The following is a 144179-nucleotide window of genomic DNA, read 5'->3' as shown; positions in this document are numbered from 1 at the left end:
TGGACTAATCAAGAAAATACTCCACAGATTGACCGTTAACAACCGTCAGCTGCAGCCCTGTTATATGTTAGCTTTCCCAGCTCTTCACTGCCTGCACTGTGTTCTGCAGCCTATATCTGAATTATTGAAGTGGCTGTTTCAGTTGCCTGGCCGCTCTCTTGTGCAGCATGTAATGCACTTTCTACAGGGTGCTGACAGAGAGAAGACCTTATTATTCCACCACTCTTGCTTTGGAGGGACTAAGGTGGATTAGTATTATGTTATTATTACAGTATTACAGACACCCCAGAAAAGCCCAGACGTGCTGCAGTGTGTTTAACAGCACATCTTAGTTGCTCTTACTGGTTACTTATCCCAGCCTGCCTCCGCTGCTGTGATTGTTATTTTCTGGTTTCATCCCATTTTAGTCCTGTTAAAAGCTATTTTTACTCCTTCGTGTAAAGAAATCACACAGGGAGAGGGAAGCTATCAGCAGGGTGACTCTGAATGAGTGTATTAATGTAATAATTCATTCACTTAATGGATGTGTATCTGCCAAAAGCTGTCTGGTATTTAAAAAGGCTAATTTACCCTCTAAAACTACACGTGTCTGTTTCACAGTGTGAAAGTGTGAGCATTGTGGGAAAATGTTATCACTATAATTAGTTTCCCACTTTTTCAGTAGAATTGACATTAATCAGACTGTGAAAGGATTAAAAGTGGACAGTGGAATTAAATTAGCTAGAACATCCATTTATCCATCTGTTTTCTATACCTGTTTATCCCCTCCATGGTGCTGGTGACATGGGGCTTATCCCAGCATGCACTGGGCAGGAGGCAGGGTACACCCTAGACCTAACACACGTTGGCAGTCAAATGCATTTACACTGATATTTATATGTATAATGACAAATTGAGTTTCCAGTTGACTTAACCTGCATCTGTTTGGACTGTGGGGCTGGAAACTAGAGAGAAAAGAAAAACATGTCAAAATGAGGATAATAAGCAAAATTCTTACAGAAAAAAAAAACACCCAACAAGGTTTGGTTTAAACCCAGGTTCTTCTAAATAAGACTGTTCTTTATTTTCTAGTTGCATGTAGGAAAAAAAATCTTGTATCCTGTGCTTGACATTTAAAAGAGTACTCATGCAGTTGTTGTGTTGCACCTCCCTAAATTTGGGCTTTTGAGAGTTTTTCTTTTACAAAAAATGGTCAAAATCGATGATGCAGAGGCAAAGATATCCAGACTTCTAGTCTCTGTTAACACTGCCATTCAGCAGTAGTGTATTTTCTCTAGACTGTGCCTGCATGGTTATATATATATCTACATCCCCTTTTTGTATCGTAAGCTTTCTGTTAGAATTTTATAATCTCAAATAAAATAATCCTGATGAGCTCCTGATGAAGTTCCTACCTGGTTTTGCAACTCGTAAACTGATTTTGATGTTTAAAATGAGTGGATTCACACTCAGACTACAACTGACAAATAAACCAGACTTTCTTGAACCACACTGTCTTCCATCTGCAATTACACCTCCAAATACAGCTGCCTCAATACAGACTCCTTTGTAAATAAGAACTCATTGAGTGCATTTGAAGTACACTTGTGTGCTGTCAGTGTTTCTTAGCTGTAATTTCAGTAATTTCAATATCTCTGTGTTGATTAAACTCAAGGACGACTGAACTCACTCTGTGTGTCGCAGGTTGCCTTGAGGATCCGACCCCTCAGCGATGCTGAGCAGGAGGAGGCGGCTACGATCGTGGCCCACAGAGTGGACGACCAGGTGAGATGGCCATCCTTTATTCTCCTGCTGTGTGTGCGCATCAATATCCTGTTCACCTCTGCACGTGAGTGAGTGATGGGGGTCAATGTGCTGTTGTCTCCGTTTCAAGAGCCCCCTTCCTGCCTGTCACGAAGCTGCACAGATAAGGTATCTGCGGGGACCTCGGTAAAGCCGACGGCTCCTTTTCAAAAACCAACTCGTTTGTAAAGCTCAAATGTCACATTTCATTTGTAAACGAACGCTTGATGACTCAGACCCGACACGAAGAGAGTGACCTTTCTGACGGCTCATACAGAGCTACAAATTCTTTCATAAGCAGGCGGCTGACAGCTTCGCCAGCTTTGCCCGGGGTTTAATTGGACATCAACAACTGCGGAGTTGTGTAACAGTTCAAACATAAAACATTTGTACTGAAGGCAATTCAGTCTTTCATTGTGTCTGTCTGACTTGAATGATAACAGAGCCTTACAATTAGAGCAGCCAGTGATAATTATTTCTGTTATGCATTCATCCACGAGTTATGTGGTCATTTTCAGTCAGTTAATTAGATCAGAACCACTCCACCAATTTAGCATCGCACTCCTATAAAACTGTCAGACTTATGATGGAGAGTTATTAAATCTCTAAATCTTCTCTGTTCCACGCATTCTTCTCCCTTGTCAGTATCTGGCACCCATTACCCAAAATGCATCTTGACTGGTGACAGTTCGCTCAGAGATTCGTGTGTGTTCTGCTAGTCACAGTAAATGTAGCCTCGAGCCACTAGCCTCAGGCAGAGATGAGAGGGCCGCTAAGCTCACTTCTTTCAAACTCCATCTTCAGACTTGTAGTCTTCAGGTTACATCAGGTTACAGGCACTTAATAAGATTTCTTTGCTTCCTCTGGAGCCACAAAAGGCTTTACACAACTTCTTTCACATATGCAGTGTGGTGGAAATTGCCTGTAAAACACTCCTGAAATAACACAAAAAAGGCTGATTGAAAAAATATAGGTGACAGGGTTAGAAGTCAGAAAGATAAAAAGAAAAGAGAATTCGCTCTGTTGATAATATGAACAAGACCGTCGTCCAACAGAAAACTTCAAGACCTTAGAAAGAGTCGAGGTCAGCATCCTTTATGTTAACCTCAAATCACTAAGAAAAGACACTTTGATGCTTTCATGCTAATTTTGTACCCTCCATACATAGATGTGTTACAATTGACCCACTTCCCCTTTAAGCACTACAGCTTTTTTATTTCTACCATCACTCTGAAGTTGATATTGTTGATATTTCTTAGAAACAAATCTTGTCAGATTAGTTGTGAAAAGTATTTGAAACTCATATGCTCTTAATGAGGTAATTAATGCCAGTCTGCACCAAATAAAGACACATTTAACAAACAAACATTTGCCATTTACCGACCAAACAATTAACCAATCAGTTATGAAAATAATTAGTAGATTCATCAGTAATGGAGATAATCATATTACATATTTCAACCATCTAATATGTTGACATTTGAATACAGACAATACTAACAGAATTATGTCTGGCTCTGTTCACTCTATTCCCTCTCTTAGGCCTTGACCAGTTTTAAATGGCTTTCTGATTTATTTGGCAAGTAAACTGCTTTGAATGGAGCCATTATGCTAATTGTATTTTTCCATTAGAGTAAACGATGACAGTAATGTTTCTGAATGAACAGAATTGGCAAACAGCAAACAGCCATTATTATACATATTATATAAATTAGACCAGAGGGTTAGATTGTTGTTATACAGCAGAGGTGTTTTATTCCTGAGAGGATCTTGTCTTTAGGGCACGACCCCCTGCCCCTCTGTGATTAGGCTGTTACCATGTGACCTCCCATATGAGAAGGCCACGCAGTGTGTATGAGCCCCATTAGGACCATATTCACAAGCAGTCCTCGCTGGTTTTGAACTGGTCCCGCTTGGAGACCATTTAGCAGTGCCACTGGTGAGTGTGTGATGATGATGAAGGAAGCGCAGACGATAATGAGCATCATGACTTAGAACCTGCTAACGTGCGTCCTCGCTCGTGCGTAGGCCGACTGAGGTAATAGTGGGCACAATGGTGGTGGGCGGCATCTCTTAACAGCCCAAGACGGAGCCAGAAAATGTGACAGCACAGCAACAGCTGACACAGTGACTCAGATTTGGCTCAGTGTAACAGGGACTAATGCGAGAGGGAAACATTATATTCACGCGAGGATGTGATCAGTGGCGTTTCCTCGTGCTGCCGAAGGATTCTGCTACAGAACGTTTCTAGAAACACATAATCCATGGCGCTGAGGTCTGACTTGTTTGTCTGTCCTCTCAGAAGTAATTCAATTACTCCAAGTCTTAAGGACAACATCAGCACTTCTGTCTGCTATGACATCATTAAAACAGGCTTGGGCTCATGGGATTAGAGCATAGCAGCAGGCAGGCAGATATGCCACAACACCACGCAGCCACTGCACCACAATAAGGCTTTGTTATTGTCTCTGTTCACCTGCAGTTTGTGGATTTGAGCTCTGAATAGCACAATTCATATTGTATTATGTCTGCAGAGAGAGTTAGAAATGGGCACATGTGCAGTATTGTCTCTGTGGGGTTACATTAAATTCACTCAGGTATGTTCGAATTGAAGGATTAGTGGAGCTTGCAAAACACACTTGTAATTGAGAGATTGGGATTGTGGAAATCTCCTGTTACCTGGGCTGCCCTTATATGAGTGGAGGGGTTGTAGTGAGGTAGGTCACAACAACATTGGGATGGGATTATAGTGCACAGGTTATCTGAATCTGTTAACTCTAACTCTTAGCTGTTACTCCTCACCCCAACCATCCCACATCACACAGAAATATAAATTCATACAGAAAACCCCTTCAGACATTTCCACATTTGCAAACACACACAACTATGTTCTGATTTGTTTATTTCTGAGACAGACAAGCAGGCAGGCGATGGCCATATGGCCTACAGGTAGGACTCAGACAGATTAGCAGGGTGCTGGTGGCTCACTTGGCTGACTGGGTGGGAGTACCCAGATCTGGCTGTCCTGGCAGAAAGCAGACAACGCGAAGCTGCCTAAGCCTGTGGAGATGAGCTCATTGGATGGGTTTTAGCTCAGGTTAAGCCTTTTGCCACCTGCTCTCTTTCTCTCTCTAGCTTACTCTCCCCCCACTGACGGCCTCAGGGGATCCAGCCGCTGCCTTTCATGGACCACCTGTTGCCTGTTGTGCTCAATGGGCTTTCCTTGTCCTTGGTTGAGTAGGTCAAGAGGTGTACTGAGGTGGATTTGTGAATGAGATATTAAATGGCTCAGGTTGAGCTTTTTTTATTCAGGTACATAATATTCCAACTGTTACCAGCATAGAAAGAGCCCAAACTACAAGATAGAGGGAGGCTTTTTGTTTCAGTAGCAAAAGTGTTTCCAGTGAAGTTTTATCATGGAATCTGATGAACAGCAGAAGGAAAGTTGATGTCATGTAATTACATCTTCATGGAGGCAGGAGATGGAGTGTTCCCTTTGGCTTTTTAATGACACAGTTTGAGGAAATTATGAAACCAGCCCAACCAGTGTTGTCTGGGACACTGTGAACAGTGAGAACAGCCGACATCTCAGTTTGTTACGGGACAAAAGAACAACCAGGAAGACGAGAGACTGGGTTGAAACTAGTTTAGAATCAAGGTCTAAAGATAAGAAACAGGCAAATGTGATCATTGTGAAAAAGAAACTGTGGTTGTGTTCTTTACTTGTGTTGAAAAAGGTTGTTGAGTGTTAGAACATCCTTAAATGCACTAGTGGGTTGGTCCCTACTCATTGCTCTGTTATCACACAGTGATACTGTTTCAAGCAAGTTTTAAGTTTCGGGAAAAAAATGCACTTTTATGGAGGTCTGAAATGGAGGGAGGTTGATAGTTCCTGTGACAGCGTGTGTGCTTGGCCAGGATATTCAAAGCCACTGGTAGGGTCATTAAATACCAGACTTACCAGACTTACTGTAATTTAACATAGATGCTGTTATAGCATCAGTTATATCAGAACTGGAGAGTGTGGCTTCATTAAAAGAAGAGCAAAGAGCGGCACTGAAGGCTTTTCCTGATGGACGAGATAATTTTGCTCTCCTCCTGACTGGCTTCAGCAAGAGATTGATTGAACTGGCTCCGCTGGTAGTGAAAAAATGGGAAGGATGCGGAATCTGATTGGTTGAAGGTAGCCCTTGATAGACGGTGATAGACAGATGGTTCATCCAGTCACATGCCAAGTTTTTTTTGAAAGCTTTTCCAATCAGTTCAAACATCAATCAAAATTAAAACATCACAAAGCTCGAGAAATTAGTAAAGTGTGACATCTTGTCCCTCAGTTACAATAAAAAATGAAGAACAAATGTTGCTGTTTGTGTTCACTTTCTCACCTGCTCACTGAGAATAGCCTCGGTTGGATAGTACTCCACGCTGGAGTAAAAGACCAGGTGGTGTCATCCTTCCTTAAGAGGCTAACAGGAAAGCTATGTTCAGCCCCCAAGGGATAAAGATGGTCGTACTACCTCTGAATGGAGCACCTGAGTGGACTACTTTATCTCACTACTGTTTTCACTCTACTTACAAAAGCCTATTGTGGCTTTAAAGGCTAAGAATACATTTTGTAGGAGTTTAGATAATACATTATTAATCACAATAGAAACACAGTGAAAGTAGATTCGCACTACAGAATACTCTTAATGCTGAAAAGCATGTTGTAGCTTTAATAGAAAGTCATTCGGATGCAGACGTAAATATCCTGTTGCTGGAACTGAGTGTTTACACCCTGCAGGTTGTGTCTCAGCCATCGAACTTGTTAAGCATGTCTTCTGCAGGGCTGGCCTGTCAGTGGCACACAGTGGGGAATGCTTTATAGTGAGGCCTCGTCTCCATGGAGACACCTAGACAAGGTCAGGGCCATTGTTTGTTTTTGTTTTTTGTCAGTGGTACAGCTCTCCATATAGGAGACTATAGAACAACAGCAACTATGGGATTTGTTGTTGTTGTTGTTATTTTCATGTCTGCAGATGAATTGGTTGGAATTAATCCTTTCTTTAAAGGAACATTTGCTCAGCTCAGTTGTTGGCAGGCTTGTGAATGCAATCTCAAGTGTAGTAGCAATAAATATCTCACAAAGTGTTGATTTTTTCAGGGTGTATTTTGTTGTCTGCAGAATAGAGGACCGAAAAGCCCCTCTTCATAACAACAAGAGGAGTGAAGACTTTCCCACCATTATTCATTCACACGTTTACCTGAATTAAAACAATTCACTCTGCTCCCTGGGAGAGAGAATGTCAGCCAGCAGGCAAACAAAAATGCACCGTTTTGCTTCCCGTTTCCTTTGTAAAGATCAGGTCCTTAAAAACAATAAGCAGCATTCAGCCTGCTCCAAGCACAAGTCGACTTGATTACAGTACGTCCATGAATTGGCAAATTTTCTGCCCTTGTAGAGCACAAAGCGCCTCACCTCAAGTGCTCAGTGTAGAGTTTCCGCCAACCTCTACACAAGCCTGTCAGTGAAAGGAGATTCAAATTGCCTTCACCGTAGAGGCCGCGCTGTCGTTAGCCTGATTCAGCAAAAGCAGCTCCCACTGGAAAACAAATGAGAGAGGCATTGTACGTCAAACGACATCCAATCTGGGATGTTTGCAAAGGTAGTCAAATGCAGAATTGCAAGCAAACATCCGTATGTTGCAGAGGAAACGCGGTGTGAATACATCACACCCAGTCAGCAGTGTACTGGGGTGGCAGTGGAAATAATGTGCTTAAATTGATCCCGAATCCTCCAGTCTGATTTTGATCAGTGTCATTAATATTTGATCAGTTTGGTTTAATTAAAATGCACCAATTTACTTGTGCAAACACTGCTAATTTAATTTAATTTGCAGAAAGCTTGCTACTGGCCTGAGAGTGAAGGAGAGTGAGTAATATGCATCAGAAATGCTCAAAATTTGCATAAAAAACCCCCAGCTCCCTTACTGTCTTAATGCTCCCCCACCCTCTGCTGATGGAAATGGTCTCTCCTAAACAGTCAATCGCCACAATGGCCTAGTTAAAAATCAGGCGAAAACATGAAAAAAGGGCACACTTTGTCCATGCACAGCCTTTTTTTTTACGAGACAGTGGTTGAATAGCTTCATGTTTGTGTAGGAGAGGGAAAGGAACTACAAATAGCCATGTCCTTTTTAGCTGCGAAGATTTAACCTCCTCACACAGAGACAGAGCCAGGATTGAGACCTGAACCTAGAACAGCAACAGTGGCACAGCAGAGCGGTGCGTAAATGAACGAGAGGCACAGAGAGAGTTTTTTTTTTCTTTTTTTGGAGACGTACACAGAAGGTAGACCTACTTTTTTGCAAAGCTGGGTTAATATGTCAACACAAATAGACTGTCTGACCCCACAAAGTGGATAATCTTTGTTTTCCTCATTTTCTCTGACTCCACTTCTCCCTCTCGGCCTCTCTCTGACTCCCCTGATCCCTGCCCCTTCCTTGAGTATCTGTGACAACAAGGGCCATTGTGGGTAGGTCTGTGCATGTTTGTGCGTGTGTGTGTGTAGTATGTGATCCCTCTCAGTGCCCTCCCTGCTCTTGCACTCCTGATCACGATTAGAGGGCAGGGCGTGGCGGCTCACCACAAGCAGCCTCTGAAGGAGACTAGACTCCACTGATGAGCATTTAGTATTTCAAGTAAACGCACTTATTGCTCCCGACCAACTCCCTAGGAATCAAAACGAGCTCATTATAAAACAGAATTATACAATCCAGCTGTTACACAATAAAGAGCATAATGTAGCAGGTGTGAATTGTTTGCACCGTGCTTTGTCCTCGGGTGTTTTCTGAGTCATTCTTTGGTCCGTGAGGGGTTGCTAAAAAGGAAGGACCTACCCAAAGGGCTTTTACCGTGACCTCATCAACTAATTAAGTTATAGATTACACAAGCACAACATCTTTTCCATTTTGGGGAAGAGCAAAAATGTGATAAGAGCACATCCTTATGTGCTGTTTGTGCTCAGTTCTGTGTAACAGAATCAAGAGCACAATGTTCCCCCGCTTCCTCCGTGGCCACCTAATACCTCTTACACAAGCAGGAAGTACAGGTCAGCCGCAGGACCATCGATGTGCAGTCTTTATTGGGCTCCAGGCCAGAAAGAGAGGCAGGGATTGGTCCATTGTAACATGGCTAATGGGTCACAAGTTGATTCTGACAACAAAGTTCACAGCAACAGCCAACAATCCTCTCATAATCTCATGGGGACACTGTCAAATTGAACTGAATGAGGCAAAAAAAGACAATTCAATGAGAATTTGACACGTGAAAGGGGTTGTTGAAAGTGTCAGGGGTGCACGGAAACAGCAACAGGTGGGTAAAAAGAGGCTGAGGGAAACTGAGGACACAGAAAAGAGGTGGCACTGAGGATAGACAGATTTACAGTAAGCGATTGTTTACAGAGAAAACATCACCGTATGCCTTGGGGATTAAGGAACGAGAGGGAGTAAGTCTCTAAGGGGGTTTTCAGTGTAATACCCCAGTCAAAACACCATGTTGTTTGTCTGGCAGCCATCTCACCCATGACACCGCCTTCCCAGAAAAATGACAGCACCGGTTACAGCTGGAATCTGTGAGAATATTTACATACGTTACCTAAGCAGGAAGTAGTGTGGCCCGACACTACCTTATCCACAAGGCAGATCAGAAAAAGCTGAGTCATTTGCGGAAGGCTGAAATGAGTCATGCCTTATTTTGTTGTTTATTTATGAGGGCTGCAACAGGAAGTGTTATTTATGAAAAAAAGTTTTCAAGCAAGAACATAACAATGCAAATTGGCTGCTAATATTCCAGTGAAGAAATCCGTACACCGGTTTCATACCAAACACGCCAGAGTGAATAGTTTGCGTGAGGAAGCACATAAAACTAACAGTACTAATAGCACATAGTATGCACAATAAATTTCCAGATATACTGTTTTGCGGTTACAAGAAATCAGTGTACACAACGATTTCCTTCAACAGGACGACACTAACAGATCAATCGCAACCGTGACCTTGAAAACAACTGACAATTAAACTTCACAAAGAGAAATCAAAATACTTCTCTAGTGGTTTAATAGTGTTTGTTTTCCTGTCTCACCGCTTTTGAAGTGCATACTGCCATCTTTACAGGATCTTTAAATGTGGCACATTTCCAGTGTGCACACACTCCATACTCAAAACCTCTATAGTGGCTCTATTTTTCATCCATCCAACAATTTTGTGTTCTGCATAATGAGCCCCCGCTTCCTCCTTGAGGCTGCTAGTGCCCGTGGCTATTCTTCAGTTTCTCTTTACTATTGTACAAGAGATCTGTCTTTCATCCTCAGAAAACAGGCTGCGGTGTATTTTTGAAACCCTGTGGAAAGTTCATTGTGTGCTGGGGCCACAGAAGAATTGAAGCTGCTTGGAAGCCCTAATGGCCCCTTTTGTGCCTCACATAAATGACATCTCCCACTCTGTCATGTCGATGGGAGCGAAATGGACTAAAATGCCTGAAAATAGCATGCTGTTGAGCACCATGCTGCTGTTACTGAAGTCATTACACGTGAACATGGGCGTGAAGTTAACTTGACACTGTACTAATTGGATCCTTGCACAGTTTGCTGCTGCCACCTTCTGAAAAGATCCTCCAAAGGGCATCGCTTACAAAAGGTTCAACACGTTTTTTCGGCCTTTACTCTTACACCTGGCAGAGGAGAGCCATATAATACTGTGAAATCATACCAATAATATTAATGTATAACCATCACAATGAATGAATTGGAAAGGAACAACAAGTACTGGTTTGGTAACTCTACTCTTCAAAATGCAAAAACCATCATTCACCATTTTTGAAAATTCATTGTCTGTTTTTGCTGTCAGTCGCCTAGCAACAGCGTTCTCACGACTTAAACCACCTGGACGTCAAGTATAATGACTTCCCATGTCAAAATTACAACCTCGCATGTTTCCCACGGAGGCAGCAGTCCCTCTTGGTTCAGATGTTTCAGCTGACTCATACAGCTGCTGTGTTCTGCTTCATACTTTTTGGCAAACTCAAATTCCAGCATTACAGGATGTTTATCACCCCTTGTTGTTTCCACGTCACTGTGACTTGTTATGAACACAGTTGAATGATTAGAGTGAGTAAGGAGATGAATCAAAATAGCATGGTCCTATCTTCTCTGTCTTACCTGATATTTTGAAAACGATGAGAAGAAGACAGGAAGACAGGCTTCTCTTGTCTTGTTGTTCCTCTGATTCTAAATGGTCAGACTTTGATGACCCTCAAAGACCACAGAGCTGTAACCTGATCCTGTGTAGCACGTGCATATCTGTGCATGTCTGTGTGTCGTTGTCTGGATAACTGGTGATTGTCCTAGTTTGCGTGTTATGGTCGACCTCCGGCCTCTGGCCTCGAGGCTACCTCTGACCTTCAGCAGCCGGCAGCCTGTGCCAAGCTCTGGCACAAAACTACAGAGCTTTCCTGCCAGTTGGGTGGCTCTTGGATGTTGTCTGTTTGTTATGGCACCAAGTGGATAAATAATAGCTTTGCTGGTAATCAATCTAATTACCTCTGCCAAGAAGGATGTGTTCTTAGTTTGTATTTTTAGTTTGCAGGCTAAGAGGAATAAAATATATATAAAAATACCAATGAGATTTGTAACACATGGAACAAAGAAAGGGTGATTAGGTTGTGGTCTGACTCTTTGCTGTTTTTGCACTTATTTAAAATAAGAACATCTGGCACATTGATGCTTAATATCTTTTATTATTCTATATTGAGGGATGACCTTAGGACACCCTGCACCCTCCACATCTTCACACTTAATTGAGATCCGGGGGTTCAATGAATTGCTTTCACGCCTGACAAATTGCTGTATTGTTCCTCTTATCCTTTGTAACCATCTGTGCCTGTGCCAGCCAATAATACATCTGCGCTACATGGCCTCGAAACAGAAATGACGAGGTTAATGAGCAGGAAAGAAAAAATGGACAGGTGGCAGAGAGAAAGAAAGACAAGCTATTTCTCTTATTCAAATTCATGATCTTTCAAGATGTCTTGTTGGAATCCTGTTGCAAGGACCCGTGTGTGTGTTTGTGTGTGTGTGTGTGTACATTTAAGTATCTGAGTTGGAATTACAGCGACCCTCGTCTGACTGTACTGATCCGGCATTTATTTGCTACAGACACAACCAGACATCTTATGTAACCTCAAATGAAGAGCAGCCCTTGCTATCAAGCTCCCTGTATCAGGTACACTGTGAGCCAACGCACACCTCCGATCGTCCAGAGCCCCTGAAACGGGATATACACTTGCATTGTTGGGGTGCAGAGAGGGCAGCTCTGAGATTTTCTATCAGATAACCAGCCGCAATTGTGCCCGCTGGACTTTCCAAAGCTTTGGTTGCATTTCTGAAAGAGCAGCTTGAAAGGTGGCCCTGTGAAGGTCACTGCTTAGACCTGATTGCTTTCTTTTTGTGATCTTGACCCTTTGTTCTCTGCGGTACTCCTGACGCAGCGCACAGATGTCACTGGTGAGCGACTCCGCCGTTATGTCATTGTGCAACCTAAAGATAAGGGAAGGGGATACGGTGAGAAGCATGCAGAGACTGACTGAACAACCATGGCCAGTCGCTAAAGCATCAAATGATAACATTTTTACGTGAATATAACTATTTTCTAAAGGACTTCTTACAATGTGGATATTATCAACCCACTCGACTACTCCATAGTAACCATGAAATGAGGATGGTGTCCCTGGGGAAAAACTAGATGACACACTGATACATGACAAACAGACAAAAGCACTTCTTTTAATCTCTCCAACACATGCATGGTCAACCTTATGAACGTGATAAAAGAGGACGCAATCTCATGACCTTTAAAACCAGAGCAATAAAGACTGGACACAAATGTAAGCAATAAAACGTGACATCAGTGTGGACAGGTGATTTGGCCCTATCACTCTCATTCAGACCCTGTCTGCATGTTTTCATTGAAAACGAACACGTCCTTCACCATCTGTTGCCTCCTGGTGTTGTCTCCTCTTTCAGTTTCTCCTCTTTCCAAACTTTAGGTTTCTTTTTATTAAATCTTATCTGTCCTTATTTGTAGACACTATCTTGTTAATAACACTTAAAATTTAAGATTGTCTCTGCTTTGAGAAATGAGACTAGATAGAAACCTATTTTTCATCACCACTGAGAATATCAGAACACTGAATTTAGTTTCTAATCAAACTGTGTGTGTTATCAAGTTTGAGTGGCTGCCAGTGCAATCTAGGCCAGTTATTATATACAATTGAGATTTCCAATTGCTCTTTTGTCTTTTTATAAGTGACCCGAGCCATCATTTAGGTGGAACGAAACCAGTTCCTATAAAAGGGGTTGATGTCTACACGAATGCTGACTTTTGTTGCCCGTCTTGGCAGCCTTTGCCACTTGGCACACAGGCAGGTTGGCTTGTGAAACTGCACCACATCCAGGCTTTGAATTATGGATCTGCGGTGGGAGTTAGCAGTGCTATAATCAGCAAGATGGCCAACCAAGTCAACCCTGCTGCTTTAACGACCAGAACAGCAGGGCCTCTTGATTAGAAAACCCATCAGCCAGGAAAGGCACTGGGCAAGGGTGCTCCATCGCACCCCAATGTTTTTTATGGCATTTAGATAACTCCATCACGCTAATTGGTTTCATGTCGCTGCATAAGCAAGCTGTTGTTTTGACTTTGGCTGATCCTTGTAAGGAAATGAATATTTTAGGAGCCTCTTTTTTTCATAGCCACAGTGTGTAAATTCACGCTCTGGCCATTTTGTTTTGTCGCCGACCGGGGTCAAGTTATATTGAGTCAAGCCCTGCATTCAAATGAAAAGTGGAGCAGCACGTGATGTCCATTGTGTCGGGGGACAGCATGATTAAAACTGCTAAAAATGACACCACGTTTACAGAGGCTGCCGACCAGGAAATTGCTTTCTTTTTCACTGCACATGGCTCTTGGGTCCTTCAGGTTTCTGGCTCGCTTGTGTCAAAATTTGACGTCTTATTCAGTTGTGCCCATGAATTAGTCAGGAGTCAACAAAAAAGGAGGGGATTGTTCCCAATAGAAAGAACAGCAGGAGCCAAATTAGACCCCAGTGGATAATCTGAGTTTGACATCACTCCACGGTTGGGAGGTTTCTTTGTCTACTAATTTTCTGACCTTTGAAAAGTTATGGTTAACAAGCTTTCCTGATAGATAGTGCAGATATAGTCTCTAAAGTTGAGACAAAATTAACCACCACAATAGACGTTTGGAAATCTTGCATCATGCTTCCAATATTAATTTGCATTGAAAATAGTCTTGAAGAGCAGCGTATGTCTCCTCAGCTCACCACCTCACAGTCTAGATGGAGGTTGATTAATGCCTGACCGGTGGTCTTTACCTGGGCTGAAGGTGGACTAGGTTGTGGTTTGTCCTGTTGACCAGGACAGCATCATCTGTTGGAAATAAAAGCAGCAAGTGCCACTTCTTTTCTTTCCACACTCCACTCAGATTTACTCGTCTCTGTCCAAACCGCCTGAAAGCCGTCGATGGTAGCAATGGAATATCTTCCTGTAGCTGTTCCTCAGTAGGGCCTCAAGCTTGTCCATCTTATTGTCCAGGGATCTCCTTGCCCTGGGATGATAGAAGGGAGATAGGGTTTATATCTCCCCTTCACCATCAGTCTCTGTTGTCTGGACCCAACTCTCTTCCTTTATCACTTCATCCCTTCTCTCCATCCTAATTTCTGCAGGGATGTCTGTTGTTCTGGTCACAGTGCCGGCTGGCTTCAGCACATTGTTGTGCAACGGTAGTGTAGCTGAGAGAAAAAAAACCATACTACAATTCTCTGTACTAGCGAGGGCGCAGCTTAAATGAGTTACGGGTACAATTCCAAAGACTGTGACAAAAGAAAAAAGCTAAAAATAAAAATAAGAAAAAGTGCTTTCACATTAGAATAATAGTCAGAGTCCCGGTAATTGTGCAGTTATTACAGCTTGTCCACTATTTTGTTCATTAACAGTACCACCAGAACATTTCTATTAATCTTATCAGGTTCTGTGTGTTGACTGTATTGTGCCAGTTGTGTTTGGAGAACAGTTGCTGTGCAGCTGTCCACTGACTCAAAGCCCAGTTTTAAGCCTGTTGGATTCAAGATTCATGTAAAAACGAGGATGAACCGATGAGCTTTTCTGGGGCTGATTCTGACTGTTCAATTACTAAGGAGTTTGATCAGCTGATCTGTGTGCCTATGGCAGTGTGATCTGGTTGTTCTGTCGACGGAAATGAATCACAATCAATGCTTTTTGTTGCTTGTAGCCTACAATCACTTTGCTATAGCGCAATCTTGTACTAAATACTAAGAATGACAGCAGTTATTTTCATTATCAGTTAAGCTACTGATTATTTTCTCAATCAGTCATTTGGTCTTTAAAATGTCACCAAATTTGTCACAAATTCTCAGTGACATTTTCAAATATCTTGTTTTGTGTGATCAATAGTCCAAAACCCAAAGATACTCAGCTTATAAAAGATTAAGAAAACCCTAAAATATTAACACTTGAGAAGCTCGAACCAGCATATATTTGATATTTTTGTTTGAAACAATCATTGCAGCTCTACTGATAACTGTTGCAGTCTGATCTGTTAACTCCTAAGGTGTTACAACCACTTCCTGGATTTTTAAAAATAAAATTCCATTGAGCATTTTTATAACTGTCTGCTTTAGTTTGAACTTTTACTATATAATAAGTGATTGCTTGTTGTTTTTTAGTGTAACAAAACTCCAAACGCTACCTCCTCTCATCTGATACACACTGCGTGGGAGTGTGCTGGCGTCCGCTCTCGTGGTCAGTCATGCCACCCTGCTTGCACAGACTTGCAAGTTGCAGTGGACATGGAGTGCTTCTGTCTTAGTTGCTATGTGTGCAGTATGAGTACATGTTTCCATGCAACTGTGTGAGAGTGAGAAAGAGAGCAAGGGAGGATATATGGGAGATTTAAGACTGCTGTGTTTCCCAATACTCCTCAACCTGTTCTCAACCTGTTCTGTGCACTGGACGTCAATGCGAGGACCAGCCTGTACTTCACCCCAGCCTCTTTGTTTCTCAAGCCTCTTAATTGAGCACAGGGGACAGTTATTGGCATCAAAACCCTGAGGCGCATGCCCAGACATCTGGTCTTAAGTTGCTACACAGTGTACTGTCATCAGATCCAGCACCTTATAGTCTTATCAGAAGACTTAAGAAAATTAGTGGTATAGAATCTGCCTGAGCAGCAGCTGGTGTTTGTGGATGTTCATGGGTGGAGCTACTGGGTGGCAGGTACTGTAACTCAAGAAACACAGATGACAGATGGGACTAGAGGTGTTATCAACACCCTCGGCCCTTAATGATTTTCCCATGTGCATGCACAGGAACAAAACTGTGCATGGATGCACACACTATTTGATACCTACTATGCGTGCAATTATGTAAGAGCATTGTTGCATGCTCATTAGCTTTCTCAAGGTACACACGCATACACTGTGTTTAGTAACAGGTCCACACTAAGGTGGCTGAGGGCTATTGACTTTCATTAACGCAAAACTGGTACCTTTTACACTCCAGCAACACAATGCTCCATGGTGAAATGGTGACATACTGTATATACTGTATACTGTGTGGAAGTAATACTACAAGAAGACAGTTGCCTCCAATGCAAAGGTTGTCCTTTAAATAGCTCCAGCTACTGTGGCAGTGGGTTTAATTGTCATCCTCCTCTCTCATAGGTTGCCTTCCTGAGCCGTGGTCACTACACTTTGTGTGTGTACCTGTGCCTTTGTCTGACAACAAAAGTGAAGAAATAAGATGCAAATGACTTGGTTATGTCTTCTGCTATATTGAAACAGAATATAGGAGAATATCATCATTACTGCTGCAGCCAGATGATGGCTGTGATTCTCATTTTTGTTGATTGCCAACCGAGCTTGTATCTATATAATAGTCATATTGACTATCAACATAATCAGCAGAGATGTGCCCTGTATAAGATCTAAACAGACAATGATGATAAGGTGATCTAACAAAGCAGAGAACCGCCCAAGCCCTTATCCTAATGTGGGTTCTGACCTTGGATACTAAGAGAACTACTTCCTTGTTCACAATATCTTTCCTGTGAAATGTGATCAGAAGTCGTACGTCACTGTCGCCGGACAGAATGCAAACAAAAGTTAGAGCAGGAAGTTAAGAGGATGAGGAGGAAGGATTGGAAAGAGAATAGCATCAACTGCATCACATGCTACTCTCTCACCTTCACACGTTCTCCTTGGATCCTTATCTTCTTTCTGCAGAAGGAAAAAAAAAACAGGTTTAAAAGACATATCTTGAGCCCAATGAAGGAGTTGTCTCAAAGGACGAACAAGTAGTGGTGTTGCTTCATCTTTCCCACCTCTCCATCTTTCCTCTTTCCCCCTCTTTAGTTCTTCATCCCCCCCTCCTGTCCCCATTTTCGTTGATTGCAGCTTGTGCAAGCTTGCCGTGCTCCCCGCCTTCACCCGTTGTTGTCAGTTTATTAAAAGTGAAATCTCTCCTCTTGAATTTCAATTGAGAGGCTTCAAAGTGAGCGGCTCAGTGGTTGAGGTGGTCATCAAACAAGCCGGGTGCTTCAGCATTAGAGGCCTCAGAGGACTCTCCAGGCCCGCTGCTGAACGGAGCATATCAGCTGAAAAACCTGGCAAACTCCCAGCTGATCCCTTGTTTTGTGTTTTGATGGATTATCCACTTAAGGCCTTCGCTGTTTTACTGGCATGATGTCCATGTAAGACAACTGAGTGGCATCTTGTTTTACTTTATCTGCCGGGGATTAAAGCGCTCGGTTTATCTATAATAACTCCTCAGTAGAAAGTGTTTTCAAGCAATGGAGGGAACTTTTCCCTGCTGTTATAGCGCGCTTTTTCCGATATGTTGTGTGAATATGTTTCAGTTTTCCTTTTCTTTTTATGTCCTGAAGAAGATAACATCACAGACTCTTTGTCAAAATTGTCCGTCTTTAAAGATTAAATCCCCTTTCAGACAGCACATCTCCAGCTGATTCGAGTTACAGGCCATGTTGCGTCATCTGATTCGTTGTTGCCTTTGAGAACAGCACCGGCGTTTGACATTTTCTGCTGTAAAATGTGAACTTCAAAGCCTTGACAATAGACAATAACATCTTTTTTTTAGGGGTGTGGTGAGTTAACATGGGGTGATGACTGTCCGCCGTTGATGGCATGGTCCATCGGCCTAACCCATCAGAGGTGTTACTTCCTTTAAGCTATGTACAACCTGCCAAGCCAGTTGCTCTCACACTGATTCAGTGTTTTGTCAACAGCATTGGAATATGCTGTGCAATTTCTGCTCAGCATTTGTCCCTGAAGGGTTTTTTCGAGAGCTGTGATTTACTGATGATAGCAGCTTAGTTCTAGGCCTTGTCAAACAGCACAATTGGCACAATGACACGTGTCAATCTCCATGTATTAACATACAACGTGATTCTGCTGCTCAGACTGTCACGTGCACAAAAACATAATTTTAGCAAACACAACCTGTCTCCATGTTCCTGTTGAATTCACTTGCTGTCCTCCAGATGCCATGAATGTCTTTGACATGTGGGCCGCTTGTTGGGTCATTATGTTCTATGAGCAGGAGTCACAGTATGGCAGATGGCTTAGATGGATTCACATCCAAGTGCACAAGTGCTCAAAAAGACAGCTTCCCTTGACACTTCTATTCTTTTTGATAACAATTTCTATCTCAATTATTGCTAATGAAATGACATTTATTCGGATAATTTGAGTTTATTTCTAATTGTGAAAATTACAAAATCAAAAAGCTTGTTTCTCTTTGTCTCCCTGCTCTTATATGTGACTTTGCTTTTCTCCATTCATTTTCTTCCAGTCTGATCTGAAAACACAAAATTACATTTGCACCAGACTCATTTGAAATTGTACAGTGTGTCTCAGTGCTGCAGTTGCATTGTTCAGCTGCATGATGATTTGGCCCCCATAATTGAATTTAGGAGCAAAATAAACACAGAAATAGAATTGCAAATTGGTGTGACGCTGATACTGAGTATATTTATTGTCACAATAAACCAATAAATGACCAGTTACAGTAAGCTGGGTCAGTTAAGATGTTTCCCTGACACCACCTGCTGAATGTGGGAAAACGAGTAAGCAAGTATGCAAAGAAGTTAAAAGGGGATCCCTTAAAGAAAGCTGCCATTAAATGCTTAAATTGTCACAATATCCACTTTTGTATGATTAATACTGTTGATAACTAACACATTATGGTTGAGATAAAAGCTTATAACCAGATTTAATAATTTGCTGAGATGATAGCTACAACTGTGATGCCTGTTAGTTATCCAGCTGCACCTGCAGACATGCACAGTGTCTCACCCATCTGCACCCATCTGCAACAGACAGAGAGCCATCTGCATTTTATGCTAGCCAGCCCTAACAGCTGAAGCTACAGCTGTGCAGTTTACCTCCTTTTTAATTTCTTTTGCAGCTATGCATTAACACACATTATAATCTAAACAGGTAGTAAATAATAACAGACAAAAATTATAATTTCCTACTCTGTGATCCATTCAGTTACAGTGAAATGTAGTTGGAACAATATTATCGGACGTCCCAGCTGCCACATTCTCAAATTGACAGCCAAAGCACGTTTCTTCATTAGCTAAACTTTCCAAAGTGACCGACAAGAGATATCGTGAAGTTAATGGGCTGCTCACACGTCATTATTAGCTTGGAATCTAATCACTGCTCTCCTCTCTTCCTCCCCTCCTCCTCATCATTAGATGGTGGTTCTGATGGACCCCATGGAGGACCCGGATGACATCCTGCGTGCCAACCGCTCCAGGGAGAAGACTTATATGTTTGACGTGGCATTCGACTACTCAGCCAATCAGGTCAGTCGAAAGCAACAGTTCAAATAAATCAAAAACTAAATTAAATTCATACAAATTTGGCACTGCATTTATGTTCATATTGGACTTGAATCTTTTATTTTCTTCCTCCTGTGCAGGAGGAGGTGTATCGAGCTACAACCAAAGGGCTGATTGAGGGCCTCATATCAGGCTACAATGCCACAGTGTTTGCCTACGGACCCACAGGTTTGTATGTGTGTTGCAGGTGATCCAGGTTGATTGCCTATGACTCTTTTTCATGGAGATGTACCATCCACCAATCTCTTTCTGGCCCTTAATCTCTAGTCAGCCTCAGTCTGTCTTTGGAGGGTTTTAAATTTTAGTGCAGCTCTGATTAGAAAATGAGTCATGCTTCACCTCCCAGTGGCCAGGTTCAGGTTGTGAGAGAACAGTTCACCGCTATTTCTCCATTTAAGTTACCCATCTGTCTCTATGATTATTCCTTCTGTCTCAGAGATTCACAGCAGGCGTTTTAAATGTGTGTGTTCACCAGTGTGCTCAGACCAGCCAAGGTTGAATTAAAATAGCACAGCTTGAACATTCAGTCTTATGCATATAGTTAACACTTTTAGATTTATCTGTAGCATTTATCTTTGATGAGATGACATTTCAAAATATTTTTATAGTCATAGTGGACACAGGATTGACATATTATGACCTTGTAAAGTTGTTGCAGAAAAGTTGTTAGCAAACAGTTGCCTATTTACCCATGTTTGCGATAATTGCTCGAAGATAAGGAGTAGCATCATTTGAAGTTGTGACTCTGGCGTCTGGACAAATTTGAGTCCAGAGTTCACTCTCTTCTAACTCCTGAGGGATCTATCTGGTTCATTAGCTGCTAAATGCTCCCCTATGTTCGACGGCTACCCGCTAATTTTGTCCGTCTGGTCTAGTGCTGGCCACGTAGCATGAAGTGGGTTTAATAGACCTTTTTTTGCTGAAATCAGCTGCAGACAGTGCTGATGAGAGCAGTGCGTAAGAGCCAAAACAGTAAGGTTAGACACATAAAACCAAAACAATGAGCTGAAAGATGCTAAAACCCTGAGGGGGAACCTGCAGAGTTGGTGATAATTATCTGTGGGTTTGTTGATACAAGTGACCTCTTTCACATTATACATAGTCATTTTTCATTCATTGTTTCTGTAAAATGATCAAGAAAGAAATCAACAAGTCTAAACATTATGTGTAAATATCAATACCATCCTGAAACTATGATATCTTGTATTCTTGCTTTTCAAGACAATTTTAACAAAGAAAAGTATTTGACAGTTGTTGACACACAAAACCTATAATGCAAAAACGATAATTATCCAGAAATTATACATAAGTTCTAGCTGAAATAAGGACATGTTAAATTTTGCTATTGCTACATAGCCAACGTTAGCATTAACAGCTGTTTACTTACCAGTCTAGAAGAAACATTGCGAGTTCAGCATCAAACTTAAATCTATCAAACATAAAACTTAAATCTATCGCTAGTTGGAAAGTAATGCCTATGTTAACTCTTGTCTCTATCACGTCTTCTACTGAAGTTAGCATGCTAACAAAGCTAGCCCTGGCCCATCTCGTCACTTTCTGACATCGACTCATCCTAAGCCTCCAATCTGCCCTGAAGACATTGCACTGCTCAGAGGGCTTATTATAACGTCATGTCTTGTAAATGCATTGATGGCCGAAGCTCTTGTCAAGCAACAATTACCACCACCCACTCCAGACAGGAAACCACATTCAGCAGTAGAGAAAACCTACAAATAGCCCCTTTAAAACAAGGTTAGCCACAATAGCATGTAGTTTAATAATCTAACAAGCTGTGCGTGTTTCCTACAAGTTAGGCAATGCACCAGTTTTTAACAGCACCATACCACTGAGTACCTGAGGGTATACTGTACATGTGTCTCTCTTGAACCAAGCTGATATTTTCTTAAATTTTCTTTTCTGTTTTCAGGTTGTGGGAAGACGTACACCATGTTGGGGACAGACAAGGAGCCTGGCATCTACGTTCGCACGTTAAATGACCTGTTCCGTGCCATTGAGGAGACCAGTGACGACATGCTGTACAGCGTCTCCATGTCCTACCTGGAGGTCAGAACTTTGCCTACAACGTGTGTCCAGACGTGTACTCTCATCAGTAACGCAAAGTGTCAATGATGACACATCTTGTAATTAGCCTGCAGCGGGGCTTGAAATGTTATAGCCATTAGCTTGATTGCTCACTCACAGTTTAGAGATTTCTACTGATCTCTACACATCTGAACCGCAGATATCCATCTCAGTTTCTGTCGACTTCTTCTTTCACGGTGATAACAACTACGGTTGCGAGCATCATTTATAGCTTGTCCTGATGCCATTTTTATGCCTCCTGAAAAGCACTTTGCCTTTTATACCATTGTTGTTGGTGCTGCACAAATACACTTACCTTGCCTCCCCTTCGTTATTGAAACCGTAAAGACTTACTGCCGCTGTCTTGAAAGGAGAGTTGCCATCTGTCTTTTTCATAACAGAAGTGAAATGCAAAGTGCACCACTGGACCATTTTTGAACTTCTATAACCTGCTATCATTTGTAGTTGTTGTTGCTTGTCTCAAGCTGACCCTTTCAATGCCCATTTAGCAGCTTTTGCAAGTTGCATTGTTAGAGGAGGCGATTACTGTCAACAGTGGTGTCTGAAAGGCTGTACATTAAAGTGAAGCAGCAATTTCTCCAATTCACTGTGGTTTCTCCCATTTTTCATATAGCCTTTCTTTTCTTTTCTTTCTCCTTCCTTATAGCATAGCAAAGCCAAACTACTATCAGAAATCCCACTTTAAAAAGATATAATTGCAGCTTTTTTTTTTTTAGTTTGTGACTCTGTGACATTCTCTGTAGTAAAAATACAAACTATTGACTAATTGTTTTCTCTCCTGCCAACACAGAGTGTATGTGAACGTCATTGATTAGCTGGCTGTCGGCTGTGGTGTTTACAAAGTGCAACTTTTAATGGAAAACAAGAGGCAAAGTGAGGAGAGATGGGGTGAAGTGAGGCAACATGAGGCGACGCAAAACACTGGAGTGTCAGCGTTTGTTTTTGAGCATAATGGAATAGAGATTTGCTGTAGACATCACAAAGACTTAAAGGCCACTATAGATGGTTCAAGACTTACAAACATTACTGTAGGTAAAGAGACTTTACACACTGCACTGTATAAGAGCTTTTATTGCACAGAGGCCTGCAGTGCATTAGGTGTGGAGCAATCCGTGGTCCTGCTAGCTGAGTTTTATCTCTGCCTTTGTCAGAGGATGATGAAGCACAGATAAGACAGCAGGCTGATGATGGTAGTTTCTCACTGTGCCTGCTGGCTGTGGTCCCACACCTCATTACCGAGAAGCGGGTAAAGCTCAGACTGTGTGTTTAATGACAAAGCCATTAAAAGCATTGGGTACAATGGAGTTGGCTCATTTGACTCTGATAGCAGTAACTGAGCTTCACTTGTGTGACCTTAGTATTCCTATGTAATGAGGTAATTTGTGTCTTTTCTTGACTGGAACTGAAATTGGTGTAGCGGTACAATGAGTTGACAGTGTGTATGGGTTTCATCTGCATAAAGTTTCAATTTCAAATGATCTATTTGTACTTTTCACCTTGCATGTAGCAGCGACTTGCATGAACTTTGGAAATGAAATGCCTCATTCAGGATCTTTTTTTTCTGATTTTGAGCAAACAATTTGCCCATAATCATTTCGCTCTTGTAAGTCATTTAGGAAAAGATGTCAGCATGAATATAAAGAAGAATGAGTCATATTTATTCAGAGATGTTCAAGCTGTCAGGAGAAGAAATGAGTGAGAAAAAGAGAAAATGCCTGGAGAGAAACTAAAGAAAGGGATAAAGACAGAAAGACTGAGACAGTGGTGATTATTACCTTGTATAAAAAGAGCAAATATAAAAGGAGCATACAGCCTTTAACAGAAAATGGAAATGGTACAATATAAGTGCAAATTTTGTCTGTTGGGAGGAAGGTTTGCATCAGACATCGACATTACATTTTGTGTTTTCAGCACCAAACACTGTGATTATGTTCAGTGATTGACAATGTTATTGAAGCTTAGCTCTTCAGTGGCACTCTGGGGGGGTGGAAGTGAATATTTTCCCATTAAAATGCCAGTCATAGAGTCTGCCTGTTGTCTGACCTGCGCCGAGCTCTTCGGGATGCATCCTGACATGAGGCTTACTGTGTGTGACGTGTGTGTTTGCTGTTTCCACGGAGCAATCTGTTGCCACTGTCCCCACACAGAGGTTAAATGCCATTTTATGGCCACAGTGCACACATCTACTCCTTTTCTTGTCTCTTTCACACGTGCAATCTCTAAAACACACACACAGACACATACATCTAATACAAATAAATATACAGTGTAGAGATTTAAAAAAAAAAAAAAAAAAATCACCAGTCTTCCATCCCCTCTTTCTTTTATGTTTATTCTGGATTTGCTCCCTGTTTTTCCCACATTTAGCTGGGATGACAGTCAGTCTGTTGGTCAGTCAATGCACCACTTCCAGGCTTAAAATATTCAACAAATACTGAACTGGATATATTGGCATGAAACTGGAAACTGAAAAAGTCCTTTGACTTTTCCTCCAGAACCAGCCTGAGGTTCACATTTGTGGTTTTGAGTGAGTGGTTTATTTGAATGTGTGAGGTATTGATCTATATTTAATGGATTACCGATCAGTTGGAGTGTACGCACTATTTTGAATATAGCGCATATCAGTGCACGTCTGCGTAGGAATATGGTAGTTCAACGGTAGTTCAACAGTTGAGAAAATGTAGTTCCAAAGGAAAGGGCAGTTTAACAGCAAGATAAAGCAGTAAACATTTGTGAAAAGATTCAAAACAAACCGTTTTTGGTGGGCTTTTTTTTTTTTAAGTGGCTAAAACACTTTTCTTCGGCTGTCCCTGTCCTCAACAATACATCGCTCAGTTTCTGTGTCGGTGCTCTGGACGGTTTCTTTTAACTGCCACTGCCCTGATCTGAATCTACTGCAGGTAAATAAACTGTAATAACTCTGTTGACCTGCTGATTTTTTAATCAAACACAAAAAACAGGTCAATTTTTTTACTTTTATTCAGTATTTTGGTTTATAGCCAGTTAGTAGCAAAGCTTATTGTAAGTTTAGCCTCACAGAGCGGCTAGCATGGCTGTGCACTCTTAGTCAAGTTCAATCTCCTCCAGCAATGAAAGTGTGCAGACGGAAAAAATAACAGAACAAACAGCCAGCTGCCAGTGTCAGTAAAAGCGTCCCCATTTTTCAGAGTTTGTGGCTGGGGTCTGCTTGACAAATAAAAACTGCTGGGTGGTTTGTCAAGAGTGGTCACTTTCCAGGATGTCACTTCCTACAGCGGGCTTTTATGTGGGTAGATGGGCTTTTGCTGCACCTTCAATAGCAGTGTGAAAGAGGAGCGCTGACACTGGCTTGACAACATGCCACCCAAGAAGTTGTGGTTTCTGAATGACAAGCTGCAGAAAATATAGTACTTGATGTTTTTGTACCTGGTCTGGGTGTGAGTAGGAGGCCTGAGAGCCTGAATGGAGCCTTTTCTATGGACATGTTTCCAGTTGATTCACGTCTGTAACTTAAGGAACATAACTTATGGAGGTCGAGCAAAAAACATAAGCTTTTGCATTTGTTTTTATCTTTGTTGCAGATGCATTCAGCTGATGATTTTATATTTCTATATGTGTCTTTTTAGATCTATAACGAGATGATCCGTGACCTGTTGAACCCATCCTCAGGCTTCTTGGACCTCAGAGAAGACTCAAAGGGAGTGATTCAGGTTGCCGGCATCACTGAGGTCTCTACCATCAATGCCCAAGAGGTGAGATAAGTTACATAACCCTGCGCCACATGACTCATTTATTTTAATCAAAACATTCAGATTTCATCCATGGCAACTGCACGCACCACAAAGAACTCCGCCTGTGTGTTGTCAGATCATGGAACTGCTGATGAAGGGGAACAAACAGCGCACCCAGGAGCCCACGGCCGCCAATCAGACGTCATCTCGCTCCCATGCTGTGCTGCAGGTGGCCGTCAAGCAGCAGAGCCGCTGTCGAGACGTCCTGCAGGAGGTCCGCTTCGCGCGCCTCTTCATGATCGACCTCGCCGGCTCAGAACGAGCGGCACAGGTGTGTGTGTGTGTGTGTGTGTGTGTATACACTCAGTCAGGAGGTGTTTTAATGGCTGTAAGTGTGTTTAATTGGGAGTTGTACAGGTGGAGAGTCACTTGTTGTGTGTGAGCACCTGTGCAGGTGCTGTTGCTTTTGTCAGCAACTTTTCTGTCAGAGTCAAGTTCAAAGACTTCGGTAAAGTGTCCATTACTAACACTGCTCCTTTTAAGCCTGTACGGATACATTACGCATGTGTGGCCCTAAAACTACAAGGGCCTGCTCTGTGAGTGTGTCTGCCTCTCACTGTAGTCTGCTCACTGGGGATGCTTGGCAGCCAGTCTTAACAACAGTCAGCGGAGTGAGTTTCCCATAAACCTCAGGAGACTTTAATAAAAGCCTCTTTATATTATGGCCATTATGGTCCAGTGTGCTGTTTATTAAAGTAACACACTGACCTTTTGACAAATGGGATCACGTTATAGTGCAACATGATGCTTTACGCCTTTATAAAAGCAAGTTAAAGCTGTCATTGGCAGTGGGGGAAAGTACTTGTAGTTTGAGTATTTCCATTTCACGCCACTGAATACTTCTACTGAGCCATATGTATTTGACCGAGTTACTTTAGAAATAGTCTACAAAATAGCGACATGTCTGAAGATGGCTTCCACCAGTAATAATAATGGAATATAAGATTATTCTCTAATTTAGTACTCTAAGAAACAAAAGGAAAAAGTAGTAAAAGATCAAGAGCAGCTTCATGATTGCCAAATACAATTTTACAGCCCAGCCAGCCACATGCTGTTTAACTCACTGTCAGTAGTAAAGTGGATACTTGTGTGGAGAAGAGCAGGCCTGTATTATCAGACTGAGAGAGAAGATTATCTGTGAGCCGCTTCTTTGACCTCTGTTTAGGAAGTCAAGTGAGGACGTCGAAAAGTATTTGTTCAGTTTGTCGTTAGCTGTTTTTCAAGTCTGCTTTTGTCGCTCAGATAAATAGCTCGTCATTGTCGCCCATCTTAACACTGCCACATCTTCGCACAATACAAGAATAAGTCAGTGGGTGAGATCACTTATTTACCATGGAGACTATTGATGAAAAGCACATATGGCCTCCATTAGGAAGCAAGGAGAACAGAGTGTTGTTTGTCACTTGAGGGCTGGGGGAACATTTTCCCTGCCTCCGCTGAAGAGGAGCTCATGCAGTTCGTGAGAGGTGAAGCCGATTTAGTTCCGCTCAGTATTGATGGATGAAAGGTAGGAGGTAATGCCATCTCCTGGGCAAGAGCAGAAACATGACAATTACTCTGAAAGACACAGCCACAAGCCTACGCGTTCATGCTTTTGACTTTCATCTCTTAACCAAGGCATAAAATGTCCAAAAAAAAATATTTTAAAAGATCTGTTTTTCTCACTCACGTCCATCTGTCTGTCTGTTAGACTCAGAACAGGGGTCAGCGGTTGAAAGAGGGGGCCCACATCAACCGCTCCCTCCTGGCTTTGGGCAACTGCATCAACGCCCTGAGTGACAAAAATGGCAACAAGTACGTCAACTATCGAGACAGCAAGTTGACTCGCCTCCTAAAGGTATGACCATTTTAATTATTTATTTATCGTACCTGTGTTTTATTTTTTAGCTCTGGTATTCATGTTTTTTTTTTCCCTCCTTCTGACATCTTTGATTGACAGGACTCTTTGGGCGGGAACAGCCGAACTGTCATGATAGCTCATATTAGCCCCGCCTCTGTGGCTTTTGAGGAGTCTCGTAACACGTTGACGTATGCTGACCGTGCCAAAAGTATTCGCACACGGGTGAGCTCAGAACTCATATTGTAATATTTTAGCTACTCATCTGCCTTTACTAATTTCATAGAGATCAGTACACTTAATGCTACAATCAAATATATTACATTTCTTGAAAATATCCTTACTAGGCACATGCAGCTTTACAAGGAGTTAAGAGCAGATTTTATATCTTATTTCTACTGATTGTAAGACATTTACTGCCAATAAAGCAGATCCAAGTAGAGCCACAGAATTTCAGAAACCAAATTCAGACGTTTGCAGCCAGAAAATCCAATTTTCAGTGTGAAATTTGACACCCATCACTGTGTGCTTCAGGTAAAGAAGAACCTGATAAATGTGTCATACCACATTGCTCAGTACACCAACATCATCTCAGACCTGCGCTGCGAGATCCAGCGGCTCAAGAAAAAGATTGCAGATCAGGCGAGCCGCCAGGTCAACTCAGACCGGGCTGACATCCGCCATGTCCAGGGTAAAGTCTTGTGACATGAAGACAGAAAGAATATCTGCCCAATAAAGCTGTGTTTTTTAATATTTGTAATGACTGTTTCCTTTTTACCCCCTTCTGCTCCTCCTCTGCCTCTCTCGTAGCTGAAGTCCAGGCTCACTCCAGCCAACAAAGTCGGGCGGAGATGGACCAGTTGAGGGAGCAGCTCCTGGATGCCTTCCGCCAACAAATGGAGATCAGGAAGAGCCTGATGGAGCTGGAAAACAGCAACATGGAGATCCAGATCGACACCTCCAAACACCTGCTAACCATTGCAGAGTCAGTGATTAGCATTTACATCATCTGACAATATACATGTAGGATCCAGTTAGTTTTATTCCAGCTCCGGTCAACACTCAAACCACTGATCAAATCTAAATTAGTGTGGAAGGTGTGTTGAACACCAGGTATCCATAGCAAGCATAGTCAGAGTCAGTACAACTTGTTATGATGAAACACACCTAACCATGGGTTTGACTGACAACAGTCAGTCTTTAAATGATTTGGGCAGTGTTCATTCAAATGTAGCTGTAAAAAACTGTTTTATAAAATTATTGCTGGCAGTTAAAATGTAGATTTTTTTTTCCTAGCTGGGAGCAGGAGCGGAGCAGGCGCAGGAGGAAGTGGCGTGCAGAAAGGAGAAAGGAAAGTGTCAATAAGGATGAAAGCGAGAAAGACTCTGACTCACCAGAGTCTCCCCCTGACAGCACTGAGACCCAGGAGGTGGCGATTGCCCGAGAAAATCTGGTCACACTCATGGCTGAACAGAAAAGGATTCACAAACAGAAGGTAGAAGAGTTGGTGTACTTCTTGAAAAATAAGAGGGAATCATAGTTTTATATAATCTAATCTGAGCTCCTGTTGCTTCTCCACTAAGGCGTTGCTCGAGCGCAGGTTTCTGGAGCTTCGAGATCGCGCCCGTCGCTTGGAGGAGCTGCTGCCTCGGCGGGTGAGCTCAGAGGAGCAGCGCGAGGTCCTGGGCCTCCTCTGCAAGGTCCACGAGCTGGAGATCGAGAACGCAGAGATGCAGTCCCACGCACTGCTCAAGGACAACGTCATCCGGCAGAAGAACTTTGTGGTGCAGCGCTTTGAGCAGCACAGACACCTGTGTGACGAGATCATTCAGCAGCAGAGACGGTTCATTGATGGTGAGTCTGTCAGCGTTTAGCTGCAACAATCTGAGGAACTAATCAGTCAATCAAAAGAAATTAATCGGCCACTGTTTTGAAAGTGATTTAATTTCAGGGAAAAATTTAAATGGTTCCTAATCTAGTTTTTGCTTTTGGTACAATGCATTTCTAGTTTACTGAATTATACGTGTGTCTGTGTCACAGACCACAGTCTGCTAGTGCCCCCCCACCTCCAGGAGCTCTATGATATCTACATGAGGGAACTGGATGAGAGGAAGCTGGACAGAGCCATGGCCCTGGATAAGGTGACCACCAGACACACCATCAAGGTAACTCCCAGTTATACACATCAAATTAAGTAACTTAATAACTGTGCAATATAAATAAGAAGGTGTTTCATATCATATGATATGAAAAAAACCCTAATAAACGCTGTGCTCTCATTTCAAGGAGGGCTCTCTACCTAAGATCAGCTTGCCCAGTCAGGGACGTGACAACATGCAGGACGTGGACTCAGACCAGGAGAGTGTCCGCGCCGTGTGCCCTGATAACAGACGAGGCCAAGCCAAAATTCGCAGACACACCTTGCCACCCATTCTGCCTGAGCCTGAGCTGTAAGAGGACATCTGGTTCATGTTTCCCATTTAGAGTTCATACAACAAACTGCTTTTAAAGAATAATAACAAGGTTCTTTGAGATTCTTAGTTGTGTTCTGTTTTCTCCCCTGTGTCAGAGACAATAACCGGGTTTTTAAGAGCAGCCCTCACGCCAGGCAGATGAAAAACTCGGCTGTAATGACGCCGCCCCCCATACACATTAATGGGAAAGGCAACAGAGAGGTGAGGACACTTCTAATAGGCAGTATTTACCCTTGTCTGTGCCCGTTCAATAACTATCCCTGAGAGATGCTTCATGTTGGAATTAATACAGCCTTGTCAGTTGTTGTTTTTTCACTTCAAATAATGTGGTTATCTGTTTGAATTAAACTCACACAGATGTTTCACTCAGCTAGAACCTTTTCATTTCCAGCCCACACGCCTCCATAAAAGAATCTGCAACATAAGCTGTCACAAGTATTCACACTCGGCTCTTATATTCAAGGCTTTTGCTCAGCTTTCCAGGTTGAAATTTCCAAACAAGCAGAATTGCACCTTTGTTCCAGGCTTGAAATAATATTACCTCCATCTAATTTTCTCTCTATGCAAATGTTTCAGGGGTGTGACTCATAGACAAGATGAGGTAATGAGAGCTAGAATACAAATGCCTCATTCAAAGTGAAAATATTTTGGAGAGACACAGAATTGATGAAGATGGCACTCAACCTGACCTCGGCTGAAAGCAAAGCATCCCGGTGAATGTCTGATCATAATGTGGCACTCTGCATCTCATGTCTGCAGCTGCAGCCGCTGGCTCCTGAGAGCTCTCTGAGCTACAGCCACCTCAGCCACAGTGTCAGCAGCCACCTGGACTCATCGCCCGAGAGCAGCGAGGCCGGCGCCGACGTCCCCCTTTCACGAAATGGTAAGATGTTCAAACATCCTTTTAGTGAGTGAAGGGTCATTGAACAGAAATTTTCTTCAGCCAATTTCCTGAAATTTCAGGATACAGAAAAGTGCAACCTTATTCACAGCTGGAGGCACTTTATGGACCTGTTTGAATTCACTTTTTAACTTTGCTGTTCAGGATATTTCAACTTTGTTGTACTTGTACTTTAATGATAGGGCTGCATCTCGTGATCTTTTTTCAGTTGTTTGGTCACTAAAATGTCACAGTGATTCCTATAGCCCAGGATGTTTTAGTCCAAAACCCAATTAATGTATTAATGGTATACAATAGAAAAATAAAGCAATTTATATTTCGTATTTTTTCCTTATAAATAACTATGGAAATTCTGTTTATTATAATTTCAGCACTAATTAATGGTTAGTTTTTGCCCAGAAAAACATGATAAGTGATTCTCTTTCTGGAGTTGCCCTTTGATGGACATTCCCTCCTCTCTACCGGATCCACATCCCTCACTGAGAAGGCAGAAGTAAGAAAGGGTGGGAAATGTTATAATAAACCTCTTGTTGTTTCCCCACAGAGCGGCAGCAGATCCTAAAGGGGGTCCAGAATATTGTAGTAAAAGCTGCCCGTCGACGCTCCAAAGCCCTGGAGCTGGACGCCTTGCGGCTACCCCCTCCCGCCTCTCCCTTGGACCCCAAGAAGCAGAAAAGCAGCCTCTCTTTGAGCGAGGCACCCCCAAGAGGTTTGCCAATTCGGCGCGGCAGGCAGCCCAGCCCTGAGCTCAGACATGCCACCTCAGACGACAACCTGTCCAGCAGCACCGGGGAGGGACCCGGCCTGCAGGTGACCTGGACGCGCCCACGTAACCGTCAGGTTGCCACCAAGAACCAAACGCCCAGAGAGGCAGACTTTGAGGCTCGCCGCAAGAAGAGGCGCTCACGCTCTTTCGAGGTCACTGGTCAAGCAGTGAGTATCATGTATTTGCAGTATGTTCAGTATTACTACTTAAACTCTTCAGAGTACCTCTTCAGGAGATGCTGACATATTTGTGTAAGCTGCACTGATTTTTATACAGGTAAGCAATCAGTCAGTCACTAGTTTTTCCTCTCACTTGCAGCTTCCTCAAACCAAGACAACCACAGCTCAGAGGTTCCGCCCTCTGGACAGCACATCAGACCCCCACCTCCACATTAACGGTCAGCCCCAGGCCCCCATGCTGCGTCCCCAGTACAGAGGGGTCCCTCCTCTTTCCAAAGTCAGGGTACCCCAGCAAACAGGTAAACCGCCGTCACTGTCAGTGGAAACAGTGACATTCCTCTTAAATTGTCTGTTTATTGATCTTTGTCTTTGTCCCTCCACAGGCTCGAACGCAGAGTCCTCCACAGCCCACATGAATAACCTGAAGCGAGGGCCCCAGCTGCGGCAGCCCCAGCCCCTCCTCTACATCACCACCACTGGCACTGGGGGTCAGCGCACACGCAGACACTGAGCCATCGCCCGCGTCCACCCTCCACACCAGCACTAACACCCAAACCAGCTGAGCCTGAGGGGGAGAGCACACACACCCACCCCCAGCCCGATTAAAACGAACACTTAACCCCTCAGTGACTGACATGAGGCAAGATAGTGAGGCAGTATGATGGAGACAACCAGACAGGAGCTGGTACCTCCACACAGGTCTCCTCTGTGCTTTACTGAGCGATGGCGCTGACAGGCTCTGAAACCTACAAGCCTACAGATGCCAAAGATTGCTAGACGTACAGTGTGTGTTCCGTTCTGTCACGTGTTTCCACTTTAAGCTTGCTGTCGTGCTGAGTTGCTCGTGTTATCGTCAAGTCAGGATGGAGTCAAGCTCATTCTGAATGCAACACTGTACTAATGTTTGTGCATTATGAGTATATACAGTCTGGTAACGTTCTGTGCTTGTAATGAAGGCCAGAAACATTAAGCTAATGAGGGATGTTTATGGGGCTAAACCTCACAGTAATGATGTAAATGAGTGTTGAGGGAAAACACTGGCTTTATTAGACAAAGGATAAAAAATCTTGAGAGTCTATTACACTAATGGAAGTGTAAAAACTGTATAATGAGCAAAGGCCTACTGTTGAAATGTTTCGGTATCAATGTTTCTAGTAGTGAGGTTGTTTCAGTTTAATGACACTGATAATTGAGGTAAAAAAAATACTTGATCATCTTGATTGTTGTGCACTTCTGGATTTAAACTCAACATTGTATTCTCACATGCCCCAGGTCTATGCCTTTTCTTACCCAAACTTGACTGTTAAATGTCAAACTTTGTTTGTTTGTGTAGATACACACTATAGTACCACAGGTTAGTTAGCTGTATTTGTAATTAATTATTTAAACTGTTGCCTTTTCTTTTATGTTGTTGTCATTGACATTTTTTTCATATTTACTACTTTCTATGCTTTATTTTGTACATTTTTTTTAATTTGTACCCAAATAAATTCAAATGAAATATGGTAAATGTTGCTTATAAAATGTGTGTTTGCAGGTAACAAACAAAAGTGTGCATCAAATACTTTTACACAGTTTTGGTCCTATGCTTAAGGCTAAAATACCCTGTAATGTCATGGAAATGAGACTGTAGTGTGAGACGGCACACAGGACTCATGTAATAATCTAAAATGTCCACTAGATGTTGCACAGTGGCCACAGTTGGGATGAAGCTTATTGAGCCACCCAGCTTCCAGGCTTCTGATGGACCATCTCTACTGACAACACAAGTTTCTCCAACTGCAGAGATTTGTAGTTTAGTTCGCTTGATTTAGCAGTCATAACTTACATTTTGTGATCTTACTCATTTTGTAAAGGTTTTTATGCTTGATATTTTAGAAGTTGCATTTTTATTTTACACATTAAATTACAAGCAGCATTATTTTCAGTGCTATTTTATTTTCTATAATTGTGTATAAATATCATTATTTCTGTAACTGTGGGTGGAGTATAGCTTGGAAATGATTATTGCTCAGTCTCCTGTGTGCGGGTCCACGCAGGAGCAGTGTGTTAGACCAGTTTATACAGTGGTTGGTTGCAGGTACAGAATATTTTTGGCTGCAAAACTATTTAAGTGATTAAAAATGTCTATGAAACACACATTATTTAATAGCATTATAAAAGTACTTTCACAATGACTCCAGAAAGTAAGTATAACATTCTGAAAACGTCGTCTTTCTTCAACTTGAATACTTTGGATCTCGAGTAAAAGACACAAAAAATACGCGAACAATGCTTAAGTATGAGATTTCATCCCATTGTATTTAGAGAAGCTGAATCGGAAGTACCGCCTCCTCTGCTTTACCGACACCGCTCTCGTCCAATGACAAATCACTCGTCGCGTGATTGATGCGCCGCTCAGCCAATGAGCGGCGGGACTGCGGCTCTCCAGCGGTAGTGCACGTACAGCTGATTTGCAACCCGCCGAAGCAACAGCAGAGAAGGAGAAAAAATGTCGCTGTCTTCGACGTGGACCGTTCTAGGATCAGTGTCCTGCTAGGAGACGGTAATTCGGTGAGTGGGACCGCCGTCACTGGTTGCGTCTGAATCCGGTGCGTCCCGTTCAGAACCGCGGCCGGTTGTCGGTAGTTTTGCCGTTACTGCTTCACGTTTCAGGCCTGCTGTTAAAAAAAAACAAAAAAACGGCAGCAGCCCCTCATGGCAGCCATGATGAATTTTAGTTAAGATGAAATGTTGTGTTGTTAAAATTTTTTTTTTTTTTTTTTAACGCATGCCACTTTGATAATTAAATGCTGATAAAACAGGTGGAAACAACAAAGCTTTGGTTTATTTTGCTGTTATTTTCCCTCTTTAGTTAATAGATTTCATGTTAAACAGGCATTCACATCCGCTGTCTAAAGTTATCACGGGAGTTTAATTATTATACCTCGACAGATGCTGTGTCCTCTTGCTTTGACTCTTTTCTTCCTGCAGAGAAACAGACACAACATTTTATTATTATTTCATTTATTTATTTTACACTAAACTGTGACCACTGAACTGCCTACATCACTTATTTGTCTTATCTAGTATCATCATCAGTCTTCTTGCATCACAGCCGGTGAATAAATGTAAAACTAATACTCACTTTTTTTTCCATAATAGGCATTTTGAATTAAAGAAGATTAAATTATTTTTTTTTTAAATTACACTTTGGAAAAATCATCAGGATTGCCTGTGTTTATGTGACTGCATCATTTAGTTTAATGGTAATGACAAAATACCTTATCACATTCTTAGGTAATTAAACTGAAATACTTTTGCCTCACAATATGTTTCTAATTGTAAATATATAAAATGTGGCTTGATGTCAGATTTTCAGTAACACTCCACTTTTTTACCTTTTCCATCTGATATTAGTGTAGCAAAGGTCACCTCTCTGGAGAGATTAGCTGTAATGAAGTTTGGCCCATTTACAATCAAGTGGTTGTGTCCAGTCCTCAAACTGAATTCCAACCAAATAAACACTAATTTCACAATGGCAGTTGGATATTTTTATTCCCCTAAACAAGCAGGAATGAACCGAGTTTTGCTTTTCCAACAGCTAAGTGTTGAATGTCTATCAGTTTGATAGACATGTCATCAATACATTACCACACACACTATGGTTTGTTAATAGATTCCTCAAATGTGGTTAAGGCATTTTAATAAGAGTTTTCATTTGAAATTATTTAAAATGTTTTGATGGTCAGTTACAAATTCAAAAACAACTTAAATCTTTGGCTCTAAATGTGATTTTGCTTTATTTTCTCTTTCAGAATGAAACTTCTGCTGTGGAGCTGCCATGAGTGATTCCAGCCTTTTATGAAACTGTACAAAGAAAGTGAAATGTTCTAACCGCTTCAGTGTGGGAGGTTTTGCCTTGACTAGAGAGAGAGAGAGAGAGTCAGCTTGCCTTCCCTTTTTTGCCCGGTCAGCTTCAAACATAAGCATTTAAAAAGAGAAGGGTATACTGTAACACTACATGGGCCTCTAAGGCAACCTGATCTGATATTTACAGCCTCTGGAGCCTCGTCCTTCAGCTAGAAAGGTAAAATTTCAGCAAAGACATGGATCCATCTGCTAGGGTGGTGAGTCTGGATGCCCAGGGGAACATGGTTTTCACGGTGGTAAAGCCAGTCATGGGCATCTTTCAGGTCTCTTCAGACCAGGCCGGCAGTGTAGCGCAAGGGGGCATCGGTCTGCAGGGTTTATCTGAAAACACACTGGTCCTCCCTCAAGTGCAAGGCCAGGCTCAGCTGGATCAGAACCAGGTGGAAATGCACACCATGCAGCCCCATGTTCCGCCCCAGATGCAGGTTTCTGGCCCAGTCCAGACCGAGGACGTGTCTCAGAATCAGGAGCCGCTACCAAACTCAAGCACACACTCAGAGTCCAGTGTCCACGTGCCATTTGCAGAGGTGTCATCACTCCTGGATCCCAACATGAAAGGATCTAAGGCTCGTAAGTGGCTAGAAGTTTGAGGATTAGACCTTTTTGAATATCCATCAAACTGCGTAGGCATTGGGGTTGGGTTACGATCACTGGTTCTCTTATAGAGCTAGTTTCAAGGAGGTAAAGCTTGAATTTTTTATATCTTCTCTTTTCTTTTTAAAAGAGCAATGAACACAACATTCAGGTCACTGAGCCCATTTACAAATTCATTATTTACATCATCATTATAATTGTATAATGAGAGTTCTTCAGTGTCTATTTTATGGTTTAGTTATTCAAAACCTTTGTCACTTAAAATGATTCAAAGCTAAGCCTTAATAAATAAAAAAGACAAGGGATTTGGATTTGATGAGCAAATCCAACATGCTATTCGGATTTGATTAAATGCTACTTCCCAGCCCTACTGTGCTGATGCATTCACCTCTCGTTGTGTTGCTCTACTTTCAGGGAAGTATCTGATCTCGTACGATGAAATTAAACGGCGCCTGCAGGCCCCAGAGAAGATGTCGCTGCGCTCCCTGGCAGCGTACACTCGGGTCAGCAGAGGCCCAGCCAGCAAGAAAACGCTCCTAGAGTCGCTTAATGTACTCGGCCTCACACCAAGCACGACTACCTCTGTGTCCTCCTCGTTCTCCAAACTCACAGAAGGTGACAGATGTGTGCTTGTGTGTGTGTGAAGTCATGTTTAAATTTGAGAATTGCAAGAGACTCACAATTTTCATGTTTAAATTTGTGTGTGTTCTCAGGCGACACCAGGGCTTTGTGTGATGATATGAAAGATTTCGCCCATGACTATGTTGACTACAGCAACATGGCTAAACAGCTCATCCCAGAGACAAACACGGTTCAACACTGGTCCAAAATTATTGAAACCAAGTATGTACTGTATGTGCTTTGTATTCAAGCCTGTTTTCTGCTGTCAATGTTCTTTAACGCTGTCTTTTTCTCTCAGGAACCACCTGGAGGATATGAGGAAATGTTTCAACGACCCGGTCAACAGTGGTGCGTTTGACAGCGTCACTCATGGCCTCGGCCTGGGAATGTTAGACGTTGCACTGGACATGATCGTCATGGTGATTGAACAGCAGATTCGCATCTTGTCCGGTGCAGCGGCGTCAGACCCCGCTGACTCCGGTCTGCCAACGCGGCGTATACGCAGGCGCCACCGCAAAACCCGCTCAGCTGACACTGAGAAGCCTCACAAGGTTTCGGAAGGGGTCAAAGAGCAAGGGAAGGCCATTTCAAAAGGCAAGGGGCGGGGCAAAGCCAGGAAGAAAATAAGACAGGAAACTGGAGTTGTTGGTCCCGTGGAAACCCAAGCAGAGCAGTGCAAGGCGGATGATGTGGAGAGCAACGTCCTTACCCTGGTTTCTGTGGGATATGAGACCGTTTCCAGTGGTCTCAATGCAGCCGGAACAGTTTGACAACTGGTCACATGACTGGTCTAAAGAACCAATCATAGGCCCAGTCAAAGGGACACTCAGTGATGGGACACAAGCGCTGCACTAGATGAGTTGGGTTGAGCTGCTGCGAAGGCGATGACAGCCTGTGATGACCTCAGCATCAGAGTATAATGTCACATTTTTATCGCTGGAATCAGCAGGCGCTTAGCTTAGCTTAGCATAAAGACTGGAAACAGAGGAACAGCTAGCCTGGCTCTGTCTACATGTGAAAATCCACCTACAAGCAACTCTGATAATACGTCTCATTTGTTTAATCTGTACACGAAAACCTAAAGAATGAAAACAACAAGTAGTGTTAAGTGTTGGACTGTTTCTCGACTGTAATATGTCACATTTTTATTCATGAGTTTTATGCTGTTAGACAGATTTATTACCTGTAGACAGAGCCAGGCAAGTTGTTGCCCCGTTTCCAGTCTTTATGCTAAGCTAAGCTAACGAGCTGCTGCAACATGTTCCCTGTACAGATGTGAGAAAGTTGTCGACCTTCTCATCAAACTGTTGGCAAGAAAGCCATTAAACACATTTCCCAAAATGTTGAATCATTTCTTTTCAGTAAATCCTGTTTTTTTTTTTAACTTGCAGGTTTTGTATGTTAGATGTCTAAACTGAATCCTATCATATATTATTTTTTCATCCTAGGTTTTTAGTGAACAGACAAACAGCTGTATGTAAAATGTAAACATGCTGAAAACCTGTCCGTGCACAGGAACAGGAACAGAAAATATCACAGGTCTGGATTATATATTTGTTTTGCTGGTGGTACAGTACAATGTCTCCTGTTCTCCTGTTGTATTTATTGTCTAGACTTCCTGTTTTATTGTTCTGTACTAGAGTAATGCAAATAATTTTCTGTTTTTACTGGAACCTCGAGAGCTGAGTAAAATATAAATTAATTTTATAACAACTTTGAAACTGTTATTGTTTTGTGATTTCATTTAGCAGTCTAAGTGACTTTAGGAAATTTATTTTAACAAGTCCAGTTCCTGAGATGTTTCAGAAATGGAGGTGAGGGTTAGAAAGGTTAAAGAGAGTTCAAAATTGCACTCCAACCCTGTTTGACATTCTCCATTCTGGGAAAAATGTACTTGTGTACAGACACAGACGCCAGATACCTGTCTGTGTTGTTGTTTTGGCTCGGATTTTCTAGAAGCCGAAAGGCATTGTGGGAGATTTTAGGGCTGTAGAAATACACTCAGCAGAGTCAGCCAAGTGCTAATACCTTACCGGTACACACACACACACAGGGAGGGGGAGAGAGAACAGCTTTAGTGAGGATTTTCTCTGTATTAACCCTGACGGAGGACAGAGCCAGCTGGAGTACAAGGAAACAAACACGTTCAGAAAACAGCCTGAAAAAATCTTATTTTGAAACAAAATCATAGCGTAAGATGGGTAGAGGGGGGTGTATCAGTGTGAGTAAAGTGAGATGCAGATTAGGATGAAGTAGGTTTTTTGAAGCTAATGACTCCAATGACCAGCACCAAAAGCGGAGCAGAATGGGACACCCTAATGTGCCGCTCACGTACAGCTACACACGTCCCCACAGGGACAAACGCAGATCCAGTCGACTGCAACCGTACACACCAAACGGTGAGTTGAACGGATTCTTTACAGTGTAAAAGTTGGTGATCAGAACATGTAGGATCACGACATCGGCGACTGACTCACTTTGTTTCATGCTCCACATTTACACATGGGATCTGTCCGGTGCAGCCAGACTTTTACTGTCAGACACTGAGCAGCTTAATTAGGCAAGTTAGAGGTTAACGTCTGTGTTTAAAGGCACCTCAGTAGTAGTTTTTGATGTGGTGACATGTTTTCTTACCTGGTTAAGGGATTAAACCAGTGATCTTTATATTAATCTTTAAAAGGCCACATCAGTGTTTTTGTCCTTAACAGCAAATCATATGGATTTTACTAATTTCCTTTGAGAATCCTCAAATGCATGGTATAATAAAGTTTTAGAATATTTAATGTATTTTTCCCATCATACAAGACAGCCATTGTTTTGTGTTAATCTCTGCACAATATGACAATAAAGGAGACTCTTGAAACTTGCACTTGAACAAGGCTGCATTATTTTTGCCAATTTACATTATCAGTGTGTGGTGATGCAGTTCCAGTGCAGATTGACTGGACTGTTGCACCAAATTAACTGTGCACATTTCAATGCAACTGATTTTCTTACCATATGGAAATGACTGGAAACCAATGGCTGCCAGGAAAAGTAGGTAAAACAAGCACAGCAGGACAATTTGTAAAATGATTATATGCGATGTAAGGTGCATATGAGTTGTGGTCCTTTAAGCCTCCTCATATGTCTCCACATGCTCGTGCCTTCAGTTAATGGTCCGATGTTTGCTGAAATGAAGGCTGGGAACACAGTGTCCATATTACTAATCACTATCTGTCACTGGCCTCTGTGTAAGTTAACTTAAAAAGAGAATTGGCCTGGTAACTGGAGGGTTTTATGTTTGCACAGAGCAGCTGGGAAAACCTGACCAGGAAAGTGGTTTTTACTGTTGAAGTGTCCTTGACCAGAGAACCTGGTAAGAAGCTGGTCAGGTGTGCAGCAGGAAATGGACAGCAGCTCAGAGACATCCAGACTGCTGCTGCAACTCAGTTTTAAAACGGTTTCAACACAATTTAATATAGAAGACAGTAAGTGAACCAAATATCCTTCAGTGGCACTGCCCTGTGGTGGATGTTTAGTGAGTGATATTGATTTAATAGAGTGCCAGTGGTCAGTCCACCACTTTGGCCCAGGCTGATATTTCCCAACCACTGCTGGATGAATTGTAATGGATGAATTGTGTACAGACATTCATGACACATTTTCAGTTTTCCCAATACTTTGTTTTACAGCCACATCAGACAACACAACTCTAATGCCTTTCCCATCAGCCTCAGATGCTGGTCAGGAAATGTTAGCACGCTAAAACACTAAACTAACACTAAACCAAGGTAGTGACACCTGCTAAACATGCTAGTATTGACATTGGGTATATATTAGCATGCTGTCGTTAGCATTTAGCTCAAAGCACCACTGTGCAGCTGCACACAGCTGCTGGCGTGACTCTAGACTTATTGTCTTTTTTTCATTGTCTCCTGTTCAAAATGCATTTCTCATGGAGACTCCCAGTTGTACTATACTGTTTATACTTGCAGGATTTTCTCACACTGTGTTTTCATGTGCTTTTTTATGAGCGACCCTGCTTCTCCCTACCAGCTGTAATGACTTTCATATTTCTTATGCTCCCATACAGCATCCATATCCTTTAACTTGTGCCCCATTTTATGACCCTTAATAATCTCCCCACAGACAACCTGAACAATGCTTTAGGCGCCATCAGAGTCCTTGGTCTGGAGCTGATCGAGGATGAACTTAAACCACATCTGAACACAGTGCTCACCAACATTAAGGAGAGGAGTGAGTTCATTTACACTCTTTTCCACTGTGTCTATCTCATTTCTAATTGGAATTTATTACAGGCTATGAAATCCCACAAGCCCCAGCTATAACACTGCCTGCTAGACGGCATAAAATATCACAGCCTGTCATAGGCTTGGTGGTATAATGAGGGGATTCAGGGTTATTTTTTGTGTCTTTCATTTGATGTGATTTGAATTGCAAAATGTAGACAGCTCACCTACCACATGCAATTTACATATTTATGTTCTTCCATACCAGTATACCTTAACACAGCATGTCTCCCACCTCTAGTGGCAATAACAGCTCCCCATCCTGAACATGGGGAGCTGTAGAAAAACACACGCACCTGCGAGGAATGGGGATCTGGGGGTTGAGAGGCTGTGAAGGGATCAATTGTATGACAGTTGTAAGTCCCTGGTAGACGTTAAGCTGTATTTGTGTCTCCCAGCAAGAGAGCAACAGGGGGGAGAGAGGCAGAAGAGGTAAAGACAGGTCATAGAGATCAAGCAGAGTAAGGATGGAAAACCCGTAAAGACAGAATTCAGTGCCATTCTGTTCAAAGATTAGAGGGACAAATCACTGCAGCTGCTACAAATTCACACAATTTCATCCTTCAAGTCAAAATTTTCTCCGGCTCTTTGGCTTTCTTTGCCTCTTTAAGTTTTTTTTAATATGGTATGTTTCTAATGCACTTATGTCAGTGTTGTGTTTACATGTGTAATTCCACTTGTGTCCAGAGAAAGGCGCTGCTGAGCAGGTGGTGATCAGTGGGATCCTGCCGATCCTGGCGCTGTCTCTGAGGAGCAGGGGGCCCCTCACTCTGCTCACTGCAAGACTAGTGGCTGAACTCGCCAAGGAGTGTAAGTTATTTAAACAGATATGTGTCAATTAGAATTTATTTACACATAATTTCTTACTTTAGTTTATAAAGTGTGTGAAATCCGCCACATGCTGGAGCCTCAAGCTTTTCATTCTCGGAGGTCATTTCCTGTTGCCTGCCCTGAAACCCTGCTGGCTCTTGTATTGTCGTTTTACGTTCACTCATTTAGTTATTTGTTTGTTGTTTGTTTGTTTCCTTTCAGCTGTGGTTCGTAAAGGTTTTGGTGACTCAGGCTTGGTTACGGCTCTGTTATCAGTGCTGACCAGCACAGACCAAGAACTGCTCCTTCACGCTGCAAGGGCCATTTCACGGATGTCTTATGACAGCTGTAAGTGAAGGACGCCACTTAGAAATCTCTCCTGACAAGTTCGGGAGATAAATTCCCAGTTTTTTAATTTTATTTTGTTTTGTTCACGTTCATGCTGTAGCTCCTGTCATGAATTGTAATGCATATGTGGCATTAAATGAGACCATTCCCAGCACGACTTGAAGCCTCCTCCAAGATCCAGTTTGGGTTTTACATTGTTTGAGTTAAGGTCAAATCTTTCCTTTGCTGTAAAGCAATTAAAAATAATGTTTATTGTACAGAGAAATGACTGAAGGACGTGTTCCTCACTGGCAAACAAGAGTAAAGAAGGTAAAAATCTCATCATACGACCTGGAGCAAATGAATGGCACAGATGACAAAATCACCTCCTTCATGTTTAACCTCTTGGTAAAACACACAGTAAAAGGTAGAGAAAAGTTACAACAGAATTTATGTGAAATGAAGTTTGCCACTTTGCCACTGTTGTGAGACAGAAAATACCAAATCACCTTGGCCTTGGCTCCATTTGCTTTCTTCCTCCTCAGGTACAGTCAGGTTTATAAGAAGAAATGTGCCTCATTCCAGTGAATTTAACAATGTGAATGTTTTCAACTTGAAATAATTATTTTCTCTGCTCTCCATGTTCCTGTCTCCCTCAGCGAAGCAGCAGGAGCTGTTACTACGTCGAGGTGCCGTGCCTCGTCTTGTTGCCATTCTGATTCGCTTTCCTGACAAGGAGGCCCTGGAGGAGGTGTGCCTTCAGGCCCTGTGTAACCTCAGCGGCATGGGAGTGGCAGAGGAGGCAGGGATGGTCTGGGAGAGGGGTGCGTCTGTGAGGCCGGGGGAGTCCGTGTTTCATGGCGTTTCTCCTCACACATGTGGTTTTGCCTCCTCTGTGACTCTTGTGCGCGTGTCTCAGTGGGCACCGGGTCAATACGCGGTCAACATCGAGGTTTTCCAGCGCTGCTCCTCCTCCTTCTGGAACCTTCACGGGAACAAGCGGACTCCTCGTTGGTTCCCCTTCTCCAGCTTGTGGAGTTCAAATCTGTACAGGCTGATCAAGTTCTCTACGAGGAGCGTTCCTCGGACAAAAAGTCTGAAGACTCGCGTGTTCCACACTTTTCTCTGACAAACATCATGGCCTAATTCAACTGGCAAATGAAACTCTCGGACGATACCACTGAGTGTTGATGTGCACCAGAACATCAGGGAACGTTTACACATGATTAACCTGAACATGCACGCGTGGGTCTCTGTATCTCTGTTCCTGTTGGCTTTTATCTGATGTTCTTCTTTTTGTTGCCGATCCTTGGAAAAGGATAGTTTTGTTCCAAAAATGGACTTTTTAACCACAGTTAGTGGGACTATGCTACAGGGTACTGTTTTGTCTTTGTGCAATAATTGAATCAAGGATAAGGAAACTTACACAATTCATAAAAAAAAAGTATGTATCCAAACATGAAAAGTTTAAAGATGAATATGACGTCCTTGCTGGTGATTTGTTCACAAGTGCTTGAAATCATTAAGAATTTCAATTTCAGGCAGCAATATTGATATATTTGATATATATATATATATATATATATATATATATATATATATATATATATATTTTTTTTTTTTTTTTTTTTTTTTTTTTTTTTTAATATTGGCAAAAAGCATACACATGCACACACTTGTGCAAATGAAGCACTTCCATTATCAATTTGTGTGCATGAGTTAAAAAAAACCCTGGGACCTGTCAAGATCCATGAGTTTGTCCTGTTTCCTTTTTTGTCTTTTTCCATTTCATCAATGCTCAACCTTTTGGGTGACTTGCTGCACCTTACAGGATGGCGAAGTAGTTTGAGAGAAAGTCCCACAACCTGACGGTGAAGGCTTTGCTGAGTAACAGCCACAATGTGTCCTCTGCCTCTGTAAATTTTCTCTCACACTGTTTCAGACTTTAATAAGTGGCCAGTGAATACCAGAGGTGACCACTAGATGGCATGCATGTGCTTTGTAGAAACCTCTGTAGTCTTTGTACAGTGTAAACTTTTAAGTAATGGAAAGCCAATTTGTGACTTTGAACACGTGCCCACACATGCAGACTGAATCTAATAACGAACACATCTCAGTGGATATTCTCAGATATTTACATAGATTTAATTGGTTTACTTTCCCTTGCTGATATGAAAGCAGTTTGCGGTAGTGTCTACGTTAAATTGAACGCTTGCCTTTTGACTCTAAATCTGTTAAATACAAATAACAACACCAAGATAGACACAAGTGAATTCCTCTCAATCTTCCTCCCATTTCTCTTCCTCTAATTACCTCTCTTATTGGTTCCATCCCGCTCCAGGCGTCCAAACGCAAGGGCGCGTCCTCTAATCAATCCCAACTTTATTACTCTGGGAGTCACTTAAATATTTGATGCGATAGAGATGAAGCTTGGAATTATTTACAGGTAGACAAGAGGCGCACACACCTCCTCTTGGCTATCTCGATTGGCCTCTGGTGGAAGTCTGGTTCTCTGTGGCCTTGTTCAGCTGAAACAAAAACATATTTACATAAGAAAACAGCCTGATAGACAAGCTCTCATCTGCTGTCAGCAACCTTCTCTATTGCACGAGTCCTGTCAACATGCTGTTTTTACAGGTAGCAATGAAATCGTGCACGATTTCATTATATGAACACATAAAAGAAAAGAGAAGCATTACAGTGAATATCAAAGGATGCAAATGTTTTGATTTCTTTATAAAATCACAGTTGCAACATTTTTACACAGTTTATAAGATCACAGATTTAACAGTATATCGCTTTGGCTCCAGTGTGTGCCTCTCTGAAAAATATATCTTTCTAAAAATATACCATGTACCCAGTGGCATTAGAAAAACCAGAGTCATTTAACTTGCTGTTGCTCTTAAAGTACTGCTGAAAAAATATTATGTCTGTTACAAGATATAGTAATAATAATGATTAAAAAAAAAAACATTTCTAACCTGTTAACCCCAATTTGTGCCTCTTTCCTCAGATCAAAACAAAGATGGTATATCTCCTCGCTCAATTTGCAGAACGTGAACCAAAGTTTCACATTTTATATATTGCGGTGACTTTTTAATTTCCATACAATGCATTAATATTTCTCACGTTTAACAAAAAAGACTACGAGCAAGTCTTATTTCCAGCTAGTTTAGGAAACACATTACTTGAGAAATGGGGAACAAAAAAATCTTTATCATGCAGCAAATGAAGCTTAGAAAAAGAGCTATTTGTAAGTTTAGCTAATGCTACATAGCCAGTGTTAGCATTAATAGCCGTTTACTTACCAGACTAGAGGAAACGTTGTGAGTTCAACTACAAATTTTATTCCTTTATTCTTTTTTTTTTATATATTTTGAAGAATTATATGTTTCACAAGTGTCTCTAATCTATTTCATATTGAACACATTGAGGCTCCAAATGGCAGAGGATGAAACCACTGAAACTTATTGCCACACTGCAATCAGGAAAATATATTACAGTTTTTTTGTCATTGTTGTCTTAGTCTTTTGCACAAACACGTGATTCACACAACACGTGAAGTGTTTAATCAGTAGCTCCCATTTCACACTGTAATAGTGAGAGCGCATATATTACTTTTAATATAAGACTTATTAATAATGCATGATGAACTTTGCATTATATGCCCTAAAACCCAGATAACATGGCTGAAGACTGTTTTATTGCTTGTCTTTGCAAATGAGTCATTTAAACTTTAATCCTCTTGTTGTTTTCTGCAGAAACAACTCCATGTAATTGCATTAGGATTTCATGCTGCTGAGATTCTAATTACTGCTTTCGTCATTTCTTTATTGTGGCCTCAGTTATTCTTAGCCTGTGGCTTCCTTCAGCAGTACACAACAATCGCACACCTTGTTGACGCACAACATGCACTTTTTCATTTGACATGGGCGCACAAACAAACCACAAAATATAAAGGCAAATATATGAGATATTGCTAAACCAGCTTTTGTACATACACACACACACAAACAGAACATGCAGGAGTGATTTTATTCCTCCAGATACATCTGTCCTCAGAGTTTGGTTCTTGTCTTTAAATATAACCAGTTTGGTTTTCAAGCAGATGAGATAACAGGCCCCTGATCCCCTGCCTCTCTGAGAACCTGCTGCCCTTTGCAGCCGACCAAACCCTCACTTATGGACCTCTGTGACAGGTCGATGACAACTGTCATCAGTGGACATCCTGGATTAGCATTAACCAATCGATTCTCTGTCAGGTGCAAGTGAGTTTTTAGACAGACCCACTCAGCTGTCTTGTTCTTACTGGGGTCAGTGGTGGCCTCGACCTTAGGGAAGAGAGCTTGAGAGAAGAGTTCAAACGTAAAGCCAGGGGGAAGGTGACGGCCTGTCTTCATGGGTCCATTAGCCAAGAAACTCTGGGAAAAATACTGATACAAAGACTGGGTATACAGGGTGCTCATTTCATTCAGTTAGACTGTCTAAACAATGATGACAAGTGCTACATTTGATCAAGGACCAAACATTTATGTAAAACTGATTAAAGAAAAGCATTAAATAGTAAAAAAAAAAATGGAGTAAATGTTGTTTTCCTTGTTCCTCTTTGTCCACAGACTTCATTTTAAACCTCACAACTTAATTGAAAGAAATATGTTATCATTACACCATCCTTATAAGGTAGATATAATACATAGGAAATGTCTAATCAGCTAAAGATTGTAAGCAAAACCCAATGATGAATGAATTTTGGGATATATTGTGAAGAAACATCACAATTTAATCCAACTTTCCCTGAACCGAACTCCGTTTATTGATTTCCCACTGAGACGTGTCCTCTGTGTGAGAGGAGCAAACAATAGTGATGGCAAAACCATATTCTTTTAGCATTCTGCTCATTCAGATAAAGTTTTGGTGGAAGTTCAACGAGGAAGATCTTTTCTTTCACCTTCTGCCTTTACTCCTCTATGAGTCGATTACAAAGTCACCATTTGTCACCATATTCCTTCAGCCAGTCATTCCCTGGATGGCGTTCTTTAAATATCATTGCAATTCTGTCTTTCAGAGCTACACTTGCACAACACATTACCTCCATGATGTCTGGGAAAACTGAAAGTTTCCATCAACCACCTGCTGGCTTTACTCCACCACCAGTGTGTGAACTCCGGGGATCCTGTCCCGTCTCCCATCTTTACACGGGCCCGCGCTTGATGAAATTGCTGCACATTGATGGAGCATAACAGCCAAAGTCATTCTCTATCGCTAACCTTAATAATATTATATGCTTCCAATGTCTCTCTTTATTGAATTGTCATTGGTGAAACTGGTATTTGTGACTTTTTAATTGATTGGTATGGGGCTGTTTCCAGAGGTTTGAAATCACGTAAAAAGACACTTGACTACAGCAGCAGGTGAAGCCTGCGTTTCCTGAGCAGCAACAACAAGAGACAAACACTTTGAAAAGCTTAAACTTTTTTTTATGTTACCTTTATCACTCAATAATGGACTCTGTTATTGCCTTGCCAAATGGCTCTAAAGCTAAATGAAGAATCACGACAGCGTCTCGTTGTTGCTGCTGACTCCGGCCCTGACAAACCTGTGGTGACGTTTGCCCGAGTTTTTAATGCCAGACTGTTTAGCTTTGGTCGCCGTGAAGACTAATGTAGAGAAGCCACTACAAAAGCACCCAATGAGAAAACTATTCTCCAAAAGGTGACAATTTAGATTTTTTAATTTTAACTTTTCTGTGTGAAGAACTTTTCCTAACAAGGAGCAATAGAATGAAGATTAATATTTGATTTTGAAGGACCAACAATTGATGTTTTAGTGTTTTTTCTGCTGCACCTGCGCTGGAAATATCTCACATTGTTTACTTACCAATGCAGTAACACAATAGAAACAACCTAAAGTTAAAACATTAAATTGAAATTTCATCCAGTCTGAGCTGACTGCCAACACACTTGTAGTTGCCCTGTCACGGTATCAGGCTGTACCAGGTTATGACAAGCAGATGTTAAACTCAACACCAAACACCAAAGAGCCCACCGTGTCCCAGACAGCTTATTTTTACCCAGGGATGTCAGAGAGCTGAATGGTCGGTTCAAACGCCGGCTCCTTCGCTTCTATTTCTGTACCGACATCACAGGCACATGCGGCACAGATGTAGCTCTCTCCTGCTGCTCTGAGCGACAGAATAAGGCTGGTACTGGAACAGGCAACAACAACCACGACCAAACGCTGAGGCTGTGCTGCAGGCGTGTGTGTGTGCGTGTAAATGTGTGTGTGTAGTAGTGGGCTGGTGGGAGGGCCATCTGTCCTGGCCTATTACGTCCATCACAGGAGGGCCCTTTCTCACACACACACACACACACACAAGCGCACACATGACCTCATAGATACTGTGGCTCATAGATGGTGTCAGAAAGGACAGAGCGGAGCTAATTGTGGGCTTTGTTTTTCATGCACAGCGTTTTGTTTGATGGTTGTTTCGGGGGAATATTGCATCTTGACGTTATCAGCGGGGGGGAAAGTGTGAACACGGCGAAGGGACGGAGGGAAGGGCAGAGCTCCGGCACACTGAGATGACACGGCAGATGGTTGATTGGAGATTATCACCGTGGGAGGAAACACCAGGAAGCCAATTAGGGGAGGGGACAGCGATGTGCACATGGTTGCAGGACCAATCAAAATCCTTCATCTCTGATCACACACTTCAGACTTTTAGTGTACAAATCTTATGAATGATTATTGGCCAAAGTAAGTACACACTCTCAAAGAACATACTGACTCATGGAGAAATGTAAAAGTTATGATGTTTGTTCATTTTCTAGGAAATGTTGTGTAGAAGTATTTGAGAAACAAGACTATGGCTCCTGTAAGTGAGACTGTGTGTGTGTCTGTGTGTAAAGATGCATGTTTATGTGCGTCTCTTAGCCCAAACCTGTAGAGGTGTGTAGCAACTACTGAGAGCGCCAAGCTGCAGATTTAATGAACTGTTTTAAGAGCTGATTATGGTTGAGACCTCCGGGATGTTCCTTTAATCAATGATAACATGACAGGAAAGAGCGTCTGTCTGTGTGTGTGTGTGTGTGTGTGTGTGTGTGTGTGTGTGCGTGTGTGTGGTAAAGATGGTGGGGGAGGCGAGTAATAAGAAAAGAGACAGTTAAAGACCGAGACTGAAAGACAAAGATAGAGGCAGAATGTAAGATGAGTCACACACAAAGCAAACAGAAAAGAAAAGATAACAGCGGCAGCGGCTCGACAGAAATGAAAATAGAGAGCTGACTTTGACAAAAACATCAAAATGGTCCTCGAACTTTCTTTCAAGCCTCCCCGTGTGTGTGTGTTTCATTTCATTTTTCTGCTTTCTGTGCCTGTTTCCGTAAAAGTCTCAGCGCCCTGTTTCCCTCAGCCTGCGGGTGTACAGTACAGTACGAGTGGCTGTCATCCCGCTGAATAATGATGGCAGTGCTAGTAAGTATGGCTACCACTTTGTTTGGGAATGACTTCAGCTCCTCTCACAGTCAGAACCTTGGACAACTCGCTGTGTTTTGGCGCTGTACTGCAGACTTTTGATTAAAAGATGTGCATGAACAAATAGTTCGTACTACAGCAAGGACACACATGCACAGCATCAGAAAGAACAAACTGCTGACGGCAAGATGTACGCACCTGAGCTGAGGCTTCCCTGGTGCCTACAACGCCCCAGCTCACAGCTCACACCAACAACCCTTAAACGCACAATACATCACGTAAAATGATGCCGAATGCAAATGATACTCAAACTCGTGGTTGAACTGCCTCGAGCCCAAACGGGAAAGATGAATGTTGTAAAAGCTTGGTTCTGAAGAGGGCCAATTAGTTCGCCCTTCACACCTTCAGTTGTCAGCGAACGTGTGAAGGGCAGATGAAGCGGGTGAGAGGAGCAGTGAGAGGGTGCTGCTCCTTGTCCTGGACATGTTAGGCCTGGAGGAGGAAAACCTGAGAGTGAAACTCAGGTGTGAGCCTTGGGGAAGAACTTTCAACAATATGCAAGTTTATTTAACTTTTCTGCAGGTCCAGGTTCAACTTAAGTCTGGATCAATAATAATACTATATTAATACTTTTCAACCTGCTCCACATTAGGGAGCTAGCAGTGTTAACTATCAACTTAGGTCTTACTGAATCAATCTACATCTGGCTCACTTGATCCACTTCAATGTCCACTTCTAACGTAGGACAACTGAACACACACTTACAGGCACAGTGGATAATGTAGTTTTCAGATGTAAATTAAAGAACAGAATGTATTATATATATACTGTATTATATATACTGTCTCTCTGCTGAAGTTACCTTCAATTAATTCAATTCTCTCAATAACTCTGAGGAAAATGATGTATAAAATAAATATTAATACAAATAAATCTCATCTTACACTACGATTGCTAATTAGCGCTAAACACAAAATACAACTTAGGCTGACAGTAATTTCATTACTTTGGTCATAAACCAAAAATAAGTATTGGAAAAGTAATTGTAAGAGCTATTACACTTCTTCCTGAGGGGAAGTGTAACTACTTTTATGGCAAGCCGCTCAATATTTGTTAAGATATTTCACTCAAAACCACCAATAGATATGGGAAGTAATTAAGATTCATTCTCAGCTATATGTCGCTAGCATAGCTAATAATGCTGCTAATGAATGATTTCCTTTAAAAAGCCCCGGCATCAAATGACGCATTAAATATTACAATATTGTGGAAGAACTCATCCGTGTTCAAGCCCATAATCAAAAGGTATTATCAATATATCTTTTCCCTCCCGGTCAAAATGTGACTGATTGAGGCCAGGCGGCGCGCTGCTCTTCAGCAACCTTCCCGAGCCTAATTAAGATACAGACTTGTCTGATTAGGCTGTTCATTATGTCTGCCCAGGGTGAGAGCTTTCACGCTGGCTGCAGACAATCTTTGATATCATTGAACCACACCGGATGCATACAAGCTTAATGGAGCTTAATGGAGCACATTTCATTCTTTGATCCCCCTTAAAAACACCATCAACAAGTACAGGAGCCTGATTATACACAAGCAACATAGCCACCACTTCAGCACTTCTGAATTATTTTTTCCTGCTGTCCCAACCTCCCATATCTCCCCAGATTGAAAGGCAAAGCTGCCAGGCTTCCCTCCTCCTCGTCCTCCACCACCTCCTCCTCCTTTTATTTCTTCTCGTCTCGCCTGATCTGTCAGCGAGTGTCTCCCAGCCATCACTCTGTCTGACAGACGGACTATCTCGGAGTCGTCAGTCACTCTACTGCCTCTCTGCAGCCGTCATCTCCAGCCGGAAGGGACACCCCCTGCGACACAGCCGTCACACTGCAAATGAAGAGAGGCCCCTTGTCTCCTGCAACAAGGGAAGCATGAGGAGAATATTCCTCCTGATTAAGGAGCCTCCCTTTCGTATGTGGTCATTAGCATTGCTATCAGTGGTTGTAAAGTGAATTCTAATTGTCAGGATGAGGTTTGACCTTGAAGTTGCAGAGCGTTTCTCTGCTTTAATAAGGTGAAACATGCTCTGCCCTTTTAACTACAGTAACTAGACTCCTATTCAAAGAATGACATTTGAAGTAATTTTAATATAAAATACACTCTGGCAACAGTGTGGTTGAGAACAGATGATGAATATATTTATTGTCAGAGGAGATTTTCTTTAAAAGACAAAAATGAGAATTCAGTTCCAACACATTCGTGTGTCATAAGTGAATTAATACAACCAAGACAAAGTGAATGAATGAGCTTAAAAAAAAGTTAAGCCAAACCCTAAAAAGCGAAGAGTTTGACTGACACAGGGGGGTAATGTGAAGACACACAGACAAGAATCACCTGCTGCTTTGTCTGAAAAATGAAAATTCCCCTCAGCAGTGACTTTTTCTGACAGAATTCGAAATGAAAGGTTGGTGCAAAAGTGACAGGAAAGGTCGCGCTCTGTGATAATAGTTTGGAATACCCAACAGTTTGCCTTGAAGTTGTAAAGATAGGAAGTGGCTCTTATGTGTTACCTCTTTACAACAGGTGAGAATAACACAGATGTTTACTCCGATATTTAAAAGTCACATAGCTTGTTGAAGCATCTTTGCCAGATCAGATAGCTCTTCAACACCAAAAGCCAAAAGAGATAAGGGATTGACTGCCAATTGTATCAGATGCAAGCTGGCCAATTTTTGATAAGGTGTAAAGTGGATTGTATTCCTGAAAACGTAATCGTTACCTACAGATAAGTTTATCATTTCTACATTCTCACCAAGACGAACTGTGTGTATCCTTGAGCTCTAAGTAGTAGTGAATGATTTTTAATAGTTTATTCTTTAGCCCATGCCCCAGCCCCCCACCAAGTTTGGTGCAAACTGGTTCAGTACTTTTTGCATAGACCTGCTGACAGACACTGGTGTCAACATAACGCTAATGCAGTAAAAAGTACAACATTTATCTCTAAAATGTAGTAGACTGAAAGCATAAAGCAGCATAAAGTGAAAATAGCCAAATAAAAGTACAGGTAACTCAAAATTACACTTGTGTGCTTCCATAAATGCACTTAAAACGACTTAACTTTTGTTAACAGCTTTGATTATTTCTGAAATCTGATCATGGGTTAAAAAAATTATTAATGCTTACTTCAATATCAGCAACAAAATAATAATGAAGGAGCAAAAGCTCCAAAAAGGGCAGAGAAATCCTCTTATTTCTATTTGTGATCAAGCAAGAGCAGCTGTGCTTTCTTGAAATGTACTAAACTACATTTGTATTAAGCTGTTTTTTTCCTGCAACATTTAGACTGTAGGTTATGAAACTCAGGATTATAGGCTATAGGTGGCATTTGCCAAATAACATCATGGGCTACACCAGCAGCGTGTTCCTCGGAGGCGACTCCATTTAGGCAGCAGCAGCCAGATGCAGATGTGAAGTTATAAATGTATCTCCCCTCGAACCGTGACAGAGAGCTGTACAACACAACAGTAGAAGGGAGGTGTGCACGTGTGGGTGCATTAGCATGTGTGAATGTGTTTGTGTGTGTAAATAAACACAGACACGTTCTCAATATAGATATACCCACCAGAGCTATCATGGTTAATAATGTGTCAGTGATGATTGATGGTCAGCTAAAGGGATGGGATGGGCTTGTTCGTGTGTGTGTGTGTGTGTGTGTGTGTGTGTGTGTGTTCATGGTGGTTTGTGTGTTTGCATCTACATACCATATGGCTGTGTTTACCTTCATTTTCTATTTTGCCCCTTTCCTCATTTCTTTCCTCCCTTGTCTCCCATCATTCCTTCAGTCCACCCCAACCCCCGCCTTATATACATACACAGTATACACTGTATGTTTTCATGCTTCTGTCTATACAATTGGCAAGTGGAGATGAAATGAAATCATAAAAGGGAAACAATGCACACAAAATGCTAATCACAATGTAGTGCAATGTTTTACACCTCATGGTAGTGACTCAACTTGACTCCACTTTACTCGCTTTTGGTACCAGGTTCCCTTTTCCAGTCAGTTCAGGGCGGGTGGTGGTGATTGTCGCTTGATGAAATAAAAATATACCGCTACATGTTCAGGACAGATTGGAGGCTACAGTGCATCACATCACACGAGGTGGGGCTAGCTGGTTAGCATGCTAACGTCAGAGTTAACATTGGTGTCGCTTTCCACAGCTGGAGACAGGTAAAGGATTGAAGTTTGATGAACTCGCACAGCTGTTAATGCTAATGTTGGCTATGTACTGTAGCGACATGGGTTTGTTCAGGGCGTCCCATCTCGCACAACAGTGACGCACTAGTGACGATTCTCTCTGACCAATCAGCCATCTGCAGTGTTTTCTCGTCCCCTTGTCGGTATCACCTCGGCGGAGGTGAGGTCAAAAGACGAACCAGGTAACTGTTACCTATCAAGTACTATCCATAACTTTTGCCTCACTGAAAACAGACAGTAGAGTCGAGTAGAGTCCAGTTGAGCCAGTGGCTTCTCCATTCAGTGCCTCTCCACCCCTCACTTCCCTTAAATCCTGTCTCTCCTCTCTGTGTCTTTCATCCAACACACTTTTCAAGTATCTGCAAGTACACAAAGACAATACATTGTTGGTCACTGCACCCATTTGTCCGCAGCCAATAAAAGCATCTCTTCCGACAACAAGTGACTGAGGGAATAAAAATAACTACAAACCCACCAAATACAGACGACAGTTGTTTGGTTTGGTGCGTTGTTTGAAGTGGCATCAAGTGCAGTTTCCAGTGCAAACATTCAACACCGCTGCTCACACAGATGCCCGGTGACCTTGCTCTGTCTGTGTATCCACAGATGACAATGTTTGTGTGTGTGTGTGTCTACCTTGTTGAGTTTGTGTATTTCCAGCTTGGTGAGAAGGATGTGCGACAATGAAGCTGTAAATGTAAAAATTCATTGTACACTAGCTTATCATAGCAAATATTACTGGTCACACTTGTAAATATAAGGTGAACATCTCATTAAGCCATGCACCGTATATGAAACCATAACAAACCACACAGATGGTGAAAAAGAAAAGAAAAGAAAACCACATAAAAGCTGCAGAACACCCATAAGCCCATTCCAGCCTCGTACAGACTTTCTGATATCACAATGAGATGAGCTCCTGCGCAGCCTACACCTCGGTGAGTTGGCTTCATCTGCAAACAAATTCTGACTGGTGTCTGTCTAATGTGAAGAAAATTGAATTGCTTCACACACATGTTCTTTTGATTGTGTCTAATTAAGCTGTACTCGCATCATTATTGAAAAAAACCTGTTTCGAGTCTCACCTGTAGACTTGACAGATGGCTCTGAAAACTTAAGCCCCTGACAGTTGAGCCCCACCTCCTCCATCGGGCAGCAGCCGTGAGCTGAGTTTCAGTTTCATGGTGAAAAAATAAAAAATCTAAACATCCAAAGAAACCTTTAAAGCATCTCTGACAGCAGAAATGTGATTTGTTGCATTTTTGACCACATAGTTAGCCAAGCTTGCTAATAGATATTGTGCCACTCAGGGGTTGCTATTACTGCACTGAAGTTATTTTTGGTTATTACCATTTTAACCAAGTAAGTACACAAGAAAAAGCAAATATCAAGGATGTAGAGAATATATATTGTTTTTTTCCAGTTAAAAATGTAATGTAATTTGACAACGAGGGTGATGATATTAGCCAGATATAGAGATCACACTGTATTCATACCTTTTCTTTCTTACCCAGCTGAAGGTGCACGTCTGCTGCCGTGTTTCTGTGTATGAGTGTTTATGAACACACATGAAAACACACATATACACATATACTTGTGTGGGGAGAGGGGGAGGTGTGTCCATAACAACGGGCATTAGTTCTCAGCATCTGTCTCCTTGCTGTTTCCCTCCACAGATCTCAGACCAGCGGCCCTGCGCCGACATTGAGGCCAGCTGTTTCAATGCGGTCTCGTGTGATTAAGACCAAAGGAGGGGGGAGTGGGTGTGTTGGGGGGGGGTTCTGGTGTTTCCTGGGTGAAGAAAATATGAGAGGAGAGAAGATGACTGTCTGTCCTCACGGGGCCAACACAATACTTTAATCACCTGACACCTATCCTCCGTTTCATCCTCCCATCCCAGATGCCCAATGCAGCCAGCCAAAATCAGACGATCTTTTTTTTTTCACATTCCCTCCATTTTCTCTCATCTTTCTGTGTCCTATTTCTCCGTCTCTTCTTTCTTTCCTCCTGTGTCCTTCACTCTCTCTCTCCATCTTCTTGTCCTCTGCATTTATTACTTATTGACCATCTCCGTGTCACTCTCTGTTTCTCTCACCCTCTCTCTCCGCGGCTCAACATGGTATCTATGAAGACAAATGTGACCCCAAGGATACATGATATCTATTTTCCGGCCAAAGTCAATCTGCCACCATGTAACGAGGACAGATCTTCTCTCACATGGAGAGAGAGAGGAAAGGAGAGAGGAGAGAGAGATAGAAAGGCAGTGTGTGTCTAAACAGAATAAAACATTGATATTTGCAGCACAGTCATTCACTCAAACACACACTGATAAATTGATATGATCTGATTGAAACGACCAAACATTCCTTAAAAGGGGGGAGAGCGTTTCATTCCTACACCTGCGCAACCGTATAGGTGGTTTGCCCCCACACCTCTGACACCACCCATAGGTGCGTCTCCTGAAATAGTGCTCCTATGGTAGCGGGCATCCAGGACCTTCATCGTCATGGTTACAGTAATAAACACGTAGTTAAGGTTGCGGTTAAGAGAGACAACAACAAACCGGAAACAAACATCATCAAAGTTGTGTAGCCATCAATCCACGCCAACACAACATGGACCTATTTCTCTGTCCTTGTCATAACCACTGCGGCCACTAGTGGTCACCTAACAATAAAACTTGTTTTTTATTTTATGATAGCACTGTAAGATCTTGTAACACAGTGACATTACGTCAAAAAATTAGTTATTATTCAAAACATTTTAATGGAAAGTCAAACTGTGCAGCACTCAACCACAGAAAGTGTGATTAAAAACTATGTTTTCCGACCTCTGAATGCAGCTTTTTTTATTATTACTGATAGGGGTGATGCACAAGTATTAAAGCAGACTCATCCTTTAATAATCTTCCTGTCTCCCTGTTTTGTCATAAAATCACTTTGTTGTATCAGTCGAATGAACACAGCTCTACAAAATACATGCATTGTGTTTGCTTTAATAAACATAATAATAAATGTCAGTGTGTGTGCAGAGGAGAAATGGGTAGCATACAAAGTTTGACTGTGTGTGTGTGTGTGTGTGTGTATTCAGTGCATGGCAGAGTAATTCATCCTGTTGTGACAGTAATTCTGAGGGATTGTATTGATTGGTCCTGATGGAGGCTGAAATATCAAGCAGAAGGACACTTGTCTCTGTCTGTCTTTGGTTCTCTCTCACTATCATTCAGACACACACACACACACACACATATATTCAGAGACGTGTCTATAGAGGCCACATCGGTGGATAGAAATAGAAAGTAATCACATAGTGAAGTGATTAGACGACAATTTCAGCCTGTGAACCATTCTTTGCCGTGCCCTTGTGAAGTCCACCATGTTTTAACGAGTGAAAAGGGAATTTTAAGCGGCAGCTCACTTCATCACTGCCCTGCAGGAAACGGTCCCTCTTCATTCTGTCCGAACGCTTGTTTGGAGAGCTCTATAAAAAAGATCATCTTCTGACGATTTTTCTTCACGGGTTTGTGATCCTCATCTGCCATCCACTGAGAAAAACATGACCAAGTGAGATGTTATGGTTCAACTACATAAGAGAGCACGACCCTGTGTCGTGTCAGCGTGCACCGTCAGCACAACCTTCGCGGCTGGGTGCGACATCTGACCATGTGGCCGTCCAATAAAACTACATTTCTCTCTGTTAGCACAGGTTGGTTCAGACCTAACAGGTACCACTCATCTCATTATTCGTTAATGGCTCTTTAATTGGTATTTTAATGGAGTTTTTTTCTTTTCTTTTGAGCACCTAATTGATGTTTTGCAGCGTAGCCAGAAGTCCCTTCCGCCTGCCAGTGAGAGCAGGGGTCCTTAGGGCGCTCTCAGGTGTCTGAGCTGATTGCCTGCCTACCTGTTTGCTCTCAATCTGTCAGTGCTGCAGCCATGCTGGCAAGAAAGGGAGTGAAATTGCAAAAGAGCAGAGTGTGTGTGTGTGTGTGTGTGTGTGTGTGTGTGTGTGTGTGTGTGTGTGTGTGTGTGAGAGTGTGTGCTCCTAGTGAGGGCGTCGCCATCCTTCAGGCGGCACCACGACAGGACCCATCTGCCAGCCAAAACAGAGGAACCGGTCGGAGCAACTTGGGCACAGACTGGCACAAACACAGCTCACCTCAACTCTCCACCTCTCTTTAATAAGCCTTTTCTTCTCTCAGTCATCCTCCACTGCATCCACCCAGTTATTACTCTCCTTTGCTACCCTTATCCACCCCTCTGCCGTTCATCTTCACACCTCGATTCTCATTTCCATCCTCCTTTTCTGAGAGCGGCGAGTTATCCGGCTCTCTCTGGTGAAGCCTCGCCTCGTCTCACTGCAAACAGATGAGCCTGCCTCTCTGTTTAATATAATAAAATACACTCAACTGAAATCTATTTTTGACTGATAAAATAATATTTTTGCATTAAATCCCTTCTTATATCCATCAGTTACTGCCTGTATCCCTCTCTGAAACATGTAGGTGGATTAACGCGGTTTTCGTATTGATTTATCTCACTGAAAAGGCGGACTGCAGTGGGTGTTTTGCAAACCCATTAGTGTTATACCTGCAGGCGTGTGCTGCCTGCACCATATCCTCCACCCCTGCAGGGTATTGCTAGTTTGACCCCTGGAGTGCAAATTAAGAAGAGTCAAAGGGTCAAAGGTTGAACAGGTGGGTGACACTGGAGTTGGGAATAATCTCTCTAAAAAGTCAATCCATGAAATGGTTATGTGTGCATGTGTGTGTGTGTGCGTGTGTGTGTGTGTGTGTGTGTTTGTTGGCGTGTCTGGCCCCAGACCGGCTAATTGGGAGGTGATTATCAGGCCGTCACTGTTGGAGTGTGACTGACAGACTTTCTCATCAGGTAGCAATGAGTCATTCACACGACAACACATACAAACCCGTAGTAACAGCACACACACGCAGGTGTCTGTCCATTAATGCTCCCATAGCTGATTCATAATAGATAAAGCATGAACACACTCAAAGATGCACATAAAGTGCACAAAAACACAAGGATATTCACAAAGTTGCATGGGTATAAACACACAGAAACACACATCATTCTGTTTAGTCTGACCTGCTCTGTCCATGTTCAGCCAGGCAGACAGCAAATGTTTTTCCATGAGCTTAGTTTATTGAGGGAGAGCGGATTCAACCTTTGCAGAACATGCTGACAGCAGCCGCAGGGGCCAACATACACATGATAGACAAACCGTGTTGCTTTTAGGAGGACGGTCCACCTGGAAACACTGCAGGAAGTTTTCACTGACTCCGCTTTCTTCATTTAGCTGCTGTGACGTTATGAGTGTTGCCACCAAGCACTGTCAGGTCTGGTTTGGGAGAGCGAGGCCCCCGTCCGGTAATTAGCAAGCTGCTGAAGGGGCAGGCTGTTGGGACAGGAGCAGCCAACGTGACGCAGCAAAATTTGGGGAAAAGTAATTTTTCAAAGTGAGGTGTTGATGATTTTTTAAATAATGTTGCATTAAAAGTTGTGAGGATTCTTTTTTGCATATTTCTCACATTTTAAACCACAGCTGTGGCAACAAATTTACAAAGCAGCTGCAGTGGAAAGAAACTAAGTGCATTTACTCAAAAGCACTTATCTGCATTTTCTGCTACTTTATACATCTGCTCCACCACATTATAAGTTTCACTCACTTAAATTTATTTCATAACTTTAGTTACCAGTTACTCTATAGATTCAGGTTATTAATACAAAATCAAATCAAGAAACACATTATAATGTATTATTATAGGTTATGATGAGACTTTGACAGGCCACTCAGCAGTATACTGTATAAAGCAATTAAAACACCAGCTGCAATATTAAAGTGATGCACACATTAATGTATAATTATATTCCAGTAACATGCATAATTCTGAAACGGCTCATTCTTCATGAGTACTTTTACTTTTGTTACTTTATGTATTCAATGAGGCTTATACTCGTGTATTTTTACATTATAGAAGTCTTTCTATACTGTAGTACTAGTACTTTTACTTAAAATATGTCACATATCTTAGCAAAACCTCAAAATCTAGAAATTTATATGGATGTCACCAATGCAGCTGCAAAATTATTGTGTCAAAACAGGAAGATTCACTGAAATGTCTCATCCTTCCAGTTCATGTTAAGACGCTGCACAGACACACAACCTCAGGTCCAGTGACAGGTGATGAAAGGACTGCCTTCATTAAAATGACATGATCCATAAATTAATGATCACATGTTTCATACTGTATGTATGAGGTTGGCGTGTCCTTCTCATGAAGGTTGACGTGAAATATACGTCTGAAGTACAGGGCACACAGACTCCAAGAAAGGATTTATGGGAGAGGGAGGATGACATCTGTTATTCATGTTGGTGTAAATTCATCTGTGTTTTTTCTTGTGTTTATTTCACCACTAACATCAGAGAAGGTAAATTACAACTCAGCCTTTGTGACATCCATAATCACCCTCTTACCTCCAGATCGAAGTTATACGTTAAATATTTCTGATGATATAGGAGGATTAAAGGACGACTTTCTGTGTCTAAGACTAAGGGCACAGCTAATCTGTTGAAGATTCAGGTATTAGCAATTCTGTAATTATCATTAGTGTCATTATGTCCCTTCCTTTCCTCTCTTCCTCCCCACACCCATCCTGCTCTTCCTCCCACTCCCACTGGCAAAGTGTAATCATCTGAGTTATCAATCATGGTCCTCTGCCTAAGGCACAGAACTGTAATACCTGCAATGACGGAAATGATTCATATCCACTGCTTGCTCATTATATCAACACAGATGCATTGCACTGGCTCAAATATTTATTCCCTCACTCAAACTCTTTTGATTTAGTACACATAGTCCTACACAGTTTTTTTTTTTTTTTATCTCTCAGTCAAAGTCTATGGTGGGGAATAAAATATTATACTTTACTGCAACAAGTCAGAGTGGTTTGATAATGCACATTAATACTCTGAATATTATCTTCTGTCTGAGGTGCATCGAGCTCTTTGTCATTTTTCAAATATTAATGCTCAAGTTTTTATGCAGTATATTAAAAAATCACATCCAGAAAACTAAGTCTCAACGCTTACAGATTATTCATTGTTTCTTGGTCTAATCTCCAGTGTGCATTTAGTTAGTTTGATGTCTGGAAAAAAATATATCTCTGTACAAGTCACTTTATTCACAAGTGATTAAAGAAAAACAAAACTTCAGAATAACTTTTTCTGGGGTATGATATTAATGATGACAAAATGAGCATGAATATCTTAAAGAACTGAAAGAGTTGTGCTAAACAAAATCACAGAACTCATCCGAGGCAGGTGCAAATCTCTAAAAACAGCTCATTATTAATGGCAAAGTGAGAACATATTCCTGTGTGCAGTCTTAGGCATATGTCGGGTGTATAATATTCATGTACAAACAGTGTTATGCAAGAGTATCATGCCCTTAGGTGGTGTATTAGCCATATGCAGGATACTGGTGGGTATGTACTGTCGACACAGCGGCAGCTTGTAAACATCAACTGTTCGGCTGAGATCCAGTTTGCAGCAGCAGTTCTGATTTGATTGTTTGATATCTGCGAGTTTTTGAAGTGCTCCCCTAAAAAACTCTGCAAAAATAAAACTGTGGGGGAGTTTGAAAGTTGTCCCACTACACTGAGAAGTAAACAGCACTTCATTCAGATCCTTTGCTTAAAGCAGTTTTCACTGGTTTTCCTGGGGCAGAGGAACAAGCTGTAAACATGACACCGACATATTATCACCTTATTAAGTTATAAAGTAAACAACCTTTTTATTTACTCATCCAGCAAACACACAGCAACTTTTGCTTTGCTTTGGCTCTACTTTATATGATGTTTAGTAGCCTCATACAAATAATTTCTTCATACAAGATCATATATTTAATATCTTTATCTGCAAAAAGAAACAGTAAATATAACTGTCAAATACAGTAAGTGTAATTTAAAAAATGCAATATTTCCATTTGAAATGCAGTGTATTAGCAGATATTGCAGCTCACAAGTGAAATATAAACTGTAGACACAGTACTTGAGAAAATTTGCACAAGTTTCAGTGAATATGACATTAATCTTTTTGCAGCATCATCATCAATCACTATTATGAAGCCAAAAAGGGAGAAATAATATTTGCATTAGTTTGTCTTACAGTTTCTCCTCTGTGAAAACATGTTTGTTGCATAACAAACTTTTTTTTTTTTATTACCCATCAAAATTCATTCTCTTGCCATCCTTAAAGGAGCTATTTCTAAGTTTTTCTATTGCTACATAGCTAACGTTAGCAACATCAGCTATTTAGCTACCAGTCTCGCCAAGAGCTTCATTCATTGTTGTATTTGCAATACAAGAGGTTATAATACGTCCTCTGAACAGTGCTACTTCACCATCAAACTTAATTCCATTACTCACCAAGACCTCTCCAGTGGGGGAAACCAACTCTCTTGTTGGGCTTCTGTTTCTATCACCCCTTTTCTCCTACTGAAGTTAGCATGCTAACCAGCTAGCCTCAGTGCAGCTGGACCATCTTGTCATTTTCCGATACCGAGTCACTAGCGTCCAGGCTGCCCTTAAGAAGAAGCACTGCTCAGAGGATGTATTATAACCTCTTGTATTGTAAACTCAATGATGTAAAAACTCAACAAAGACTGGTAAGTAAACAGCTAACAATGCTAACACTGGCTATGTAACAATAGCAAAACTTACAAATACCTCCTTTAAGCAAAACTGTCAAGATTGATCTTGTAAATTGGTCATCAGCCAGAGGTTTGTTTGTGGTAAGTCGCTGTGTAAAAACCACCTCTGATGGCTCCTTGCTCATGACCTACTACCCTATTACCTTAGTCTACTTAGCTCTGTCACTTTGATCAACACCTCATCTTACGCTGTCAAACTCTGACCTTCAGTGTGCATCCAATGAGGCTGTTTGTCTGATGGATGTTTGGGAGACACCGGTATGGATGGAGGGCTGTGTAATGGAGGCAGCAGAGGTGCTGTAGTTAACGGGGCAGAGACGTATTTCCTCCTCACCTTTGTTATGAATTGACAGCCTGAGCTCGTCAGTGTGAGTAAATGTGTGCGTACACTATAAAATGCAGACGCGCTCACGAACAGACTCAATATTTTCAGTTATATTGTCAGTTCTGAACCAAATTCCTGTTTTACAAACTGAGAACAAAGACAATAAAGTACATTTTGCCATGTAAACTCATTTTACAAAAAGTTTTTCCTTGACCTTCTTTGCCTTTATGTACTGTTGCTATCAGCCATTATTCTTCTATGTGACAACAAGGGCCATGATGAAAAGCAGGGGAGGTAATACCTTTCTCCCACTGTCCCCTCCTCTCATCCAAGGCCCCCTCCTCACACATTCCCACAATCTCCCTATATGTGCCATTCATTTTCCTTAAAGCAAAATATTGGTAATTACAAAGTCCATGTAGTTTACATTGCTGCTGACCATTTTACAAAGCAGGTGGTTTATGTTTTAAAAATCCTGGTACATTAAGGTTTGTGTGGGAATCTCTCAAACAGCTCATCATAATTTTAAATGCATACAGTTAACAAATTCAAATTAAATTTTCCACATAAACCCACTGCACACTACACAGCACCAAACAGCAGACAGACAATGTTGAACGTAACAGTGAACAAAGTGGAGCATTTAGCAACTAAAGAGCCAGATATGTTCTTTGTTAGTTGGTAGAGCTCAAAGCTAAAAGAAACATGAATATTCAACAAATGCTTACATTACTCCATTTTGGCTGGATGTCTAAATGAGCATCTGATTCTTAACACATTGGCCATAATAACTTTAAAACTCAGTGATGTGACTACAGCTTGTTTTGATATTTTTCTGGCTCCTAATGGGCAAAAATCTAATAATACACCTTTAAATATTTAATTTCAGAACCTCCATGAATAGAACAACAAGGGAGGGTCTCTGCAACTTGATGTTCATAGGGTTGGGGTTCATTTTTAATTGTAAAAATATGTAAAATTGAAGTATGGTCCCCTACTGGCTTCCGCATCTTCCTCCCCCTCCCCCCATCTCAGAGAGCTCCAGGTTGGAGGTGATGTACCAGGACAGACAGAGGGAAGACTGCAGGTGCTGTTTCTGGAAGACCCCCACCCACTTTGGGTTTTCATCTGTCTGACAGTTTGTGTGTGCAGAATATAGATCAGGGAGCAATCAGTGGTAAAGGTGAAATTAATGTGTTTTTTCAATGACAGCTCTCCAAACTTTCCAAGAACTCCAGTTCTTTCTGTTGTTTTCCTCCAGACCCCTCTTGTTTTCCTCTCATCTCTGCATCTAACAGCCTCGGGGCCCCTCCCTCTCTTCTTACACTGCGGTGGGAACTTGTTTAACTCCAGGTGCTGGCAATGGACAAGGACCACAATGTCACAGGCAAAATAAGAGGTTGCAAACAAAGCCGCCATGCTGCCATGCCAAGTCCCCTTCATACTCTGAGCTTTTCTCTGAGAGCTTTTCAGTCCCCACTCTGGGGATCAGCTTTGAAAAACACCTCAGAGTCACATCGGGGATGAAAACATTCAGAACCCACACAGGTCCTGAATTCACAGAGCCCCGCAGGACTTGAATCCACAATCTCAAACATTACTTTCTACGCCCAACACTTTCTGAGACGCTGAGTGCTTCTTTCTTCTTGATCGCTTATTTGCAAAATGTACAAATTCACTTTCAGCTATTTTTATGGGAGATGAGGAGACATGACACCCATACAACACTGTCTCGCCAAATTACATTGATATGCAAATAATTTTGACTTGCAAATATGTTTTCAAATAAAAGTCATACCATTGGTTATGTTTGCTGGCAACACAGATCCGTGCTCAAAGAGGACGTGACACTAGAGAACAGGGTTCACGTTCTGTCTAATGCATCAAGTCAGTGTTTACTTCCCTTTATAAATAGTTTTAGTTGCTTTCAGTCTACCACACCTTAATCATAGAGGCTCACATGAAGTGATTTTGAAAAGTCATATGTCCTACTTTGCCATTTAGATATCGACTTGTTAACACGAGTGTGTGTAGTTGAATACAGGTGTGTGTGTAGCAGTCACTACTGGTGCTACTTTATGATTTTATTGACGTCGTTTTGTCCTCTGGGATGAGCAGCCCTGTTCTGAAATGTCCTGGACTGTCCTGTCCCAGACATGAAATAATCTTGGGATCATTTTCACCTTACTCTTGTGTGTCTGTGTGTATGTGTGTTGCCACGTGTCTATGTGTGTGAGTGAGTGAATGTATTTCCCCCTCTCTGGGGAATGCTGGATACGGTGCCTGATCTTGAAATTGACATTTATCGCTTCATGGTGTCATGTATGAAAGGACAAAGAGGAGAGATTTACTTCATCCCTGTCTATGTCTGTCTGTGCAGCCATTCCTCTGGTGGGACAGGACAGTCGAGGTATGACAGACATACTGAGTCCAGTTTGACCTCATTGCTTTTGTGCCACATTTAATATTCGGTATAACTTTATGGCAGTAGAGGACGAAACCGAAGGGAGGTAGTGATGGTGAGAGAGAGGAAAGGAAAACTAGGAACTAGGAACCACGTTTTAATTTTTGGGAGGGCGGCTGACTGTTCGTCAGTCAGTCCACCACTTTGGTGACACACATACTGGATGGAGTTTCATGAAATTTTGTACAGATAATTATTCATGGTCCCCTGAGGATGCAATGTCTGGTCCCTAGAGAATGTGCCCTTATGACTTTGGTGATCCCTTGACATTTTATCTAGCACCTGAATTGCAAGTGAGAGATGCTGGAGCTTGGAAAAAATATCCCACATATCTTATTGGAAAAGCTGCAGCATATTTCTTTGTACTAAACATGCAGTTTTCAATTTTAGGCAAAGGATAACTTTAAGTATAACCTGTAAATAAAAAAGGCAGGTTTGATTTTCTGTGATACTGTTTTGAAAGAGACATTTCGGTTGCTGTTGGGTTTGACATTTCCTCTAACCGCCTGGATTATAATGGAGAGCAAACTCTGCAGGGAGTTTCTTGATGAAAATTCGGACCAGCATTGTTTCACTAATTGTCAGGAATTGCCTGAGTGTTAAATAACCTTAATAACTTATACTGTTTGCAGGCTGTTCAAGGTGCCGATTATTGGACTAATACAGGCAAAATCACCAGCATGATTGTTTAAAACTCCCCCATCTGCCTCTGTCAGTCATCGGCCCTGCAGTAGGCTCCAGACTGGAGGTCATGTATCAGGACAGGTGGGAGAATGCTGTTTCTGGAAGACCCCCCTTAGGGATTCCCATCTGTTGGACAGTGGAATTGAATTAATATGTCCCATAAACATAACCTGCAATCTGATTTTGCCAGAACTTTCCCCATGATTTCCCAAAAAAACCTACATATCCTATTGAAATATATGTTTTTGCCACAAAAATATGACATTGGCTGAACAGCCCAACAATCTGAACACTGAACAGGGTACTCAGACTTTAAACTAACATATTTATTACTACAACTGATATACTGTACATTTAAGTAAATTGATCACTTTAAAACTGGCAAGTCCCAGTTTGACCTTTTTCTATGACCCACCAGGTTGTAGTGGAGGAATTACTCTCACTGCAGTGAGTTAAATCAAGATTAAGTTAAGATTAATCAGCATTATAGTGAAAAAAAAGAAGTTTAATGAAAATAAGTTCAGAATTAATAGAAATTATCTTAAAGAGAAGGAGTGAGTTATTGTTAAAAATGATGGGTTGTTAATTGGTGGGTTCGTCATGACAAGTGAATTAAATATAATCATTTGATTCAATGCTAATATAAAAATACAGATTAATGCAGCTGATTCAGTTCTGATTCATTGTCTTAACTGTGCTTAAATATAATTACTCACTTTTTTTATTTTGTATCTAGTAACTATCCAAGATAAAGCATAGTGATTGTTACTTCATTGTTACTTTACCATTATTTAACATTTTTATACTTCATTTAAAGCGTCATGATATCAAACTGACAGCTGTGGCAGAGGTTTAAATGAAATCACATCATGAGCTCACAAAGAGCACAAATGATGGAGTTTCCCAAAAAGATTTTACTGATTTTGTGTGTCTTGTTGTTAAATTGTTGACTTCACCATGTTGTTAGCAGGTGAGGAGAGAGTGAGCGCAGGGAAAGTTTGAGGTGGTGGTGTTTTATTCAGAAGACAAGGGAGACAGTCCTCCTCATCTGTCGGCTGCTGCACCTGTTCTCTGTTCACAGCAACCAAACAGGACTGACACTCCATCGCCCACCGAGGCCACTGTGGGGAAGGACTGGTGTGTGTGTGTGTGTGTGTGTGTTTGTGTGTGTTTGTGTCCTCCAGTTCTGCCTCAGGACTGTGGTGTGTTGGGTCACTTTGGGCTCAGTCAGTTTGTGTTTGTTAATGTCAGGGCAGGAAGTTCCTGTTAGGGCAGGAATTTATGGACTGTCACCCTACACCCAAGGTCAGTGGAGGAGAAGAACTGCTATTTAAAAAGAATGTAAGTTACAGAAGGTTTGATTCCATGTTTTGTTTTTTGTCAGTCTGTCAAAACTGCTGCAAGTCTATTAAACTAGATTGAAAAATGAAATTCTGAATGTTTATTTGTGGGCTGCAACAAAGAACCAAACTGCTTTTCTTAAGAAATACTATGCACACAATGCACACAAAAAATAAAAAACCTAAGTGCTCTGCTCCCCAGTGGATAAACTGTGGGTTTTCCTTTTGCACCACTTCAGGCCAAAGCGTCAAAATACTTGCACACAACATATATATATGATCAAACTAAAGTCTTTATATCCTTCCACTCTATTAGACCTCTGGACGTTTAATTTTTTTTTAAGCAGGGAAAGTTGACATGCTTGCTGCTCCCCAGCTCTGCCTTTGTCCATGGTGGTGTAAAGCCTCACCTTGGAGCTGCCCAGCGCCTCAACTGCTACCCAGCAGCCAGCGGGCATCTCAGGGTTGAGTGTGACTGGAGAGATCCCAGCTGTGTGGGCATTACAGCTGGTGATAAGCCGACTTCCCTCACCTCTAGGCAACAGCGACACTGTTGCACACATGTCCATGTGTTTGTGTGTACACATTGTGTTTGTGTGTGTGTGTAGGAACATTGTTTCTGTTGTGCGATCAGGCTCAGAGTTCTGGTATTTGGCAGCACTTGAAATGGTTTGGCTGTGTGCAGCCTGAAGAAAGCAGACCTGCCAAAGACGAGAGCCAGGCAGCTGGCGTTACACTGCCACATCTCAGTCTCGCTGCTAGCCTGGGGGCGAGGGTGTTATTTGTACCCATGTAAGCAAACAAAACAAAGTGCTAATATCATATATGTGTAGAGACACACACACACCAACCTTAGTTCCTTTGACTGGAGTTCCACAGGGATGTTGTATGGGGCCACTCACAAATTCAGTGTTCATCAGTGACAGCGAAAACAAGCAGTGAATACAACACACTGACATCTTTTAAGTTGACATGATTATTAGCAAACAGCTGCTCATGCATCCAGCAGTTATAGATCAGCATTACTGTTTATTTGAAGATGTGTTCCTGGCCACCTGGTAAATATAAAGTCAGTTATGTTTCTTTTAGCTCTGTTTTGGCCTCTACCAACTCCTGGAGTAATATCTGTCTCTGCTAAATGCTTCACTTTGTTCTCCAGTTAGTCGGCGGTCGCTGCAGAGTGGGTTCCCACTGACAACAGCTCCCTGCTGCAGCCACAGTACGACACTGTCAGGGCGATGAAAGTGAACCAGCTCTCTCACAAAAAAGCTCCACGAAGCTGGAGATTCAGGTGATAAAAGGCTCTACAGAAATAAAAGTCATACGTTGTCATTATAAAAGTATTGATTATAGACAATTAAACGACACAGCAGTTACTTTAAACAGTGAATTGATCCACTATTTATTATGCTGCTGACTCCTCCAATGAACTTATATTAATGGGATGTTTGTAGATTGCTGTGGAGGCTGGAGCACAGTGAAAGAGTCTAGTTGGAGACATTTGGACAAAACCTTTATATTGCAGTGGTGGTTTAATTTGCAGTACCTGCTCTAACACAGTGGCAGTTCACAGCAGTTCACACAGGGTGGATAAGTGTGAGTGTGTCACTGTTAAGCAGAAAAAACTGTTCTTTCCTGGCCTCAATTGAGATTGAAATTCAAAAGCTAAATTTGGATATGGATTTGTGTATGTATTATTTTTAGATTGTAGTAATTGTAAAGTATTACTCCTCATTACTCTCAATTTGCAAGCCCCCCACCCCCCAGCTCCTTTTTATCTCGTCCCCTGCTCCTCATCCCCTCTCACATCCCCCTGCCAGCCTGTGATCGCCTTATGATCTCGCTTAACTCCTGTCCCTGCAAACACAGCCACTGTCCCTGTAGTGCTGCTCTGTGGCAGCTCATCCACACATTACAAATGTGTTTGACCCTCTGTGGAGCTTTGAACAACACGCTTTTTTGTTATCCTCTTGCTTTCTTCTCCACACAAAAGCTTTAGCCTCGATTTGCTCCTGGCTCAAACCCCTTTTAAACTCTGTCTTTAATTTTGTAATGGTAGGCAACAAGGTTATACATTTATTTATTTATTTCTTCTTAAATCATTGAACCATGACTGTATTTTGCTTCTGTGGTGCTATTTTTAAAGTTTTAAGAAGGTAAAACTACACCTCTTAAGTGGTATTTTATAGTCACATATCCATCCACAACTCCTCATAAAAATTACATGTCAAATTTTTTTTTGATGTTTTCTTCCAGTCTAAATGATTATTTTGATAGTAATAGTTCAGCTTCCAGGCAGACAAACTGCAGCACAGTTAATGTAGATTGTTTTTTGGGTTTTACACTTAGTTATGAATAGATTTGGAGTGTTCAAAATGTAATGTGTTTGGAGAAAGAAGGTTGAAAGTGAGTGTTGAGAAGCAGAAAGCTCAAAACTTGGTAAAAAAATAAAAAAAAAGTTGTTGAGTCAGTTGTTGGTGTTAAATTGAAAGAAGGGTGTTGATAAATTATACAACTATTACTAAAATCAGATGATAGAGACAGTTTCTTTTCTACTGCTACCACCATAAAGACTTCTTTTACAACTCCTGCAACCACTACTACTATAACAACAACCAGTTCAAACAATGCTGTAGTTGTGCGTGGCAGTATTGTTTCACAGCTGCAACTGTATGAAGTGCAGTTGTTAGTCCCACTTTAAGTTCATGAAAACGTTCCAGACCTTCTCCTCTCCCTCCACTCTCTCGCTGTAATGAAAACTGTAATTCAATAAAAACAGCCAAGGTCGATTCTCCCCTCTCTGCGCAGCACAGCACTGATCTGTCACATTCTCTCTGCACATACAGCAACACTCTTAAACACACAAATACACAGTTAAACACACATGAACTTGTCCCTCCTAACCTCTCACATTCCCCACACGCTCCACAGACAACACAACTGTATAATGACCATGCAGCGTTGGTTGCAAGGTTAAACTGTCCTTCTACTGATCAGCACTGTGTGGGGCACATTTACTCTCTTGCTCTGCTCATTCTTACTCCGCTGACCTCCATCTTTCCTGCTTTCTTATTTGTGCAAATAATTACCCCTCATTTCTGTAAATCTAAATGTAAAGGCAAAGGTATCATCAACGATCACTCTGAAACCACAAATGTGAACCAAATGGTGACACAGGTTAACATGATTGCAGAGGTTTTATTTGATAAACACTTTGCTGTTGATCACGTCGATGAGTCACGTGTATAGAGATATAAAGCATAGACTGTGATGACTGCAATTTTCTGGAGAACATGAATATCTGCCACCATGATTATGGCAATATGGCCTTAATGTTTGAATACAGCATGAGGAGTTGTGTGACATGTTTTCATTTTAACAGAGTGTCACTGAAGCACACACTGGTCTGCAGCTCATCACTGCACCTCAACAAATTCCTTAAAATTTATATTAGCCAGACGTGTTAATTAATAAAACTGTCACAGACTCCGATGAAGAAATGACTTGCTTCCAGCAGCTCTGTCTCTCATGATCATTAGCAGAATTATTGCCAGAAACAACACAGAGACGCAACTTTCTCAAAGAAAAGCGTGACTGTTTTCACAATCAGGCTGGAAAATCAACATCCTGTCAGCCAACTGCTGGTAATCCTTGGCTGTGACTAGTTCAGCAGGTGCAACTCCCAGCCCAATAACCACCCTGGACAAATGACAATAAAGTTACTTTAACATAGTTTTAACCATATTTAATTTTAACATTGGAGTGAGTTTGCTTAGAAACAGAGTATTTGAAGTCTTTTGATGCTGATTATGGTGTAAAATATAACTTTTTTCCCCTGATTTTCACCACTTATTGTGTTTTGAATATTATTTGGAGGCTTTCTGAAGAGACATTTCATATAGTAACAATAAGAAATTAGCTTTAATGATACAAAACATCCCCATTTTCATCTCCAAACAAATGTGATGTACAGTATAGGGGAGTCGATTTTGCCAATGTGTGTTCACACTGGTTGATTCAATGATATGACACCACGAGACAGTTCCTCTTTCTCCCTGTTAACCTCTTGCTTTTCAGTCTACTTCCCAACAATGTGAGAGAACGATGTTGACCAGAGGAGGAAGACAGAGAGATGGACGAGTCATATTCCCATTAATGCTCATTTGAGCCCTGGAGGGAGAAGAAAAAAAAGAGTGCAAGCTGTAATAGACCACTGTTCATTTCTGGACAGATGAGGAGAGTCTGAGTACTATTAGTCTGAGTCTGCCCAGAGGAAAGGAACATTAGCAAGCAGGAGGAACATCACAATTCACACACACTTCATGTACAGTACATGTATTCAAGCACACGCTTTATATTATGAATCTGTTAGTACTGGTGTGCTCTACATTTCCTGCAGGTCAAAAATGAATTGCCTTTTTCTCACATCTCTGATTTTGCATTCAGAGACAAGACTCGACTGCAGGACGGATGAAAGGCTACTTGGAGGATTTAGGAGACACTGTCAAACCCCCCTGATTGCCTGAGCATGTGGCTCTTCAGGGGCCACGTACACCTGAGTGTTAGCTGAGTGTGGCTCGCTCTTCATGCAAAAGGTATTTTATGTCAATCAGTCAGCGGAGGAGACGGCGCTTTTAAAGCAGAGGGTGTCGGGGTCAAACAGCTTCAAACGGTTGATTATTTTTAGAGCCAATTACGCAGATATGTTTATCTCCAATTATAGTAAGTGGATCTGTTGAATCGCTGACTGTCATGGCCTTGTCAAAGAACAAGTTTAAAAACCACTCAGACTTAAAGGCATGTTTAAAAGAGACCCAAGGGTAATCAGCAGTGTGTTTGTTTTATATCATAAAATAAAGTTAATGTGAACTCGATGTAGGAAGTATGTTTTGAGTATCTTATAATAGACATGTGTAGGTTCAAGAAAATAATTAATATGTAATATGTGCTGTATATTAGTCATAACACTGACTTTTTACTTACTATTATTTTATTACTTGTAATAACAAGTGAATAATATAATGACTCAATGTAGATGTAAAAGCACAGAAGCCTGAACACAATAATGTCGTTACAGTACTAAAAGTAACCTCTTTCATATTCCTGTATTATTGTGTTTATTATATTTTTCTATTATTACTGATGTCATAACATCTGAGTTGCATTAAGATGTCGCAGCTGGACTGGACAAAGCAAATGTAGTTACTTTATATACTGGTGGGTAGTGTCATCTCATCACAGTAATGTGATTACTTTTTTCAGTAATAGTAATGTAAGAGATTAATATTTGAAGCTTTGTACAGAGGATAGAGGCAGAGGGAGGCGGTTAGCATCTTTCAAAAGAGGAGAAATATGGTTTCCACTACTTACATATTGTTCCATTTACATTTTATATGAAGTCGAGACTTCTAAAGAGCTTTGTACAGTCATTGATGCTAAGCTAGATGTTAGCTGGTCAGTAAATCCCTTCAAATGGGCAGGATTTGAACCAGATGCTGCTTCACTGACGCCTTATAACTAAAGTTTGAACTTTAACACATGCAGGTCCCCTCTTGGCTAAAATTAAAATAAATTCAGGTGGCATTTTAGACATAGATAATTAAAGTGTGACTTACAGCACGCCCAACTGTAACAACCTGAGGGGCACTGTTGGATAGGCATACACACACCACACACCTACATTTTGATTTAGCGTATTTTTGAAGCAATGACTCCTCCCTGGAGGGTTAACCTTAACCCCAATTACTAAACTTAACCTAACAGTTAAGCCAGAACCCACGTTACATTATGCTGAATGCAGCTGCAGTAAAAATCTAATTGGGGCACCAATTTTGTCCCCAATTAGAAACGTCCCCAGTCAGCTGGTCAAAATTACCCCAGAAACCACAGAGAACAACAGAAATGTTCAGGTATATCAACGGAGACCTCCCATGGGCAGATTTAGTTTGACTTTCATTTTCTAGCTATTGCATAGACCCATTTTTTTGTTCGCGAGGTTGCAGGGCACAAGAGATGGGGAGGGATGTAGAGCGTGAAGTCATTTAAGGAGGTTTGGGAGTCACACTGACAGTCTACAAACCTCGCAGAGATATTCATTATCTCTCCTACTCCCATCTACACACTCAAAGAAACACACCCTGCCCCTGCTATAGAGAAGCATGCTTTAGCAAATTCATCATACCTTTAAATGACTTTAAAAATAACCAATACATTCATTTGAACATCACCTGTTGCAACAGAAATCAACTAGCCACTGGCCACTGTCAGTAGGAGGAGAGGTTTTTAGTGACCTTTATAAAATAAATTGTATTTATCAGTGAGGAATGATTATCCAGTGGATTACTCTGAACTTATCATGCTTGCAGCAGAACGCCATAAAGGATCTATTTGCATTAGCAGTTTAGAAGAAAAATTGAGTTCATTATTCCTTTACTTGCCAAGAGCCGTCTCCAGCGGTGGAAAAGCAACCCTCTTGCTTTGCTTCTATTTCTCTCACTTATTTTCTTCTGCTGATGTTAGCATGCTACCCAGACAGCTTCGGTCACTTTCCTATAGCGAGTCACTGTAGTGCCCAAGCTGCCCTTAAGAAATAGTGCTGTTTTATAACTTCTTGTCCTGTAAATGCAACAAGGGTCAAAAACAGGTAAATAAACAGCTGTTAATGCTAACGCTGGCTATGTAGCAATCGCTTTGTGAATGTAAATCCAAGCTTCACTCTCCTTTTAGCTCTGTTTCTGGTCTCCACCAACTACCAAGGGAAATATTCGGCTTCTCAGCTGGAAAATTTTCCATGTTCACCAGCTAGTAGCAGATAGCATACAGTGTATTTTTTAGTGTTTACTGAAATCAGTCACCTGTTGTAGGCAATGCTGATGACAGCATTAAGACTGAACCAAAGCAGTAAAGTTGTTGTTCATAAAACCAAAACAATGAGCTGAATGGCTAAATCACTCTGAGGAACTACAGACTTGGGTGATAATTATTTGTGGGTTCATCGCTGAGTGACCCCTTTCATAATACAACTAGTAATTTCACCAGTTGTTAATATAAAAATATTGATTATAGCAGCTTTAACAAAAGTAAACAAAGTTCTCAAATATTAAATGTGTTGTCTAAACTCAAACAGCTGTAAGAACTTTACATTATAAAAACTTGCAAAATTATTGGGTAAATCAGGAACTACCTACAAGACGTTTGATACTTGTGTCTGAAAAAGTTTTTAATACTCAATAGAGGCTATTTTGTTTGTACTGAGTATTGAGGTTCAAAAGACAGTCAGCACCTGTAAGCAGAGATTAAAGCGTATTTTCTTTACTCTCAGGTCAGTTTCTTGCAAAGAATGAAACAAAGTTAAACAGGAAGATGCCTTCTAAGACAGACACAGACATACCCAGCAGTTGATAATGTAATTATGGTGAATTTAAGAGTATTAAATGCTGCGCTGCAATTACTCCCTCACTGTGTGAGTGTTAGATGAATACATCAGGCTTTATTTAAACGCAGCAAGGCAAATGGTTCTCTCATCAGAAATGAAATCAGCATGAATAAATAAGTAAACAATCAAGGACAGCCGGGCTCTGTGGTGACGAGAGGCGCCTGCTCACTGGATATTAATCGATAGCAGCGGTTTCCATCTTTGAGTCTGTGTTGTTTAACAAGAGGAGAACAGCAGCAGACAATTAGCAGTTTCAGATAAATCCTGCTATATCTTGCTTTGTACATCTGTCTGGTTGTATTGTTCACTCACAATTGCTCCCCTGCTTCTTTCACTCACTGTCTCTTTTTCAGCTTTTTTCTCTCTTATTTTCTCTCTTTGACTTGTTTGACCCATCTGATGGCTTCCTCTGTCTGCACTTTATTTTCACTCCCTGCCTCTATCTCCTGTTGTTGTTGTTGTTGTTGTTCTCCTGTCCCTCTTATCGCTGTGTTGTTGTATCAGGTGAGCAGTCAATGGTGCGAGGGGGACAGCGGACAGGTAAAAATGAAAGGAGTCTTGGCTCGGCTCTACGGGCCAAGCGGGCGTTTCTCACACGGATCACTGGCGGTGCTAATTCAGGCATAGACAGATTCAAAAGCACACAAAGAAAGTAATGAAGCATAGCTGATTGGACAGTGCAGAAAGAGTCCCTGTACATCTACACATACACACACACACCAATGATACCAACAGTGAGACAGATACACACATTAGAGATATTAAAAGGCTGGCAAGTGTGCAGCTCTCCACTGGGTTGTGTGCATGTTCACCTGTCAGTACTTCAGGGAGAGGGTTAGTGTACATCTGTCTCAACCTCCTCCTCCTCTTCTCTTTTCTCCTTTCCCTTTTCTCTTGCCTTCGCCTTTCCTTTCCTTTTGTTATTTTATTTTCCTTTCATCTTTTCTCTTTTCCTCTTATTCTTTCCACTCCTCTTGTTCCTTTCTTTCTCTCCTCTCCTTTTTTTTTGTACTTTACATCTAAACCAGAGAGTCTGGTTTTGATCTCTGTCTGATGGTGATCTCTCTCTCTCCCCGGGTGCTGACAGGTACAATGGGCTTCAGATCCTCTGTTGATGACTCAGGGTGAGTGCAATGTTCTCTCCTCCATAAATGAACGGGCTCAGCTGTATGGAGACTGGAAACGAAACAAGCAAGCGAGTGCAGGTGGACATGGGTGCAAAAGGAAAGTGAATAAGAGTGCATGCATGTGTGTGTTGAGGAGAGAGAGGGATTAAAGTCTAACCAGGAGAGACAAAGAAACAAAATGACTTCAGTGGATGTCTCTTTCAGTGAGTCAGAGATAACTGAAATTTACTGCAAGTTGTGTGGATTGGTTTTCTATCACCATCTTCCTGATTTTGTTACATATATTTTACATATATGCAATAAAGAACATTTTGGGATTATCCTGTCACAGTAAAATCCGCAGTTCCCCATTCATTTCTATGAGTCCCCTGTGTTGGCAAAGGCTGACATAGAGGGTTCTAGCATAACAGAATCAGGGTCATTTGACAAAAAAAAAAAAAAAAAAAAAGACAATAATGTTTGCAACAACACACTCTGGATAGATTACTGCCTTTTTCTACTGTTTACCTTGTAATCATTGCACTGAAAGATAAAATAATTGTAATTGTGCTCTGCATCTGATTTTCCTTCGATCTATCACCCAGACCAGCCGTCCTGGATCATATTTCATCGTACCACTGGTGGCAAAATGCCCCCTTCAACACAGGCTCTGGCATTTTTTTAAAGCAGTGCCATTTCAGTAAAGTGGGTTTCATACTTCATCCAAACTTTGTCAGATAGCGATTGTGTGTGCATCCGACCATTTCTGCAACATTCAGACCGGCGTGCTGATATTCACACTCACATCACGTCATGATTGGCCAGCTGTGCAGATGTGAGAAAGCAGCCGAACTTCTCCCTCCAGCTTTCTATTTTTTCCCCTTTGTGGCTCTTTTCATGTGAACAACCAAGTGCAACACTATGAATGTCTTCCAGGAGAGACTGTCTGAAAATGAGCGTCATTATCCCCATTTCTAAACTACACCATCTCCCCTCTCTCTGTGTTGTGTGGCGTTACACTCCTTCTTCGAGTATGGCCAATTGAACCAGGTATAAACACTTGATATGCAACATGGTCAAACAAAATATCTTATAAACTTGGTCTGAGAGACCATAAGCCAGTACTACTACTTTTCACCTGAAAATTTTGCTTTTTAAATAGTCTCCATAGCAGTCATTTTAAATGTCAGTATAGTCAGTAACACAATGCATGTGTTCTGTAGTCATTAACTTTTTTAGTTCTGTTTATTTTGTCAGATGAAGCTGTAATTTAGTCAACATCTCAGTGTAAAATAAGATCAGTTACTGTTCACGAGCACTGTTTGCAGAGCACAAGTGGCACTTTTAACAAATGATTGTCACACACAAACTGCAGACACATCTGCAAGTCATACAGGGTCTTGCATGGGTCACATGGTGTTTGTTTTGATCAGTGAAATGTGTTAAACTGATTTAGAGGAAATGCATTTTGCATATTTGGTGAAACAGATTCAACCATCTTCTTATTATTTATGAGTTTTAGTGTCGATGCCAGTGATCTAAAAATGCAAGTGTGGACTCGCATTGTTTTCCCATGAAGAAGGCTGCATCAGATTTAACAGGATTAGTCTCAATCTAACTGACCTGGTTTAGCAGGTGGATGAGTGAGTTTGTGTGACACAAAGTTAGACAGAGACAGAGGGAGAGAGAGATGTTGTGCAGTGAGTCTGTATCACACAGCGGAAACTCACTCTGGAGAAATTGGTCTTGTCTCTAAAAGTGAGGATACTATCTTCCCAGTCTTACACACACACACACACACACACACACAAGCAAGACACACATGGGTATTATCAGTGTTGTCAGAGGTAGTTTGTGCTGACTCAGATAAGGTACTTCCATCTTATCGTCTCCCTAAAGTGCCTCATTCACCTGCTCTGCTCTGATTTCTCTCTCTCTCTCTCTCTCTCTCACACACACACACACACACACACACACACTTTCTTGTCAGACATGACCTTCCACAAGCTTTACTTATCACCTTTTATGTACTGATAGCTCTCACCTCCGATATCATTTTACATTATCAACTGGTAAAAGCTGATGTATCGATCAATAAATAGCAGATACACAATATACATACATATGCTAAATTATTATTTTCCTGTTTGAGAAGATGGAAATCAGTCAGAAAGTGTCCTAAAATGAAAACTAACTATATCCACTTTTGAGTCAGTAAATTACATGTACAGTCACTCTATTAAACCACTCTACTGCGTTCATGTCAAGTTATTTTTGTTTTTCCGGAGAAACAAATACGTGTCATTTCCTGGGACAGCCCACCCCCAAACTCACATTCCTGACAGCAAGAGGAAGAGTTCCTTTGTTATGTGGATACAGACGTTCGTCCTCATGCAATCTTTCTTCAAAACAAGAGTCTGTTTTGCTTTTCACAGTCAGCGGGCTCGAGGTGCGTTCAGTCAACATGGACAATAAGTTAGGGGCTGTGACTAATTTTACATCACTCGAATTCTGTCTTTCTGCTTTAAATTTTCAGCAGGTAAGAACAAAGGAATGAAATGCAATGTTAAAACTACAATTACATAATGTGGCTACCGGTCCATGAATTCTGGATGATTATTTAGGTGTTAAAATGGGTATGAGCTCCATCTTTTCATCTTTGCAGAGCTTTCCGGGGCTTTCAGGGTTTATGTGAAAAATCAACACAATATTGAATCTGCAGGGTGAGAATGTAAGTGGAAGGTCACAAGTCCTAGTTTACACAACAACAAAAATGTCCTTCCCCTCTGAGTTGCCCTCGCTCCAGACATCCATCCCTGTGGTGAACTACATAATACACAAGGACAGACTCTCTAAACTACCAGTTGTGTAACATTTAACGGTATTGAAAACTTAAATAAATACCCAGTATTGCTGCCAATCAATAACAAAAAAAAAAAGTTCATCACATCAATTATAATAATTGTGATTGACCGCGGTGCAAATATGTTTCTTGTGCAGCATCACTGCAGGCTACGGTTATGTCACCATGGAGATGCTCACCACCTGCAAACTAGTCTTTGATCAGCACATCAGACAGCAGCCTTAGTGTGAACTTCATCTCAGTCTGTCCTGGACCCAAACCACCACAGCAACTATCAGACCTGTGGAGGTACTTCATCCAGCCAACAACAACAAATCACCACGAAGGTGTCTTAGCACAGTGTGCCAGTAAGCCTACAACAAACAACTCATTATAGGTCTGCACAGTATGAATGAATGAAAGCTCCTGATCACACAATTTTTAGATTTCAGCATTCATCATCAATAACACAGCGGCCACATTATCACACACACACACACACACACACAGATTATGTTGCTGCGCATATGTCCAACATATGAGAGGTAACAAACGTTGCTATAGATTTAAATCCCTGATGCGCCTCCATAAACAGAAACCTGTACTCACCCATCAGTGCTCTGCTGTTCGCTATCGACAGTTAGCATCAAGCTAACGTTAGCCTCCAGCTAACATCCTGCTAACGTTAGCCTCCAGCTAACATCCTGCTAACATTAGCATCAAGCTAACGTTAGCCTCCAGCTAACATCCTGCTAACATTAGCATCCTGCTAACGTTAGCCTCCAGCTAACATCCTGCTAACATTAGCATCAAGCTAACGTTAGCCTCCGGCTGCTCGTCAACGGTGCTAACGTTCGATGAACTTGAACCGTAAGTAAAGACTCATCTAATGTCGTCAGTGCAGCCGTAAAGTTCCTCCTGTTCTCTTCTGTCCTTCTTCTACTAAGCGTCGCTTGTTTGTTTGGACTTGTTGAACATCATGTTGCTAAATTAATGGACCATTTAAAGAACCCGCTTCTTCTTCATCCTCTCACGCAATTTATCAGAAATGAAAAGGCGCAAGCTCATTGGTCAGATTAGGATTTCCCAGCAGGCCTTACTTTGTAACTTTTTGAGAAGGAATTCACCAAATTAAATAAGTGGTAGGTAGAAATAACATTTATTTAAAAAAAAAAAACATGCATTTTTCAATAAGATTTCCATAAGGACAATAAAAATATAAAAGACTATGACTGAAAACCGGGCCCCTCACAGCTACTTGGCCCCAGTGCACTGGTCTGTTTTCACGTTACAGTCACATTAGTTGGATATAGTTAGTTATGATTATGTGTAAACAAGTGTGAAATTGCTTAATTCACTGAGAGCAGATATATGTGTGGTGTCTGAGATGTCAAACCAGCTAGAAAAAATCTGCCTTGTGTACTTAATTATAACATCACAGATTAGATATAACGACTCCTGAATGAGTTAGAATATCTCAAAAAAAAAAAAAAAAAAAGTCTTAGCACCTGGCATTGCTCACAATAGCTATAATGAACTGTTGTCTTAATTAGCAGACAACCACATAAAGAACAATTACAAAGTCTGGTCTGTCACAGTGAGTGTAAACAGCTGGCCTGTAAATTGTTTGCACAGTAACATCTCACCCAAATGAATGCTACACGCCTGTTTGAGAAACTAAATGCCCGAGTGTCTTTGGAGAGGCGAAGTGAGCCGTCCCGTCTCCCGCTCCTCAGATACGATTACTTTAAACAGAGTGAACTCGTGTGACATGACCCGAGTCAACCAGTTCATAAAATCTACTTTTCTATAACCAGTTCTTCTTCTTCTGCACACTGTGGCCTGTCTAAGAAAACAGTCTCTCACATGGAAATACACACACACACACACACACATATATACATACACATACACATATAGCAGAGGTATACTTTGACGTCTCCTCAGTCATCATCTTATCAGCATTTGCTTTCATTGAGTAAACATCAGCGCTCAAACTTGGTAATATAATTAATTTGTGTAAAAAAAGAAATGAATGCGTTAAGCTCTCCAGATCGCTCACGAGCGTTAACACATCCAGGCTGACAGTCCTGGTGTCCACCTGTCCTGAGGGAGCACGTCAAATGTGTTTAATAGAAAATCGATGTCAAACCCGGAGGCGAGAAGTGGTTTTTCAAACATTTGGGTTGACAGTCGGCCTGTGAGACGGAGAAGTCTCGAGAAGAGCAGCTGTTTCCATTTCACCTGCAAAACAATCGCACGAATTTCCCCTGCTATTTCTTGGCTGATGCCTAAAAGAATACAGATGAGTTAGGGATAGAGTGAGTCCGTCTCAGTGCTGACAGACGATGTTTGTGGTCCTGGTGAAGGTTGCTGTGTCCCTGTACCCACTGGGTCGGAATCATTGTTCCAAATTTCTAATAGTTGCTGCTTCCGCACAGATTTCCTTGGGGGTACAAACTGAAATGGATTTTGCTCAACTCAGGATACATCATGTGGTTTTTTTTTCCCCCACTTTCTTCTTCTTCTTTTCTCTTTCTGCCCTGACGGTGCTCATTTGAACCGCTTGCACCAAAGTCATATATATGTTCTGGTCTGCAAACACTTCATCATGCACTTGTCCACACTTCCAAGAAGGTGGTAAATGAGCCATTTTTATAGCTTCTCTTGCACTGAATTCTTTAAGGTGGGAACAGTCCAACATATCCCATCAGCCACTTGCCTTCCACAACAACCCACATGTCTGATCCAAAAATGGCTCACACAAGTGTTTAATAATGTGCCATCTCTATGGTTAAAGGTGTTCCATCGATATTTTCATATTAACAATGGATGAAATGAATAGGAGTGAGTCAGCTAGTGTCTTTCAGCTCATTGTGTTTGCTTTTATCAAATGAATGTATTTTAGGTACATGAATACATCATGGCTTAAAGAAATAAAGGTGTGTGCAAGATAGTTTATCTGAAGTAACATAGGTTTTAAACATTATTTACATTATTGCAACCTTGCCACCTGAGAAGACAAGAAAAGTGCTACATAAGTGTACAGAGAGTGTTTAGTCCTTGTAGTTAGAAAGGACCACATGGACCTGAAATCCTAAATTCTTGTGTGTTCCGGTTCCAATACAAAAAAGTGATATGAATTTACAATCATTGCTTTGCTAACTGATGCTGAAAAGACAAAAAAAGAGCGTGAGAGAAAGAAAGAAATGAAAGAGAAGAAAAAGAAATCAGGGAAAATGTTACATTCAAATGAGGCGGTGGATGGATGGTTCTCACAGTCTACTTGTTGTGTTTACTGAGTCATTCAGCGTGCAGACTCTTGCTGACTGTCAAATCCAAATCGTCACGATGTATGGGGGTGTCTGGTCCTTGAAGTAATCTCAAGGTCTTAAAAATAAGGCAACGTTCGGAGTAGCAGTGTACAGAGTGAGGACGAGGACAGGAAGAGAGATAAAGTGAAAGCGTAAGGAGTTTTTGAGTGAGTAGAAAAGGCAAACTCTGACGTTACAACTGTCCCATCTCCAACGGAGAAAAAAGGGGTCAACAACTTTGAAAACCTCAAGTCTCCATTTATAACATCCTCACTAATATCTTTCTCCCTTCTCTTTTCATTTGGCAGTGCTCCTCCAGGATAGCAGAGGGCTGAACCTCATTTCAGCAGAGCGGGAGAAGACTCGGAGAGGGGTAAAGATCTGGCTGATAATAAGCCTGCTCTTGGCTACTGGGTCAGGAGGGTGGACTGGTTAATTAGAGGGCCATGGTTTTGGCTTCTGTAGCCTGCAGCGTGTTAGCATGTGAGTGAGCGTGTGCATACGGGCCTCGTTGGCAGACTGGAAGATGTCTGTTCACACTCTGTGATGATATGGCATGTGAGGGAGTGTGCGTGGCCCGGGTCCTTGGCGGTGCCGTCGGCGGCTCATCGTGGGGTTTTGTTAATTTGCTGAAGTAATCGGTGCCAAAACGCCCCAGGAGCTGTCACCTTGGAAGGACAAGAGGAGAGACGATAGTGTGTGCTTTATAGTGTTGTTCACAGGACGTCAGCAGCGTGGCACCGGCTAATCACAGCTGCGGCTTTCATCTGATGCCCTACAGTTTCTTTTTCACACAGAAATCAAGATCCTCCAAAGAGCTGATTTATTTTCCAGACGAGGTGGAGCTGAGCGCAGAGGACTTGTTGTTCCTGCGTGTTCCTGGGTGCGGCTGCATTCTCAGACTGATGATATATAGGCTGTGAAAACACAACCCAGACCTGGATGTGCCACACCGAAATTGCTCCCCGAAAAACTCATTGAGAAACTGGTGCGCCTCAGGATTGGAGCCTCTGGTCTAATAGAGATCGGTGACAGTTTGGAAGGGATGAAAAATCAGGCTGATCAATAAGAAGCTGAGGAAAACGCCACATGAGGTGCAGGACGTAGAACCACATCATCATTCACCGACCCTGTCTCCTAGAAATTACATTTGTATACTGCTAATTTGTTTCCCCAGAGGGAACACAAGGTGAGAAACACAATCACTGCCTGGATTGTGTTCACAAGCAATTTTTTTTTTTTGAGATAATGAAAGTGCTGCATTTTTGTACCAAACAGAAGATGAAGGGAGGACGTTGGGGTGGATGGAGGGTGTGCAGAGGCCAAGTCGCTGGACACTGGAAACTGTGACCTGAGTCTTGAGTGTGGTTAGGTTTAGACAACAAAAGCATTTTGGCTAAAAGATTTAGATGAGAATCTAAGTACCCATCTCATGCCTGTTAGCTTAGCATAAAGAGTGGAAACAACAAAACACTTACACAGTTAGCACCCAGCTGATGAACACAGTGGAGCATTTAGCAGCTAAAGAGCCAGATATTTCAATCAGGAGTTGGTGGAGACCAAAAACAGAGCCAAAAAGGCAAGTTAATTAGTTAATTTTGGATGTGCATTCACCAGCTGGCTAGAAATATGACTAAATCTAATATTGGTCCAGGTTCCACTTTTAAACAGTGATTTGCAATGATTGGGGAATCACAGAAAATTAATGTCCACCCTGTTGATTACAAGCATCAGATCAAAAAACACTTGTACATGTTGCTCTGGAGTTTATGGACAAACAGTTATGAATGTTTTGTTGTTTAGTTTAAAGTATTTGTTGCTTGTGCGTCAATATCAGACTTTTTCTTTATTAACCAAAACCATCTTTCCCAAACTTTAACCTTGTGCTATGAGTTGTGCATAAAAACAACAACAAAAACCTTTTATAATTCTGTAGCTGTCCTGAGTGGATATTGTAGGAAAACAAATTAAACACATTATTACTGAATGTTTCACTGATACATTCAGAATCAATATTTTGCTACTTGCTAGATTCTTTAACGTTTCTTCATTATGCTGATAAAAATGTAATTTACGCAGCATTACTTTCCTCAAAAGCATATTTTCTGTTGCAAATTAGTGCTATATAAATGTAATTTCTAGGAGACAAGGTTGCAGTCATCAGTCACCTACATGATTGACTTAATTTTCAGAAAACTGAAATAGCAGCCTGGTTTGCTAAAAAATTTAAATGATATAAAAACACTGACGTAGAAACATGATGTCTGCAAAAAAACAGTCCTTGGTTTGTTAATTAAGATACAATCTGTCTCATTAAGTCACTTAGCTTCTGCTTAAAATTCCCTGACAACTAGAACTAACAACTTAACACCCAGAAGTGATGATTTACAGCAAAATATTCATTTAACATTATTGTCTCATCTGTTTTTAAAAGTGGAATGGAAATTTTCATTTTTAAGAGCGTGGAGAAAAACTCTTCCAATAGAGGATATGCTCTGGACTCAATCTGTATTGTTCTGCTTATTTGATTTCCTTCTTCCTCCAAACAGATTTGAATCGGAGGCTCGGTCGGGATCCGGGCCTCCTGAATGGCCGAGCTCACTCCCGTCCCAGAGATGGGAGTGATTGTGGGAAGTGAGCCTGAAGATTGCTGAAGTAATTAACGTTCCTGCTGGCTGGCAGATCCAATCGTCTCGTCTCAGATACGAGAGGAGCTGCTGCACACACACACACGCACACACACACACACACACACACACACAGAGAAAGAGAGAAACACACACAACTGATTCTCAAAATTCAAAGTTGAACTGCGTACTGTAGCGCAATAAGATGTGTCCTCATATGCACAGACAGCTGTCACACCCCAAATGCTGTACTGCTTTGATGATTTAGTTAATGTGATAGTGGAAGTCAAAACAACCAGAGCAACTGTCATTTACGTCACGTTCCTGCATGTATGTCAGTGAAATAATAATGATGTTGTTCCCCCGGTGCTCGTGTAGCTCTTTAATAAGGCTATCATTGCAACATTACGCTTTTCCAGTGCGGAAATGAAAGATGTGTGGGATCTTTTTAGACACTCATGAGGATTTTTTTCCCCCCAATCTTTTCCTCGTTTCTCGTCCTGCAATTCAGATTATAATCCTTTCTCTGTCAGACGCAGAAATAAATCGGCCCGTCCCTCTCTCTGCTCTCCTGCTCACTTCCCACCTGTTCTCATATCAGCTGTCCTAATGTGGCTCCCTTTTGCTGTCCTCCTCCCATTTTTACTTTCCTATCTCTCCTCTTTCCCTCCACCTCCCTTCCCCTATTCTCTCTATCTCCTCTCAAAGCCACCTCCTCTCCTCCTCTACTTCTCTCTTGTAACTTATTCTATCCCTCCTGCTCTCTCCCATTTCATTTGCTATCTTGTTTTGCTCCATCCTCCTCCTCCTCTTCACAAACACCCTCGACCTTTGTCCCAAATATTTCCCTGCTTTTCTTGATTTCGTCCCACATTTTTTTGTCTTCTTATCTCCTCCACTCCCTCTCCTTCTCCTCCCTCTCACCTATCAGGTAGGGCAGGCCATGCAGCCTTTTGTCTCAAGGTGACTCAGAGCATCTGGAGCTGTTGCCGCGATACGTGAAGCAATTTATTCGCAGGCGGGAGGTGTGAGGAGACCCGACTCGGGCCCTCTGGTGACTCCAGACGTTGTGGCCAACAACCCTGTCAAGGTCTCTGCTCGTTGTTTGTACACATATCAGCAGCATCTGTGGGCTTTTAAAATCAACTGGGACACCGGTTTGAGTTCGCAGCTCTTGACATTAATCTTATTCGGAAAGAGTTCAAAAACAAGCAGATGGATAAAAGAGTTGAACGTCCCTTGTGGAAAATTATGAAGTGACGTGTGTGTCTGTGTGTGTGCATGAGTGAATAAATGAATAATGTTCCAGCTTCGAGGGTGGTCCTTATAGACTCCTGTGTCCTCCTGACATGAATATTAAATCCCCATGCTGGTGAAGGCACCTAATTGTTCTTCATCTCTGCATTTGTTTCCCTCCACCTTCAGATTTGTCTCAGTTTGAGACGCCATATTTCAAGTAAGTGTGAGTTTGCAAGCGTTGATGTATGTGAGAGAAAGATTATTTGAATGCGTTGAATGTTTATATGTGTATATTAGTGCGAGTTCTGCTGGTAATGTGTCAGTCTGTGTGTGTGATGTCTGCAGCCTGTCCCAGGTGCTCCATTGATGTTTTTGTATGCACGACTCACATCTTTCATCATTTGGCAAGACAGGTCCTTCATCAATCCTGATGCAACCACTACACACATGTAGCCAAGACACACACACACACACACACACACACACACACACACACACACACTCTGATCTGTCCGGCTTTCAGGCATTGGTGGCTGGAGTGACTGCAGTGAATTCTCATCACTGTGTTTGTTATTACAGCACTTAAGAAGAAATGTGAAATTATATACGCTATGAAATTCAAATTACCAGCTGCCAGACTGTGTGCTGGTAATTTGCAGATGATATTACAAGGTTTTCACAATATATTATGAAAAGCTACTGTTGCATGTGGGCTTTTACATATAAGTGTAAACTAGAATTACTGCATCATGGTTTTATGCCTCTGCCACTTGGACTAGTTTCAGATTACATCCCTGTTTATCCAGAGTCATCTAAAATATCAACCATGTGTGTGAAATTTTGTCATAATTGCTATTTTCAGTCTTGAGTTATTAAAGTGTTTTGTGAGGTCACACTGACCTTGACCTTTGACCTCTGACCACCAAAATCTAATCACTTCATCCTTGAGTACCAGTGGACATTTGTGCCAAATGTGAAGGGATTCCTTTGAAGAGTTCCCTGGATTTAGCGTTCATAAGGCCAAAATTCATATTCATAAGATCAAAATCATGTTTCGTGAAGTCGCCTTGACCTTGAAATGTAATCAGTTCGTCCTTAAGTCAATGTGAATGTTTGTACCACATTTGAAGAAAATCCCTCAAGACTTTATGGAGATATCACGTTCACAAGGCCAAAACTGCATTTTGTGACATCACCACAACCTTGACATTTCACCTTTGACCAAATTTTTTGACAAAATCTAATTAGTTCATCCTTGAGTCCACATGGACATTTGTGCCAAGTTTGAAGAAGTTCCTTCAAGGTGTTATTGAGATATCACGTCCACGAGAATGGGACGGATGAAACCCGAAAACAATGTGCCTCTGGTTCTGGCCTAAAAAAGCCTAAAAAATAAACACAAATAAACACAAAGTACAGCTCAGGCCGATGGGAAAGACATTAGTTCCTCCTCTGTTTGAACATAAAGTAAAGTAGACAAATTAAATATCAAATATAAGGAAAATAAAACCATGATTAAACACCAAGAAATATGCATGCATTAAAAACTGGTAAAAAAAAACAAACAAAAAAACAAAACGTCTAAGTTGTACAGATGTAAAACAGCTAAATGTGACACTTGGACACAGAGCTCCAGCTGGCCTCGAGGTGTAGAAGTTGTTTACAGTCTGATGGCTGTTGAAATGAATGACTTCCTAACCTCCCCTGCGGCGGCATGGAGAAGCTCTTCTGGATGATTAGTGTGTAATGGAGGGGTGAAATGCACAGTCCGTGAGTGCCAGTATAATCATGAAAAAACTACTCTCAACGTGCAAAACGCTCAGCTTCCTGTAAAGAGTTTTCATTTGCAGCTGTACACATTTAGTCCAACAGTGGATGTGGATCTTGACAGTGGATGCAGCAGTAAGTTTTTTTTTCACTTGTCTTGCAGGATTTCTCCTGCAAGTAAAAAAAAATCAATTCTTAAAGTCTGGAAAGTGCAAAAACAAGCTTTGTTGCTCAATATTTAATTAGTTATCTAATTGAAATGTTCAAAAGAGCCAACGCCTTCTCAAAAATTCAACAAGCGATTAAAATAGCGTTTTTTCAAACAGATGGTATTTCATTTTGTGATGAAACCCTTAAGCTATAATTATTAATAGACTCTGAGAGTATACACTGAAATTTGACAATTGAGTGTAGGAGTGTAGTTATTTTGGAAAAAAATGTATCCTAAAAACTCAAAGCTGAGTTAAAAGGAGATGTTTACAGGTTTTGCTATTACTACATAGCCAGTTAGTATTAACAGCTGTTTACTTTCCAGTCTTGCCACAACCTTCAGCCATCTTTTTGTTTACAAGAGGCTACAGTTCATCCTCTAATTAGCTCTACTTCTTCAGGGGAGCCTGGAAGCTACAGCGACTCGGTATCGGAAAGTGATGAGATGGGCCAAACCAGGCAGGGGCTAGCTGGTTAGCATGCTAACTAGAAAAAGAAGCACAACTAGAGTTACCATATGTGCTGCTTTCTACTGCTGGAGAAAAGTAAAGGAATGAAGTTTGATGCTGAACTCTCAACGTATCTTCTAGACTGGTAAGCAAACAGCTATAAATGCTAACGTTAGCTATGTAGCAATAGACAAACTTTCAAATAGCTCCTTTAATGTCATTTTCATTTACTCTCCTAACCTTGAGTTTGTCATATTTCGTTGTGCATCTCTATAAATAGCATTCAGAAGTTTTTCAGTTTTACTCTGTTCAGTCGATTTGTTCTGTGGCTCTCAAAACCTGAAAACGTCAATAATGATGACCCATTTAACTTGATAAAAAATGGCTTTGTAATGTAGATGGAGACAGCTTCTTGTTACTACTGTATACTTTGCTTCCTTCCATCCATACAATCAGATATTTGTACAGAAATAGATCAAATCCACCTGTACCTCTGTAAATCCAGGCTTTATGTTGGGCCAACAAGCACGTCTTAATTACATAATCATCATGTTGTGCTGAGCCCTTTTCTGCTCTTCAGGGATGAAAAGAAGTCCAATTACCTTGAGCTCTAAAAATAAGGGATCAGTAGCAGAGCAGTGGATTCAGTCAATATTATGGTTCAATTTAAGGCAATGCCCCAGTAACAAAGCAGAGAGTAATGGAAAAATCAAAGCACTCGATGTTCGGACCCTGCAACATTACTCATCTGGCCTCCTGAATGGAGTCTTATCTCGTCATGACAACAGCATAGAGAAAGAGAGAGTAATTGCCATGGCAACAGGTCACCTTGGGCAGGAGCAGCCTATCTTTACCCGAACTTGCTTCAGGTGAGCGCTGAATGAAAATTTTAAGAGGCAACGCTGTCGGAAGTTCAAAAGTTTGACGGCGGATTTGAAGCAAAAGAGGAACATCGTTGTCACTCGGCGCAGCCTCTTTTTCTGCGGCGTATTTGTGTCAGTCACCAGCTGACATGTGACCCAAACACCAGAAGGATATTCCTCCAGGATGCTGCGGCAGATGACTGACCTCCATATGACAAGATCAGAGAAGGAAGCTTTGATCAACGACCAGATCGTCTTCCTCTTCTTCTGTTCTGCCTCTTTCATTCCTTTCTACCCCCCTCTCTTTCTCTCTCTGCATCTCCATCTTTAAGTTCCACATTTTGGGAAAGATGCGTATTTGCTTCCTCATCAATAGTTACATAGACAGTTAACAATTGATATATATAAATAACATATAACATCCCAATCAATAAGCTTTAATGGTGCTTGTTAACATTTGGACAGAGCCAGGCTAACTTCTTCTCTCTGTTTCCTGTCTTTATGCTAAGCTAAGCTAACTGGCTGTAGCTGCATATCTACTATACGGATATGAGAGTGGTATCAATCTAATCATTTAACTCTGACAGTGAATAAGCACAAGTATTTCTCCAATACCTGTTCCATGTAGAAAGTATGCAAACACAGAACATCTCTCCAAAGAAGACACACACATGCATGTTCATCCAAAAAGGCTCTTTAATTGGTCTAAGTGATTAATTACAGGGTGAGGGAGCCGGGTAATATAGATACTAGAATAGCTTTCAATTACCTCATTTAAATTTGATCATTAAACAGTTAGAGGGGATGGGAAATAAAATAGGGGTGATGAGGGAATATAAAAGAGTGGAAAAGAGAGAGTGATGAAAATCTTAATATAGGCCAACTGATAGAGTTAATACAGTAATAACAAATATTCCAGTAAATCAGCAACAGCTTTACAAAAAAGAAAAAAAAAAAAAAACTCACAATGTGCCAGAAGTGTAATTAGAAAATTTTAAGAGTGACTATAAATTTCTATCATATGTAGAATACATGAATATGACACTAACCAGCCTCAAATAACACACTTTCTCTATATCGATATAGTAATTAGAATACAGAATTTATTTATTGTGAGGCCCTGTGTGATGTTGTGCTGTACTGTAGCCTCAAGCTGAGACCCAGTGAGGTCAACAAGAGTCCAAGGTTTAAGACACCTAGTGCTGGTCAATGCTGTCCCAATACTTTCATCATTTTGCAGATTGTGTTCATATGGACTGCTTTCACAAAGTCTCTGCCTCCTTTAACCCGTCGCTAAATGAAGACGTGAAGGGTTCAGCTCCAAAACATTAAAAATACTTCATGAAGTTACCTGAAATTCATTAACTGATGTCTCAAAACGATTATTTCATTCTAAAAAACTGCTGCTCTTCTGTGTCTGGAGTCAAAATGTTTTAATATTAAATGATTTATTTTGGAATTAAACTCCTCGTGAGTCTTGCTACAGTGGCTGCTTGTTTTTGGTGGCTGTATTCAAAGAGACAATCCCTTATTCCTCCACTATTTCTCCCCTGCTGTAAACAGTTCATCTACTCGACGACACCCAAGACTGAATCCCGACCATCCACAATAAAATATGCACAACACACACACAGCATGAAAACTCTGGTTATAGTTTAACCATGTGCCAACACCGTGGGACTGTTGTAAATCTTAGTGCACATTAAAGCACAGAAAAATACACAAGCATTGTCGTAGGAAAGCAGCGAGTAAAACCTGCCGACTCCAGCTTTCCACAGCTTTCTTGAGGATAAATTGATAACAGTGCAGTTTTCTTATCTTACTGTAACGTACATCAAATCGATCCTAAACTTCTGCAGACCCAAACTTCTATTTTTTACCACACAAAGTCACATAGAAAATAAACACTTAGTTCAAGTCATAATTTTTCCCCGTTTCATTAATCTAACCACTACACCCTCCACAGTGGTCTTTCTCTTGGGAACTCCCCAGTGTCCATCTTATGAGGTCCTTTTAGTTCCCCATCAGACCTCAGACTCCAGACTTGACACCCGTCGCCAGGGACGTAGAACGCAGGGGCTCCCTGCAGGCTGGCCCCCTGCTCCCTGACATATCTGGGCCTCTGATCCAGTCTGGGATCCCTGATAGACCCCGTAGGCCCCATACACACTGTCCTGGTACAGGAGTGCCCGCTGGCCCCCACATCGCCCACCACCACAGGCCAGCAGCTGGCACACTGGGTTGGGACTCGGGTGGCTGCTGGAGGTGTGGCTGTGGTGCTGCAGGTCCAGGGGGCCATGGTAGAGGGGTAGTCCTGGATATGAGTTTAGGTAGTGAGCGTACTGTCTGCTGAGCAAGCTGGTGGCTCTCCGTACCATCCCCCGCCCTAACCCGGTCCCATGTCGCACTGCTTCTCCATATGTGGGGAGGTGGGTGGAGTGGGAGTAGCGCAGCCTCGGGCCCTTACGCCCATTGGGCCTCCTCTGGTCCTCCCTTATGTGGAGGTAGGCCTGGTTCCGTGGGAGGCACAGGTTGTTTCGAAGGTGGGCGGGGTTGTAGGCCTTGGCCGGTGTGGTCGGTGTAATTATGCATGGGAACAGGTCTGGCAAGGTGGAAGGTGATTGGCTGGACAGGGATGACTGGGATTCGTCGAGCTGGCGGGTCTGCTCGATGCCCCAAGTCGCTTTAAGGAAAGAGGGGCGGCGGTGCCTGCGTCTCCCTCTGAGCACGAGGTCTTCTGGTGGCCAGGAGCTGTAGTTCTCTACCCGAGGACCCATGCCCTCCCCTGAGTAGATGCTGTCAACACTTGGGGTGGAGATGTGGTTTTCCTGGAGGTGGTTGGCTTTCAGCTCGCTCAGACAGATGGGACTTTTATCGCTCTTTTCCTGGTCCCTGTGTTTCCTCCTCTCCACATCCCCGTCCTCACACTGGAAACTCTTGGACCTCCTTTTCCGTCGGGAGAAGCCCGGCTGGACGTGCTGGTTCTGAGGCGAGGAGACCGGGTGAGAGGTGTAGATGTCAGGCAGCTGGAGATCAGCATAGGGGATGAAGGGCGAGTGAGGATGGGTGTCTACGTAGAGCCTCCCTGTGGTCTGGTAGTGGTGTGGGTGCTGATGAGGGAGCGGCTCGCCCACGGCCAGGTGGGGGCTGCTGAGGCTGGACACAGGAAGGGGACGGTCATACAGGCATGAAGAAGAGCGAGTCGGGAGCGTGTAGCGGAGCGGTGTGGGCCTGGTCACACCCCTCTGCTGTTTCAGAGAGGTAACAGCAGGTAGAGGTGGCGTCAGGGAGCGCTGGGGAAGGGAGGAGTGATTCTCTGTTACATAAGCAAATCCTCCCGGTGCAGCCTCCGTGGCGACTTGTGGAACACGAACAGGCAAGCTGCCGCCATGACGGCTTAAGTGCTCTATGGTTTTGGTGGCGTTGTCCAGGGAGCTCTCTACATTGGCAGTGGAGACCAGGTCTTTGGCAGTGCGAAGCATCTTCAGCATGTTTGCTTGAGCGTAATTGGAGGTCAGGTCAGGTTTGGCCAAACCAGATGAATGTCCAGGATCCTCCACTCCATTGAAACAGCTGTAAATACCCTGAGAGACAAAAGAGATGCACAAAGGATGGAAAAGATAAGGAAAGAATGAAAAGAGAGTAAGAGGTCGTAAAGAGATGGAGAGAGAGAGAGAGAGACGTATGAATCAGCTAATAATTTGTAATTAAATCAATAGTTAAACTGTTTAACCTTGAATCAACCTAGTCGTCCTAAGGGGATGAGATTTTCAACCAATTTGTGCATCTGAAAGTGATGATCCACCTCCTAACTAATACAAACCCCACCAGCACTAAAATAAAAAATAAAAAAAATGATTTCATTAATATCTCATTTTGTCACTGAGGCAAGACTTAGTCACAAATTCATTATGCATTCTCCCGGGACTCAAAGAAAAACTGTTTAAGCTGAAAGGATTGCCCCAATAAATGCACACGGACACACATGTCTGAAGTCCCCTGCAGAACAAACCGTCTCTAACTGCATGGACAAACAGAGCCAAATCCCATGACTGCTTTCTGCTTACAGTTGGCTGAGACATCCTGAAAGAGCCAAATTTAATTTGGCCCTGGGGGCCGCCCCGTACGGATTAATGATCAGATTGCCGTTTAGCCGTTAATCTGATAAAGCCCAGATCCAGGCTCAATGGTGTAATTACACAGCTGAAGAGCACAGAGGCTGGTGTCCATAGACATTTCCCTGGCTGGAACTTCCGCCAGAGCTTTTTGCCTCAATAGTCACATCCCCAAACAACAGCATCGACAAAGTGGGCGCTGATTTAAGATAACTGCTAATGAACGTTAAGCAGTCAAAGTTAAATGCTGAGTAAACCAAAAGTAGTGATGCTTTTCTTTCTTTTTATCTCTCCTCTGTCCCCTCCCCTCTAATAAGAACGCAGTCCCATTTTAGCTAATTCTATAATAAAAGGACACCATGTAAATATATGCAAATACACATCCATTTGCACTAATCTATCATCAGATAAAAGCCTCTTCATGTAAAACAGCATATTAAATGGAAAACAAAGAAACCAACCAACCAACCACTTAACGTCAAACCAGTCAACCAATCTTTCAATCACTCACCCAAGTTGTCACTCAGCCAATCCAATTACCGCCAGCCAATAAGTCACTTCACTAAATAATCAATGTTATTTTAAACACCACTTCCATAAACTCAATAATCAACAAATCAACCAAGGATTCATAAATAACAAGCAACCCCCTCTCAAAGCAAAACACACTCATCGATCAATGGACTAATTTTCAAATCTCACCCTACTGATGGCCAACAGGAAGTCAAGCTTGTGAGACTTGTGCAGGGAGTGTCGTAGTTTCCAGTACAGCAGGTGTTCCCAGGCAAAGACCAGCAGACTGAGGCCCATGGCCACCAGCAGCATGTAGAAGACGCCCGCCATGTTGTCGATGTCCAGTTTGCTGCTCATCACTTCATTCTTCTCGTTCTGGCAGATGCCTGACAACCACACGGTCTCCAAGCGCTGGGTGTCTCCTGCAGAGGCAGAGGTTTAAAGGAAGAGAGAGGGGAAGAGGAGGGGGTGGTATGAGATGATTTGACAGAGCAAAGAGGAGATGGAGGTATGACAGCTTACAATATCCTGAAGATACCCATTCCTGCAAAACCAGCTCTGTTGTTTTGGACAGCGCAATCATAAAGTCTTGGAACAATGACACATTTTTGTTGTTTTTCCTCTGCACTCCACCACAACGGCTTTGAAATCAAACTGTGACTGTGTGGTAAAAGTGCTGACAATGAACTTAAGTTAAGTTCTGATATTTGATGCCAAAGCGACTGAAGTCTATGATCCACAGGCATCAGCAGACACAGCAGCTAATCCTCTGCCAGGCCTGTACTGCAGCCACCTTCACTTACTGCTCCTTTCAGGGGCTTTCTCCATTTACACTGTGTTAATGTCATATTGGGGTTGATTTCCAGTTTACAACTTGTTCCTTGTCAACATATTAACTTGGCACGAAATTATATGGGAGTGGCTGGAAAATCCAAGTAAAATAGACACTTCCATGATGTTTGGCATTTAGAATCCATGGATACTGATCATGCACAGAAGCTTCACTGTATATTTAAAGCACATGCTTCATGCACATCATGATTTATTCACCAGGGTTTTCATTTCACTTTGTCACATTGTGCTTTTCTCAGCACTCAGTGGCTGCAGCTTACTGTACATGCATACAACAATTTTGTCTTCGTTGCTCTTTGGTGAAGTAAATGCATTTCTCCATGCTGACAAAGCACCTTTTGAATGAGATGAATTAACAGTGCTTGAACGCATCTCCATTAGCTATCATTACCACATAAGCTTCTCCTCCAGGCCTCCGAAACAGGTGGCCACCTCTTGAGCTGCGCTCTCCCAGCGGCCTCAGAGGAGCGCGGCCCATTTTATCACTCAGTTACCGTATGTCGACCATAAACTCGCTATTTATTATATCATCATCGAAAGCTCTGAGTGAGTGTGAGTGTGTGTGTGTGCGGGGTGGTCTTAAGCTCTCAGAGGAGGGAGGATATTAACTCCACACTGGTGGCCGTCATGGCGAGCGTGCTTGTGGTTATGTGTAGGTAGGATATGTGTGTGTGTGTGTGTGTCATGGAGATAATCATATCCCTAACACTCCCTGCTGTTCTGCAGGATATTAACTCTTCCCTGTAAGCCCACTTCCCTGCTGATACAGCACACACTGAACTGGATTGATGCCAGTTCCACGGTGCACATAGAGTGTGCCAGTGAGACAGAAACTAATACAAATAGATAAAACAGAGCGAAGAGTCAGAGCACATGTGCAGGCGTGGGTTGTGTATGATATTGTGTAACGTTTGGATCGGCGCCCACCGTCTCCAAGGAACTGCAGCAGCGCCAGGTCAATAAGCCTTTTCCAGCGGGAGTCCTTCTGCAGAGCGATGCCGTATCCGGTGGTAGCGAACACTTTCCCGCTGCCAATGGTCACCAGCTTGCAGCCCTCATCCTTCCCAGCCATGTAGTTCAAAACAGCAGCATCGTAGATGAAGGCGTCAAGCTTCCTGCAAGCAAATCAGTCATCTTTGTCTAAGGGAAGGCTTGGCCCCTCCAAAGTTTGATACCTTCTTACAAACATATACTGTATGTACATTTTAATGTTTCTCTCTTACACAATCCTACAGTTTCAGTGGGTTTGTATGTTTTAACTCATTTTACATAAATAGTAAATACCTTTCATTGCTTCTCATCCCTTTTTAAATTTTTCCTATCTGTTTGCAGAGACTTGACATTTACTTGAGATTGGTAATCCACCATTAGAGACTCCAACCAGGAAGAGTTTTGAAAAAGTCATCATTAGGATCTAGGTAATGTTTGCCATGGTCATTACCTTCGTTTAAAATGTTAGCATGCTAACATTTGCTATTTAGCCCTGAACAGAAAGGGCAGCAGAGGCTGATGGGAATGTTGTCAGTTTGAGTATTTGGACATAAAACGAAGTATTGGACAAAGTCAAATTTTGAAAACCTAGTGCAAATTCATCTTGCAGATGTAGAGACATTTAATTTGCTAAATGAGAAGTGAAAACTTTGCCTTGCTCAGATGAAAACTTAGGATCACAAAGTCATTGTCATTCATCCCCTGAGCACCTCGAACATGTATCTGAACCAGATTTTAACCAACACACGTTGAGGCATTTCACTGAGAACAAAAATTTTCAACCCCAAGGTGGCACTAGAAGGAAAGTCAGGGCATCACCAAGGTCAGTAGGGTTCATCTTCTGGTGACCATAAATGTCTTTACCAACTTATATGGCAATCAGTTCACCGACATTGCCATCCCAAGAGCCACAGCTAGCATGGCTGAAAGTAAAGGTCGCAAAATTGTCAAACTGATAAATTAAAGATTCCAGACTCGTTTCAGGTCTCTGGAAGTTAACTTTCATTCCACAATGGAAATCAGTCTAAGAAATACAGGTTACACACACTTTGTAGGTAGTGGGTTCAAAATTTGCAGAATCACTGGTGTAATTGTAAGTGTTTTGAACTTGTTCTTTGTGAAGCTGGGATGTTTGACAGCACTTTTCTATACAAATTAAGCTGCGCTACACATGATTTTTTCATCTAAAAATACACCCATCACATCGGCCTAATTCTCAAACAACACAGAGAGCGTCAAATCTCTGCTTTATCATCCAAATGATAATCATTATTACTGTGGCGTCTTAGGGAGGATCAGTTACAAATGACCTCCTGTTTAAGCATGTTATATAGTTAAAATTTAAGAAAAACTGTACCCGGTTTTGAGGCTTTCAAGGGCTTCCTCCACCCCCTTCTGGTTGTATTTCATCATGTGTGTGTGCATGTCGGGATAGTTGCTGCGGATGTTCCTCTCTGTGCTCCCGTTTGGGACTGTCCCGAAGCGAAAAGGAGGGTAATGCTCATGTGGTTTCTGGAACTGTGGGGAGATAAAGGAGGGTGAGAGGAAAGGGAAGAGAAGGGAGAGAAGATATGAGCGATGAGAAGAGGGAGACAAGAGAGTAGAGGGAAGTAAGAGGGCATGATGTTTAGTAAGAAGAAGGAGGAGACAGAGAGAGAAGGAAGGGAGTAAAGAGAAAAAAGAAGGAGAGAAAGGAGACTGAAGGGAGTGAGAACAGAATAGGGGAGAGAGCAGGAGGCCGCAGAAAGAAGAAGAAATGGGAGGTGATGATGAGAGAGGAGGAGACGGGGGATAGAGAGGAGGGAGAAGGGAAGAAAGGCAAAAGATAGGGGAAAGGAAAGGAGTAGAAGTAGAGAGGGAAAAGAGTAAAAGAAAGTGAAATAAAGTAAAAATATTAGTGGGAGGAAAAGGGGGGAAGAAATGGAGGAGGAATGAGTGACAAGTAAGGAAAAGGGAGCAGAAAAAAGAAGAGGCAAGAGAAGAAAGTAAGGAGACATAGGAAGGAGAGGAGACAAAGGAGAGAAGATGGAGAAAGTAAAAGAAATGTGAAGGAAAAGGAAAAGAGGAGATAAATAAGGAAATAAAAGATTAGGAAAAAAAATTAGAAAAGTGAAGAGGAATGGAAAGAAAAGGAAATTAAAGAATAGAGGATAAAGGAAAGGAGAAAAGGGGAGAGGAAAAAGAGGAAAAGGAAAGCAAAGGAAAAATAATGAATAAGGAAAGAGGAAAGGAGAAAAGGGGAAAAGAAAAGAAGAAAGGAAACAAAATGAGAGGAGAAAAAGAGAAAGTGGGAGGGTGAGTAAAATGAAAAAGAGACCGAGTAGCAGAAATTGTGAAAAGAGGAGAAAATGGGGAAGAAGGGAGTAAAGAGGACGAGGGACTCCTCAGTTAAATGAAATCCATTTTAGACTCATTCCATTTTTTGATCCAATGAGCAGCCAAACTCAATCCTGCATGAACGGACTGCGACGCCACTCACTCACCTCAATCTGATTAAATCTGATATCAGCCAACACACATCTGTTTGAATGATTTCACAGCCCACAGATGATCCTAATCCGGTTCAATCTGCGCCCGATCCAAGCTCACATTTCACGAGCCGCCGCATATCGCAGGATGAAGCAGAAATACTTCTGTTAGAGCTCAATTAGACTGTAAACAGGAAGGACCTATTCATCTTGGTTACGGCATTGACCTTTTGAGCCGAGCGCAAATGAATGGGCCAATCAAAATGTGAGTGTGTGAGTGGGTGTGTGTGCGTTAATATAATCACTCTTCAGCTGCAACAGCGATGGTTTCAGTCCTTTTTTTTTTTTTTCAGCTGTTCGAACAAAAGCCCACGTCACAGAGGGAGAGCGTTTATAAATTAAAAGACTATCTTAATGCAGTACTCACATGCACTGAAAGAATTATTGGTGGCTGAGGAATTAATTTTGTATCTTTCAAAGTGAGTCTTTTAGTGACCAATTCTTGCTTTGTGTTACCATCTCACTGCCACGGCTCAGCAAGAAAAGGCAGAATTTCATTTCTTTTATCTAACTGAGGCTGCTGAAGCCTCAAATTAGCTTCAAGTTGATACAGCTGTGGCTTTACCTCTTGTTGTTTCTCTTGTGTTTTTCCCCCTCTCCTGTGTTTCCTGTGTGTCTGTGTGTGTGTGACGGCATGGGCACGACTCCCCTCTCCTGGCTCCGTTCTCCTGCACACCTGAAGGCCCTCCACTAATCTGCTCATCAGCTGCAGTATATCTACCCCGGCTGTCCAACCATTCCCTGCCAAATCGTTACTGGGACTGCAATGGCAGTGAACGTCTCAGGCCAATACTTGTTGTCCAACCTGCTTTTCTTTGTGTTCAGCATCACTCCTCACCTGCCAGTTCTTCAGCGTGCTTCTTCGCCTGATTACCTGCTGTTTCCAGTTCTCCAGCCAGTCACTGCAAGCCAACACTTTCCTCTTTCCTTCCCTGCTCCCTTCCTTCCTTGCTCCAGCTCCAGTTGGACCCTCATTCCCCACCATCCACCTCAACACCAGCCGTTCCAAATCCAACAAACCTTTTCCTAATCAATCCACAACTTGTCTGAGTCTTGCATCTGGGTCTCTTTTGTGTACACAATACAACTGAACTTTAAAATGGACTTTTGTCCCCCATCACTTCCTGTACGCTTTAGAAATGGATCTCTTTGTGGCCAGAAATGGACAGGAGGAACAGTTACAGCAAGCAACAACTCGTTCAATTATGTCAGAATCGTTTCAAGATAGACTTGAAAGAAATGTTGTCAAAAATTCCCATGAAAAGACCAAACCCAACAATGTATTGATCCTATGTAGCTACTGTACCTTATTCCTCTTGGTCACAGATGTTATGGTTTTATATATTTGTTTGCCTTTATTTGCCAGTCGACCTGAGTTGAGCCAAATTATATTCAGTCTAATCGGGTTTATTACGCTCCTGTTGTATTGCCACGGGTCTTGAGTCTGTGTGCCATTATATCTAATACCTAAAGGGATCAGCTATCAGCTCCGATTATGTGATGCATGATAATTAATACGAGATGGAGAGTATGAGCTGTGAGCAGATAACACTTTATTTTACAGGTCCGTAAGTTCAGAATCATTTCATAGTAATTTCAAACACCTTTTCCTGTGAGAAATTTCCATTTTGTACTAATTATAGGAGAAATAGAGTTGTCAATTTATACTCTACCAGTTAATTAATGCCTATTAATTGCTGGAGTTTGTGGGGAATACACAATAATTGACATTTAACAGCATCAATGTGAATGTGCTGAGGTTGGCTCAACAGCAAAATTGCACCACTACGCTCGTCAAAACTAAAACCGAGAGTAAACTAGAGAGTCAGTGCGCAGCTCTGGACCATCTCTGTTAAGGAATTCCTATTTTCTCTATTATAGTACCACATGACATCTTTCTTTCAACACTCTTTCCAGGAGTCTTCTTTGGATCCAGAGCTGAAGGTAGGTTTTCCTTAGAGCTCTGTTTTAGGACTGGGTGCCCCAGGGAGCAGGCAAGTCTTGAGAGAAACACATGGTTGGTTATGGTCTTCTTCGTGGCATTTATTGACAGTTATAAAAATAATGAATACCACCAGCCTTATCCTTTAAACCTGATCCTGAACCCAGTCAGCCTACGACCCTAAACCCCCCTAATCCCCTGTTGTGTAGGACCGCAGAATTAAGGGGCAGCTGCGGTTGTTTGTAATTTATATCAGTCTTTTATGCTGTGGGACATAATGCATCTGCATAAAGTTAATATAGTCAGTTAATACAACCATAGATCACTGAGGTGGCTCTGCTGATCCCTGCCTGGGAGTTGTTTTCGCTATCTGTGAAGAATGAAATGCTTTCTTGTAAAGCTCCTCTGAGGCCCTGTTTCCAGGTCGAGTGTGTATGTGTGTCTCTGTGTGCGCACACACATTTAAGTGGTAGAGGAATTCGTGGGCGTTGTTTTCCTCTGTGACTTGACTAGGTTTTGGTGTTTTGTTTTTTTTTTTTTTGTTTTTTTTAAATCTTTTGACATTTTGCGATCTTGTTTGAGCAGCGTGAGCTAGACAAGAGCTGGAGATGGCACAGGGGGAATATTGATGGACAGACCGAAACACTGACAGGACAAGTCGAGATGCAGACACCATCTGTATTGACAGAAGGCAGTAATTGATTAGTCATTCATGCCACTGGGCTCCCCACTGATAGGAAAAGGACAGAGACATTCATAACAAAGTCCTTTTACTTGACTTCATCTTGAAGGCTTTCTGCAAGTCTTTTGTCTCTTTTCTGTTTGTGGTTTGTGAGTCAATGCAGATGAACAGAGAAAAGAGGAGATGATGTACCATGAGCTCGATTCAAACACAGACGTGGTTTTCTCCATATCTCTCGGCTCCACAAAAACAGCCTGCTCTCTGCGCGTCTCACTGGACTTTAAAAAACTGTCCGGCCTCATAATCACTGAGGTTATTGTTCTGAGTAAAACTTGTCAGTTCAGTCTCTTACCTTCTTGTCAGAGAGGCCAGACACTGTGTCGATATATTGCTCCTGAATCATGAAGGCAGCCAGGTTGGCGGTGTAGGAGGCCAGGAAGATGACAGCAAAGAAGGCCCAGACCAGGACCATGATCTTACTGGTTGTTCCTTTAGGGTTTTCGATGGGGACTGAGTTGTTAAAGACGATGCCCCACAAGAGCCACACTGACTTCCCGATGGTGAACGTTGGACCACCAGGAGCTGAAGAAACAGAGAGAGGAGAGAGGCAGAGAGGCCGGGTCAGGTCTAGGGTTTGGGTCAAAATTCTGAGGTAAAGTAACCACCTGGTTGAGGTCATGGACCACTCATTGTTATGGTTAATTTATGGTTGACTTTCAGTAGAAAATGGAAAGTGAACACTCCACTTCCTTCTGCAGACTTCACACCGCTTCCTACTTTTCACATAATTCCTGCAGCTGCTAGAGGGGCTTTGTCATTTGAACAAAAACACGCTATTATTGGGCATTTGCTGAAGTGGGACTATTTTGTCAGCAGAAAATAACACATTGTATTAGAAAGAGGCAGAAATCTCAGCAATCTGATAACTTGTAGTAAAACCAAAACATTCTGCATGGCTCGATACCACCAGAGAAGCGAGACACAGGGTCTGACAATAAAGTTGTTCTGTACACTTCAAGTGTTGCTGGAGCTTCTACCTCTTCAGACTTTTTCTCCATGCACCTTGTAAGAAGGTGAAATTGAGTCAAAGTCCCACTGATTATGTGTTAAAGTCACATTTTTGTTTACACATTCTCTCATCATAAAAATATGTTTACTGTTTACAATAAGTATTCATGAGCTATCTCATGCCCTTCTGCAAACTTCCAAACAACAGAACAATTTCACAGCCTCGGCCCGTTTCCATCGCTCTCTGCCACCGTTGCTCATGTGCAGCAACGAAGGGTGCCACCGCCATCAATCACACTTCGATTAGTGCAACGACGAATGCTAATTAAAACAGGAAAATGACCTTTCGGACCCGCAGACAAGGCACGCTCTGTCGGTGCTGCATTCTGGGATTGATTAGCCCTCTCCCCAAAATCCTGTTGAGGAACTCTTAACATCGCAGGATGTGCAGATGGGGCTGGATTTACCAGCTTGCACAAACACAGAAAATGCTTTATAAGATGCAAATTAAGATTATTTTAAGCATCTTTTTTTATTTCACAGCTCTGGATATTTTTAGATAATGTAAATACAAATAACTAAATGTATTCTTGGCATATTACAGCAGATGTAGCAAAATATGTCAGATTAACAAAATATGATTTACATGCGAGTCTGTGGTATAAGTACAGACTTTACTGGACTTTTTCTTCTGTTTACGTTTGTTGTGAAGAGGCTGTAGTGATCACTCACTCTTATATTATTCACTGTACTTAGGAAGAAGAATTTCCACCAAGTGAAACAGAGGAGTGTCAAACTCACCTTTGGCGCTCACCAAACTGCGATTGTAGCCAACTGGACTGAAGTATTCAAACACAAAAACTGTCACCGCCACAACGGTCAGGCACATCACAAACATCATGACCCACACTGCTGGGCTGTAGGGCTCTGAAGGGGGAGGAGAAGTGAAGGAACAAACATGAAGGATTAAAGCAAGTCTCTTTTGTACTTCCTGCCTCTGAACGTCAGCCTGTGATGGGGGTCACCATGTGTGGTAGGAGGATAGCAGAAGAGAGAATGAAGAACTGACAGATGTGAAAATGAGAGGAGAGAAGTGCTCCGTTCATTTTGTGCTGAATTTTGTTGTTTGGGGTTTGGAAAGGGGATTTAGGTGTGTGCACGGCACGTAAGGGGATTTAGTTGTAGGCTACAGTTATCATTGGGATAAAAGCTTAATGGGAAGTTTCCTGAAGCGTCTGCAGAGACAGAACTCGTTTAAGTAGGCCATCGTGGGAGAGGATGGTGAGAAGGAAAGTGGCAGCAACATGGCTCACATGTACTGTAAATAACACTCCAGGATAATGCATGTTATGACCAGGCTGAACTAACACAATCAGAAGAAGCTGTATTTTCTTACCAAGAAAGGCAGATGGGGAAACTGTCCCGTTGCTGCGGGCTACCATGACACTGATGCCTGTCTCAACAAACGGAACTGAAAAGTCGATGATTTCTGAACGCTCTTCGTTGATAGTGAGGGAGCCGATCGCCATGTCCGCTCGTCTATACACAACCTGAGAGAAGAAAGACAGAGACATTAAATAAAGCACCAAAGAGACATAGTGAGGCGTCAACAGCAGTCAGCAGTGTAAAAAAAAAAACCTTTTCCTGTATTTATTCTGCATTTGTAACAGAGTATTTTTAGTTTGTGGTAAAAGAGGCTTGAATGAGTATATTTTAACTCAACAAAACCTCCCAATGGACAGCCTCCCTGACTGAAGAGAGAGCAAATTTTGAGTTTTATGAAATATCTTTTGAATATTGAAGCCACAAGGCAGCCAGTGCTTTGTGCTGTACAGTAAGGTATTTGTCACGTGATCAAGAGAAGAAGCTGCAGCTCAGAAGTGCTCATACTCAAGGTAGCTTTTCTGTAAAGCTGGAATTTTGCAGAGAGAAATGATTTTCCTCAGAAATGTAACACACACACACACACACACACACACAGATACAAACCCAGAGCAGAGCGCTTCAGGCACAGAAACACAGGCAAGAATTCTCTCTTGAGAAACACCTGTTCAGGGCGTTTCACTTTCAGATGCACCTGTGTTTGATGTGGCGTTGTGTGTGTGGGAGAAAAGTGTGCGTTTGCTCCAAGGCCTCACACTGCTGACCTAGATAAAACCCATCGAAGAATCAAAGAAACACTGTGGGCCAAGCACTGCTTTGGGCACTTAAGACATTGTGTATCATTACTATCATCCACCAACTGTACCTTCATGAAGCAGAGGTCACGACATACTCAAGTCCTTAATGAAGTACTAACATCTGAACATCTGTGTGACAGCTATACCAGGTATTTTATATTTCACAATTAAAAGTTAGAGTGGTTTTATAAAAACTTTGAATCTTCAAAATAAAGGCTGTTCAGTCAAGAAAAACAGTGATACAATGCATTTTAGCCATTATCTACAGAGTTGTATGAATTGTCCTCAGCTGGTGGAGGAGAATGTAATCTGCTCCGATAGTCTGAATGCACAAAAACTCCCAAACTGATTTACACACTTCATCCTGCACCGACTTGATGGGACATGAGCTTCAAAGCTACTTTAAGATTTGAAAGCAGGTGTAGTGAAATAAAACTGAAGGATTTGGTGGCAGCTGTTTTTGTTGTTAATCAGTGAAGAGTTTAAGTTTTATTTCATTCTTTCTTTAAATGTTAAAGCTGCACGAAATAATATTTCTTATATCAACAAAGGGTCAAACGATAGTGTGTAGTGTGAATGGGGTCATTTGTAGTCACAAACCCCCAGAGAATTATCACCCATCTCCGTACATCCTCTCAGCTCTATGAAGCCTTTTGGTGTCTTTCAGCTCATTGTTTTGCAGCCCACAGCTTTACTGTTTTGGTTCTCTAATCAATTTTGTTTCCAGCTGCAGCTGACAGATGATTTCAGCCAAAATGCTGTGATAAATCCACCATATGCTGCCTGCCCAGCACTAAACAGCAAACAGACATGAAGCAAACATGACTCCAGATGAGTGTTAATGTTTCTCTGCGTCTGAGGTTTGATACAACTTTCACCATAACAACTTCATAAGATGATGATATATCAATGGGACTTCATACATTGTTCTTCATTGTAGAGTCTGAATATTTGTCATGTTGACACCAACAGAAATACTTTGGTTGAGTGAATTTAAATGACATTAGCATTAGTGTGTGCAGTGTTCCTTAAACTGTGGTCCCAACATTCACCGCTCTTTTTGATGGTCTCTAACATGCTACACACAAGTAACTTACCTTTAATGTAATCAGATCATGACATAGCCCAAAGCTGCATTCATTTTAGATTTGTTTTAGGTTGTTTTAAAACACCTTGCTCTAATAATTGTCTGTAGAAGGCCACTGAGCAACTCAGACCAGGTGTTGCATTCAGGGATTACATCCTTCTTTAAATACCTCCGTCCTCATTCTCACCTCCCCAATCATGCCGTTCCAAATCCCACGGACCAGCTTGCCGTGTTTTCCGTTGGTGACCAGGTATAGGTCATAGGAGAACTTGATGGTGCGGGACAGCTTCTTCAGGATGTCTATGCAGAAGCCCTTACAGCACAGTTTGGTGTAGGACTCTGCGTGGCCAATAATGCTGTGTGAGAAGGACGAGAAAAAGCAGAGTCATACTGTTTTGTTTCAACATCTTGTGATCAAAAAGCTTCTCTGGCAGCTGGGACTGTTGCTATCTTTAGCTTCTGTGATTCTTCTTCTGTGTTTCACTTTGTCTCAGGGAGCGAGCGTTAAATAGTTGTGGGCTTTAACACTGACACTGACCATCGTCTACGACAGCAAAGTGAAGGGCAGGCGATGGCTGGTTCATTAGCTAAAATCAATGTCTGTTAACAAGGTGTCTGTCAGAGAGACTGAGGAGATGACTAAAAATTGCAAACACACACACACACACACACACACACACACACACACACACACACACACACACACACAAACACACAGGCAGGCAGTGTGACAGGGTCCCCAGTGAATGGTTGAGCGACTGTGGCCTCTAATCAAAGGCCATTAAGGTGTGCAGCATTTTGAGGGACACACTGACTTCCTCTCTGTGGCCTTGTTACTTAATGGGGTGTAGAAGAAGAGAACAGGACAGGAAATGGTGAAAAATAATAGAATGGAAAAAAAATAAAATACAGCAGCTACAAGCGATAAAGGACAATGAAAGTTGTGAGCAGACAGACCGAAAATGAAGTCGACACACTTCCCAAGCAAAAAACCCTCTCCCCCTTTTTTTTTTTCTTCTTCATCTATCCAGCTGCCAGAGTGGAGGCCTAAAATCTACGAGGGCTGAGTCACAGTCTGTGTGTGTGTGTGTGTGTGTGTGTGTGTGTGTGTGATTGAAACCTCAGCATGTGAGTCAGCAAAAGAGCTGAAGAACGATAAAGACAGCGTAAGAGTGAACAAAAGAGGGCGAATGAAAAAATAAAGTCAAGTGGGTAATTAACATTCAGGTTGATTATTTCCAGAAGTGTAAGTGTTTATTTTAGACAAATTTAAGTGTTTTTGAAAGGCTTCCTTCTTTCACGGGAGTCAATAGCTCTGATAAATGCAGCGTTAATTAATTGCTGCAGGAGCTGGCCACCTGTCGTCATTATACACACTCCACTAACAATGCGCACACACACATACACAAGCGCACTTAAACTGGGCCGTGTCTCTCCGTCTCGCACACAAACACGTGCACACGTACAGTACAGGATCCTCTGGGGATTAGAAGCAGTTGTGTTGTTGCAGTGTGTTCTCCACAAAATGCCCAGAAACTAGTGCAGCGTGGAGGGAAGCACCATGAGGGAGTTGGACCAGAGAGACCGAGAGAGGAGGATTCTCAGGTGAACGGTAGACAGAAAACACACGGCCAACACCCAGATGACACCCTGACAGAGCAGCCACTTCAGTATTGGGGGAAAAAGAGGGCAAGACCAAAGCAGGACAGACTGAGGAGGAGGAAGAGGAGGATGTTTGAAATTACCACTGTTATCACAGAGGAATAATGAGGGAAGCACTGGAAAATTAATGTGGAACTCTCACTGAGCTACGTTTGCAGTCAACAAACTATTATTTCCAATATTCTGTTGTTGACTCTCTTCTTGATTAATCTATGAATCATTAAGTCTATAAACGGTGATGTCTAGAGATTCAAAGATATACAACCCAGAGTATGCAAACCTGGTCATTACCCTCATACATTTTTTTTCCAAACCATGGTCATTAATCTGCTGCTAAAACAGCCTCCACTCCTCTGGGATGGTTTTCCACCAGATTTTGGAACATGGCCGCAGGGATCTGCACCCATTCAGCCATAAGAGCATTAAGTCCTCAAAATTAATTGACACAATATGCCATTTGTAACACCCCTTTCGAGCAACACATAGAAGTATTTTCTGATCTGACGCCACTATCAGCATTTAATTTCTGTGTGCAGTTTCCAAAACTGTTGAAACATACGTCTGTTTTATGAGGTCACAACTCTCTGGTTCAGGTTTATAACAGGGAGACATTGTGGCTTAGCTTAAAATGAGTACTTTGTTAAAATTAGGGGACTTTTGTCATTGTGGTTACAGGAATAACCAAGTGGTTACAGGTAATGGAACGACTGTGGCCATACTTTAAAAAGCTGGATTTACTGTCGGTTTGAAACAGGAAACAGAAAATGCTGTTTGATGTGGTCAAATCAGTCAGATTTCTTTTTTTTAATGACATGTTGAAACAGGAAAAAGCTTTTCCCCAAACTAGTGCCACAAAGTTAAAACTCACTACTGTCTAAAATATCATTGTATGATGTAGCACTAAGATTTTCCTCAATCAAAATTATTAAGAAACTATAAAAATAACTCCATTCATATTGGAAGATTTTAGACACTAGACATGCAATGCTAATGTTCAGTGCTAATGCAGGAAGTAGTATGCCCTGTATGTAGTGAAGGATGAAGGCTCTCTTTCCCTTGCATTCCTGCTGGCAAATTACTTAAACAATTAACAATTTTCAAAACTTTTGGTGATTAATTTTCTGTCAGACAACCAATTATCATTACATTAAAATCCAGTTGTTTCAGCACTTCTTTACATTTACCATCTGTCCACTGCATGTTACTGTATCATGTAGCCAAGATTTCCAGAGTTGAATTTTAGTGCGGAATTCTTGCTCTTAATCAGCTCAGTGTTCTGGAAAAAGAAGCTATCATCTGGGCAAAGAAAGGCTTTTTAATGAGCAAGACAAAAAGTTTTAATCATGCTAAACATCTGCTCCGCAAGGAAGCAGCTCAGACACAACAGCGAGATTAACTGATTTATATAGCAGCAGTCTTGTCTCCCTCTCTCTCTTTCCTTCTCCCTTTTTGTTGGTCACCATCCAAATGGGACATGCCAGCCAGAGAGAAATGGTGAAAGAGAAACAGAAAGAGGGTAGGATGGGATAACAGTGTCCCATGCTATGACAGATGTCCCCATGTTGGACAGATAAATCTTCTTTACTGGCAATCAATCGCACCCAACAACCACTGTTACATATTTCTCTCCATAATTAATGTGCCAGCCATGGTCAGCTCTGCAATCTGCATGAGCGATACATACCCAAACACACATACACACATCCTTGTCTTACTGTATTTGTGGGGACCTGTCATTCACATAATGCATTCCCTTGGCCCTTATCCTGACTTCACAACTGAATGCCTAACGCTAACACACCAAGTCTTAACCCTCAAACAGCCATTTAAACATCTGGGGTCCCCATAAAGCTGTGAGACCTCAAAGGTACAGTCCCAGTTTTGGGACCCCATGAATATAGTAAAATAAGCCCACACACACATACACACACACACACACACACACACACATATGCACAGACAGGATTTTGGTGCATTGTGAGGATACTTCTCCCAAGGGCGACACTCTTTTCCACTTGTTGTCCACAGATACAACACAAATGTCATGTTCATGTTCAGTTCTGCCAACTTCTAAAAGAAAATTTTAAAAAGCAGCATAAAACTTAAATAAAAATGTTGTATTTCTTTTTTTTTCAAGATGACTAGAAATAGTGGCCCAGTCTCACAGTCTACTGTTGGTAAGGTAGGAGTTTTGTGAGTTTTGGGGGGCCAGTCCAGACTGCTATTACTGCGCAAGTTACTGCTGGGGTGTTTGATTGTGTTTTATAAACATGCACACTGCCTCCAGAATGAGGATGAGGTGACTGAATTTCCCAGAGGAGGTTTTGTTAGAGACACTGGTTGGATGTTTTACACCAAACATTACCAGGCTGAAGTAATTCTGTTGCCATTAATGTGAAACCTGATGCAGTGTAAACTCATATAACCTGTTTCCTAGCTGCTTCCCTTGTTTCTGGTCTTTATGCTAAGCTAACCAGCCGCTGGCGGTAGCGTCATATTCAGTGTACAGACAATCTTCTCATCTTGCACACAGCCAGTTTTCTCTGCTCTGCTGTTTCTGTTTTATCAACTCATTTGTTTGGCTGGATGGAATGAAAGCTGCGAATTAGCTCCAGTTCGCGGCCTTTAGATCTGTTAAGTTGCTTATCTGTAAATGTTCATCTGTATAGTCCCTGTTAGATAAACAAATAAATAAAAAAGTAAACACGAGCAAGAAAGAGAATACAGCGTAACTCAAACCTCTTTTGACATATGTTTTCCCTCTCCTCATCACAAAGGTATTTGGGTCTTAAGGACACTTCATGACCATAAAAATCACCCTCTTCAGCTGCTGATGATTTACATTTCCATAAGAATATATGTTAAATAAAAATTGAGGCACTTTATTTGCTTTTCAATGTCAGAATGAAGCGAGATTGAAGCAGTGATTGCCTCTGATTTTCAAATATACCATTCCCAAAATATTTGTGTCACTGTGTAACTGCAACGCAAACTTGTCTGTAAAAGTTGGCTGTACGTTCGGCAGGGCTCTACCCCGCTGCAGGTAAACAACACAGCAGCATAAATACATAGTAACATGATCAATAACAGGCAGGGAGAAAATCCTCCAGTGAGAATTAAGTCAGAAATAACAAACCTCCAGTGTGAGGAGGGAGTGTTACAGTGGGTGAGGGTTGGGGTGAGGAAGTCTTTCGCCAACAGCAACAGCAAGAAAACATCAGCATACAGAAAAAAAAATGTGTGTGTAAAGACCTTTAAATAAATTACCAAAGCCGTGCAGTGACATGTGGCAGGTTAGACAGAACAACATGATGTCTGGCTTATGAGATCAAAACGAGATCAATGACAGATGTAGAAAATTAAACTTATATCTCATGGTGATTTCCTTCATTTTTTGGTATGCAGAACATGAGCTGTGTCCTCTGCTCACAATTACATATGATTAATGGGTTCTTGGAAGGTACATTTCTGGTGTGCTGCAAATTCACATACCAGAAATTAGTTGAAGTTATTGCATCTATTGAAAATGTTCTGGGGCTGTTATTTTAAAGGTACTGGTCACTGAAATCGAATCTCGGTTTCTTATTTGCAGTCAGTTATTGACCACAGAAAATGAAACAAAAATAAAAGCTTTTAGAAACAAAATCTGGTCTCAATAGATGTCTCAGATGATTTTAAAATATGCACAGAAAACCATAAAAACACTCATCCACTGATGAAGAACATAGGAATGAAATATGTAAGTTTATTAAACACTAGCAGGTTTTCTGCATCACAGACGAGCTTCAGTAAGAGTGTTTTCATTCTGTTCCCATTTTTCATCTGAAAGGATGTGAAGTGCAGTTGACATGTAAATTACATTGTGTGTAAAAGTACTGATCAGCTCCAGAAAGGGACTGTCACTGATTTTCAATGAGGATCACATTTATCTGTAGTGGTTGTAAAATATATTCTGTAGTTTGTTGGAGTGGCAACCGTAAGGCTAAGCTGACAGAGCAGTTTGATACTTTGTAAGATCTGCCATTAAATTTAAGAGAGACTAGTATTTCTGTGTTTGTCTGTGTTTGTTTGAATGTAATGAAGACATTGCGTATTCCTAGCAAGCACCAGTTGTAGACAGTCAGAGGTAATAGCTGTTTAATGACTGTTTTCTGCCATGCTGAGATCCGAGATCGGAGGTGTGTTTTTAAAGTGCTTAGACACTCAGCACACACAATTACTCTGTGTTTAATGAAGTGAAGAGGTTTGCGGTGTCTACTCAGAACTAAACTAGGGCAGAGAAACAGAGAGGGAGGGTGCAGACGTCTGTGTGCAGGGCTGGGTATTATTCAAATGTTTTGACACCAGTGCCAACACAACACCTGATTTTCTGTACTGATATCAAAGAGTTACTTTAGCTTGGATTATATAATGTTATTGCTCAGAATCATGGAACATTCAGACACAGAGCTGCAGTGCAAAGGCAACAGAGTAAAGTGAATCTGCAGATGAGGACAATGTGACAGATTCTGGGCTATTCAAGCAAAAAACATGACAAGCAATACAGTGGCCAGTTAGTGTAATGCTACTGCTGAAAACAAAGTCACGTTGAAAAAAATCAAGATTTCATGTTGCCCTCTTTTCCCTGGCCACAACCAGCTCCATGATATCTCCCTCCTCTTCTTTTGAGGTTTTTCAAAGTGTCAGGTCTGTGGAGAACAGGCTAGCTGTTTCCCTCTGTTTCCAGTCTCTATGCTAAGCTAAGATAACTGGCTTCTAAACATAAATTTAACAGACAGACATTACAGTAACGTACCACTGCCAGCTTTTGGTACATGACAGTTTTCAACACCAAGTGCAACTGACACATTTCAGCTGGTACAAGAAGCCCCGTCTGTCTGCATGTTTTCTCTGTGTTTAGATCTGCATGCATGCTCAGATGTAAAAAGGTGTGCATGTGTTAGCGTTGCCGTCTGTACCTCTCTGTCTGATTGGACTGACGCCTGCAGGGCACCGTGTTGCGGACACACGTGCCGGTGCCCGGGTCCACGTCCTCTACCATGACAAAAGGATGCTCCTCCAGCGTTGCCACGGTCAGGTGGCGATCATCAGACACGTGCTCCAGGAAGCTGCCATACCGAGGCCAGACAGGGTAGCGGACCTGGAGGATCCCCCGAGCATATGTACCCACCTGAGGAGGGAAGGTGAGAGGCAAAGAGCTCATCAGTATCACACACATGAAGTCTGACTCTCAGGCGTGACTTTCACTTCATGTCAAACCCTTCTCTCTCCACCTGTTGTGTCTTTCCCTACTTCACAGGACCAGTGATTCTTTAGAAGAAAATTAGCATGTGCTGACCTGGAGGGAGAAGATTATAAGATGAAAGGAGAGTTCATTAATGCATACGGAGGAGACTTAAAAGTCTTTGAGTGAGACAGAAAAAAAGCAAGACAAAGAGCAAACTGACTACATCACATTAATAATACATCCCAGCGTGTGTTGCCTTCAATCTGTGTTCATTTTGTTGACTGATTATTCAATTATTAATTTTCTTTTTTTCAACTGAAGAAACAAATTGAAATGTCATTGTTCATAAATGGGAACTGTTCAAGTGATTAATGCTATTTAATAAGTGTTTTTCAGTCTTTGTGTGTTTAAAATATGTGCTGCTGCTACTGACGGGTACTGACAAGGTAACTATACAAAAAAAGCAACAGATTGAGTTTTTTTAATGTCAAAGGAGCCACTTGGGACTAGAATTGCTGTATAATGTCACATCACACAATGAATAATCCCATCGAACACTGCACTAAGCTCAGTGAAGCCCTCTCTGTGAGAACCAGGACTGTTTGTCATAGCAACCCAACCTAATGAGCCATACTGAGCTCAGCCTGCACTGACTTGCTGCATGCGAAACTCACTCCCTCACAGCTTTAATGAGACCTCTTCTTCATACCAACTCCTGATTTGGTCTTCGGCTCATGCTAACGCTCTTCCTTCGTCACACATGGATGATTTACAAACCCGCATCTGAAGGTACAGTGTGATGTGGAAGTTGGTGATTTGTTTCTCCGCACCATCTGCGAATCACACACATGCCAGTTGTGAAGATCAATCATTTCAATCCATCTTTTATGGGATTCTCATGTGTCTTATCTTCTTGTTGAGCTGTCTTTCTCTTATGATGCACCGTGCTGTTGGGAAGGTGTCAGAACTTTTTTGATTAATGGATACTGGGTTAAAATGCAAATGCTCTATTTAATGATTTTTTTTTCAAATGTGGAACGTTAGTTTACCTGAAATCAGAAGAACAGGACTGGTACAAGCCTTTTTTTTGTGGCCCTGTGAGCGGAATTTGATTTACCCAAAGTCATTTAAAATAAATGTATATTTCTCATTACTCCTTACTCTTTGAGATGTTGTTGTTGTCATGTAATGGTCTCATGAAGAACCTTCGACCACCTCCCCATCCCATCCCCACTAAAAAGTTTGTTTACCCCAAATAGTATCTAGCCTACCTAGTTTTAGGGATGCACTGATCAAATAGGCCAGATTGGTACTGATGCCAATATTCCCCTTATTAAGCAGATTAGGTTTGACCATTAAATACAGTTTCAGTGTGTCCGCTGTCGTTTATTTAGTCATAACAGGAGCAGTGTATCCTTAGAGAGTTTCAGTTTTATTTCATTTTTTAAAATATCTTCTGTCACCAGCCAAAAAAATGGGTTACATCATCGCCCCAATTACATTTTTACATATTAAACACAACAGATTAAATTCTTACGCATACCTCTCAATATCTTATGAAACGTTTTCTTATTCCAAAAACTAATTTTGCCAAAGTAATGCAGAGTTTTTCACAAAATCTAAATCACCTCAAATTAATTTCTCTTTACACCACTGATTCTAGGTTTCATCACGCTTTTCATATAGGAGTATATTCAGTTATTTATTTTCTTATAGGGGTACTCCAGACTTTCAGTTTTGCTCTCCATACAGTTCGGGGGCAGAAAGATAAAAGCATGGCCAAATGAAAGCAGCTGATTTTGAGATGTCCTGAGTTTTAGTCCCTAATATGCAAGCTGCAGAAATAACAGATCCTACAATTTCTGTAATAAGACTCAGATCTTTTCATTAGACCATCCTGCCACTTTAATGCCCACTTCTTTCATACCCCATGAATCAATTTTAAAATGCAAATTTATTGGAAAAAAACAACAAAAATAAAAGTTGTGTATTTACTCATCAAATAGATGCAGAGCAATATTAGCATTCATTCCGTCATGTTTTTGTCCACCAATCATGAATGAAAGTCCAATATTCGCTGTCTTTCTAACTCTGTTTTTGTCTACGCCAACCTCTAAGGGAAATGTCTGGATCTTCAGCAGCTGAATGCCCTCATACACTCACCAGGTAGAGCAGGTAGTGCACAGTTTAGTGGAGCATGAAATTGATGAGAGCGGTGAGAGTAAAACCTGGCTGTAAAACCAAAACAATGAGCTGAAAGATGCTAAAACGCTGCAGAGTCGGGTGATATTTCCCAGTCAGCTCTTATGAGCAACAAATCTTACATTAAACATGGTGATCAGATTCAATGTTAATATAAAAAATCAATAGTGCACCTTTAAACTTTTTTTCTTTAGTATGGGAAAGAGAGGAAAACTACGAGAGGGGCCCAGCAGAGAAAGGGGGCTTTCCTGTCCAAAATGTCACCCAGCAGTACTTCTTCAGGAACGAAATCATGTTAAATTGTCAGGGTGTCACAGTGGTGGAGAAAGACTTGAAAAGAGCAAGTACACCACAACCTGTCATCATTATGGATGAGTTACATGACACGAGGAGGAGAGGAAGAAAAAGCAGCGACAGATCAGGTTGTAATGAGACAGAAAAGGAGAAAGGATTCAGAATTTAGATGCATGTACGGTATCTTGTTTAAAGTGGTGTCCTGTTGTCGATAGTGTGTGTGAACAGGCTTCTGGCTGCACTAGTGTGACTTTAACATCTCCACACACACACAAACCAATCCCCACTTCGGCACAATTACACGTCCATGTTCATACACACACGCATACATACACACCAGCCAGGAGGTGACATTGATAAAATAGGTTGGTCTTTCCAGGGCAGAAATAAATGAGTTCAACTGTAGCTGTGAGATTACGTTCAGGTCTCTTTGTGTTGTCGCACTTTTTCAATACACCCTCGGGTTTTGATAAGTGTGTGTGTGTGTGTGTGTGTGTGTGTGTGTGTGCGTGTAGAAGGCAGCAAAAATACAAGGCATGGTGATGATGAAATAGGGGTAAGAGAGGGATCTGGCTTCCGCAGGACACACAACATTATTGATTTGAAATTACGCCTACACTTGTACTTTCAAATATCATCTATCCCTGATGTTCTGTCTATTCCAGGAGTTATTTTGTGATCACTTGTTCAAGTTTCGATTTTTAATATATCCACTTTCCCTCAACCAGCCTTTCCCAAAATCCATTTTGACATCATAATACAACCGGTATAAACTTATTGCATCCAGCCGGGTTATAGAGTATATGTAGGTTAAAGGTTTTCAAACTGAGAGGTGAGAGTTGAAGGGGAGGCACAGAAGGAGCATAAGATACTTAATGAGGTGAAGGGGGCAGGTACAAGGTTTGTTCTTAAAGCAACAGGCAGTTAGTTATGGTGGTTGGTACTTTCAAACCTTTAGACATAATTTTTGTCAAATTTGTACTGAATCATATCTAAACACAAACGCATGATGATAACGTGACTTTCTGAGGATCATTATCACTGATTTCTATTGCAATAACAGTCAATTACATAGAAATCAGATAATAGAAAAAAAGATTTTCCAGAGCCTGAGAATCATCACATCTTCAAGTTTTAAGTAGCAAAGTGATCTAATGATGTTGTTTTTACATCCATGGATACACTGCAAACAGTAACTTTATTTATAGGTACAGTGAGAGAGACAGGATGGGGAGAGAGAGGGGGAATGACAAGCAGCACAGGGCCACTGCAGTCAGGACTAAGCCTTAATGGTACGAGCTCTACCAGGTAGAGCTAACTACCAGGTAGGCTAACTAACACTGGGTGAGACTTTACTGCTGTTTATGTCTGTATGTTAACATTTGGTTCACTAATTAAGTGTCTTAAATCTTGGTGATATACCGGACACAGCAGTAAACTGAACTGTGTCATGATTTGTTAGAGTGAATTTTTAAATGGTGCAGTCTACCCAGCTCTCCTATGTGTCTGTGTATTTGGAAGTTTGAAAAAAAAATATCCTTAGATTTTATTCATTAGGGGTTTAACACTCAGTTAATCTGCTTCATCAGGACTGTGTGGGCATGGTTGATAGGTAACATAAGCCGACAACCACTGAACTGTTATCAGGTTTTCATATCAACAATTATATCTAAATTGAATTTGAGGTCTCCTGTGTCATTAGTGCCCATATGTTTGCCCTTTTTTTGTGATTCAGCTTCTGGTGCCCATTACCTTGTCCCAGAGTCTCTCCCTGTCCAAAGCGATGATGACCATGGAGGGGTTGGAGAGGAAGCCTTGGTTGTTGAACGACAGATCTCTCCTTTCCCAGGTCACGTTCAGCATGTGCCTGCAACTCACAAAAACACAAACTCTTCAACACATACAGTGAAAATATATAGTACGCAATCAAGGAACTTTGACTCTACATCACACGATAATTTGCATATTCATGTCCACAGATAAACACAAATAATGATCACCTCCTAATTAAACCTAAAGCTCCCCTGGGAGGCCGTAATCTAATGTAGGAGACTGGAAGTGGCTCATTAGTGGATGATAGAGGCAGCTGATTGGTGGAGGGTAGGGTGTTTCTACTGAGTGATTCTGCTGATATGTCCACGACAGACTGAGACGTGAATAATGAATCCAGGTAAATTTACATTTCAGACCACATGCAAAAGAGGCTCATGTGAGAAGCATGAAAGGCTTGTGCTCTTCTGTCTATGCATCAGTAACAATCACTAACTTGTCTAAAACAGTACTAAACTTGAATTTAGGCAACAAACGTACGCCTCACCTGAACAGTGTATTGTTGTCTGAATGTTTAGCTGGCCTGTTGCAGTCGCCATGTCCCTCAGGAATAAAACCATACTGTTTCTTGAAGCTCTCGGCCCCTTTGGCTACGATGGCGACTCCCTCCCTCACCCTCTGCCGCAAGCTTTTTCTCCACTGGTCTGTTATTACACCAATCACGCCAACAGGGAAGCTGGCAGGTGGAGGGCTGTCGGGGTTGCCCACAGCCAGGCTGGGGAGGATCCAGATGTAGCCCGGCCCCAGCAGACCCACCTCGGCTGCCTGATGGAACAAGTACTGTGCCTCCTCATAGGAGCAATATGCCAGCAGGACCTGAGAGTCCACCTGCAGACAGAAAAACAAGAAAACACAGCCTGAACATGCAGCACTACTGTAGGTCACCAGAAGCCAGTAACTCCAGCTGTTCATAAGTTTCAAACTTAGCATAGTCATTACATAGTGAGGGTAGCGTTTACTAAGTGGAGCTTTAAAATTCACTAAACTACAGCAACATAAATAAAATACAAACACACAAACGAGTTCTTACACAGACATCAGTTTCTACCAAATATGTACACCCAATAAATGTCAAAGCTAGCATTGGTTTGTTATCATATGACTGGTTTCAAAATACTTTTTCAAAAAATATATGTAAAGTGGAAAGAATTATATTTCAGAAAATAATATGCCAATAACATTCGACTAAGCTACCAAATAGTTGGTTAGGTTCGCATAATTGGATATTTCCCACTGTCCCTGAACTGTAGTGAATAGTATTAACTCTAAAACACACATGTATAGAGACAAAACAAAGTCATATGTACATTTAAAGAGTTCATAATAATTATGTTTATTATTGTATTTTGCCCATTAAACTGTTATTTTTGGCAGTTGTTAAATTGTGCAATGCTAAATTGTTGATGCTGTGGCTGGTTGCTTTTGATTGGACAAAGTTGCACCATTAAAACTACAACATTTTTTAAATTTCAACAGTGTAACCCTATTTAGCCAGTAGTAGAAGAATTTAAGGATTTAACACACAAACTTGTGTTGGATTTACAAATAGCTGCACTGTGGAACCCAATCCAGGAGCCATGTGCCTCATCGTACCTGCTGCAGCATTCGCTTGGTCCTCGCATCGTTGGCCCCGACAGACATTTCCAGAGTCAAAATATCCTGTAGATTCCACAGGAAATAGGAGGTATCTGTGTAGGACTGTACTATATCAACAAAGGTGTCATATCCCGGCAGCAAGCTGGTGATCACAGCGAATTCGCCCCAGTCGTACTCCTCCATGAGCTGAAACAGGGACATATTGTTTAGAATCACTGCATGTATAACAGCATGAAGCACTGATGATGACAAGCTCAGTACCACCCTCACATCCAGCAACAGTTCAGCAATAATGGGAAATTATACAGATAATTTAAACAGATTAAACAGACAAGATATAATATGTTAACTCCTTACCTTTGGATAGAGCTATAGGAGTGGTATAAATTTTGTCATCTTACTTTTGGCAACAAAGTGAATAAGCGTATTTCCCATCAACCCAAACTATTCCATTAAGCTCTTGGATCTTTACGAAGGCAGCTGGACATGCTTGAGGTTCTTGAAGACATTTCACGTCTTCACCATCAGTTGAAGCTGACTAGTGGAGAGTTCCTGGCATTTCACTTCTTGTGGGGTTGTTAACACCTTGGGGGTCATGTCAGATTAGAGGTGAAACGTCTTCAAGAACCTCAAGCAAGTCCAATTACATTCGTGGAGCTCTAAGACATACCATGACCCGGATGACTGAGTATCCGGGTCGTGGTATCTTGACAGACCTTTTCCTTTAAGCATTAAACTTTGCATTAGACTCTCATTAGTCTCTGTGAATGAGTCTTCTTGTAATTTAATATGCGTTGAGCCTGAGGTTGGGGTCAATGGTCATGGCAGTAATCACAGGAACAAAGTAGAAAGTTTTTAAAACACTAACTGATTTTTTTTAATGCATTTCCTCACAAATAAACCTGTCAATTTCACAATGGATGCTGTAGAAATGCTCCCACTAGATGACGAGGTGAAGTTGGGGTATCACAGACTTAACTGAGATTATCCGGCTGACTCCCAAAACAATCCCTCTAATCGCATGAGAATTTGTAAAATCCATCCTAAATACAGATTGTATTTGTTTGTGGAAACTGGTCAGAACATCAGATCTGGGATTCCACCCACTGATTGATAGGGTTTCCCTCCATGGTGTTAATCAGCCATCAGACTTGACGCTCGCACCATTTGTTATGACAACACAGATTTTTGTTGTTTGACATTTCTGTACCTTGAACATGCAGAGGATCTGCTGCTCCAGAGACGCTCCCATCTGCAGGAAGGAGGATCCCTCTGCCTGTGAAGAGTAAGAGAGTCTCATTTATGGATTCAAGTGGGGAAAATCTTTTTCGTGAAATGAAATATGGGTGAAGCAACAGCATCTTTGGTGCTGTTTTTTTTTCCAAAGACATTTCAGCAAGATGGATGTTTGCTGTAAAAGGGGGTTGAAATTTTGTCCTGTCCTTGTAGGACAGTTTCTTCATCTCTCAAAAATCTTCATGCAAAAGTCAAACACGCACTTCTGAAAATACATCCTGAGCCCTGAATGGGCCTTTGGGTCAGGAAATATTCTTCACCTTGTGAAAAGAAGGTGAAATATCCTGAGTAAATCAGCAAACGAAGATCAAAGAACAGCTGTGAACTCTCTGTCACAACAGAAGCCAACTGACGAAAGGTTTTCAAATTAACTTTTGTCTGCTGCTCTTCACTTTAGCTGCACCTTTAACACCCTTACTGTTGCAGAATATCTAAATTTGAATGGAGCACTACTGCTACTAGGACTGTGCATTTTAATATTTTGTCCTCTTGTTCAATAAGCATCCTATCACACAAAACATCACTGTTAAAATTCACATAGGCCTTCCCAAAGCAATTAAGTTGATAAGAAGAAGTGACAAACACAGGGAAAGAAAGAATTTTTAGTGAGGTATGCTTGGACCATGGCACTTAACTTGGGTTTAAAAGTCTTTATAAATATCTATGATCTCCTAATAGGCATTGTTGTAAATCTATAATAATAATATAATATCTATATATGACAGCAAACATTCAAATGTGTTTTATGTGCAACAGTTACTATGAACATTTATATGAGAGTTTGCACCTTCATAGACATTTTACTATAGAGCTTTGATTGTCCATATTCAGCCTCAGTCTGGTACAAGTGTCTCTGAACTGCAAACACTCAGTCCCGCTGCTCTCTTTCTGTCAGGAAGGGGTGGTCCAATGTTGTATGTGTCTGCATACATTTGCATACCTACTGAGTGTGTATTAGTGTGTGTTGGCAGATAAGATGGAAAGTTATTAGAGCCCACTGAACCCATGTCCTTCAAAGAGAATTAAGATAAAATAGGCTGTAGTGATGAGAGGAGGAGGAGGAATATTGGAGAATCTAAAAGAGTTTGAGGGACTGGATACAGATGCAAAGAGCAGAAATAGTCAACATGAGGGGAGGAAAAATAGTTTTCTCAGTGAAGCATGACCATTATCTATATCTGTGAGGTCATCAGAGCAGTTGTCACACATATTTTTCTCACAAACCTAAAACCTTTCAGTTACATGACAAAGTTCAGGATTAATAATATAAAACTAACAGCAAAACAAATCTGTACTGACATGCAGTGTTGATGGCACTAGATGAAAGGTTAAGGGATCACCAAAGTGTTTATAATTAATCCCAACAGTGTCATCAATTTTTAGGCTACCATATTTTATAGTAATTATTAAGACATGTCACTCAAACCTCACGGTGGCTCCAGAGAAAAAGTAAGGGAATCACCACAGTCATTAGGATTCATCATCTGGGAACCATTAACATCTAGAAAATGTTTTATGCTAATCCAGCCCACAAATGTTGACATACTTCACTGGATAAATGTACACTTTGACCTGCTGCTGACACTAGAGGAGAAGTCACGGGATCATCAAAGTTATTAGGCTTCATCCTCCTCCACAAACATCAATCCCATAGCGACCCTGGCAGAGAAGTCGGGAAATCACTTCATCCTCTGGGAACCATGAATATCATGAATGTACAAAATTTCATGGCAATCCAAGAGGTGGCCCGATTGGCAGATGCCGCCATCTTTGGAGCCACCCTATTACCTTAAAAATATTCACTTTTCAATCAAGTTTAGTCCAGTTTACATATTTCACATGTACACATATGCATGTACACAGGAGACACAAACATATAGGCTACATTCAGGTGTGAACTACCAGCAAAACTAGAAAACTGTTTCAACAGATTCAAGTGAAATTGTTCCAGTCTGGACGCCCTGTCCCTGCCTTTTTTTTTTTTTTAGATAGGACTGTGGAGTAACAGAGCTTGGATGGGAGATCTAAGGGGCCTAATGGTGCTGTAAGGCATAAGTAGACCTGTGATGTAAGCAGGTGCAAGACTCTGCAGGGGTTTAACTCAAGTAATAATATTCTAAATTTGATCCAATAACAGACAGGGAGGTGGTGCAAGAAGGTGAAGATCAGAGTAACATGCTCTTCTTCATGAACTGTACAGCAGCATCTCACACTAAGCTAAGAAGGAAGTCTGGGAGGATCCCAAAATACACCAACACACTTGTACGCAGATAGAGAGGTCATGCATGAGAGAGAGAGAGAGCAGATAGTGTTAAACTGTCAAGTGCCATTTGGGACCAGGTCTCAGATCTTCTCAGTCTGTTCTCGTCTCTGAGGTGACTAACTGTCATCTCTTCTTCCTGTTGCTGTTCCCTCTCCCACAGCTCAGAGCCTCTGCAAAGCCCCAGAGAGCCGTGCAGCCTGAGGAATACCACAGGAATATCACAGCTAGACTCTCCTTCACTCAGTTTTACCAGTTTCATCTCTGTTGGAGCTTGTTTGAGACTCACCTCCGGAGGCTGAAACTCCACTAGACCACTGACTGGGCTGTGCACCAGAATAGCTATAAAAATAGCGGTACACAACCATGTCAGGCTCTCAGTGAATAAATAAAAAATGCCTCTGGATTAGAAGTCCTGGTTACCAATAATGTCCCACTTCAGCTGAAGCGAAGGAAGAGTGGTGAGGTGGACTATCTGAGGAAGTGTCATTAAAATCCAATTAGTTGTGTCTGAGCTATTAAACAAACAAATAATATGGTGACCCTCCCCCACACCCCCACCCTTCCCTCCCCCCTTGCCAATCACTGTTTCATCACTTTCCAATTAGCAGAATCTTAAATTGTGAAAAATCAAACAAAGCCAGAAGCAAATGTGTTGAAAGGCATCGACTTTCTCCTTCACAGTGAAATGAAGCAAGAATTACGACAAAATTACCTTCTCTTCCACGTCTAACTCTCAAACACTCACACACCCCTCCCACCCTCATCCTCCACTTCCCAGCCGTCTTGTTCTCGCCACCCTGGCAGTGCGGCTGTCACACACAGACGTAATTAGCAGTCCTGCAGCAGGAGCGTATGGTAATGTGACAGGAAGACGGTGGACATGGTGGCTGCTCACACACTCCTCTCCTCCCTCGGGGAGAACTCTGTGCTGTACCTCCCCTCGGTGGAAAGACTGGTGTCGGTCAAACAGGAAGCAGGTCACAGATACAGTTGCTCACTCACATATGGGCTCAGACTTGTCATTCGTCAATCTCCTGACAAGTTTGTGTATATGCAAGCTCTCATCTCCAGTGGTGGAAAGTACATTTACTCAAGTACTATGCTTTAGTACCATTTGGAGGTATGTGTACTTCATTGTTACTATTTCTGGTATTAATGCTTAAATATCAGTGGCTAATATTTTACTTTTTACTCCACTGCATTTATCTGATGGCTATAAATACCAGCAAATTAAGGTTTTGCATACATACTGCAATACCCAGCAGTATGTAAAGTACAGAAACTAAGTTCCATCATGACCAGCTGCTACATTAAAACATTGCTTTTATGTTATTGTAGCATTAAAAATAACCTAATAATATAAATGATCTATATAATGAAAATGCCCATTCTACACGATGACTTGATTTTATCACTTTTACTCTACTTCATTAAGTGAAAATTTGAAAGTAATCGTGTATTTCTACACTACTGTATTGCTATTTTAAGTTGAAAAAGAGGTTGGAATAAGATTTTACACCCATGCTAGCAGCTTTGTGAGGTTGGATATTAAGCCAGATGCAAACACCACCATGGTAACTTGGTCTCAGTGACATTGCTAGGAGGCTGACATTAGCAAGTAATGGTAATGTTCACCATCTTAGTTTAGTGTGTTAGCATACTATGAAGAAATTTGCTGATTTCCACTAAACACAATGTACAGCTGAGGTTGTTGGCATCAGTTTAGCAGGTACTTAGTCACAAACTGGACCCGATGATCTTACTATGAGAAAAAGGCAGCGAATCAACCTAAGTTAATGTGAACCAAATTCCTATAGTTGTTGAAAAATTTCACATAAAACCACAAGTATGAACCTCATGGTGGAAAAGCCATTGGGGTACATCCTCTGGGAACCACAGCGTCTATACAAAATATCAAGGCAGTCAGTGCAGGAGTTGTTGAGATATTTCAGTGTGGACCAACACTGTGGATCTGACAGACCATTACCATACACAGAACAACACCACGACCAACTGAGATGTCCTGATTTTTAATGGAATGGATCACATCTCAAAAACACTGGATCCTACACATCCAATAATGCAACGTAACAGACCCTCTCTCTGCCTGGTGAACGCCTCGATCCTCCAAACTTCTTCCCAACTCCACTACAGGTGTCAACACAGGCTGTCTTAAAAATGTGTCACATCCAAGCCCAAACTGAGATAACTCAGGTGAAGTCACTTTAGTCTTTTTTTTTCAGACTTAACAAACATCCTCCAGAGCCACATAAAACAACTTTTTTAAACAGGATGAAGAATAATTCCTGTGTAGCAAACAGAAAGCTGGAAAAAGACCAGTACAGTGATGCTCAAATGCACAAGCCAAAAAGCATCATAAACCAGATGTTTGAGTTTTTGACCCACTACAAATATGGAGGGTTAATCTGTATTATGTTATTACAGACAGTGCTGTGGTTACAGTGAGCCTTTGCGTGTGAGTTGTACATTAGTGATGGGTTAGCTATGGACATATAGCACATTACGTTTGAATAATATCTATACATTGCATCTGTAAAAGTCAACTGCAGCTTCTCTCTCCTGAAACAACCCTGCTGGCCGAAGAGTACGAGCCCCCAGAGCTTTATCTCCTCTGCCATGTACTGTACGTAGTCCTCTTGGAGAATGCAAAATCCTGTTTAATTCACTTAGTTTTTTTGCCAGGAAATAATCAGATTTTAATATATTTCATGTCAGACTCAGTCTTAAAAACCCAGTGTGACACTATAACACATAACACTGCATGTTTTTATATCATTAGACCCACCAAATTAGACATCTTACTGAGGACATGACCTTGGTATTTATCTCCATAGTTATATGTTATGTTATATGTTTGTATGAGCTGACCCTTTAAATAGAGGGAATCGTGTGCAAAAATGCATTTGCCACATGTTGACACATTAAATAATTAAGCTCCATCATTGCAATCATGTCCTCATTATGTTAGACGAGGCTGTAAACTGATGGATAAACCATGGAGAGAAACCTTCCAGTCTTACCAGCCCCTGGCCACAGCCCCAGATGTATAATCCCACAAAAAATGACACTACATTCAATGCCACAGTGTTAGTTGATTGACTGACTGCCTTATTGAAATTACTGGGCCATGCTGTAAAGCTTGGAGGCTGCCTGGCCATTAACGTAGTTTCATTCCCAGCGATAAAAAACAGTTTCCAGTGGGAATTACTGCGTGGCAGCTCTGGGCTTCTCATGACCTGCTTATTGAGATTCTGGTTTTCTGGACCACGATGAGGCCAAGAGAGAGCCAGACGTGAGGGGGTTGGGGGTGTGGAGAGAGAAGACAGAAGTACAGAAGGACAAATGGAGAAAGCGGGTCAATCTGAGCACAGAAACAAAACCCAAAAAAAGAAATTTGCACAGTGATCCAATGAGAGACGTGTGGCTTGTTGCATCATTCCGGGCCAATATAACAACCAGAGTGTGACTTTAGACTGAGACTGTAACTCCTTAAATATAATCTCCTATTGACAGCTTCAAATTGGAATAAATGATGTTACACACTTCAATACTCAAGCTCAACAGTTTCTTTGCCTCAAAAATCCATCACGTTCACACTTAGAAGGCATTTTGGTTCCTGTTTACAGGCAAACACATGAAGCCGTCAGCTTTGTTTATTCCAGGCTTTACTATCGTCTACAACCACAATCACTCATTATTTGATGTTTGCAACTGTAATGAACAAAATCTGGTTTGTGAGTGATTAAACATTCACTGTGTGAAAAAAGAGATGGCTGGGAGATTTAATAGTGCTTCACTATAATAGATAAGAGTTGTCATCTGTAGTTAATTCATCTGCTCTCTCCCAAAGTTTCTCAGTGGCTGTAATAAAAATGTTTTTACCACAACCTCATTATTTAAACAGAGAAAAAGTAAACAGTAAACTGTTTTTTAAAGCAATTTTATTTATATATGAAAATTATTCATCTTCAAAATGACCTTTTCAGGAATATTTGAAGCTAGGTGATGGTGAATTTTGAGATAATCCAGTATGTTTTGGAGGGTTTTTACTCTATGAGTGTGTGAATTTTCTGAGCACCGTAAAGTCACCAATGCCAGTTTGAATGAGCTTCACCACTTCCTATCAAGTCAGAGCTCCACAGAAAGCTTAGACTATTTTATAGGACTCTCAGCAGCCTTTACACACTGAGTTTAATTTGCTTCCATCTGGGTGGAGGTTTTACCGCCATAAACAGGTTTATGAGCTCTTTAATTCCATCAGCTACTAGATTTTTAAATGAGACAGACTTTCCTTCCAAGTAATAAAGACTGCTGCTCATTTCCTCTTTCATACTGACAGTGTTTTGTTTTGTTTTGTTTTTTTAAACCATGACTACAATCATTTACAAATCTTAACAAGGCATTTATTATTGTCACCATGACAACAAACGTCCACTAACCTTAACGATGTAGTCATTTTAACCCAAACCACATGTATACACACATACATATAGACTTATCCTTTATAGCTCTACTCTACAACTGTGCTCTTTTGAAGAGTGAGTAATCCTTCAACTTACACCATATTTGTACTGTAAGTGTGTAGATTGCCCTATCCACATACTGTGTTGCACTTTGACACTGATTTTTTTTTAGACAATAATGTGCTTCCACCTTTATAGCAACAATTTGAAGTCATTTCCAGTGTCAACAAGAGAAAAGGTTTTTCCAGCTTGGTGTTAAAGAACTTCACTGGCTTGCACAGAGCCCTAACCTCAAACCCATCCAACACCTTCAAGTTGAATTGGGCCGTCGACTGCGAGCTAAATGAAATCCTGAAATCCCTTCAGCTTGGTTATAAAATCTGATGGAAAGACTTTCCACAAGAAAAGGAGGCTGACGTAGCAGCAGACCGATGCCCATGGTTTAGGAATAAGATGTTTATCAGTGACCCAGTATGGGTGTAATCTTTAAATGTGCACATATTGTGTCCTCATACTTTTGGCCATGTATTGTTTCTAAAAATTACCAAATTTGGAGATACGTGGTTTTCATTATGATAATCATTACTATCACACTCATTTATCAGACAGTGGAACATTGTGCCAAATAAATTAAAGTTTTGTTACTGTCATTAAAGTTTGGAGTTGCAACCCCCTTCCCTCCCTTCACCCCACTCCACCCCCAGCCTCATTGGTAGTGTCCTCCTTCCTCCCTCCTCCATCCTCCCTCCCTCCGTCATCTCCTCTCCGGCTCTCCTACTCCCATGACTCGACATCTGGATGCAGCACCCTCTAATGATCACCCAGCACACTGCAATGACTCACAGCCAGCCAGCCAAGAACACACACACACACACACACACACACACACACACACACACACACACACACACACACAAAGAGAAAACACACTCAACCTCTGATTTCCAACTCCTTAGAGAGATACATTGCAATATTTTTTCTCTTTCCCTCACAGGCCCTATTGAACAGTCTTTATGCCTTCTCTCAGCCGTTCCTCACGCTTTCTCATTTCCTCCTCTTCGCCTTCGCTTGATGTATGTGCCATCTAACAAAAAGACACACTTCCTCTCCTCCCTTCAATCTTTTCATCTTTGTCTCATTCCCTCCTTCCTTGTTGTTTGCCATAGAGAGATCACTGAGACAGGCACCATAAATAGGCGGCCTGGGCGGCTGCTGCTTCTTTTTAAACCCGCCATCAAAGATATTCATCATCATCAGGCTATTGATAATCAAGCACTATTGAGCTCTTTTATCCCTTAAGAGAATCATGCACTCACACATATGTCTTTCTCCGTCCAATCCACCTGTCCCATTGTGCAAGACACCTCTGACAAGCTTTTTTTTTCTCCTTGCTGACAACAAAGGAGTGGATAAGAGAGAAAAGGGGAGTGGGAGGGTGTGAGGAGGATGGCTGAATGAGGCCTTCGACAGGCACACCTCAGAGGAGAGCGCTTTATTCTTTGTGCCATATAGAGAACTGTCACTCAACACTTTGGGCTCGTCAGACAAACGACTGCTCTGTACAATAGCTAACGTCCCATCGGTGCGTTTGTCTTTCGCTGCTGTGAATCAGAGAGGTTAAATAATCCAGACTGAGCCAGCCAGCATCAGCTTCGTGAATTACAAACTAGAGATCATTCATAACTCACAAACTTTGCCCCAAATATTTTGGAGGCTCATGGATACTTTTGCTCTGCCTGAGATGAGTACCAAAAGTTCATCTTGGGTAAATACAAACCCCGTCTTGCCAATTTAAGGTGAAGCAGCAGCGATGTGGTGAAAGAGGGAGGAGACACAAAGAAGGCAGCAAAACAGAAAAATGAAAGAAAAAGAAGAATGAATGGTTTCGGATTTGGGGGTGAATGATAAGAGCCGTGGGGGGCTTCAGCCTCCTGAAGGGTCTAATTAACAGTTTAATGTGGTCCTGGAGCTCCAAGAGAGCAGAGAGGCGCTCAGCCCTGTTGCTTAATGGATTCAGCCAGCACTCAACAGAGCCAAAAAAAAAAATGGATTTGAATGTGTCAAGGGAGGAAAGGTGATGGAGGGAAAGATAAAAACTGGAGGGTTTGAAGGGCTAAACCAAAATACAGAAAGGAGGGAGGAATGAGACTATGTGAGAAGTAAAAAAAACAAGCAGCAAAACAAGAAGGACTATTTCACTTGTGAAAGAAGGAAGGGAGACTTGACTGTGTGACAGTAAAACACTGCCTTCAGGCAGCTGTCAGCCAAGCTTCATCGAAGCATCCCTCTCCTCTGTCTGCCTCTTGCTCACTCACTCCCGCTCTGCCATCAAAATACAGCAAATCAATCACCCTCCTGCAGCTACAACTCCTTCTATTTAATATCTATGACGTGATATCTGCAGATACCTTTTGATTAACAGGAAACTGATAAACAAAACATGCTATGATTTACAAAATGTCACCAAGGGGGGGGGGGGGTTGAAATCTGCCACTCACAGCCACATTGCTATACTTTTTAGTTCAGTTTACATGCTGGATAGGTCTAGGATGCACCCATTTGGCTTTGTGTGTGTGTGTGTGCTCTTGTATGTGAGGGTGATCATTTGCATGTGTGTTTCTATGTGTGAGAGTTGCTTCTATAAATACAAGGTGTTGATGATAGCAGTTAAGCAGTTAAAGGAAGGAAGGGAAGACAAGCGGAAAAACACGGAGAGTGAGAGGAAGAGCCATTTTGCTTCTCAAAAGTAGAGAAAAAACGCAGATTAAGAACCTGTCTGGTGTCATTAATCTCTTCTTTACAATCTAACTACACGGCTCACTGCTCTCCGTCTCCATTCAACAATGAGATACATGCTAAATCATTGCAGGAAAAACCTGCTGCTCTTCAAGTGCGCAGGGATGATTGATTGATCGCCCGTAGCTCTCGTCTCCCCTTGGAAAGTTTCCCTTCCCACAACTCAGACTTTTCCCAGCCAGGGATTAGAGGAGGGTCGATGGCTGTAGTCGTTGCTGATAATTCACCCATCTGTATTGCTCATATCCAAATATTTGCATGCAGGGAGTTGCTTCCCAAAGTAGGTTTCACCGCTCTGACCTACTTAAGTTGTTTTAAGCTGAATGACGCCGGTGTGGAAGAGTTCTGACTAAGACAGGAGGCTGTGAGGAGTGAGTGCTGCTGCTGACAGGGTTTACATTACAGCCTGTTGTTCGTTCTATTCCTCAAATCTTTTTTTTTTTCTTGTGTCTTTGTGTCATCACTGTGGTACAGCAAGAAGCCGGACCACTCCACACCCAAGTCAAGCTAGTAGGTGATGGGTCAGTGCTGAAATGACTGGTTCATTACTTTGACATTACCTTGTATGGTATGACGACTGCAGAGCCACCACTGATGCCCACTATTGGCAGTGATGTCTGAGTGGAGAGGAAGTCCAGGATCTGTGCTACTTCTGCCACCTGAAGACCAAGCACACAGATACAGTATTTGCATAAGGACAGATAAACTGTGCAGAGTTAGGCACCAAAGGGCCTTTAGACTAAGTCCTGAGACTTAACTTAGTGCTGTGAGTCATGGGTCAAACCCCGTGGTATTGGACTATAAGTTCATTCCTGACCTTTGAAACAGCAGTTGACAAAACAATAACACCACAAGGTCCATTTAGTAGCTACAATATCATAAAATCAAATTTGCTCTAGATTTCAACTTTCAATCCCAACTCTGAAGACCACATGGATGAAAAGTCCTTAAAGGTATCCTGTGGACTTTTTGACAACTAGCGATGGGGCATCGTTTAAAACAGTGGCTCGCCCCTTTGTTTGTTGTGGCGCACAAGCACACGAGCATGCAGGTGACATGATAGTTGTCGGCCATCCCAAACAACAGGTTTCATCTGATTTAGCCTTTTTCAAAAAACAAATCACTGAAGTGCTTAAAGAGTGAGAGCAAATTTAACTTCTAATAAGGCTACATTTTAAATAAAAGACTTTCTAACTTTTATTTAAGTAGACTTTTACACATTACTTTTGGCTACATTGAAGTAGGATTTCTTTAAAAAGTAATGGTATTTTCAGCACTCCTTCCCCTAGTTGGTGGGATGTTTATGGGTTATTTACATTTTCTTTTCATGATCTGATGTCACCCCTTCTCCTTTTACAATCAGAAACCCTATCAACCAACCAACCACCATAATTTAATTTGAGCAAAGGGAGTACATGCTTGGCATCTCAATTAGTTTTTATTTTTTTGCGGCTCCACTTTGTGATTTAAGCTGACAGGACAGGTGCTTTTTTACATGATGTGTTTCCTTGTGCAGCTTTAGGAAACACGGATGTGGGTGACTGAGCACCGTGACTCTGGAGAGGATGTTTTATCAAAAAAGCCCAAAAATTCACAAATCGTTTTTACCTGAACACCGGCACCTGAGCCCACATCATCTTCAAACACCACACCGTGCAGCCTCTCCGTTGCCATGGTGTCACAGAGATGTGTCAGCAGGTCACGGGGGTTGGTGTCGTTGACCAGCACGGTCACGGGGCTGACCACCACGGGCAGGTCAACAAAGTTTTCCCCGCTGAGGCGACCCCTGACCTCATTCTGGTAGCTGGAGCCACTGAACACCACCGCCACGTTGATGGACGGGTGGAGAAGGAGTGGCCGGGCCTGCAGGGGCAGCGGGGAGGAGAGGAGGAGGAGGAGGAAGAGGAGGAGGAGGAAAAGTGGAGGCCAAGGTGAGGGAGGAGGTTGTCCCCTGGGAATGGCCATGTTGCCTGCCTACTGCCTGGAAGGAAGGGGTGGGAAGAGGGAGAGAGAGGGACGGAAAATGAAAAGAAAGAGCAACAGTCAAACATACAAGCTGCTTTACTCTTATGATGTTTTTGACATAATGCCTCATAATCCATCAGTAAATATCCATCCCTTATTTCTCTCTCCTGGTCTGTCTCTCTCTGACCCTTTTGTGCAACAGTATTAGCTCTGCATTTAGACTCTTGTGTCATGAGAAAACTGTGTGTGTGTGTGCCAATGTGTGTGTGCAAGTATGCATGCATGTAATCCTCCATAATCCAACCCCCAGTGTCATGACTGTAATCACCTCTTCATCTATACACATCTCTGATTCAGCACACACACACACACACACACACACACACACACACACAGTGAAAGCAGGATGCCAAAATTGTCAAACAGGCCCTCGATCCTCATCACTGGTATTACATTACATCACATCACATTACATTACTTCATCTGTTCTCTCTCTCCACATGGTGTGATGTTATCTGCCTATGAGAAGTAAAACTAACAGCTGTTTAAATCTGTCCATATGTACATAGCACCCTCATAAGCTAACAAACGGGTTGTGCAAATGTCCAACTCCAGTTATGGTGACGTTGATTTAAGTGTAATTAAATACTCACGTCACCCAACTGACAACTGTTCTTAGTTGCTGAGAGGCAAAAATTCAGTTTTACTTGACGGATTTTCATCATCCTTGATTTAGGATGACCACATGCTAAATTCCAGCAAACCCCTCCGATCATGTAAATCTGCACTTGACTTTATTAGCTTGTGGGTCGTACTAGTTTGAAGTTCTTCAGTTTAACCACATCAAAATATGTTATTTTTCCATGCCCTTCAGAATGACATATAACCATTTAATGACAAACCAAAGTGAACTGTCAGTTGAAAATCCCTGAACAATTTGACCAGAACCCCCTTGTAATTATGACCCCAAACGCAAATAGTCATAGTATGCCAGAAATACATTATCTTGTGCTTTTTGACTGGAACACTATCATTTATGTTCATAATAAGAGATAGATTATGAAATTCATACCTAGACCATATCCCAAAAGTCTTAAAATGTCTAAGTAACACAACTTGAAGAAGGCGTTTAAAAAAAAAATAAAATCATTGTTGATTCCCACCACTAAAAGGCACCTCTGCAATAAGGCCTGGTTGCAGAGACGCCTAATTTTTGGTGTGCACTCACCTTACAACTGCCAGCAATGATACCTTCAACATTTGCATCTGCTGTAGCCACTTCAATCAAACATTTTCTGTTTGAAGATCTTCCCCTATTGAATCAATACCTTTGAACCTTTGATAAAGGCAGGTGGGCTTTCTTATAGCAAACAGAGCTCTCCACACACATATTTAATTGTGGGTTTTATATAGACAGTCGGTCTCATCTGTGGCCATCAGAGACATCCTGATAATTAACAGGGCCTCCCATCTTTGATTCAAAGCTCCTTTCAAAGCAACACTGTGTTTAATGTGTCAGACCCCTCCTCACTGTTCATGTTCCTGGCATATCAATCATTCATCTCAATCAGGTTTTAAGCTCCTGGGCTTTAGGTGCCCATAGCAATAAACATACAGTTTGAACCTTTGAAACACAATCCATCCTTGTTATTAGATACAGCCCTCAGTCAATACAGGGTCAAAACTGGAATGATGGACGGAGCAGCCTCTCTTAATGATTACTTCATAGATCTGTGTGTTTTGTTTATAATAAGTGGATGATGTTTGATTCCACAAATCAAGTTTTCTTTGAGATATGTGGTTCTTCAAAAGGTTGATGATGTTGCACATTTTCTTGTAGAAAACTGAATGATCTATTACAAATGTATGGAGCAGTGTCATCTGTATACAGAGGTATTTTAGACATTTGGCTAACTTAGCGCAATGATTAAGTCCATATGGAAAGGAATTTATTGGAGAGTAAAACATAAAACTATATATTCTGATGTAGGATTTATATAGATCCCCCTGAGAGCTTATGCAGATTTTACAAACTGCAGCAGGGTCTTACGCTTTTTTCTCTTGTAAATCATGGGTTTGCTTGTTTTGACTCACTGAGATCACTTTATTTGTCTCTAGTGATGAGAGCACAGAGCAGCTGTTAACCGACCACCCACTTGTGCTAGGTGAAGATTAAATAAAACCCCCACGCAGCAAAACTCTGAAAATAAATGAAATAAATGGCAGAGATGGTATAAACATCATCTGAAAGTGATTTAAATAATCTGTAGAATAAAAGACTAAAAATGGTACTGTAGATATCAACCTTTATACACAACTAAAGCAGAAAAACAGATTATATAACCCTCAACCTACACTTTTATTTATCAACCATAGCTATGGTTACCATATAGCTAAATTTACATCCTGGGATTCACACAGTTGGATTAATAATTGTAGACACAGAGACAACTTAATATCATGAAGGTTGAGAGATGTTCTTGCATGACATAATTAAAGTCTGTGGATCACAGTATATTCATACCCAAGCTGTAAATACTGCAATAAATGTGGATATTCCTCGATATTGGTGAATATAAAAATTTTGCATCTGGGTTTCTTATTAATTTAAGTATGTGTGCGTAAAATTACACTCTTCACTGCTAATTACTCTTACTTTACTTTATGAACTTGCCACTTGCCACAACATACTTGCCATTCATGAACAAAGGAAAAAGGAAACATTAATGCTAGATGTTATTGATGTAAACGATGTTTCGATTGATAACAGAACATTTTAAAATGAAGGGATGTGACTTTAGACTTAATGTCCCTCATCTTTTGCTGTAGAAGGCATTTTACACCTCACATCAAAATAAAGTTGGTTGATGTTAAAAGGACAGTTTGAGCAATTATCTCAAATTAGACAAATGTAACACCTTAGTCCTAAAATTTAAATATACAGTAATATCACCTAACTGATGTTAGTTACACTGAGGAATGAAATTATTTACATTTTTGTGACGTGATTCAATTGTTTAAACTGTAATACAAAGAGTCTAAAACTCACTGCAGTTCATTCATCCATCAGATTCAGTTTTGCAACTTGCCTGGTTGCCACATCATCAAGTCAGGTATCCCCCATGTCTCACTCTTTCACTCTCCATCAAAGTAGTACACTTTTTACAGAAAACACACAGACCTGGCAACTCTGTCACTGGCCTGACATGTAACACCATGAGGAGTTAAAATGACAAGATTGGTAAGAACTCAGCAGCCAAAGCATCAGAAACCAAATCAACGACTATGGTTCAGGGTGTAGAATTTACACTGATCTGGGCAAATGACAATAATGGCAGGAAATGAGTTAGGTTTGGGTTTTGTACACTCACAAAGTGGTTTAAAGTAATCGTATAAGGAGCCACAGTGATTGTGGAAACAGGAAGACAATTGCAAAAGATGGAAAAAGCAAGATAGAGAGAGAGAGAGAGAGAGAGAGAGAGAGAGAGAGAGAGCAGAGAAATACTGACTGGGTGGATCACATGACTGGAGGTCAAGTGTTCATTTAACAGTGTAATCTCTGGAAAAAGGCAGGATAATGGGACCTCAGATTAGCAGTGTGTGTGTGTGTGTGTGTGTGTGTGTGTGTGTGTGTGTGGTGGGGGTGGTAGTTAAGAAGGTGAAGGAGTGAGGTTGTCTGCTCCAGATTAGCAGCAATGCAACACAGTGTGATTACACCATGGAAAGGATGTGAACACGAGGGACGAACCACAATGTGTTGCGTCTGAATTTCAATCACACACAAACACAACAACAATCAGATGACTATCCTCTTATCTCTTTTAACTGAATCTAAACTAAATAAATTTAAAAATGCAAATGTCTCAGCCAGCGAGAGATAAATAGTAAATAAATAAATAAATAACATCAGACGCCAGGTTATCAAAAATTGTATAATCACACGATAAATCCTGTTATGTTTGTGCGCTTAATTACCAAAATCATATTCACATGTGCAGATTGTGAGAGTGAGCGTGGCGTTGCATGCACAGGTTTTCTATTATTATGGAGATTTCCAGATGGAGTGCAGCTCTGCCATGTGGGATAAACTCTCTCACTGGGACTCAGGTAGGGCTGTTCCTGCATCAGCATCAACATGACTACACACACACACACACACACACACACACACACACACACACACACACACACACACACACACACACACACACATCCCAGCTCATCCTACAGTGTAATATTAATGAAAACATGTAACTACAGTGATAAGTTTTGGAAGACAAGCTACAGCATGGGGAAAATGGACAACAGGATTACTGTGTGAGGCACGACAAGCAAAAGGAGTGTACAGCTTTCCTACTCAGGGTAGTACTATACACATTTCTAATCTTTTTTTTTTTTTTACATTTTCTCAGGTAATACTAAATATTTTCATCTTTTTAGCCTCTGACAATTTATCAAATAAAACATCATTAAAAGCAAAATCATGTTTTTCCTTTGCACCATTCACCTCTCTGCACTTACATCCTACAACAGGCCTTGATTAAGGTGAAAAAAAAAATTGGATCCTCTGTTTGAAAGTCGACATTTAAAGGCGTATAAACACATACTCTGTTAACAAGTTTAAAATGTTACACTTTCAGTTTCCTTCAGACAAGACATAATTTAATAATATGTTTTTTTCAAGCAATTCCTTTGTAAAAATGGTGAAAAAGACCAACAATGATCCACAACTGACTTCTCACATGCACATTTTTCATACGTCTACTATATATGCCCAGAATAAACAATATCATTAGGTACGTTGTGAGGGAACCTGTTGAACCAAATGTTGGACCACATGTTCAGCTGATTCCTGTCCTGTTAAAGTACCATATAGTGTACCTCCTGGGACATGCAGTCATTTAACTACTTAGCAGGGATATGATAAGAGTCCCTATACCGAGTCCCCGGGGGGTGGAGAGGAAATGAGCAGAGAGGATCTAGTTGATGGGATGAGCATCGTCACCAGAGAATTATCAACATGCCCGGCTTGAACCTTGTTTTTTCACAGCACCTTTGAAAACTGATTTGATTGCATTAATTAGGGGGGTTGAATTAGTGGGGTAGTATTAATGTAGTTGACGGCCTTCCTCTCGTCAGCATACTGCAGGCACGGTGCTCTGACAGCTGCATGAAACATCAGGATTCTCTAGAGCCTCATTTATGCAGACTTGAAGCAGTCCAAGAAATCCCAGAGTGGAAATTTATTCTGCAGCAATGAGTTCTTGGTAGTGGTATTATAACTGATAACTGGAAATTCCTTATCAATTTTTTTCTAAGCATGCAAAGCGCAAGAATTATTTCACCATGCGTGGCTCTGATGGCTGTAAACTACTGTATATTCCAACATTACTGCAGGAATACAGATTGTTGTAATGTAGTTTCCAACCACCATTGGCAGCACTGAGCACAATGTGAGGAAGAAACTATCTTCCATCTTGAATTTACATGGTTGGAATCGCTTGCATTCTAATATGGGTTTGCAACTTAACACTGGTATAATGAATATTTTATAACAACTGTGGGTCAAATGACTCTGTGTATGTGAAAGGAATCACTCATAGTGACAAACCCACTTGAAATTCACCAACTGTGTTGTTCCCCTCAGCTCTTTGGAGCAATTAATCATCTTTGACCTCATTCTTTTGCTTCACTCTCAGCCCTTTAATCAGCATCGTTTCCAGCCATAACACTGATAAACCCACTTGACACAACCTGCTCTGGACCAATCGGCAAAGTTAGCATCTAGATACTGAAAACAGTGGAGCATTTACCAGATATTTTTTCTCAGGAGTTGGTGGAGACCAAAACAGAGCTAAAAGGAGAGTGGATATTGAGGGTGATAATATGTCAGTGTTGCATTTACAGCCTGTTTATGCTGCACCCTAATGGCCAAAAAATCAAGGAACGTATTCAAACTAAAGCACAGCGGTGTCACTTATTCATTGGATTTGTTGACAAGAAACTATAAGACAAGCTTTATCCTTTAACAGTCACCTCATATTGATTTTTTTCCCCTCCTGATAGGTTGCTAAGAAGTTCATTCCTAGTCCTCTGAATTGAAAAAAGTAATTAAGTAAAAAGCCTTAATGCCAATTAAGTTGGATTATCAGGCTACACAAGTGTAGGTGAGTTTGTATTTTCAACACTCTTTCATTAACAAACTTTATGAGTACCAGATGTGTGAAATGGGTAGGTTCCCTCAGATGCCACTACAGGTACAGATCAGGGCTACTCTGTGTTAAACTTGCAGACACCATATACACATTTTATAAATAGTTGAGAACTTCATGTGCAGCTCCAGTCAGTGAAGCACTTCCATCACCGCTCCCTGATTCATCCTTAAATCGGTCACATTAACAGTTACGTGTATGACAGTGAACACACCACAGAGCCTGAACTACGAGTGGCCACTCTGTCAACGTCAAGCAGCTCAACTGCTCCACCCTTCTTCTCCTCTTTTCATCCCTCCATCCCTCCATCTCTCCTCCTCCTGGGTGACATGTGGAAGACGAGCTGATTTGTCAGCGTTGTGCATGCAGCTCTCGCAGCCCCACACTCATGTATGTATATCAACACAGCTAATAAACTGTCCACATACAAATTAAACTCACAATATGAATAAATGAGCGTGTCATGCTTAACCCCTGAGCTTATTATGAAACATATCACATAACGTCTGTCGCGTAAATTTATCATAATTAGGGTTTTAACTGGTAACATTGCAACCCCATCTCTCTGTGGGTTCCTGCTCTCACACATAGAGATTTGACAGCTTTATAGGAAATCGTTGCAGGCCGGACATATCAGCAAAGATGAGTGACAATGACGTGGTGGGGGCATTTCTAGGTTGGCTTGGCCCTCTGCCACTCAAATGTAAAGCATCAAAATCTCAGTAACATCCAATCTGCTGCTACATCTGCTTAAAATAGACGGTGACACATTTATAGAAATATACATAAAATGATGCAAGTATGTATTCATTCACACACACTTTCCTGAATGTCTTTGCCAACTTTTTTGGCTTGTGATAGATACTTAAACACAAATCAGTGTCTAGTTTCATACATTTGGTTTCTTTTGATTTTTAGAAGATTAAATAGGAAATGTATCCAGAATTTCACTAAAAAGCAAAAATTAGACAAAAGTCAGCTGAAACATGAATTTTGTGTATGAGAAATGCGTTTCGTCTTTTAATTTACCAACATCTTATCATCTCAACGCACTGCAACTTAAGAAAACACATGAAAATAGACAAAACAACATATCAAGAAAACATCTTCATCAGTTTGACAACAGATGCACTCCAAATGCACACAATACAACCAAACAGACAAACACCATACTCTAAACCGGAGCAGCCTGCCCATCAAGCAGTCACAAAAAAGGTTTTAGGTAAGTCAGAAAAATAAATACTGTTTTTTGCAAGAAAATGTTTTTTTAATCATCTAATGACCCCTCAGATTTGCCACAGGACTGCTCAGGAGGCTGAACCACTAGTCATGTGCATCAAAAAGAAACTGTGGTACATTATGTTGCAACATGATCTATATAAAATGCAGTAGATTGCAAAACAGATTTTCAGATGCCTGTAAAAGTAGCAAAAACTGCTGGTTTATGTGATTGTGAGCTATGAAGCAGAAATTGTGATGTATGTTGTTGCAACATGATGTATATGTAAGAAGCATCAATTTGCAGCCATAGAGAGTTTTTTGTATAATTGAAATGTTTCTGTTTTTTTGTTTATTTTTTTAGCTTGTACTCTCCCATTAATCATCTTGTGACCCCTTAGATCTAACTTGGGACCCCTTGAGGGGGCTCGAACCCCAGGCTGGGAACCACGTAGTCCATGTTACTGTGCAGCTAAAAGAACTGGTGGTACATGGTGTTGCAACATGATATATGTAAACTGGAGCAGAAAGCTTGTGTCACTAATGGAGAAAAATGAGAGCTGCTACACACAGCTTATGGGTCAAATCAATGAGTATTACCAGATAACTGATATGACAGTAAAACACTGCAACTCTAACATCCATAATCAATAAGTAAATGAGTCATATTGACTAAGCATGCATGCAGGTATGGAGGGATTGTGCACACACACACACATACTTGCATGTACATATTTGCAGACACTTCAAACAAGCAGCTAACCACCAAAGCTCAGAGTGAAAAATGCTAATATGTCGTCTTACAGTAGTTCCTGTTATAGTAACAACTGGCTGCTCTGTTTCTGTCAGCAGCAGATGGTAGCTTTCTCTCGAGGACACTCCTCACTTATGAAAACTGAAAGTATGACTGCACTTCCACTGTTTGTCTACACGTACATTTCCCCTGAGCATCTTATCCCCACCATCTATCTATTGCTCTATATCTGTCTCTCCCACTTATATAAAAACCAAATTCGTGACAGAGGATCAGATTAAGTGACAGAATGAGAGTGTGAAGGAGTGTGTGCGTGTGACAGACTTACCTGCACTTTCTACTGTCATCCAACTTGAACTCCTGCTGCTCCATCGTTGCCCCGGCTTCTTCTCTCCAAAGGTCTATCTCTCTATTCCTGTTTCTTTCCTTTTTCACCTGGTTTTCACCTGCCTCTCTCCCCTCTCAGCACCTGTAGGAGTACGCATTTAGACCAAGTCTTTGTGTGAGAGGGAGTGTGTGCGAGTTATCAGTGACTCTCTATGTGCGTGCATGTGTGTGTTTGGCAGCTTTGGATGTCTGCACACTCCCGCTGGAGGACTACACAACGTGACAGCAAGCGTATGTGATCTCCAAAAATCTCTTTCTAACTCCTCACTTTCTTCACCCTTCTCTCACTTCTCTCTTTCTCCCTTTTTTTGGGGTGTGTGTGTGTGTGTGTGTGTCACAGAGAAAGCATTTTCAAGTGGTCATGAAGGTGAAGACAGGACATCAAATTGGGAGAAAAAAGTGAGGGAAAAGGAGGGTGGCAGAAGACGAGAGGTGCGGGAGCTCCTAGACGAGCAGCCAGCCTGTGTGTGTGTGTGTGCGTGTGTGTGTGTGTGTGTGTGTGCATGTGTGCATAAACCCACTGTGTTTAGCTCTCTGTCTGTATCCTTCAGGCTCCCCGCTGGTCGGATGACGAGAAGAGCGAAAGAGGGGGGAGGAGAGAAAGAATGATAAAATACCTCCTCAGCAGAGGAGCACAAACGCCGGTAACACTTCAGTAGCGGCAGTGATGCTTCCCCGCCGTTTCCTCCTTTCTCCCCCTCTCCACCTCCTCTGTCTCCTTTTCCCTGTCCCTGCTCGGGGGTAAGAGACACGACAGATCCATGGGAAGTTAGAAAATCTCACAGACAGATAAGGAACGGTCCTGTGTAAGCCTCTGCATCTTTGGAGCAAAAGTTTTCCCCCTCCTTTGGTCCAGTTATCAGCCCTTGTGGTGATGGTACTCCGCAGCAAGGGATCCCCTCCGGTGATGATGCGCCTCCTCAGGTCCCGTGTGATCAAAAAGGATGAGGGGAGGATAGGATTTGGGTTCTGCGACCCCCCCTCGCCCTCTTTCCCATATGGATGGAAGGTGATCCAGATGTTGGTTGATGGTGGGAGCGTCGGGAACACGGAGAGAACAGCGGGACAGATGGCAGGTCTGTGGGGTCGGGCCGGCTGTGCACTAGCAGGTCCTCATCCTGTTGCACTGATTTTTTTTTTTTTTTTCCCACCAGAGTTTCTCTCTCTCCCTCAACGTTGCGCTGCCGCTCATCTGCCGGTGTTGTCACACCAGTAATCCTGCTTTCCATTTCCTTTTTAACTCCATCTTTTCTTTATCTCTCTCTATCTGCTCTCACTCCATCACAGGAGGGGCTGCATGTGAGTCCTGATAATAATGGTGTGAGGATTTAGCCTGCCTCCCTTCCTCTCCTCCCTCTCGCTCACTTCAGCGCAACCCCTCCTCCTCTCCCAGCCCACTTTGCTCCCGTTTTCTCCGTATTATTCACCTTCATCCTGTCACATATCCTGCCTTCTTTTCTCTAAATCACTTCACCATATTGCTTTGCTGTCTCATTCCAAATCTCTGCATTTTTTTATCTTTCCTTTTACTATCAACAGGTCCAAAATGATTCCCATTAGTTGCTTTGTTTTTCCAGTCAGGACCCCCCAGGCTCTGACCATTGGTTATCAGTGTGAATACATTTTTATAAAGCCAATAAGCTAACACACATCACATTTACTTTGGACAACTGCCACAAAACACACAAGCCGGTGACCTGTAAACACCTCTTAGTGCTAAAACTATGAGTCAACTAAAGGGCAGTACACTAAGTTCACAAGTTTACACATGAAGTTCAGTTTTCTCATCATGGGTAGGACAACACTGTGAAAACAGTATTATTATGGCTTCTGTGGCTCTGGGGGAGCTTTTTAAAGTCTGAGAAAATAATCTTCTTGGCTTGGAGACCACAATTTTTTGCGGGGATGTCTGAAAGATGTCGGTATTTACCAGGCAAGTGGAAGTGTTCGTACAGAGTGACACGCAAATCTTTGTTACAGACTGTTTAACCTGTTTTGTTTGTTTTTTTCCAGTATGCTAGCTGCTAGCTAGCAACGTACAAACTGACAAAAAGACTCACCAGGAAATTCAATTCTCCGTCTTTTTTTCTCCGATTTCTTCTTCCTCATGTCTCTGTATGTTCATGAAGCAGATCCATAAAGTCCAAACATAAACTTTTTGCTCAAGTTGACAAGTTAGTTTAGCTCAGTTAGCGCCGCCTAGCGATGGACGCGCTTACATTTTTCAGTTGACTTTTTGCTGTCGAGTTGCATTATGGGAAATGTAGGATCTCACAACTTCACAAAAGTGCAGTATTAAACAGCATTTTTTTTACTCGAATTATTAATAGAAAACAATTTCAATAACCAATTAATCATTTAGTCATTTACCAAGAAAAAAAAAAGCCAAACGATCCAACAACTGAAATGTTTCTCAAATTTGAGAATTTTCTCTCTGTGTGTATCATTGTCAATTTTCCACTAACTGATGAAGTGAACTACAACTACAAAATGTTTTAGTTAAAATATTCAATTTGCATGATTCTGATTAAATATTAGCTGCACATCTATCATTAGCCTTGTACTTGTTACCAGCATGTTCATCAGTTTGTAGTGTCCCTTTGGAACTGGGTGCATTGGCTGTGGTTTATTTATTGGCAGCATTTTTTTTCTATGTACATTTTGTTTTAGTAACTTCTTTCAGCCACTGTGCAATTCACTATTCTCTGGCATTAATAATCAATAAAGAAAATAATCTTTGGTTGCAGCCGTAAGACCAACAAGCCTACAATCACCACATTTACCGTCAGGTATCGACAGGGTAAACACACTAGCTGGTAAAACCAAAGAGACAAAGCAAATATGACAATGAACTTGGAAGTGCTGCATCCATACAAATGTGTCTCCCAGTGTTGTATTCTCATTCATGGATGTTCATTGACAAGGCAATCATCCGCCTGTGAGGAACCTGGAAAGCAGGAGAGAAAAGGGAAAAAAAATCAATCCATCATTATTGTCACCACTTTTCATTCTGCAGGAAAAAAAACACATAGTTTTTAGGTAACATTAAGTGGAATTGTGTTGATGTGCACAAGTGTTTGTCGGTGTGTTGAGGGAAGAAAGCAGTGAGTAATGCTGAGTGTGAGAGAGAGAGAGAGAAGTGTCTGATTGCCTCTCACTTTTTTTCCTCTTTTCATGGCTTACTTATGACAGTAATTTCACAGAGGAGAGACAAACAGCTTCTGTTTGCTCTCCTCCCCTCTTTCACTCACTTTGTTGGACAGGCGTTTCATAGTTTTAAAGAGTGCTGTCTTTTGCAGGTTACCATCACTCCTAATAAAAGCAGTTTTCTTCTTTTTTCCTCACCAGGCAGCTTGGTCAGGTGACAGGCCTTTTAACACAGCACTATAAATACAGATGAGTGTTAAAATAGAGTGTTTGAGATGTGAGACATGTGACTGAGGCGTCTATATCTGTATAGGTTGTGTGTAGTAGGTACAGTGATACCTGTGATGAATGGAAACAGACAACAGCAGACAGATGTTTCAAAGGATATACTCTCTCTTACTTAGCAGCTGGACAAGATGTAAACCAGCCAGCGGAGAACATATGTTCCCCGGTCAGCAGCCCGATCAGACCCACAGATTAACTCGGATTGATTCAGCAAGTGACAAAATTATGTTTACTGGGGAAAGCTTGCTGGCTGACAGGCAAATAATTAATTCTACAATTTTGTGTGTTGTCAGGGAGGATTTATGTTAGGCTATATGTGTCTTGTGAGATGTGGATTTGTTGAGAACCAATACTGTGTGCTGATAGAGTGTTTTTTCTCTGGGGCTGTCAACAAATCTAGCTCCTCCTGCGAACATCTGCAGCTCCACACATAACAATGTATAGTATAGTATTTGTCATGTGTCAGTTAGTCAATTAAATGATTAGTTGAGTGACTGAGTGTGATTCAGCAACAATTTTTAGTCATTTTCAGGAAAAAATGGCAAACATTTTTGCTGTATTTCTCTGTTTTGTATCATTATAAATTTTTCACTATTTTATAAAGAACAAGACAAAAAACAGCTTGAGTCATTTCGGCAAATGCCCAAAAAGAATATATGTTTAAATTGAAGTGACAAGTACCTCTAGCAGCTGCAGGAATTGTAATTTTGGTCACATGGGACTTTGACTTTGACCTAACCAAACCTTAACCGTAGCTGTTAGCTGATCTGTTTGGACGGCACTGACACATTAGGTCCTTCTGCTGATAGGGACGTCAGATCAGAAAACATTTAAATGTGCTGTCTGTAGGGCAACTACAGTACAATGTTGTAGACTGAACAACAGGTTAATCAGAGACGTCATCAACAGATTATTCCATGATTAAAACAATCTTTAGTTGCAGATCTGTTCATGTGTAAAAGACCTGGCAAAGGATTCAGCACCCTGGACAGCGCTTCACAATGTGGACACTCAAAACACCTCAGGCAAGACGATGTTCCTCGAGGTCTTGACATGTCTGGTGAATCGTTCTCCTATCTGACAATTCTGTTATTGTGCCGGAGGTCAGGCTATTTTTAGGGTTAGTTGTGCAACTTGTTTTTGAATGGTGCTGTACAAAATAGCAGAATGGACATT

At 41.6% G+C, this 144179-nt stretch overlaps 4 protein-coding genes and 1 long non-coding RNA gene across 8 annotated transcripts in view; 4 read left to right on the top strand and 1 right to left on the bottom strand.

Moving 5' to 3' along the window:
* Positions 1-33318, top strand: part of kif19 (kinesin family member 19) — a 35134-nt gene extending 1816 nt beyond the window's left edge. For both annotated transcript variants that reach the window (XM_071462768.1, XM_071462767.1), the window contains exons 2-20: positions 1684-1764; positions 19632-19742; positions 19859-19946; positions 21706-21842; positions 25487-25612; positions 25728-25922; positions 27342-27488; positions 27591-27713; positions 28023-28179; positions 28299-28473; positions 28785-28983; positions 29072-29342; positions 29529-29653; positions 29775-29938; positions 30058-30163; positions 30722-30845; positions 31408-31796; positions 31948-32107; positions 32192-33318. In XM_071462768.1, coding sequence (XP_071318869.1) covers positions 19632-19742; positions 19859-19946; positions 21706-21842; positions 25487-25612; positions 25728-25922; positions 27342-27488; positions 27591-27713; positions 28023-28179; positions 28299-28473; positions 28785-28983; positions 29072-29342; positions 29529-29653; positions 29775-29938; positions 30058-30163; positions 30722-30845; positions 31408-31796; positions 31948-32107; positions 32192-32319 — 2925 coding nt within the window. In that variant the 5' untranslated portion in view covers positions 1684-1764 and the 3' untranslated portion in view covers positions 32320-33318. The remainder of the gene's footprint in view (positions 1-1683; positions 1765-19631; positions 19743-19858; positions 19947-21705; positions 21843-25486; positions 25613-25727; positions 25923-27341; positions 27489-27590; positions 27714-28022; positions 28180-28298; positions 28474-28784; positions 28984-29071; positions 29343-29528; positions 29654-29774; positions 29939-30057; positions 30164-30721; positions 30846-31407; positions 31797-31947; positions 32108-32191) is intronic.
* A 129-nt stretch (positions 33319-33447) lies between these two features.
* Positions 33448-38656, top strand: LOC139608743 (uncharacterized). Of its 2 annotated transcripts, XM_071462770.1 has the most exons (6): positions 33448-34361; positions 35606-35877; positions 35984-36290; positions 36729-36929; positions 37028-37157; positions 37234-38656. In XM_071462770.1, the coding sequence occupies exons 3-6, from the start codon at positions 36107-36109 to the stop codon at positions 37703-37705; spliced, it is 987 nt and encodes a 328-aa protein (XP_071318871.1). In that variant the 5' UTR covers positions 33448-34361; positions 35606-35877; positions 35984-36106; the 3' UTR covers positions 37706-38656. The 2 variants fall into 2 exon arrangements, with proteins under 2 accessions (XP_071318871.1, XP_071318870.1); XM_071462769.1 differs by having other exon boundaries at positions 35606-36290.
* Positions 38657-38782: 126 nt separating this feature from the next.
* On the top strand, positions 38783-43944 carry LOC139608744 (rap1 GTPase-GDP dissociation stimulator 1-A). Its single transcript, XM_071462771.1, has 5 exons — positions 38783-39334; positions 41067-41174; positions 41915-42037; positions 42260-42385; positions 43024-43944. The coding sequence occupies exons 1-5, from the start codon at positions 39241-39243 to the stop codon at positions 43491-43493; spliced, it is 921 nt and encodes a 306-aa protein (XP_071318872.1). The 5' UTR covers positions 38783-39240; the 3' UTR covers positions 43494-43944.
* A 35845-nt stretch (positions 43945-79789) lies between these two features.
* On the top strand, positions 79790-95877 carry LOC139608652 (uncharacterized). Its single transcript, XR_011685068.1, has 3 exons — positions 79790-79889; positions 82642-88770; positions 94499-95877. It is a non-coding gene; the product is annotated as an uncharacterized lncRNA (long non-coding RNA).
* On the bottom strand, positions 88810-143377 carry LOC139608651 (glutamate receptor ionotropic, NMDA 2C-like). 2 transcript variants are annotated; one of them, XM_071462613.1, is made up of 18 exons: positions 141632-143377; positions 140093-140302; positions 139513-139653; positions 130644-131016; positions 129596-129694; positions 119407-119472; positions 118194-118382; positions 117088-117428; positions 116523-116637; positions 112006-112217; positions 105573-105741; positions 103515-103668; positions 102920-103045; positions 101463-101692; positions 97316-97476; positions 95896-96083; positions 94306-94538; positions 88810-93072 (listed from the first exon to the last, which is right to left on the bottom strand). In XM_071462613.1, the coding sequence occupies exons 4-18, from the start codon at positions 130998-131000 to the stop codon at positions 91513-91515; spliced, it is 4200 nt and encodes a 1399-aa protein (XP_071318714.1). In that variant the 5' UTR covers positions 131001-131016; positions 139513-139653; positions 140093-140302; positions 141632-143377; the 3' UTR covers positions 88810-91512. The 2 variants fall into 2 exon arrangements, with proteins under 2 accessions (XP_071318714.1, XP_071318713.1); XM_071462612.1 differs by lacking the exon at positions 140093-140302.
* Positions 143378-144179: the final 802 nt, after the last annotated feature.

The sequence above is a fragment of the Trachinotus anak genome, unplaced genomic scaffold, assembly GCF_046630095.1.
Source record: "Trachinotus anak isolate AG129_WGS33_773 ecotype Australia unplaced genomic scaffold, CSIRO_AGI_Tana_v1 ptg000025l, whole genome shotgun sequence".
NCBI lineage: Eukaryota > Metazoa > Chordata > Actinopteri > Carangiformes > Carangidae > Trachinotus > Trachinotus anak.
The sequence above is the reverse complement of the archived record's forward strand: the minus strand, read 5'-3'. Positions and strand labels throughout refer to the sequence as shown.

Bases quoted from the DNA above. Each gene is read 5' to 3' on its own strand.
- LOC139608743 (XM_071462769.1), top strand. From the start codon at position 35,897: ATGGATCCATCTGCTAGGGTGGTGAGTCTGGATGCCCAGGGGAACATG. The intron at 36,930-37,027 runs GTGACAGATGTG...GTGTGTTCTCAG, and splicing joins GTTCTCCAAACTCACAGAAG to GCGACACCAGGGCTTTGTGT. The intron at 37,158-37,233 runs GTATGTACTGTA...TTTTTCTCTCAG, and splicing joins TCCAAAATTATTGAAACCAA to GAACCACCTGGAGGATATGA.
- LOC139608744 (XM_071462771.1), top strand. From the start codon at position 39,241: ATGGGACACCCTAATGTGCCGCTCACGTACAGCTACACACGTCCCCAC. The intron at 39,335-41,066 runs GTGAGTTGAACG...ATCTCCCCACAG, and splicing joins GCAACCGTACACACCAAACG to ACAACCTGAACAATGCTTTA. The intron at 42,386-43,023 runs GTAAGTGAAGGA...TGTCTCCCTCAG, and splicing joins ACGGATGTCTTATGACAGCT to CGAAGCAGCAGGAGCTGTTA.
- LOC139608651 (XM_071462613.1), bottom strand. From the start codon at position 131,000: ATGGCCATTCCCAGGGGACAACCTCCTCCCTCACCTTGGCCTCCACTT. The intron at 101,693-102,919 runs GTGAGTTTGACA...CTGTTTCTTCAG, and splicing joins CAGTTTGGTGAGCGCCAAAG to CTCCTGGTGGTCCAACGTTC. The intron at 96,084-97,315 runs GTACAGTTTTTC...ATTTGCTTGCAG, and splicing joins CTTGAAAGCCTCAAAACCGG to GAAGCTTGACGCCTTCATCT.